Raw genomic sequence first — 144,179 nt, forward strand, 5'->3', positions numbered from 1 at the left:
CCACAGGTTTTTGTACAGAGTTTTGGTGTTTCCTGTCACTGTGGGCCTCAGAGCACAGTAGTACAAAGTAGAGTCAGACAGCTGAAGATTCTGGATCTTCAGAGGAACTGATGTCTTGTTGATTGTAGCATCAAATCTGTCCATCTGGAACTCTGGAGCATTATCTTTTGTGTTTGAGAAACGCTTAAGCATGTACTTTGGGAAATCATTGACTTCTTGTTTGTACCAGAATAAAGATGGACTTAGATAAGTTGTCTCAAATGTACAGTCAAGAGTAACTGTCACTCCTTCAGTAGTAATGACATCTCCTGTTGGCTGGATCACTCTGTCTTCTCCTTTACACTCTGGGGAAGAAAAGAACATGCAGAGGAAGAGATTAAGTAATAAAGATGATTGACTAAAGAAAAACAATCAGTAGTTTAAATAGTTACCTATCCAGAGAGTCAGAATCAGGATGTTAGTCAGCCAGTGTTTCATGTCTGCAGTGAGAGGGGAGGAGAGAGAGGAAGAGCATTGATACTCTGATGGATCTGGGCCTTCACATCATTGGTCCTTCCTCTTTATCATCTGTCGGTTCCAGTCGCTAGTCCTTTGGCAGACCACGCAACCCCCGTCTATTTTTAGACTTTTTATATTTTTATATATTTTATCGCTATTTTTAGACTATGCGATGGGTGTCAAAAAGTGCTGGTTGTTGCTGTTTTGCACATACCTCTTGCCGTCCTTGGAAAATTGAGGGTGTTATGTCTTGAGAGTTTATTACTCGTCTGCTGAATTGAAAGGGATTGAAGCTGGCTTGGAACAATGGGGGAGTGGGTCACTGGCTATTTTACACTTAGCTAGCTGTTAAGCTTACCTTGATTTATGTAAGCTAACTTTGTTAGCAGCAGTAGCGGCCAGGTTGCCGATGCAGGTGGGTGTATACAGCGTTCACAGCATCAGTGCTTCCTCACTCCTCTCCAGCTCCACCCTCTCATCTAAACATGCTCACATCCATTTTTAATGCAATCAAGATGGCAGCACCCATAAAGGCAAACTCGACGACTCTGAGCAGCTCTGCACAAACCAATGGGTGACGTCACACACACTCTGTCACACTAGCAGCTGGAACCACAGGGACTCTGTTTAAACTGGAAATATCAGAATCCATCTGATATGAAGCTGTGGTTTGAATACCACTTCCCTCCTCTTTGAAGAGTAGTCAGATATCTGTGTTCAGGTTTTTGTACAGCCTCTTCTACACTTTGTATCACTGTGTTTCTAGAGCACAGTAGTAGAGACCTGTGTCTGCCAGGGTTAGTGTCTTTATGGTCAGTTCAGTTGAGTATACTGTTGTTATGGATTCATATCTTATCTTATCTGGGATTTATTCACTACTACTAGCTCCTCTAGCTCCTTTCCAGAGTATAAACTGAGGTGCCTGAAGGTCAGAATGATGTCTGTACCAGGAAAGTGCAGGATTGTTGATCGTTGTCTCATATTCACATCTGAGTGAGACAGATTCTCCTTCTCTTTTACTGACTGCATTCCTTACAGGATAGATTTTGTTTCCAGCTATTAATCCTGAAAAAAGTAGAGAAAATGAAGTCATTAGACTAACATTGTTCATGAGGCTGAGAGGAGAAGACAGTGACAAATGTCAACTGTATATTGTTACTCTGGACAGAAACAGCTTAACTATTCAGAGATTTCTGCTGTGAACTGAAGTTTATATAAATCTTTAGAAAATAATAAAACCATGTTCTTCTTTGTATCTTACCAAAGAAAAGAGCAGCAAGAATAATCCACAGCCAATGTTCCATCTCTACAACAAGGTTTAAATCAACAGGAGAAACTAGCTGATGTTCAACATTCAGTCTGAGAATTGTTCTCTTCACAGCAGCACTTATTATTGACTGAATGGTTGAACACAGTGCAGAAGTATAGCACCTCCTACTTGATAATGTGGTCCTTTATCAGTGTGTGACTCCCTCTAGTGGATGTTGTAGAGTATTGTGTTGTCTTTGCTCCAAAGGTTTTTGTACAGAGTTTTGGTGTTTCCTGTCACTGTGGGCCTCAGAGCACAGTAGTACACAGCAGAGTCAGACAGCTGAAGCTTCTGGATCTTCAGAGGAAAGGACTTATTCTTGATTGTAGCATCAATTCTCTCTTGTGCTTCAGAATCATCAGTTTTTCACAGAGAAACGTTGCAGCAGCATCTTTGGGTAATCATTTTCTCCTTGTTTGTACCAGAACAACGTTGGACTTGGATCAGTTGTCTCAAATGTACAGTCAAGACTAACTGTCTCTCCTTCATTAGTAATGACATCTCCTGTTGGCTGGATCACTCTGTCTTCTCCTTTACACTCTGGGAAGAAGAGAACATGCAGAGGAAGAGATGAGTTTATAAAGATGATTGATTTAAAGGAGAACAATCAGTATTTTAAATAGTTACCTAGCCAGAGAGTCAGAATCAGGATGTTAGTCAGCCAGTGTTTCATGTCTGCAGTGAGAGGGGAGGAGAGAGAGGAAGAGCATTGATACTCTGATGGATCTGGGCCTTCACATCATTGGTCCTTCCTCTTCATCTGTTGAAGATCTCTCAACAATTTGTGATTGTCCTGAACAGTGTGTGACTCCCTCTGGTGGATGTTGTTTTGCTTTTCCTCCAAAGGTTTTTGTACAGAGTTTTAGTGTTTCCTGGGAAAAAAAAGTCTTCCAGCAGCTTGTCAGTGTGTCAGCTTGTGTTTTTGTACAGAGACTGTGGGTTTGCTGTCACTGTGGGCCTCACAGCACAGTAGTACAGAGCAGAGTCTGTCACTGCAGCAGAGGAGATCTGAAGAACCATTTTGGTTTTATCCTCACTTACAGAAACAGGCAGTCCAGAGTTTATTTCATTTTGCGTTCCAGAGTGAAAGATGATGAACTCTGGTGGTTTTCCTGGATATTGTTGATACCAGAAGAAATAATTACTAGTTGACAATTTCAAGTATCTGTAGGACAGAGTAACAGAGCTGCCTTCTAAACTGTTCTTTTCTGTCTCTACTGGAGTGAGTTCGTCACAGCTGATACCTAAAGGAAGAGATAACTCTGTTATTTCATGTTGTAAAAGACTTAAAACATGATTCACATTCAGATGGTTTTAGAATAAAACTTTTTCATGCTGCATAATCTAACATACCTGATAGAATGGAGAGAAACAGCAGAGAAAACACACATTGCTGCAGTGACATCATGTTGAATAAAGGTAATGTTGATGGTTTGTGTATTGAACTCTGTTGAATATAGAAGTTCCTCTCTCTTCTATAGTTCAGTAACAGCTCAGCTCGTCCCTGAGTCCCTCCGTAAAGTGATTCTAGACTACATCATGAAAAATATTGAAGTTTAACAGTGTGTGCCTCCCTCTGGTGGATGTTGTGGAGTATTGTGTTGTCTTTGCTCCAAAGGTTTTTGTACAGAGTTTTGGTGTTTCCTGTCACTGTGGGCCTCAGAGCACAGTAGTACACAGCAGAGTCAGACAGCTGAAGCTTCTGGATCTTCAGAGGAACTGATGTCTTGTTGATTGTAGCATCAAATCTTTCTTTCCGGAAATCTGGAGCATTTTCTTTTGTATTTGAGTAATACTTCAATATGTACTTTGGGAAATCATTGACTTCTTGTTTGTACCAGAATAAAGATGGACTTGGATAAATTGTCTCAAATGTACAGTCAAGAGTAACTGTCTCTCCTTCAGTAGTAATGACATCTCCTGTTGGCTGGATCACTCTGTCTTCTCCTTTACACTCTGGGGAAGAAGAGAACATGCAGAGGAAGAGATGAATCAATAAGATGATTGATTAAAGGAGAACAATCAGTATTTTAAATAGTTACCTAGCCAGAGAGTCAGAATCAGGATGTTAGTCAGCCAGTGTTTCATGTCTGCAGTGAGAGGGGAGGAGAGAGAGGAAGAGCATTGATACTCTGATGGATCTGGGCCTTCACATCATTGGTTCTTCCTATTACAGTTTTTCTCAATTGCTAAAACACAATTTCTGAAATCTTGCTCCATTTTCTAAAACATTAAACACAAAACCTCATCTTCAAGCACTATTTACAAAACCTCGGACTCCTCTCGCAAAATTAAACTTTCGCCTCAAAACAGTTTTACCTGTGATCAAAATCAAACACTGCTCTCAAATCATAAACAACGTTATCAAAATGATATTCATTATCAAGCAGTCAGTAAACAATACACCAAAAAATAGAAAACACGTTGTTCAAAACATATAGTTCTCAGGAAGAAGTACATTTTTAATCTCAAAACAAATTTATATATTTTTCCGTCATTGTCTTTAGATGAACGAAAACATGTTCTATCATAGTAGCTCAAAATTGATCAGCAATTACTACTCTGATTTGCTCTTTTCATTTTTTTTGTTCTTCCTCCTCCTTGTACCCCTATTATTACAGTCCTGTACCCTGCATCTCACAAACTTGTCCTTTGTCTCTGTGATACTGTAATTCTTGTTATATGTTGTTATAAACCTACAACCAGTCAAAATCTATTGAGCAGTCAGTACTGTTACAGTAACAAATGGATAGCACAATGTTCAGGGCCATACACTTTATTCATTGTACATTATACAGCCTACAATGCACTGTACTACAGTATATAATACTAAAAGGGACAAAAATCAAAGGAGTAAACATGTGATCAATGTGCTTCTTCTTGTCTTTTGACTGGGTCAGGCCAGAGCACTTCGTCGACATCACAAGCAATATTGTCCCTCCTGAGGCAACGGGGGAAGAAGCCTGTTGTGTGCCGTATCCATCCCTGACACCTCTCATACTCACTCGTCTTCTTCCTCTCACATTGTTTCTTCTATCCATTCTCAGACTTTCTCCTTCCCACCTTCAACAACCTCTTTGCTCTCTGAACTGACTTATATTGGATGTGTCACATCATTTGAAAGAAGTGAAATCAATTTTGAGTGGTTGTGTTCAATCGATGACGTTTTCTCTATTTGTATTTGATTGTTGCCACTTGTGTTTACTAGTATGGATGACATGTGTGTTTGAGTACAGAATGTGTTTTGAGAATGACCCTCCAAGAGGGTGTGATCATGGCAGAGAGAAACGTTTTGGATTTATTACCTCAACACAATGTCTCCAAACAGGTTAAATGAAGAATTTGATAGAAATCCTTTTCTGTAATGTCTTTTTTGTGATATTGTGTGTGGGATTGGTCTAATGTGAAAAATAGTGTAAATGTGGGATAGTGGAGCACATGATGGTATTTTGTTTCATTTTTTCATTGTCTGTGTGCAGATTGTGTATATGTAATTTTATCACTAGTGGTTTTATGTGTTGACTATGGTAAAGGTGGCACTTAGGCCCATCAAGGCCTTGGTAATCAGTTTAAATGAGCTCAGCTGATTGCAGTTTGTGCCCTATGTACATGCTTGAGCCACTGATATATGCTTTTTGACTTAGGAAGACCCAGCAGGGGTTGAAACATTGCAGCACAATACACTTATGGGAGTATCAGCAGAGTGTGGGCATTTCATTCTTTTCAATGGAATATAAACTGCCAGTGATATCAGAGTTTAATTATTTAGTGTTTCAGTGTCTATTTGGAATGCAGATCAACATGTTGAAAAATGGAAAGAGCTCATTGTGGGCTCATGGCCCACAGGGTATGAAGAGGATTTAGTAGGTAAGTCAGTGTCCATTTATTTGTTGTTGTCATGGTGTCTTGTGTTTGAACCATCATACAGTTGGTTTGTCATTGATGTGGATTTGCTGCTCATGTGAATCCTCCCACAGTGTTACATTAGCAGCTGTAACCACAGGGACTCTGATAAAACTGGAATAATCAGAATCCATCTGATAGGAAGCTGTGGTTTGAATACCACTTCCCTCCTCTTTGAAGAGTAGTCAGATATCTGTGTTCAGGTTTTTGTACAGCCTCTTCTACACTTTGTATCACTGTGTTTCTAGAGCACAGTAGTAGAGACCTGTGTCTGCCAGGGTTAGTGTCTTTATGGTCAGTTCAGTTGAGTTCTCTGATGTTTTGGATTCATATCGCTTATCTGGAATATATTCATATGATGCGTAGTCTTTTGCTCCTTTCCTGAGTATAAACTGAGGCGCCTGAAGGTCAGAATGATGTATGTACCAGTAAAGGTAAACATCGTTATCATTAGTCTCATATTCACATCTGAGTTTAACAGATTCCCCTTCTTGTTTAATGACTTTATCTTCTCCAGGAGAGATTTTGTCTCCAGCTATGATTCCTGAAAAAGTAGAGAAAATGAAGTCATTAGACTAACATTGTTCTTGAGGCTGAGTGGAGAAGAGAGAAGAAAATGTCAATTTACAGTTTTACTCTGGAAAAAAAACAGTTCAACTATTCAGAGATTTCTGCTCTGAACTGCAGTTTATATAAATCTTTAGAAAATAATAAAACCATGTTGTTCTTTGTATCTTACCAAAGAAAAGAGCAGCAAGAATAATCCACAGCCAATGTTCCATCTCTACAACAAGGTTTAAATCAACAGGAGAAACTAGCTGATGTTCAACATTCAGTCTGAGAATTGTTCTCCTCACAGCAGCACTTATTATTGACTGAATGGTTGAACACAGTGCAGAAGTAGTGCACCTCCTACTTGATAATGTCGCACTCTAGTGGAGGTACAACGTTCATTACAACAGTGTAGAAAAAAGTCTTGCATCAGCTTGTCAGTGTGTCAGCTTGTGTTTTTGTATAGAGACTGTGGGTTTGCTGTCACTGTGGGCCTCACAGCACAGTAGTACAGAGCAGAGTCTGTCACTGCAGCAGAGGAGATCTGAAGATCCATTTTGGTTTTATCATCACTCACTGAAACAGACAGTCTATAGTTTGTTTCATTTTGCGTTCCAGAGTGAAAGATGAGAAACTCTGGTGGTTTTCCTGGATATTGTCGATACCAGAAAAAATTATAATTATATTTAGCTTGTTTGGAGTATCTGTAGGACAGAGTAACAGAGCTGCCTTCGAAACTATTTTCTTCTTTATCAGCTGGAGTGAGTTCTTCACACCTGATACCTAAAGGAAGATATAACTGTTATTTCATGTTGTACAATGCTCAAATGATACACATGCAGATATTATGGGAACATAACTTTTACATGCTGCATAATGTAACTTACCTTTTAGAATGGAAAGAAACAGCAGAGAAAACAGACAATGCTGCAGTGACAGCATGTTGAATAAAGGTAATGTTGATGGTTTGTGTATTGATCTCTGTTGAATATAGAAGTTCCTCTCTCTTCTATAGTTCAGTAACAGCTCAGCTCCTCCCTGAGTCTCTCCGTCTCCTCGTAGCTCTGTATTTTCACTTCTCTCTGTTACACTTCTATGGTGAAGTGATTCTAGTCTGTCACTGCAGCAGAGGAGATCTGAAGATCCACACGATGCTTTTCTTCAGACAGTTTCGTAGAGAACCTTGTGTCCAATGTCAGAGATTCTGCTTTCTTTGTAATGTTCATCCCTGAGATGAATATGATGAACTCTGGTAGTTTTCCTGGATATTGTCGATACCAGAAGAAATAATCATTGGTATCAGCTTTTTCTGAGGATCTGTAGGACAGAGTAACAGAGCTGCCTTCTAAACTGTTCTCTTCTTTCTGGACTGGAGTGAGTTCTTCACAGCTGACACCTAAAGGAAGAGAAAACTTTGTTATTTCATTTTGTAAAAGACATAATGAATGATTCACATTCAGATGGTATTGGGAGTAAACTGTTTCATGCTGCATAATCTAACATACCTGTTAGAATTGAATGGAAATGCAGAGAAAACACACAATGCTGCAGTGACAGCATGTTGAATAAAGGTAATGTTGATGTTTTGTGTATTGAACTCTGTTGAATATAGAAGTTCCTCTCTCTTCTATAGTTCAGTAACAGTTCAGCTCCTCCCTGAGTCTCTCCGTCTCCTCGTAGCTCTGTATTTTCACTTCTCTCATTTAGACATCTATGGTGAAATGATTCTAGACTGCATCATGAAAAGTATTTTTTAGTTTTAACAGTGTGTGACTCCCTCTGATAGATGTGTGGTGTATTATGTTGTCTTTGCTCCAAAGGTTTTTGTACAGAGTTTTGGTGTTTCCTGTCACTGTGGGCTGCAGAGCACAGTAGTACACAGCAGAGTCAGACAGCTGAAGCTTCTGGATCTTCAGAGGAACTGATGTCTTGTTGATTGTAGCATCAAATCTTTCTTTCTGGAAATCTGGAGCATTCTCTTTTGTGTTTGAGTAACGCTTCAGCATGTACTTTGGGAAATCATTGACTTCTTGTTTGTACCAGAACAAAGTGGGATATGTGACACTGGTCTCAAATGTACAGCCAAGAGTAACTGTCTCTCCTTCAGTAGTAATGACATCTCCTGTTGGCTGGGTCACTCTGTCTTCTCCTTTACACTCTGGGGAAGAAGAGAACATGCAGAGGAAGAAATGAATTAATAAATATGACTGATTAAAGGAGAACAATCAGTATTTTAAATAGTTACCTAGCCAGAGAGTCAGAATCAGGATGTTAGTCAGCCAGTGTTTCATGTCTGCAGTGAGAGGGGAGGAGAGAGAGGAAGAGCATTGATACTCTGATGGATCTGGGCCTTCACATCATTGGTCCTTCCTCTTTATCATCTGTTGAGGACAGAGGTGGGACCAAGTCACTGTTTTGCAAGTCACAACTAAGTGTCAAGTCTTTTTACTGACGTCCCAAGTCAGGACAAGGATGTGCCGAGTGAAGTCCTAAGTCAAGTTCCAATTCCTTAACTTTGTGTTTGGAGTCCTAAACAAGTAATAAAGCAATCTCCACCAAATGTAGACAACAGAGTTATAATAAATTAATGCATTCATGTTTTTATCAAGTGCTACTGGACTTATTAACTCTGACTCTGCACTCTCATACTTTCATAATGTTTAATGTTTAAAAAAAAAAAAGATATGTTAAATAAGGGAAAAAAAACAATGATATTGTGGCAGTCTGCAACAAATAGGTCCTAGAGTTCTACAGTTAGTAGTAAAATTAGTCACTTACTTTATGGATCAATAATCTGTAAATGCATGTGTAAAAGAGAATGTAAATATTTGAATGAACATACCTCTAGCTCAGGTTCAAAACACACCAACTGGATCACATAGAGTCGGAAATCTTTTTTTAAATGAAGGGAGTAACTTCACATTACCCCCATGGTTTTACTGCTATAACCTTAGCAGATTGCAGCACGTAGCCTTTAACTTTAGACGTCATCTCAGTTTGGGTGAACATCAAATGATGAATTAAGGAGGAAACCCAAAGAATCCACAAGAATAGTCATTAATGTCCGACATGGCACCGCTGTTAATGAAATTACTCAGCCTCAACTTACCGTTCTTCGTGCCGCTTCAATCAAAGTTTGAAGTTGTTGCATATCCATTTGTAATTTTTGTCCTGCATGTTTTGCATATTGCAATTAATTTTTTGTTGGCCACCACATTTAGTCTTTATATGTAAATGGAATGATCTTTATTTCCAACTAGAAAATTCTGCTAGAAATGTTGACAGTGTGCCTACTACTTGGTGCACATCAAGGTTATAATCGTTAACGAAAACTAGGTGGGAAAAAACTTTGTTGTTAACTGAAATAAAAAAAAAAAACGAGGCATTACAAAAAAACGATAACTAAACTAAAACTTTAATATCTGTTGGCAAAACTAACTAAAATAAAATAAAATTATCGAGTAAATGTCCTTAGTTTTCGTCTTTGTCGATCTTTCATAGAGCAAATAACGTTATATCTCTCCGACCATGACATTTCATGTAGACATGTATAGTTTCCGACTGGGAACCCAGAAATTCCAACATTCCACGTCAAATTGAACACAACATGTCTGTGGCTCCGTCCCTCTCGCCTGGCATCATAGTGGTACCGAAAGTCAGAAGAAAGCGGCAGTCCTATTTGATTATGACTGTGTCAGATAAAAGCGCCTTGCAGTGGAAGGTGGTAAAATATGTGGTCAGTTTATTACAGGGAAAAATCCCACGAATATGAAAGTACATTTGAGAAGCACACACAAGCTAGGAGGCTAACCTAGCTTACCTTAACAAGGTAAAGAAGAACGCAAAGCCCCCTTTCCCCGAAACAGAAGCTAACCCCGGTAACGTTACGGGCATGGATGTATGGGTACAGGGTATGGATGTATGGGTACAGGGTATGGATGTATGGGTACAGGGCATGGATGTATGGGTACAGGGCATGGATGTATAGATACAGGGCATGGATGTATGGGTACAGGGCATGGATGTATGGATACAGGGCATGGATGTATGGATACAGGGCATGGATGTATGGATACAGGGCATGGATGTATGGATACAGGGCATGGATGTATGGATACAGGGCATGGATGTATGGATACAGGGCATGGATGTATGGGTACAGGGCCAGGCAGCATGACAGAGACCACAGCAGGACAGAGAACACTACAGGAGGGCTTTCACCGGCGACTGATAGCTGCTGATTTGTAAATACGCAGGAACACCAAAAGCGGGAGGAAGCGTGGGTTAATATGTGGATTATTCTGGGATGTCTACACAACTGTGTGAGTCAATTGACTTCAAAAAGTTCGCCACTTTACTCAAACCAAAGTTGAAAACACCTGTTCATGTCTTCTTTAGTCTGTTGGTTATTTAGGTTTTTTTCCTGGAACACGTCACTTACACATTTTGCACATACTGCGTCTTGTGTAGACTGTTTACATATTTATGACCATATGAGGCTACATTTTATGTACTGGTGTTATTGTTGAATACATTGTCAGTACATATTTCTAAAAATGTATGATGTTTTTGTTCAGTTATTATTACACAATACTTTTTCTGATCTTTTTGAATCCCCCGATAAATAACCCATATTACAAAAAAGACTAAAACTAATAAAAATTAAACTAAAACTAAGCATTTTCAAAAAATAAAAACTAAACTAAACTAGCAAACCCGCTTTAAAAACTAATTAAAACTAAACTGAATTTGAAAAAAAAAAAGTCAAAACGAAATAAAAATAAAAACTAATGAAAAATGCAAAACTATAATAACCTTGGTGCACATCCGAATAACACTGGCTAACAGTAAATCTGCTGTTTGACACGGCCTACAATAAAGAGTCTCCATGATAGGAGGATAGGATAGGAGTTTGTGTTGGGTTATTCAGAATTTTCGAGAAACATCTTTCATACATTCAGGGTAGTATTCAACTTTCAAATGACAACACTTTTTAAGATATTCAACCTTCTTTGAGACTTTGAGACATTTTTACATTAGTGTGTTTTTGATAGAATGTACAGACTCAGAGTGGCATTATTTAAGGCACAGTGAGCTTCCAAGTGAAGCCGTGTCCAACTGCTGCACTGAAATACCAGGAGGACAACAGAAACAGGCCCTTTTCGGACAGCTACTGTCCTCACATTTCTGACACAACACACACCATTCTTGCACAGGATGATCAGCAGGGTGTCATGATATCTCTCACAGTATTAAATATTAAGCGATAGGAGTTAGGGTTTTTGAGATAGAAGTAGGACTATCTAAGGTGCGGCAGAACCTCGACTCTGTGAAAACAGCTGTTGGTGTTGAGGAGTGAAGACAGTTAGGAGTCAGTCAGTTGTGCCTCACAGCACAGTAGTACAGAGTAGAGTCTGTCATTGCAGAAGAGGAGATCTGAAGAACCATTTTGTTTTTATCCTCACTCACTGAAACAGAGTTGGTATTTTGCATTATTTCTCCTGATTCCAGATGAGAGATGAGGAACTCTGGTTGCTTTCCTGGATATTGTCGATACCAGAAGAAAAAATCAGCAGAACCTTTGGAGTATCTGTAGAACAGAGTAACAGAGCTGCCTTCTAAACTGTTCTCTTCTTTCTGGACTGGAGTGAGTTCTTCACAGCTGACACCTAAAGGAAGAGATAACTGTTATTTAATGTTGCAAAAGACTCAGATGACTCATTTTAGGTGTTATTGGAATACAACTTTTCATGCTGCATAATCTAACATACCTGTTAGAATGGAAAGAAACAGCAGAGAACACAAACAATGCTGCAGTGACAGCATGTTGAATAAAGGTAATGTTGATGGTTTGTGTATTGAACTCTGTTGAATATAGAAGTTCCTCTCTCTTCTATAGTTCAGTAACAGCTCAGCTCCTCCCTGAGTCTCTCTGTCTCCTCGTAGCTCTGTATTTTCACTTCTCTCATTTACACTTCTAAGGTAAATTGATTCTAGACTACATGAGGAAAAATATTGAAGTTTATCAGTGTGTGACTCCCTCTGGTGGACATTGTGGAGTATTGTGTTGTTGTTGCTCCAAAGATTTTTGTACAGAGTTTTGGTGTTTCCTGTCACTGTGGGCCTCAGAGCACAGTAGTACACAGCAGAGTCAGACAGCTGAAGCTTCTGGATCTTCAGAGGAACTGATTTTAACTTGGAATTGAGTGTAGATGAAAATCTCTCCCTGAACTCGTCTGCTGTGTTCCCTTCATCCCCTTGAACGCGGATGAGAATGAATTTAGGGCTGTTGTTTCCATCCTGTTTGTACCAGAAGAGATAATCAGTAGTTGAACTGCTGTTATATTGACAGCCAAGTGTTACTGCCTCTCCTTCAGTAGCAGTCACATCTCCTTTTGGTTGCAGCACGTTGTCTTTTTGTGCTCTGCATTCTGTAAAACAACAACAAACAGAATCAGTGTGCTGTTAAAGAATCATATCAATGTTGGATTGATATCAAAGAAACAGAGTTGTGTTCATACCAAGGCTCATAGCAGCCAGCAACACTGAGATGAACAGAGGCTTCATATCTGCAGTGTGGAGTAACTCTGAGCTACAGCAAGTATAAAGAAGGCTGTGATCTCTCTGTTTAGTCTTCATCAACACTAAGTTGGTGGATTAGAAGGAGGAACCTGATCACAGTGACAGGACTCATTCACAGCCCTGGGTTATTCCCCCTACTGACAACTTTACACCTAACACATGTTGTGCCTCTCTCCTTTCTTAGTGTAACATTTCTTGTATGAAGTGGTCTTTGTAGTTTTCAGCTGACATGGTTCCTGTTTAACAGCTGGGGCAGATTCACTGTGTTTTCAGTCGAGGGTGAGGAGATTTTGCTTCCACTACTGAAGGCGATGTTGTATCAGTGATCAGGAGAAGGAACTGAGGAGCTGATCCAGGATCCTGTCGATACCACTGGAGATTATCAGCTTTAACTGAATAGGTACAGGACAGAGTAACACTACGGCCCTCTGATGAAAAGACTTCAGCACTGCTGGCAGTAATATCATCTTCCATCGTGTTACCTAGTGAGGAAAACAACATGTTATATTTACACTTCTGTTCCAAACTCACATATCCAACATTTGAAAAACATCACACCTATTAGTATAGTATAGTGATAAAGTGATGACATCTAGATTTGTATCTTTGACATGTTAACGTTTGATCTAAAATCTGAACTCGATCTGTAAAACTTTGAAAATATCGTTGTATTTCAGGATTTATAATCAAAAACATACATACCTATGAGAGTGAAGCAGAACAGAATTGCAGTGAGTTTTTCCATGTCTGCAGAGGTGAAATGCTGTTTATGAATGTTCAGGATGAATACGTTTTGTGAGTTGTTTGGTCTGATGTTCACAGCTGGAATCAAACAGTTCTCTGTCATGAAGACACCTCTGCAGTCAGTAGGAGGAGACTCAGATGTTGAATTAGTTTCATTTCTTCAAGTCTTCATCACAACAGTTCGTTTGTTTAAATATCACAACACATGTCCATCATAAGATTAACGGGAACCTGTGGTTAATAGTTATAGAGTTTTCGGAGTTAAACTCCAGAAGCGTGTCCTGCGGGCTGGTCGGCCGTCACACACACACACACGCAGGCACACACACACACACACACACACACACACACACACACACACACACACACACACACACACACAGTCTCACACACACACACACACACACACACACACACACACACACACACACACACACACACACACTTTTCCACAGTGCAGCAGGCAGAGGTGGGGGAGAGAGAGATACCCGTTTCTCTTCGGGAGACTTGTTTAAATTATGACAAATATGCTATATACATTAGATTTAGTGTTTAGTTCATACTTTTTTTGGTGTATTTGTTTTCGGATTTTAACGCTATAAAGACTGTTGCCGTGCTTGCGTCACTCCCTTACCCCTCCTACCAGTCCCTATGGCCACTTGGCCAGTGCGAATGCAAATGGAAAAAACTGTTTTGGGGGAGAGTAGTTAGTAGATCTGCTTAGAAGTGGACTTTTCCTATAACTACGTTCTTGTAACTACTTGGTCAGAAAGTGGCTAATGTTTCAGTGTCTGAAAAGTCTCTTCTTTCTAAACGTTAGTTGGTTTTTAACTGGTGCTCCCCTTTTGAGTTGTGACCTGTACTTTGGCAGCAACAGAATAAATTTGTGGTGAGGAAGACCAATAAACCCAGTCTCACGGCAGTGAAATGGTCACGTAATTTAATCTATTGATTCGTGTACACAGACACATTTATCTTGTTTTTTTTCGTGGTGGTCAGCACGTTTTTTTAAACTATGTATTTCAATGGGAAGCATCTTTCGTGATCACAACATGACTACGGTAGCCAGTAGTATGAAAGGCCGAAAATCCGTGTAGGGAGGTTTTTTGGGGTGGAGGATGGGTCAAACAACATAGGACTCATAGATCGTGTCCCGCGTGTCACAGGACTTTCACCCAGGAGAACGGGGATCGTGTCCCGCGTGTCATGTTTCCTTTCCCCGTTCTTCTTTTCCTAAACCCAACTTCCGTGGGACCATCATGGAATTTTCGGCGATCGTGTTCATTTCACGCCCGTGCTGTGATCACGAAAGATGCTTCCCATTGAAATTCATTACTTTACAAAACGTGCTGACCATCACTGAAATATTTTTATGAACGTGTCCGTGTACATGAATCAATAGATTCAAAATTACGTGAACATTTCACGAACTGCCGTGAGACCGTGTTGGAACAATAGGAGGACGGGGTTTTGATATATATGCATTGGGGATATTGCCATAGCATAGGTCCAGTATGTTGTGCATTCTAGTGGCGACTGTAACATATTACTCCAGCTTAGGTAGATGTGTGGTGACGTAAAATCCCCCAGTAGAAATACTGGTTGTTTGCCAGTTTGATTGACAGCCCTGTTGTAACTGTCTCTTATTTGTTTGGCAGAAAGTGTAAAATCAACAAGAAATACTTGAACATCTGACTTGTCATGCCCTTTTTATAGCATGCTTTAATGGCTTCATGCCGGCGACAGCCGTGGACAGAGGCATTATATTTTTTGTGTTATCCGTTCGTCAGTCCATCCATTCTCATAAACTCAATATCTCAACAATGTCTGAACAGACTTTCTTCATAGTTGCCATAAACATTCACTTGAGCTAAAGGATGAACTGAATTGATTTTGATTGTCCAAGATCAGTACAACCTCACAAAACCTCTTTATGGCCATAACTCAATAATTCATATGCTAATTATGACACTGTGTCTACTATTACAAATGTAGGATTAGGATAAGATGATGAATTGATGACACTTTATACCCCAAAGATTAAAGGTCAAGGTAAAAGTCTTAACTGTGACATTGCAATGAGCTGCAAAAATGCATTTGTGGCCGTTATTCAACTCCATAACTCAGAAACAGAAGTGGAGACATTTGGTTGGATACTGGATTGGTGACACTAATCTTTAAACTGATAGATAGATAGATAGATAGATAGATAGATAGATAGATAGATAGATACTTTATTCATCCCGAGAGAAGTTTTAGGCATCCAGTAGCTTAGACAACCATAACACAACAAACACATACACACATGAGATGATTATATAGATCTTCTGTGCTGCTGATTGAAGATGTGTGTAGAGCGTCAACGTTTCGCCAAAAGTACACCTAATACCTTTTACTAAATTCATTTTAAATATAAATGTGATTCTACTGAAATTTTCTGTGGGTTTTCATGACATGAATTCGAAACTACCAGTGTATACAGGGTATCTGTCTTCTCCTTTACACACTGTTGAAGAAGAGAACATGCAAAGGTAGGGATTAATCAGTAAGGAGAACAATCAGTATTTTAAATAGTTACCTATCCAGAGAGTCAGAATCAGGATGTTAGTCAGCCAGTGTTTCATGTCTGCAGTGAGAGGGGAGGAGAGAGAGGAAGAGCATTGATACTCTGATGGATCTGGGCCTTCACATCATTGGTCCTTCCTCTCTATCATCTGTTGAAGATCTCTCATCAATTTATTGTCCTGAACAGTGTGTGTCTCCTTCTAGTGGATGTTGTGGAGTATTGTGTTGTCTTTGCTCCAAAGGTTTTTGTACAGAGTTTTGGTGTTTCCTGTCACTGTGGGCCTCACAGCACAGTAGTACACAGCAGAGTCAGACACCTTAGCTGAGGAGATGTTCATTTTGATTTGTTTGTCCTCCACTTCAATGTTCATTCCAGGGACTGGACTTGTCAATATTCTTCCTTTTCCTAAATGAGAGATGATGAACTCTGGTGGTTTTCCTGGATATTGCCGATACCAGAAGAAGTAATCATCAACAGCTGCTTGTTTGGAGTATCTGTAGGACAGAGTAACAGAGCTGCCTTCTAAACTGTTCTCTTCTTTCTCGACTGGAATCAGTTCTTCACAGCTGACACCTAAAGGAAGAGATCATTTCTTATAGCATTTGATAAAACTCATTGATTCAACAGATTAAGAAAATATTGAAATTAAAGTTTTCCTCAATGCAGAATTTAACAAACCTGTTAGAATAATGAGAAACATCAGATAAAGCACACAATGCTGCTGTGACATCATGTTGAATAAAGGTAATGTTGATGGTTTGTGTATTGAACTCTGTTGAATATAGAAGTTCCTCTCTCTTCTATAGTTCAGTAACAGCTCAGCTCCTCCCTGAGTCTCTCTTTCTCCTCTTAGATCTGTATCTTCATCTCTCTGTTATACTTCCTCCAGTTAACAGACTGGTGGCAATATTTTGTACCATTTTGTTGTTTATCCTTCTAAAATAAGAATTACATCAAATTAGATGCAATGATTTAATGCTTTGATCACCTTTTCAGGGTTTACAAACACAAGAAGGATGAAGAAGTTGAAACATCATTTCATCACTACATATATTTTTTATTGTTTTTATTTAACCTTTATTTAATCAGGTAGGCTGTTGAGAACAAGTTCTCATTTGCAATGGTGACCTGGCCAAGAGAAGCATAAGCGTGAAGGACAACATACAGTTTCACATTCAATACAGTACAAGAAAACAGAATAGAACATGGTCCATGAAGGCTGCATAAAGTAAAGAGTTAAGTAGGCATTACAAAGCCGGTGCAAAGTGAGGTGTAAGGAAGTCGATGGAAATGCGAAAGTGATATGGTAATAACACGAATGATCATGAATAGACAGTCAAGTGCAAATTGTGGTCTAGTTAGTGAAGATATAACGCAATGTGTATGAAAAGACTATATGAATGATAAAACGTGGTGAAGCGTCAGTTAGTGCAAATAGTGGTCTAGGTAGTGATGTAGATCAGTAATAACAAAATGTACATGAGTAAGCAGACTATATAAATGCTGAAATGTTGTAAAAAGTCAGTATACAATTGCTGCATAATGTGGTCTAGATAATCACATTATGCACTATCTATCTTAGTATAGTTTAATTTGACCAGAATCACAGAATTTTGTGAGGAAAATGTAATCTCAATTTCTGCCTTAGAAACACTGATAAAAAACAGCTGCCACAATTACTGGACATTAATATAATGTTGAATTACAGATTGTCAGGAAAATGGAAATAATATTGTCCAAAGACATGTAAACAGAGAATGAGGGGACCTAGGATTGAACCCTGTGGTACACCACAATAATGCCCTGTTTACACCATGACGCTCACGGGTTAAAACGAAAAAATATATTATTGGAATTTACTTTCATTTATACGACGACGGCGGTTTTGGGGCTTAAAAACACAAAAAAACTTAAAAACGCTCCACCGTCGCGTTACCGTCTAAAGGGTAAAAACGCAAAAGTCTGAAGACAGCGGTGTGGAGAGAGACAAGAAAAAGGCGTCCAGGTAGTCTGTTGTTACGGAGTAGGCTACAGAAATTATAGGCTCCTGTTATCTAAAAAATTCCAATGTGATGGTTCAATATTTTTTAATGATTTCGACAATGTGGATAAGGTTGTTATAGTTCGATGACCATATGTAGGCTATTCATTTGAGCCAGAGTAGGCTACAACGTTGCGGATGAAGAGAAAGAGAGAGAGAGAGCGAGTGGCAGCGGCCAGTGGGCAGAGGTGGGTCTGCTTCAGCCTCCTCTGACCGCTGCCTCTCGCTCTCAAGCAGCGGCTGAAGGCTGCGAGGCTCAGGATATTGGTAGTGCTCCCGTGGGTGTTGTGCTGTGGCTTAACAAGGTCAACTGTGCCGGTCATCATCAGACAAACATGCAACTCCACCTCCTCGTCTGTCCAGACAAGCTTTTGTTGTTCTCGTCGACATGTTTTGGTTTGGCGCTACTAAGGAGAGAAGTAGAAGGAAGGTTCTACCTAGGCGCGTGTACTTGGTGGTGTTTTGTGGCAGTGCCACCTAGCTGCCTGGTGTGCAAACTACATCGAATTTCACAGACTTTTGCGTCACCATATGCACGCAGATTTCCCCCCGAAAATTCTCGTCTAAAAGCGGAATAAAAAGTGAGAATGCAACGCCACTTTTGTGTTTTCTCTTCAGATTGTTTCCGTCTAAACTTAGCCTAAATCAGCCTTAAGAGAAAAAACAAACTTCTTTCATAGAGATAAGAACAACACCATGGGCAGATTCTGCGATGCTAACCAGAGTTGAAATAGAGCTCTGTTAGATGTCAGGGGATGTGCTTTTAAAATCAGTTATGAGGTATTGTTCATGAACATAATATCACACCTATTAACACCTTCACATCATTGGTCCATCCTCTTTATCATCTGTTGAAGAACACTCAACAATTTGTAATTTACCTGAAGTTTAACAGTGTGTGACTCCCTCTAGTGGATGTTGTGGAGTATTGTGTTGTCTTTGCTCCAAAGGTTTTTGTACAGAGTTTTGGTGTTTCCTGTCACTGTGGGCTGCAGAGCACAGTAGTACACAGCAGAGTCAGACAGCTGAAGCTTCTGGATATTCAGAGGAAAGGACTTATCCTTGATTGTAGCATCAACTCTCTCTAGCCTTCTAGAATTATCAGCTTCTACAGAGAAACGTTGCAGCATGTACTTTGGGAAATCATTTACTTCTTGTTTGTACCACAACAAATTGGGACTTGCTCTAGTTGTCTCAAATGTACAGCCAAGAGTAACTGTCTCTCCTTCAGTAGTAATGACATCTCCTGTTGCCTGGATCACTCTGTCTTCTCCTTTACACTCTGGGGAAAAAGAGACCATGCAGAGGAGATAAATTAATAAAGATGATTACAATAATCAGAAGGATTAAAGAGTTACCTAACCAGAGAGTCAGAAACAGACAATAAGAATAGTCTGGATTTTAATTAACTGATGTTAGATTAAATGATCATTAGAAGGTACTAGATTACAATATACATGGTCTGTTTTGCTGTTCTGTATAATAAACATTAAAAGCACTTAACAGTTCAGTTAATTGTGAAAAATGCTGAGAGAGAAAACATATTCATATCTTACCAAAGAAAAGAGCAGCAAGAATAATCCACAGCCAAAGTTCCATCTCTACAACAAGGTTTAAATCAACAGGAGAAACTAGCTGATGTTCAACATTCAGTCTGAGAATTGTTCTCTTCACAGCAGCACTTATTATTGACTGAATGGTTGAACACAGTGCAGAAGTAGTGCACCTCCTACTTGATAATGTCGCCCTCTAGTGGAGGTACAACGTTCAGTACAACAGTGGGGAAAAAAGTCTTGTCACTGTGTCAGCTTGTGTTTTTGTACAGAGACTGTTGGTTTGCTGTCACTGTGGGCCTCACAGCACAGTAGTACAGAGCAGAGTCTGTCACTGCAGCAGAGGAGATCTGAAGAACCATTTTGGTTTTATCCTCACTTACAGAAACGGACAGTCCAGAGTTTGTTTTTTGCATTATTTCTCCTGATTCCAGATGAAAGATGAGGAAATCTGGTGGTTTTCCTGGATATTGTCGATACCAGAAAAAATAATCAGTACCATTTGTTTGATTGGAGTATAACCAGTGTATACAGGGTATCTGTCTTCTCCTTTACACACTGATGAAGAAGAGAACATGCAAAGGTAGGGATTAATCAGTAAGGAGAGCAATCAGTAGTTTAAATAGTTACCTATCCAGAGAGTCAGAATCAGGATGTTAATCAGCCAGTGTTTCATGTCTGCAGTGAGAGGGGAGGAGAGAGAGGAAGAGCATTGATACTCTGATGGATCTGGGCCTTCACATCATTGGTCCTTCCTCTTCATCATCTGTTGAAGATCTCTCAACACTTTGTAATTTACCTGAAGTTTATCAGTGTGTGACTCCCTCTAGTGGATGTTGTGGAGTATTGTGTTGTCTTTGCTCCAAAGGTTTTTGTACAGAGTTTTGGTGTTTCCTGTCACTGTGGGCTGCAGAGCACAGTAGTACACAGCAGAGTCAGACAGCTTAGCTGAGGGGATGTTCATATGGATTTGTTTGTCCTCCACTTTAATCTTCAATCCAGGGATTACATTATTGTTTCCTTCTTGTCCTGAAGCAGAGTGGGAGATGAGGAACTCTGGTGGTTTTCCTGGATATTGTCGATACCAGAAGAAATAATCGCCCAATGACATTTCCAAATATCTGTAGGACAGAGTAACAGAGCTGCCTTCTAAACTGTTCTCTTCTTTCTCTACTGGAGTGAGTTCTTCAAAACTGACACCTAAAGGAAGAGATAACTCTGTTATTTAATGTTGTAAAATACTTAATATATGATTCACATTCAGATGTTATTAGAATAATTTTTTTTCATGCTGCATAATCTAACATACCTGTTAGAATGGAGAGAAACATCAGAGAAAACACACAATGCTGCAGTGACAGCATGTTGAATAAAGGTAATGTTGATGGTTTGTGTATTGAACTCTGTTGAATATAGAAGTTCCTCTCTCTTCTATAGTTCAGTAACAGCTCAGCTCCTCCCTGAGTCTCTCTGTCTCCTCGTAGTTCTGTATTTTCACTTCTCTCAGTTACACTACTAAGGTAAAGTGATTACTAGACTACATCATGTTGAAGTTTATAAGAGTATGACTCCCTCTGGTGGATGTTGTGGAGTATTGTGTTGTCTTTGCTCCAAAGGTTTTTGTACAGAGTTTTGGTGTTTCCTGTCACTGTGGGCCTCAGAGCACAGTAGTACACAGCAGAGTCTGACACTTCAGCTGAGATGATCTTCAGATCAACTTGATTTTTCTCCTTATTCAGTGTAGCATTCAGTCGAGGGTGAGGAGGTGTTGCTTCCACTACTGAAGGCGATGTTGTATCAGTGATCAGGAGAAGGAACTGAGGAGCTGATCCAGGATCCTGTCGATACCACTGGAGATTTTCAGCTTTAACTGAATAGGTACAGGACAGAGTAACACTACGGCCCTCTGATGAAAAGACTTCAGCACTGCTGGCAGTAATATCATCTTCCATCGTGTTACCTAGTGAGGAAAACAACATGTTATATTTACACTTCTGTTCCAAAGTCACATATCTAACATTTGAAAAACATCACACTTATTAGTGATAAAGTGATGACATCTAGATTTGTATTTTTGAAACGTGTAACTTTGAACTCCATCTAAAATCTGAACTGGATCTGTAAAACTTTGAAAATGTCTTTGTATTTCAGGATTTATAATCATAAAGATACATACCTATGAGAGTGAAGCAGAACAGAATTGCAGTGAGTTTTTCCATGTCTGCAGAGGTGAAATGCTGTTTATGAATGTTCAGGATGAATACGTTTTGTGAGTTGTTTGGTCTGATGTTCACAGCTGGAATCAAACAGTTCTCTGTCATGAAGACACCTCTGCAGTCAGTAGGAGGAGACTCAGATGTTGAATTAGTTTCATTTCTTCAAGTCTTCATCATAAACTGTGTTTCATTAATTAAAAGAATCCAGACTGTCTCATAAAATACACTGTAGTTTATCAGTGTGTGACTCCCTCTAGTGGATGTTGAGTATTGGGTTGTCTCTGCTCCAAAGGTTTCTGTACAGAGTTTTAGTGTTTGTAGCACCTAACATCAACATGAGTTGAAACAAAAACATAAAACACTTTTCATCTTTAGTGCTTCAGTTACTGTTATTGTCAACTCTACAAAGAATCTAGAGCAGGGGCCACCAACCTTTTAGAAACTGAGAGCTACTTCATGGGTACTGAGTCATAGGAAGGGTTACCAGTTTGATACGCTCTTCTGAAATAACTAATTTTCTCAGTTTGCCTTTAGTTATATATGATTATTAATGATTAATGATACTCATCTATGTGAAGACACTGATCACGTTAATGATTTCTCATTATCAATAATTATCAACAATGACTTAACAAGGTGGGAAACAGATAACATCAATATTCAATTTTCATTTTTAGAACAGGCCTGAGGGCTACTCATGTGGTCCTTGGGGGCTACCTGGTGCCCGCGGGCACCGTGTTGGTGACCCCTGATCTAGACTGTATTATTACATACTATTCAATGTTTATCAGTGTGTGACTCCCTCTGGTGGATGTTGTTAGAGTATATTTTTGTCGTTTCTCCAAAGGTTTTTGTACAGAGTTTTGGTGTTTCCTGTCACTGTGGGCCTCAGAGCACAGTAGTACACAGCAGAGTCAGATAGCTGAAGCTTCTGGATATTCAAAGGAACTGATGTCTCGTTGATTGTAGCATCAAATCTGTCCTTCTGGAACTCTGGAGCATTTTCTGCTGTGTTTGAAAAACTTTTCAACATGTACTTTGGGTAATCATTTACTTCTTGTTTGTACCAGAATAAAGTTCTCGAATAACTTGTCGAAGTTGTCTCAAATGTACAGTCAAGAGTAACTGTCTCTCCTTCAGTAGTAATGACATCTCCTGTTGGCTGGATCACTCTGTCTTCTCCTTTACACTCTGGGGAAGAAGTGAACATGCAGAGGAAGAGATTAATTTATAAAGATGATTGAGTAAAGGAGAACAATCAGTATTTTAAATAGTTACCTAGCCAGAGAGTCAGAATCAGGATGTTAGTCAGGGTCAGGGTACTAAAGTATAATCTGTTTTTCGTTTTAAACCAAAAACGAAAAAAGGAAAAAACGGGTTGATGTTTCGTTTTTTGTTTCAAACCAAAAACGGAAAAACCAAACTATGAGCTCCGTTTTCTCGTTTTTCCAATGTCCATACAAATTAAAAATTAACTGGAAAACTGCTCGTTTTTCAACTGTTGTTTTTTTGTTATTCATGTTTCTGTTTTAACCCAAGAGCGAGAATACAGGCTCATTTTTATAATGTGTATAATCATTGAAAATCTGATGGAACACAGGTCTCGTTTATAATGTTATTTTGGTCTTACGTGTTAAGTCAAAAGTTGACTAAAACCAATGCGCTCTGGACAGGAAGTAACAATAACATGTCAAAATAAAAGTATGAGAGCTGTAATAACTGCCAGAAGAACAATGTACTTTAGCTTTTGCCTGTAGCTTGTCAGATTAAGCTACAGTTAATTATTTAGGGTTATATAAAGTATTTAATTGAGCAACATTCATTAATAGCCACAAAGGGAGTAAGAATGGATATTGTTTTAAAATAGAAATAGGATTATAATAAGTTTTAAATCACATTTTAAATAAAATCTGTATTCCCCTACATTATGTGTGGCGTTATTGACTACTTTTACTCTAATCTACTCCAGCCAGTAAAAAGAGACAGAAAATATAAGGGCTTTTTTAAATTGCTCTGCAGAATATTGTTTGTGACATGGTTGACCACATTAGCTGCCAATGAACATGTCAATGTGATGAAGAACATAAATTAACAAGTTAATGTGTACTGGAGAGTCTCTCATTCTGGTCTGGTCTCCTCAGGCCCTGCAGACTAGACCAGAGTTCATGGTGAGCATGGTAGACCTCCTCACTGCTGGGCCTGTGCCTGGATCACCCAGCTCATTAGATGTTCACTGATCATACTAAGGCCTTGAAACAGTAGTTGGCCAATATTGGATAATAAAATATAATACATGATAGGTATTGTGGGGTTGAATTACAATAAGGACTGGTCAATGGTAAGCACTGTGGCCTCACAGCAAGAAGCTACTGGGTTGGAACCCTGGTAAGCAATATAAATATGTACTGCCATTGTATTGTTGGAGCAGCAGCAGATGGCACAGAATCATGCAAATGTTTAATGTTACAACCGAGATATCTCTCTCTCTCTCTCTCTCTCTCTCTCTCTCTCTCTCTCTCTCTCTCTCTCTCTCTCTCTCAGAACATACACTTCCACAAAGGCTGGTGCATGTTTATCATATATTGTATGGTGCTGTGGACTCAAGTGGCAAATCTGAATCAGAAAAGTGGCCTACTGTAATATTCTAGCAGTAAACCACAAGTGTGGTCCAGTCTGCAGGGCCTGAGGAGACCAGGATGAGAGAAGCAACATGGCAGCTTCCTCACTAATATGATGAGAGGTTTGCAATGTGGCCCAGTTGTATCTGCAGGAGTTCTTCATCACGCTCAAACTAATGGCAGTTAAGTTGGTCAACCATGTCACATGAATATTCTGCAGAGTTTCAATAAAAAGAAGCCTTTTCATTTAGTTTCTTTTAGGAAGAAACCTCGGACAGACCCAGGCTCTTGGTAGGCGTGTGTGTGTGTGTGTGTGTGTGTGTGTGTCTGTCTGTCTGTCTGTCTGTGTATGTGTGTGTTTATGTGTGTGTGGGTGTGTGTCTTTCTGTCTGTGTGTGTGTGTGTGTGTGTGTGTGTGTGTGTGTGTGTGTGTGCATGCACATACTTGTAAATATGCACGTGTGTCCTGTGTGTTTATCTTCTGTAAAGCTCAATAGTGCCCTGTTGCACTACCAGGTCAAAATGTTCCCGGGAAGACCATAACTGCTATAAAATTGAATAAAACACCCAAAATTTTATGAAAGTTGTGAATATTAATTTACATGCGAAGAGCATGGAAGGGAACAATGCATGTTATTTTTGGTTAATTTGGTTGAAAGTGTTAGATGCCTTTTTACTGGCTGGTGTAAGATTAGAGTAACTAGTCAATAACTGCCACACATAGGCTAATAATAGATGAATGTAGATTTTATGTGATTTTAAAATTATTATTAAATAATTAAATACTTTATATAACCCTAAATAATTAACTGTAGCTTAATCTGACAAGCTACAGGCAAAAGCTAAAGTGCCTCGTTCTTCTGGCAGTTATTACAGCTCTCATACTTTTATTTTGACATGTTATTGTTACTTCCTGTCCAGAGCGCATTGGTTTTAGTCAACTTTTGACTTAACACGTAAGACCAAAATAACATTATAAACGAGACCTGTGTTCCATCAGATTTTCAATGATTATGCACATTATAAAAATGAGCCCGTATTCTCGCTCTTGGGTTAAAACAGAAACATGAATAACAAAAAAACAACAGTTGAAAAACGAGCAGTTTTCCAGTTAATTTTTAATTTGTATTGAGATTGGAAAAACGGGAAAATGGAGCTCATATTTTCTCTTTTTCGTTTTTGGTTTGAAACGAAAAACGAAATATCGACCCGTTTTTTCGTTTTTGGTTTAAAACGAAAAACGGATTACACTTTAGTACCCTGACCTCAGCTAGAGCGGGTAACGCCAGCTCTGCAGACGGACCAGAGTCAGTCGGCACCGGGGAGCGAACCACGGGGACCGAGGTCACTGTGGCTGCCGCTGTTGCCTTGGAAATGACAACATCCGGTCTCTGAATATGAAAATAACAGGCTTTTTTCATTTCTATTTTCGAGTGATTTTATTTTTGTTATATGAAATAGAAAATAAAAATCAGAGCATATTTTTAATTTCTCCCATCCCCTTTTGACCATGAAAAGGAAAAAAATGCCTTGTATTTCAATTTCAAATTTTGTATTTTAAAACAAAAATCAAATAAGCATTCGTTTTTTGTTTTTAATACTGTTTATGAAATGAAAATCGAATGAATGAAAAAGTACACGGACCGTACATGGACCGGATACATATACTTTACAGTGTTATTCCCCTTATATATAATATAACTGTGGACATGTATGCAATGAGCTACTCAGATTACTTTTACACTTAGCTAGCTGTTAAGCTTACCTCGATTTATGTAAGCTAACTTTGTTAGCAGCAGTAGCGGCCAGGTTGCCGATGCAGGTGGGTGTATACAGCATTCACAGCATCAGTGCTCCTTCACTCCTCCCCAGCTCCTCCCTCTCATCTAAAAATCCTCACATCCGTTTTTAATGCAATCAAGATGGCAGCACCCGTAAAGGCAAACTCGACGACTCCGAGCAGCTCTGCACAAACCAATGGGTGACGTCACACACACTCTGTCACACTAGCAGCTGGAACCACAGGGACTCTGTTTAAACTGGAAATATCAGAATCCATCTGATATGAAGCTGTGGTTTGAATACCACTTCCCTCCTCTTTGAAGAGTAGTCAGATATCTGTGTTCAGGTTTTTGTACAGCCTCTTCTACACTTTGTATCACTGTGTTTCTAGAGCACAGTAGTAGAGACCTGTGTCTGCCAGGGTTAGTCTCTTTATGGTCAGTTCAGTTTTTTTCTCTGTTGTTATGGATTCATATCTTATCTTATCTGGGATATATTCACCACTACTAGCTCCTTTCCAGAGTATAAACTGAGGTGCCTGAAGGTCAGAAAATGTCTGTACCAGTAAAGGTCAGGATTGTTGATCGTTGTCTCATATTTACATCTGAGTGAGGTAGATTCTCCTTCTCTTTTACTGACTGCATTCCTTACAGGATAGATTTTGTCTCCAGCTATTACTCCTGGAAAAAAGGAGAAAATGAAGTCATTAGACTAACATTGTTCATGAGGCTGAGAGCAGAAGACAGTGAAAAATGTTAACTGTATATTGTTATTCTGGACAGAAACAGTTCAACTCTTCAGAGATTTCAGCTCTAAAATGCAGTTTATATAAATCTTCAGAAAATAATAAAACCATGATGTTCTTTGTATCTTACCAAAGAAAAGAGCAGCAAGAATAATCCACAGCCAATGTTTCATCTCTACAACAAGGTTTAAATCAACAGGAGAAACTAGCTGATGTTCAACATTCAGTCTGAGAATTGTTCTCTTCACAGCAGCACTTATTATTGACTGAATGGTTGAACACAGTGCAGAAGTAGTGCACCGCCTACTTGATAATGTTGCCCTCTAGTGGATGTACAACGTTTATTACAGCAGTGTAGAAAAAAAGTCTTCCAGCAGCTTGTCAGTGTGTCAGCTTGTGTTTTTGTTCAGAGACTGTGGGTTTGCTGTCACTGTGGGCCTCACAGCACAGTAGTACAGAGCAGAGTCTGTCACTGCAGCAGAGGAGATCTGAAGAATAATTTTGGATTTATCATCACTCACTGAAACAGACAGTCCAGAGTTTGTTCCATTTTGCGTTCCAGAGTGAAAGATGAGGAACTCTGGTGGTTTTCCTGGATATTGTCGATACCAGAAGAAATAATCATTATATTCAGCTTGTCTGGAGTATCTGTAGGACAGAGTAACAGAGCTGTCTTCTAAACTGTTCTCTTCTTTCTGGACTGGAGTGAGTTCTTCACAGCTGACACCTAAAGGAAGAGACAACTGTTAGTTAATTTTGTATGAGACTTTTCCAATAACATCTGAATGATACACATTCAGATGTTATTGGAATATAACTTTTTCATGCTGCATAATCTAACTTACCTGTTAGAATGGAAAGAAACATCAGAGAAAGCATACAATGCTGCAGTGACAGCATGTTGAATAAAGGTAATGTTGATGGTTTGTGTATTGATCTCTGTTGAATATAGAAGTTCCTCTCTCTTCTATAGTTCAGTAACAGCTCAGCTCCTCCCTGAGTCTCTCCGTCTCCTTGTAGCTCTGTATTTTCACTTCTCATAGTTACACATCTAAGGTAAAGTTATTCTAGACCAGGAGTGGCCAACCAGTTAGGTATAAAGAGCCACAAAAAAAAACGCACCATAGCAAAAAGCCACACAACACATGCACGTCCACACTACAACAGCAACAGTGTCTTCCAGATCTGATGACAGTCATAATACATAGCAGTTTTCATAGTTTTTTCTCACTTAGATTGACTCAGTGAGAAACCTGACAGTCTTTGTTATCCACAATCCTTTTTAGGTCTTGCTTGAACTCGGTTGTGGCCACTCGAAGCAACTCTCTCACTCATTTGTCACTAAAGGGGCTTTCAAACAATCGGATTCAGCAGTGAACGGGTTAACGAGGAAGGTGATCTGTGGCTGCTGTTTTTCCTCAGGTTGCAGAATCTGTCCTCAAAACTCTGCTGCATTATTTTCCATTTTAAAATAATTGGCAAATGTATTGGCAGATGCATTCAAATGTGTTTTTTTTTACTTATCTGAAATACTGTATGTTTCAGAAAAGTTAAAAACAACAATCAACCAATGACACCACCCCCAGCCACACAGTAAGAGCCTCACAGGAGCAGGCAAAGAGCCGCATACGGCTCAAGAGCCACAGGTTCGCCACCCCTGTTCTAGACTATATATTGATTGAAGTTTAACAGTGTGTGACTCCCTCTAGTGGATGTTGTGGAGTATTGTGTTGTCTTTGCTCCAAAGGTTTTTGTACAGAGTTTTGGTGTTTCCTGTCACTGTGGGCCTCAGAGCACAGTAGTACACAGCAGAGTCAGACAGCTGAAGCTTCTGGATCTTCAGAGGAACTGATGTCTTGTTGACTGTAGCATACATTCTATCTTTCTGAAAGTCTTCAGCATCTTTTGCTCCAGAGTAGACTTGTAGTATGAACCTTGGAAAGCCATTTACTTCTTGTTTGTACCACAACAAATAAGAAAAGGAAGCAGTTGTCTCATACGTACAGCCAAGAGTAACTGTCTCTCCTTCAGTAGCAATGACATCTCTTGTTGGCTGGGTCACTCTGTCTTCTCCTTTACACTCTGGGGAAGAAGAGAACATGCAAAGATAGATATAAATCAATAAAGATGATTTATTTAAAGCAGAAGAGTAGGTTTAAAGAGTAAATCATCTGGATTTCCCGTTGCTGCTGTTTTATGTCAGAGAAAACCATGTAACATGTTATTTAGAATGTACTAGATACCAACAGAAATAATCTGTTATTGATTATTTGTGCATTAAAACACTCTTTGCACCTTACCAAAGAAAAGAGCAGCAAGAATAATCCACAGCCAATGTCCCATCTCTACAACAAGGTTTAAATCAACAGGAGAAACTAGCTGATGTTCAACATTCAGTCTGAGAATGTTCTCTTCACAGCAGCACTTATTATTGACTGAATGGTTGAACACAGTGCAGAAGTAGTGCACCTCCTACTTGATAATGTCGCCCTCTAGTGGAGGTACAACCTTTATTACAACAGTGTAGAAAAAAGTCTTCCAGCAGCTTGTCAGTGTGTCAGCTTGTGTTTTTGTATAGAGACTGTGGGTTTGCTGTCACTGTGGGCCTCACAGCACAGTAGTACAGAGCAGAGTCTGTCACTGCAGCAGAGGAGATCTGAAGAACCATTTTGGTTTTATCTTCACTCACTGAAACAGACAGTCGAGAGTTTGTTTCACTTTGCGTTCCAAAGTGAAAGATGAGGAACTCTGGTGGGTTTCCTGGATATTGTCGAAACCAGAAGAAAAATCATTGTTATCCACTTGTTTGGCGTATCTGTAGGATAGAGTAACAGAGCTGCCTTCTAAACTGTTCTCTTCTTCTCTACTGGAGTGAGTTCTTCACAGATGACACCTAAAAGAAGAGAAAACTCTGTTATTTCATGTTGTAACAGACTTAATGAATGATTCACATTCAGATGATATTGGGATTAAACTTCTGCATGGACTTTTTCATGCTGCATAATCTAACATACCTAATTTTTTTATTTACCTGTTAGAATGGAAACACGTCTATGGTGAAGTGATTCTAGACTACATCATGAAAAATATTGAAGTTTAACAGTGTGTGACTCCCTCTGGTGGATGTTGTGGAGTATTGTGTTATCTTTGCTCCAAAGGTTTTTGTACAGAGTTTTGGTGTTTCCTGTCACTGTGGGCCTCACAGCACAGTAGTACACAGCAGAGTCAGACAGTTTAGCTGAGGAGATGTTCATATGGATTATTTTGTCCTCCACTTCAATCTTCATTCCAGGGATTGGACTTGTCAATATTCTTCCATTTCCTAAATGAGAGATGATGAATTCTGGTGGTTTTCCTGGATATTGTCGATACCAGTAAAACTCATCACTACCAGCTGCTTGTTTGGAGTATCTGTAGGACAGAGTAACAGAGCTGTCTTCTAAACTGTTCTCTTCTTTCTGGACTGGAGTTACTTCTTCACAGCTGATACCTAAAGGAAGAGATAACTCTGTTATTTCATGTTGTATGAAACTCAATGAATGATCATTCCAATTCAGATGTAATTGGTATCAAACTTGTTCATGCTGCATAATCTAACATACCTCTTAGAATGGAAAGACACAGCACAGAAAGCACACAATGCTGCAGTGACAGCATGTTGAATAAAGATAATGTTGATGGTTTGTGTATTGATCTCTGTTGAATATAGAAGTTCCTCTCTCTTCTATAGTTCAGTAACAGCTCAGCTCCTCTCTGAGTCTCTCCGTCTTCTCGTAGCTCTGTATTTTCACTTCTCCTTGTTACTCTTCTTACAAACAAACCTACATCATGAAAAAGTTTAAAAGTGTGACTCTCTCTGGTGGATGTTGTGGAGTATTGTGTTGTCTTTGCTCCAAAGTTTTTTTACAGAGATTTGGTGTTTCCTGTCCCTGTGGGCTGCAGAGCACAGTAGTACACAGCAGAGTCAGACAGCTTAGCTGAGGAGATGATCATATGGATTTGTTTGCCCTCCACATTAATCGCCAGTCCAGGGATTACAATATTTCCTACTTCTTCCGATGCAGAGTGGGATATGATGAACTCTGGTGGTTTTCCTGGGTATTGTCAGTACCAGAATAAATAATTACTGACTAATAATTCCAAGTATCTGTACATAGAGTAACAGAGCTGCCTTCTTAACTGTTCTCTTCTTTCTCTACTGGAGTGAGATCTTCACAGCTGATACCTAAAGGAAGAGATAACTCTGTTATTTCATGTTATAAAAGACATAATACATGATTAAAATCCAGATGTTATTAGAACAAAAGTTTTAAAGCTGCATAATCTAACATACCTGTTAGAATGGAAAGAAACATCATAGAAAACACACAATGCTGCAGTGACAGCATGTTGAATAAAGGTAATGTTGATAGTTTTTGTATTGAACTCTTTTGAATATATAAGTTCCTCTCTCTTCTATAGTTCAGTAACAGCTCAGCTCCTCCCTGAGTCTCTCCGTCTCCTCTTAGATCTGTATCTTCACCTCTCTGTTATGCTTCTTCCTGCCATAACAGACTGGTGGTAATATTTTGTACCATTTTGTTGTTGATCCTTCTAAAACAAGAATTACATAAAATAAGATGTGATGATTTAATGCTTGGATCACCTTTTCAGGGTTTACAAACACAAGAAGGATAAAGAAGTTGAAACAACATAATTTTCATCACTAAATATCTTAATAAAGTTTAATTTGACTTGATTCACAGATTCTTGGGAGGAAAATTAAATCTCAATTCCAGGCTTAATCATTTTTGAGAAAAAAATGTCATGATAAAAACCAGCAGCCACAAATACTGGACTTTAATTTAATGTTGAACTACAGATTATCAGGAAAAAGGAAATAATCCAAAGACATATAAACAGTGAATGAGGGAACCTAGGATTGAACCCTGTGGTACACCATAATAAATCAGCCTTAAGAGAAAAACACAAACTTTTTTTCTAAAGATAAGAACAAAACTATGACCTGATTCTGTGATGGTTACCGGAGTTGACATAGAGGTCTGTTGGATGTCAGGGGAGTTGCTGTTACAATCAGTTATGAAGTATTGTTCATAAACACAATATCCCACAACACATTATTATCATCGTTATTGTTGAATAAAACACTTTTCTTTTCATCTTTAGTGCTTCATTTCCATTATTGTCACCTCTACAGAGAATCTAGAGCAGGGATCTTCAACAGGGGGTCTGGGACTCTAGGGGGTCCTCAGAGTCAATGCAGGGAGGCCACAAAATATTGTTAATTTTTAAAAGTGTTTTCAAAAATGAAAGTCTTAACATGACTCCAACATATTATCAGCACTCCCCACTGCTTACTGGCCTATAGGTAAGGTAGTTACTAAGGCCATCCACAGATACAGTTAATCCTAAGGATTCAGTGTGCCACATGTATGTTTTACATTAAAACATTATTAATGAAATCATGCCAACAATTATTATGGTAATAGTTTAGTATTCTATACAAAAAAAGGTATGAAGGCTATAGGCCGCCCTACACGTTATTGTAGGCCCAGTTTATTATGCAACTTAATTTTATACAATATATGTGTAGGAGGTCCCTGCTCTCTCTCTTTTAGTTAAGGGGTCCTTGGCTTAAAAAGCGTTAAAGACCCCTAGACTGTATCATACATACTATCCAGCATTTAAAAGTGTGTGACTCCCTCTGGTGGATGTTGTGGAGTATTGTGTTGTCTTTGCACCAAAGGTTTTTGTACAGAGTTTTGGTGTTTCCTGTCACTGTGGGCCTCAGAGCACAGTAGTACACAGCAGAGTCAGACACTTGAGCTGAGATGATCTCCAGACCAACATGTTTCTTTGACTTGTCAATGTGAGCTGAGAAATCAGAACCAGTTGGATTAATCAACCCTCCCTCTGTGATGTAGAGCAGGAACTCTGGTCTGGATCTCTGGTATTGTCGGTACCACTGGATACTGTAGATAGTACCCTCATATGTACAGGTCAGGTTGATGTTTCTGCCCTCTGCAACATGTTCTTCAGTACTTTCTGGCTTTATGCTGTTCATGGAACCCAGGGCTGAAAAATGAGTATTATTCAAATCAGTTATCATTAACTTACACAGATAAACCTCTAGTTATGAAATATCTGGTTAATACAGCAGGTTATATGAGACTTTGAGCTCTGTTCTAACACTCACCTATAAAGGGAGAGAAAAGTAAAAACAGGTAAAGCAACATGTCTTGGAGTTGTTAAAGCCAAACAGACAGCAGATGAACAATGTTCTTCCACTGCAGTAGAATGAAAAACTAAACAGCTTCTCTGATGTGCAGCCCTTCTTCTCAACATCAAGCTTATTGTGCTTTTAGTTCCTCAAACATTTCTGCCCTGGAGACAGAATAATCTCATTGGTTGAGTTAAACATCAGTGGGCGGGGCCCGAAAATAACGTTTTGCTAAAAGGTGAAAAGATAAAACAGCAGTGAAGAGAAAGGAGACCTTTGGTGGATGATAAGCTGTTGTGTGATTGTCTTAAAGTTCAACAGTGTGTGACTCCCTCTGGTGGATGTTGTGGAGTATTATGTTGTCTTTGCTCCAAAGGTTTTTGTACAGAGTTTTGGTGTTTCCTGTCACTGTGGGCCTCAGAGCACAGTAGTACACAGCAGAGTCAGACAGCTGAAGCTTCTGGATCATCAGAGGAACTGACTTATCCTTGATTGTTGCATCAATTCTCTCTTGCTCTTTAGAATTATCTGTTTTCACAGAGAAACGTTGCAGCATCATCTTTGGGTAATCATTTTCTCCTTGTTTGTACCAGAACAACGTTGGACTTGGATCAGTTGTCTCAAATGTACAGCCAAGAGTAACTGTATCTCCTTCAGTAGTAATGACATCTCCTGTTGGCTGGATCACTCTGTCTTCTCCTTTACACTCTGGGGAAGAAGAGAACATGCAAAGATAAAGTGGAATCAATGAAGATGATTTATAGCAGAACAGTAGGATTGAATAGTTAATAATCTGGATTTTCTCTTACTGCTGTTTTATGTCAGAGAAAACCATATAACATGTTATTTAGAATGTACGAAATACCAACAGAAATGATCTGTTTTTGCTTTTTTGTGCATTAAAACACTCTTTGCAACTTACCAAAGAAAAGAGCAGCAAGAATAATCCACAGCCAATGTTTCATCTCTACAACAAGGTTTAAATCAACAGGAGAAACTAGCTGATGCTCAACATTCAGTCTGAGAATTGTTCTCTTCACAGCAGCACTTATTATTGACTGAATGGTTGAACACAGTGCAGAAGTAGTGCACCTCCTACTTGATAATGTCGCCCTCTAGTGGAGGTACAAAGTTCAGTACAACAGTGTAGAAAAAAGTCTTCCAGCAGCTTGTTAGTGTGTCAGCTTGTGTTTTTGTACAGAGACTGTGGGTTTGCTGTCACTGTGGGCCTCACAGCACAGTAGTACAGAGCAGAGTCTGTCACTGCAGCAGAGGAGATCTGCAGATCCAAACGATGCTTTTCTTCAGACAGTTTAGTAGAGTACCTTGTGTCTGATTGTAGAGACTCTCCGTGTCTTGTAGAACCAAGCCCTGAAATGTACAGGAGGAACTCTGGTGGTTTTCCTGGATATTGTCGATACCAGAAGAAATCATCATTAGCAGTTATAGTCTTGGAGTATCTGTAGGACAGAGTAACAGAGCTGCCTTCTAAACTGTTCTCTTCTTTCTCTTCTGGAGTGAGTTATTCACAGCTGACTCCTAAATTAAGAGATAACTCTTTTTTATTGTGTTACAAAACTCAAGAAATGAATTACATTCATGAAACATTGTAATGTAATCAAACTTAGAAGAATGCAAATTGTAACTTACCTGTAATAATTGAAATAAACAGTAGAGAAATCACAAAATGATCCAACGACAGCATGTTGAAGTAAAGTAAGTAAAGATGGTTTTGTGTATTGAACTCTGTTGAATATAGACGTTCCTCTCTCTTCTATAGTTCAGTAACAGCTCAGCTCCTCCCTGATTCTCTCCGTCTCCTCAGCTCTGTATTTTCACTTCTCTCTGTTAACTTTGAAAGGTTAGGACCTTAACCTTATTGAAAGGGAATAAGGTAGATGGAATATTAAGAGCTGGGGAATTCATTGGGGAAAGTTCCCTTTTTTCCAGATTGAGTTTGTAGCCTGATAGGTTTCCAAATTGTCCCATGATAGCCAAAATAGGGGTATGGAGAGAGTAGGATTAGCTAAATATAGAAGGTCGTCCCCGTAAAGCTTATAGGTAATACCTCCATGTATTTTTTTCTAAACTGTGCACTAACAAAGACAGACAGCCAGGACTTAATGGACTTTAACTTAATCTTAAAAACGCTCCACCGTCGCATTCCCGTCTACAGTGTAAAAACGCAAAAGTCTGCTGATGATGTTTCAACACCAGCCTCTATTGTTGTGGTGGCTGGCGACCCACCCCATATTTCGTTACATGAATCAAAATATAGATTGATTACTCGCCCATGGCCCCTCCGCCGTTAGGGATCCACAGCCTGCCTATACTTGGTGTTTGTATGGTAGTGGTATGACGTCCCTCCATGTACAGGATACTGCTGAAGAAATTTGGTTCATATGTCTATATATTTTGACTGGAAGGACTCCCACTCCACGCCCTGATCTGCCTTTGTGGCTTTGTAATCTAAGGTTTTTTGGAGCAGTAACTCCACCTCCTCGTCTGTCCAGACAAAATTGCCAGGTTTGTGTTGTTGCTTTGCCATGTTTGTTTTTGCGCTACTAGGGAGAGAAGTAGAAGGAAGGTTCTCTGCAGGCACGCAGACTTGTTGGTGTTTTGTGGCAGTGCTTCACACTACCACCTAGCTGCCTGGTGTGCATACTACATCAAATTTCACACACATTTGGGTCACCATATGCACGCAGCTTTTCCCCCCAAAACGCTCGTCTAAACGCAAAATAAAAAGTGAGAACGCAACGTCACTTTTGCGTTTTCTCTTTAGATTTTTTCCGTCTAAACATAGCCTTAGTATAGTTAATTTGACCTGATTCACAGAATGTTGTGAGGAAAATTAAATCTCAATTCCAGGCTTAATCATTTTTAGAAACAATTTTTATGATATAAACAGTGGCCACAATTACAGCACTTTAATATTGAATTACCGATTGTCAGGAAAATGGAAATAATATCATCCCAAGACATAAGGGACCTAGGATTGAACCCTGTGGTACACCACAATAATCAGCCTTAAGAGAAAAACACAAACTTCTTTTATAAAGATGAGAACTAAACTATGATCTGATTCTGTGATGCTAACCAGAGTTGAAGGTTTTTGTACAGAGTTTTGGTGTTTCCTGTCACTGTCGACTGCAGAGCACAGTAGTACACAGCAGAGTCTGTCACTTTAGCTGAGATGATCTCCAGAACAACACGTTTCTTTTTCTTGTCAATGTGAGCTGTGAAATCAGAACCAGTTGGATGAATTGATCCTTCCTCTGTGATGTAGAGCAGGAACTCTGGTCTGGATCTCTGGTATTGTCGGTACCACTGGATATTGTTGATAACACCCTCATATGTACAGGTCAGGTTGATGTTTCTGCCCTCTGCAACATGTTCTTCAGTACTTTCTGGCTTTATGCTGTTCATGGAACACCAGGGCTGCAAAATGAGTATTATTCACATCAGTTATCATTAACTTACACAGATAAAACCTCTAGTTATGAAATATCTGGTTAATACAGCAGGTACATGAGACTTTGATCTCTGTTCGAACACTCACCTATAAGGGAGAGAAAAGTAAAAAACAGGTAAGCAACATGTCTTTGGAGTGGTTAAAGCCAAACAGACAGCAGATGAGCAATGTTCTTCCACTGCAGTAGAATGAAAAAACTAAACCACCTCTCTGATGTGCAGCCCTTCTCAAAGTCAAGATGATTGTGCTTTGGGGCGGCCTCTAGCTCACCCAGTAAGAATGTTCGCCCCATGTTGGCTGAGTCCTGCAGTGGCACAGGGTTCAAATCCAACCTGCTGCCCTTTGCTGTGTGTCATCCCCCATCTCTCTCCCCCTTTCATGTCTATCCACTTTCAAAAATAAAGGGAAAAGCCTAAAAAAATAATAATAAAAAAAAAGATGATTGTGCTTTTAGTTCCTCAAACATTTCTGCTCTGGAGACAGACATAATCTCATTGGTTATGTTAAACGTCAGTGGGCGGGGCCAGAGAATAACCTTTTGCTGAAAGGTAAAAAGATAAAACAGCAGTGAAGAGAAAGAAGACCTTTGGTGGATGTTTCTGATGTGGTTGAGTTCTTGTGTGATTGTCACATAGACTGTATATATTAAGGGACCCTGCATGTGTGACGTCACCCATTGGTTTGTGGAGATCTGCTATCCATCGTCGAGTTTGCCGTTGTGGGCGCAGCCATCCTGGTTGCCGAGGTATACGAATTTAGTCGAGAGGGAGGAGTGAGGGAGGAGCCCTTACACTCTATGTTACGTTACATTTTTTGACTGGCAATCAGATCATAGCCACGCCTTAAAATAATAATAATCGCCGATTTTAAAATCAACGAAACCATAATTCAAAAAATTAACATCATTCTCTATTGCAGAAGACTTAAAATTAGCGATTCAGACCATAAACTCATTATGACAATGTTTACTGAGGTAATAAATCAAGTGAGAAGTGGGGTCACTTTCTCATAGACTTAGAAACCAAACTCCTTTTGCAACCGCATGTGTCACCCTCTGCAGGAATTCAGATAGAATGCAGGTTTAAGGCACTTCCGCATTTGCAGCACTTCGCCAAAACCGGATGCGTTGTCCATTAATATTACAGTTTTTCTCAATTGCTAAAACACAATTTCTGAAACCTTGCTCCATTTTCTGAAAACATTAAACACAAAACCTCATCTTCAAGCACTATTTACAAAACCTCGGACTCCTCTCGCAAAATTAAACTTTCACCTCAAAACAGTTTACATGTGTTCATAATCAAACACTGCTCTCAAATCATAAACAAAGTGGTCAAAATGATATTCACTATCAAGCAGTCAGTAAACAATACACCAAAAAATAGAAAATACATTGTTCAAAACATATAGTTCTCAGGGAGAAGTACATTTTTAATCTCAAAACAAAACAAAACAAATGAACGAAAACATGTTCTATCATAGTAGCTCAAAATGTATCAGAAATTACTCTGCTTTGCTCTTTGGCAATTTTTTTTGTTCTTCCTCCTCCTTGTACCCCTTGTCTGTGTAATAATGTAATTCTGTTCTTTGTTGATATGAAACTGCAACCAGTCAAAATCTATTGAGCAGTCAGTACTGTTAACAAATGGAAAGCACAATGTTCAGGTCCCTACGATTTGTTCATTGTACAGTATACAGCCTACAATGTAGGCAATACTAAAGGACAAAAATCCTCTTCGTCCTCCTCTTACTCTTTCTTGCCCTCCTCCTCTTCCTCCTCGTCGCCCACCTCGCATATGCACTCGTCCTTGTTTTCTTACATTGTTTCTTCTATCCATTATAAAGAAGAAAAAATTAAAATACCAGAATAAAGTGAAAGAAAACTAGCAGTTGCAGTGCAAAATTAAATATTTCATGTGCTTATTCAGTCACTTTTCAAATTCCAACCCCTATAGGGGTTGTGTTCAATCAATGACATGTATTCTCTATTTGTATTTGATTGTTGCCACTTGTGTTTACCAGTATGGATGACATGTGCATTAGAGTGCACAATGTGTTTAGAGTTTTGCTGAAAAGTCTAAGAGAGATCTGAAAATTGAAATGTGAAATGATTTAAGGTATTTACAACAGACTGCACAAGTAGCTAAATGAGTTCAGGCAACTGAGAATGTTGTTCAGCCAATGGGTTTTAGTGTTTTAGCAAATGAGAAAAACTGTAACACTGTTTGACTCCCTCTGGTGGGCATTGTGGAGCATGGTGTTTACATTGCTCCAAAGGTTTTTGTACAGAGTTTTGGTGTTTCCTGTCACTGTGGGCCTCAGAGCACAGTAGTACACAGCAGAGTCAGACAGCTGAAGCTTCTGGATCTTCAGAGGAACTGATGTCTTGTTAATTGTAGCATCAAATCTTTCTTTCTGGAAATCTGGAGCATTCTCTTTTGTGTTTGAGTAACGCTGCAGCATGTACTTTGGGAAATCATTGACTTCTTGTTTGTACCAGAACAAATAGGGATATGTGTTACTGGTCTCAAATGTACAGCCAAGAGTAACTGTCTCTCCTTCAGTAGTAATGACATCTCCTGTTGGCTGGATCACTTTGTCTTCTCCTTTACACTCTGGGGAAGAAGAGAACATGCAGAGGAGGAGATTAATACATAAGATGATTAATTAAAGGAAAAACAATCAGTATTTTAAATAGTTACCTAGCCAGAAAGTCAGAATCAGGATGTTAGTCAGCCAGTGTTTCATGTCTGCAGTGAGAGGGGAGGAGAGAGAGGAAGAGCATTGATACTCTGATGGATCTGGGCCTTCACATCATTGGTCCTTCCTCTTTACCATCTGTTGAAGATCTCTCAACAATTTGTCATTGTCTTGAAGTTTAACGGTGTGTGACTACCCCTAGTGGATATTTTGGAGTATAATGTTGTCTTTCTCCAAAGGTTTTTGTACAGAGTTTTGCAGCCCATCTAGCACCCAGCGAAGTGCAGCAAGTAGCCCAATGCAACTGTCTTTGCTAGTTAAGACTGTCCAGCGCCCCACATCTTGTAATAGTAAATGCACCTGCGCCCATCTGTGCGCCCATGGGCATGCTGGTCTTACAGGGAGGTGTGTTCAGGTGCATTCGGGTGTGCTGCTCTTCAGGGAGGTGTGTTCAGGTGCATTCTGGGCGTTTTGGTCTACAGGGAGGTGTTCAGGTGCACTCTGGTGTATTGCTATCTGAGGCAGCGGAAAGTGATCTGCCATTGAGACCAAACAAAACCTGTCTAAACGTCAATAATGCAAGCATGTCTTGTTCTTTAACATCGCATTAGTAAAATGCTCCTAGGCGCAGCGCACTATGAGCACACTATGCTTGTGTACACACACAGGGACGCCCAGCAGACACTCACGCATGCAGAAGATAAAAATTAAAATATTACATGTGAAATAATATTATGATGTGACCTTCTCACACCACTTGTACCTCATGCATGAGCAGACCAAACGCACCTTCTGGCTTTAAAGGAATGGAGATACACTGATGTAAATTGCATGTGACGCCCCAACACACATGAATTAATCAAGACACGAAGTAGCTAGACCCTATGAACCATGCGACCGTTGCACGCGACCCTTTTTTGTAATTGGGGCTGTTGTTCCAAGCCTGTTGTACCAGTGTGCAGACACGTTGTCTTTTTGAGCTCTGCATCTGCAAGAACAAACAGCAACAAACAGAATCAGTGTGAGGAACTGCATCACAGTGACATGGGCTCATCACAGCCCTGCGTTATTCCCCCTACTGACAACTTTAGCACACACACATGTTGTGTCTCTCACTCCTTCTCGTAGTGTAACTGTTCTTGTATGAAGTGGTCTTTGTAGTTTGCAGCTGACATGGTCCTCTTTGAGCAGCTGGTGCAGATTCACTTTGTTCTCAAATGTATATAGAAAGGTGATAATTGTAGTGACCCTGTACCTGCCTTTTTAATATTTCTTTATAGAAATTTTGAAAGTATAAACAAATAAAACAAAGTGAGACTTATTATTTCAAACATGAAACGTTGTATAGCATTTATCCGAATGTTCTATGGACTGTAAGAAGTGACCGTTAGTATCTTGTGTCCTCTGCATGGCCGTTGAGGTCAATCAAAGATGGCTTGAGTGTTGGGGAAGCTTCTGTTTTAATGAATTCTTAAGTTTGTAAAATCTTAGAATGTGATTCGTACTGAGTTCTTCTGTGACTTATGAGTGATCGGGAATATAAACTACCAGTGATTTAAAGTATGCTTTTGCATTGTCTATGTGGGATGCAGATGTCAACATGGTGAACATATGAAGGAGCTCACTGGGGCGATCTATTTTCATTGTTCTATCGGCACAGTTGGTATGACCAGAGCCAAAAGTTTAAGTCCGTGGATTCCATTCAGTAGTCCATGTCGCGGCGACGGCACAACATTTCCTACATTTTGACAATACCATGATGTATGAAGAGTGGAAAACTGTGTCCCATGGTGAGAGAGCAATTGTTTGAAAGATTTCAGAGAGTCATACGGCAGCTCTCCCCTGGTGTCCTCCCCTCTACCTCTCGACATTCTGTCCCATACACACACATTGGAAAATCTGAAACAGTCTGAAAACTGGCCGATACATGAACGGTGATGATTGGTAGAAGGAAAACCGGCTTGATATCAGATTGCCCAAATAATGCCAAGTCTGTCTTCGTTAAAACTTTGTAATATATTTTCTACAATAAAAATATGCCGATTTAGTGATGCGCCAAAGAGGGTGTTTGTTGAGCTATGCGAAGTCATTCCCAAAGATTTCCCATAAGTCGATGGGAAATAATGGGTCGTGAGAGGATTAGTAGGTAGTCAGTGGCCATTATTGGTTGGCAGGGTGTCTTGTGTTTGAACCATCATCACGTTGGTTGTCATTGATGTGGATTTGATGCTGCTCATGTGAATCTCCCACAGTGTACAGTAGCAGCTGTAACCTCAGGACTCTGATAAAACTGGAATCATACAGAATCATCTGATAGGAGCTGTGGTTTGAATACCACTCGCCTCATTTGGAAGCAGTAGTCAGATATCTGTGTTCAGGTTTTGTACCGCCTCTGCTACACTTGTATCACTGTGTTCTAGAGCCAGTAGTAGATGCTGTGTCTGCCAGGTTAGTGTCTTTCAGGTCAGTTTCAGTTTTTCACCTGTTGTGTTGTATTCATATCGTGGATCGGGGATACATACACTACTCTAGCTCTCCTTTCCAGAGAATGTGAACTGAGGTGCCTGACGTCTGAATGATGTCTGTACAGTAAAGGAAGGATAGTAGCCGTGTCTCTATATTTGCATTTGGAGTGTATTTGTAACAGATTCGCTCTCTCTTTATTGACTCCTCTCCTACAGGCGAGATTTGTGCTCCAGCTATTAATCCTGAAAACAGTAGAGAAAAATGAAGCTTATCAGGCGAACATTGTTCATGAGGCTGAGAGAGGAGAATAGACAGTGGATGTTACATTCTACTAGTTACTCGGACAGAAACAGACTGCTAACAGTTTAGATACATCTTTAGAGAACTAATAAAACCACGGTGTTCTTTGTATCATTACCACAAGAAACAAGCAGCAGAATAAGCCACAGCCACTGTCGCCATCTCTACAACAAGGTTAAATCAACCAGGAGAACTAGCTGATGTTCAACATTCAGCTACTGAGAATTGGGCTCTTCAGCAGCAGCACTATTATTGACTGAATGGGTGAACACAGTGTCAGAAGGCGTGGGCACCGCCTGACTTGATCATGTCACCTGTACAGGTGTGACTCCCTCTAGTGGAGGTTGGGAGATTGTGTGTCTTGCTCCAAAAGTTTTTGTACAGAGTGTTGGTGTCCTGACGCTGTGGCCGCAGAGCACAGTAGTACACAGCAGAGTCAGACAGCTGACGCTCTGCATGATCTCAGAGGCCTAGACTTGTCCTGATTGTTGTCATACAACTCTCTCTTGCGCTTTAGAAGTCTCAGTTTTTACAGAGAAAAGGTCTTGCCTGGCATCATCTATTGGCGTAATCATCTTCTATCTGTTTGTATCACAGTCAAGCGTGGGACTGGGATACTGGTCTCAAATGTACAGCCCTAGAGTAACATGTCTCTTCGCTCAGAAGTACGGACATCTCCTGTGTTGGCAGATCACTCTGTCTTCTTCTTTTCCACTCTGGGAAGAAGTGAACATGCGAGAGCGGAGGAGATGGAAGCAATGACGATGATTGATTGAAGGAGTACATGAATAGTAATAAGATGTTTCCCTAGCCAGAGAGTTCAGGGAATCAGGCTGTAGTCAGCCAGTGTTTCATCATGTCTGCAGGAGAGGGAGAGAAGAGAGAGGAGAAGAGCATTGATACTCTGATGGAATCTGGGCCTCACAGCACTTGTCCTTCCTCTTTATCATCGTTGAGACAGAGGTGGGACCCAGTCACTGTTTTGGCAAGTCCAACTAAGTGTCAAGTCTTTGCAGTGAATCCCCGAGTCAAGACAAGGACATGGTGCCGATGTGAAGCCTAAGTCAAGTTCCAATTCCTTACTTTGTGTTTCGAGTCCTAAACCAGTTCATAAGCGATATTCACACCCAATGTAGACACAGATTTAAATAAATTAAATTTACCCATCAGAATGCCTTTTTCAAACATGTCTTAATTTTTAAACCAGGTTTTTGTCAAGTGCTAATGAACTACAAGTCTGCCACAAAATAGGTGTCCAGTTGTAGGGTTAGTACCCGTATTTTCCCGGACTATAAGTCGCACTTTTTTCACAGCTTTGCTGGTTCCTTGCAACTTAAATCAGAGCTGTATATCAACATTTATATAATTTAACATGTTTTAATGTTAATTCTACTGACGACAGAACCGAGGAGCATACAGTACCCTCTACAGCCGCGAGAGCGCTCTAGGCTGTGACAACTATATCTTGCTCCCGAGCGACCCCGAGGCGCAGAATCCAATGGATTCAGTCATGTGACATGAATCGGAAAGCTGGGTGACTTGCTTGCCGCTAACTTTACTGGTTTGACTCGCCTGCTTTAAGTTAATTTAGCCTATACGCCTCCCAGTAGGTTCTTATGCTAATTGTGTAGCTGAATAACTTTATGTTTTACTTAACCTTCTGGACCCTATTCAGCCTGTTTTCTGTGTCTATTGTGGAGTTGACTAACTGCCTTTCCTGATGAAATGTCTGTTCTTGTCCTAGGATTTTGTGAAAATAAATTTCTAAATGAATGCGACTTATATCCAGTCGATTTAATTTTTCCTCTTCATGCCGCATTTTTGACTGATGGACTTTTACTCTGGAGCGACTTATAGTCAGGAAATCGGTAGTAATGTTAGTCACTTACTTTATGATCAATAATCTGTAAATGCAAGTGTGAAAGAGAAATAAAGTTTGAATAAACATACCTTTAGCTCAGTTCCAAACACACCAACTAGATCACCTAGATTGGAAATCTTTTCTTTTTTTAATGGAGTCACTTCACATTACCCCGCTGGTTTTTGCTGCTATAACGTTAGCAGATTGCAGCATGTTCCATTTACTTGTAAAAGGTCGATTGGTCATCTCTTTTTGGTGAAATCAATTATGAATTAAGGAGGAACCCGACCAGAACCCCAACAATAGAATTTAATGGCCGACATGGCACTCTCTGTTTTAATGAAATGATTCAGACTCACTTACGTTCTCGTGCCGCTTCAACTATCAAATAAGTTTGAAGTTGTTGCATATCCATTTGTAATTTTTGACCCAAGCCTTTTTTGGGGGTGCATATTGCAACTACACTTTTTGTTGGCCCACCACACATCTTCACACTCTTTAAATGAAAACAGATTATCTTCATTTCCCACTGCCCTCATCCACATAACTTCACTTCTTCATGCTTCTCTATGGTCTATCAGTGGGGTATCGTGGTATCTGGCCATGATCGTTAATGAAGTATCGCCTTGCTGAATTAATAGCATTAGTTTTGATTCAGGACATAACCAGAAATGAATTTATTTGTCAAACCGTAATTGTAATAACATACTTTTTTCCCTCTCTGCGTTTTGGGAACGGTACAAGTCTTTAAAGTCAAGGATCAAGTCCACGTGAGTCATGAGTCATTGTGTTGAGTCCAAGTGGAGTACAGTCTTTTCTTCTCTGAGTAGTGTCTAAATTCATCAATTTGTGACTCAATTCGGCGCCCGTTAAGGACTCTAAACTTACATCATGAAGATCTGAAGATCAATTTTGGTTTTATCCTCACTCACTGACCAGACCAGTCCAGAGTTGTTCCAGCTTGCGTTCAGAGTGAAAGATGAGGAACTCTGTTTTGGCCTAGATATTGTCAATACCAGAAACAAATAACATGAGATTTAGCTTGTTTGGAGTATCTGTGACAGAGTAACAGAGCTGCCTTCTAAACTGTTCTCGTCTGTCTCGACTGGTAGTGAGTTCTTCACAGCTGACACCTAAAGGAAGAATCATTTCTCATAGCATCTATAAACATCATTGATTCCACAGATTAAGAAAATATTGAAAAAATTCAAGTTTTCCTCAATGCAAGATTTACAAACTGTTAGAATAAGAGAACCATCAGATAAAGCACACAATGCGCGTGCCAGCATTTGAATAAAGGTATGTTGATGGGTTGTGGGGTGTATTTAACTCTGTTAAATTATAGACGTCCTCTCTCTTCTATAGTTCAGATAACAGCTTAGCTCCTCCATGAATGTATTGTCTCCTCTTAGATCTGTATCTTCACCGCTCTATTATGCTTCTCCCTCCTCCGTAACGAAATAATATCATCCAAAGACTGTAAACAGAGAATAGGGGACTAGAATTGAACCCTATGTACACCACAATAATAAGACCTATAGGGGCACTATGACGTTTGTGCCTGTCTGTGTTTTCTGGATTTTTGCTCGCTGGTTTCTCTATAAGCTCCCCTATAGCTTTCGGACTAGATATTGCAGCTCCTATGTTTAATTAGTGTCGGATTCCTTGCTCAGTCCTGCCGTTTCCTCTTTCTTTGTTCTTCCGACATGTGTTCCTAGTATTTCTTTCTGCTTCTTTATTGCCAGCTCAGCCCTGACATAGTGTGAAAAACTCCTCGCTACCTTGTCCTTATAGCTAGGTGGTTTCCTGATGTGTGCAGTTCATTACATCCCGAAAACTGTATCACACGATACTTCCTGACGCTGAGGACGGTGGCTTGCCGCCGAAACTATTGGAAAGCACAAGGGTGTTTTTTTTTCCTCTCACCGGCGCTAGGGTGAAGCGGACGACAACCATCAATACGAAAAAAAGTCACATAACTTTCCACTTAACTCTGAACCTGTCCGTTAAGGTAAATTAAGCTAAAGAACTGCATAGTTTTCCCCTATACGATAAAACCACCAACTTCTTTTATAAAGAGAAGAACAAAACTATACCGATCTGTGATGCTAACCCAGAGTTTAAATAGAGCTTCTGTTGATGTCAGGTGAGTTTGCTGTTACAATCCGTGAGTAGGTATTGTTCTATAACATAATATCCCACAACACCTCATGATCATACTGTTGAAGAAACCCCTTTTCCTTTCACCTCTTTAGAGCTTCATTTTTCTTTATTGGTCACCTCTCAAAGAATCTAGACTGTATCAGTAATACTATACATGTTTAACATTGGTGTGACTCCCTCTATGGATGTTGTGGAGTATTGTGTTGTCTGTGCTCCAAAGTTTTTTGTGTTTTGTACAGAGTTTTGGTTTTTCCGGTTCACTGTGGGCCTCAGAGCACAGTAGTAAAAACCAGCAGATTCGACACTGCCGCTGATGATATCTAAGAATAATTTTGGTTTTATCCTCACTTTACATGAACAGACAGGTCCAGATTGTGTTTCATTTTGCGTTTCAGAGTGAAAGATCGCAATGGTGGTTTTTCCTGGAGTATTCGAGACAGCAGAAATGATCATTAAGTCGAGCTTTTTTGGAGTAATGTGTAGAGAGAGTACCATGAGCTGCCCTCTCAACTGTTCGTTTCTGTCTCTACTGTAGTGAGTGTGTCACAGCTAACCTAAGGAGAGATAACTCTATTATTTCATATAGAAAACTACTCAATAAATATTCCACATTCAGATGTTTTTGGAATATAACTTTTTCATGCTGGCATAATCTAACTTACCTGTTAGAATGGAATAAACTCAGAGAAAGCATACATTCTGCATGAAACAGCATTTTGAATAAAGGTAATGTTGATGGTTTTGTGTATTGAACGCTGTTGACATATAGAATTCCTCTCTCTTCTATAGTTCATTAACAGCTCGCTCCTCCCCGAGTCTCTCCGTCCTCCTTGTAGCGCTGTATTTTCACTTCTCCTAATTCCACATCTAAGGTAAAGTTATCTATACTATATATTGATTGAAGTTAACAGTGTGACTCCTCTGGGGACGTTGTGAGTTTGTTGTTGTCCTTGCTCCAAAGGTTTTTGTACAGAGTTTTTGGTGTTTTCCTGTCACTGTGGGCTTCAAAGCACGTAGTACACAGCAGAGTCGACAGCCTTTGAAAGATTTTGGATCTTCAGAGGNAGCTCATTGTAGCCTAATGGCCCACAGGGTATGAAGAGGATTTAGTAGGTAAGTCAGTGTCCATTTATGTGTTGTCATGGTGTCTTGTGTTTGAACCATCATACAGTTGGTTTGTCATTGATGTGGATTTGCTGCTCATGTGATCCTCCCACAGTGATACATTAGCAGCTGTAACCACAGGGACTCTGATAAAACTGGAATAATCAGAATCCATCTGATAGGAAGCTGTGGTTTGAATACCACTTCCCTACTCTTGAAGAGTAGTCAGATATCTGTGTTCAGGTTTTTGTACAGCCTCTTCTACACTTTGTATCAGTGTTTCTAGAGCACAGTAGTAGAGACCTGTGTCTGCCAGGGTTAGTCTCTTCATGGTCAGTTCAGTTGTTTTCTTTGTTGTTTTGGATTCATAGCGCTTATCTGGGATATATTCACTACTACTAGCTCCTTTCCAGAGTATGAACTGAGGTACCTGAAGGTCAGAATGATGTCTATACCAGTGAAGTGTAGGACTATACGTTGTCTCATATTTGCATCTGAGTGTGACAGATTCTCCTTCACTTTCACTGACTTCATCTTCTACAGGAGAGATTTTGTCTCCAGCTATTATTCCTGGAAAAGTAGAGAAAATGAAGTCATTAGACTAACATTGTTCATGAGGCTGAGAGGAGAAGACAGTGGAAAATGTCAACTGTACAATGTTACTCTGGTCACAAACAGTTCAACTGTTCAGAGATTTCTGCTCTGAACTGCAGTTTATATAAATCTTTAGAAAATAATAAAACCATGATGTTCTTTGTATCTTACCAAAGAAAAGAGCAGAAAGAATAATCCACAGCCAATGTTCCATCTCTACAACAAGGTTTAAATCAACAGGAGAAACTAGCTGATGTTCAACATTCAGTCTGAGAATTGTTCTCCTTCACAGCAGCACTATTATTGACTGAATGGTTTGAACACAGTGCAGAAGTAGAGCACCTCCTACTTGATAATGTTGCCCTCTAGTGGAGGTACAAAGTTCATTACAACAGTGTAGAAAAAAGTCTTCCAGCAGCTTGTCAGTGTGTCAGCTTGTGTTTTTGTACAGAGACTGTGGGTTTGCTGTCACTGTGGGCCTCACAGCACAGTAGTACAGAGCAGAGTCTGTCACTGCAGCAGAGGAGATCTGAAGAACCACACGATGCTTTTCTTCAGACAGTTTCGTAAAGAACCTTGTGTCCAATGTCAGAGACTCTGCTTTTTTTGTAAAGTTCATTCCTGAGATGAATATGATGAACTCTGGTGGTTTTCCTGGATATTGTCAATACCAGTAAAACTCATCACTACCAGCTGCTTGTCTGGAGTATCTGTAGGACAGAGAAACAGAGCTGCCTTCTAAACTGTTCTCTTCTTTCTCGACTGGAGTGAGTTCTTCACAGCTGACACCTAAAGGAAGAGATAACTGTTATTTCATGTGGTAAAGATTTAAAAAAATATCACAATCAGATGTTATTAGGATTAAATTTTTTCAAGCTGCATAGCATAACATACCTGTGAGGATGTAAAGAAACAGCAAAGAAAATACACAATGCTGCAGTGACAGCATGTTGAATAAAGGTAATGTTGATGGTTTGTGTATTGAACTCTGTTGAATATAGAAGTTCCTCTCTCTTCTATAGTTCAGTAACAGCTCAGCTCCTCCCTGAGTCTCTCTGTCTCCTCGTAGCTCTGTATTTTCACTTCTTTCAATTAATCAACGTGATAAAGTGATTCTAGGCTACATCATGAAAAATATTGAAGTTTAACAGTGTGTGACTCCCTCTAGTGGACGTTGTGGAGTATTGTGTTGTCTTTGCTCCAAAGGTTATTGTACAGAGTTTTGGTGTTTCCTGTCACTGTGGGCCTCAGAGCACAGTAGTACACAGCAGAGTCAGACAGCTGAAGCTTCTGGATCTTCAGAGGAAAGGACTTATCCTTGATTGTTGCATCAACTCTCTGTTGCTCTTTAGAAATATCAGTTTTTACACGTTGCAGCATCATCTTTGGGTAATCATTGACTTCTTGTTTGTACCAGTACAAATAGGGATATGTGTCACTGGTCTCAAATGTACAGTCAAGAGTAACTGTCTCTCCTTCAGTAGTAATGACATCTCCTGTTGGCTGGGTCACTCTGTCTTCTCCTTTACACTCTGGGGAAGAAGAGAACATGCAGAAGAAGAGATTAATAAATAAGATGATTAATTAAAGGAGAACAATCAGTATTTTAAATAGTTACCTATCCAGAGAGTCAGAATCAGGATGTTAGTCAGCCAGTGTTTCATGTCTGCAGTGAGAGGGGAGGAGAGAGAGGAAGAGCATTGATACTCTGATGGATCTGGGCCTTCACATCATTGGTCCTTCCTCTTCATCATCTGTTGAAGATCTCTCAACAATTTGTCCTGAACAGTGTTTGACTCCCTCTAGTGGATGTTGTGGAGTATTGTGTTGTCTTTGCTCCAAAGGTTTTTGTACAGAGTTTTGGTGTTTCCTGTCACTGTGGGCTGCAGAGCACAGTAGTACACAGCAGAGTCAGACACTTCAGCTGAGATGATCTTCAGATCAACTTGATTTTTCTCCTCATTCAGTGTAGCATTCAGTCGAGGGTGAGGAGGTGTTGCTTCCTTTACTGAAGGCGGTTTAGTATCAGTGATCAGGAGAAGGAACTGAGGAGCTGATCCAGGATCCTGTCGATACCACTGGAGATTATTGGCTTTAACTGAATAGGTACAGGACAGAGTAACACTACGGCCCTCTGATGAAAAGACTTCAGCACTGCTGGCAGTAATATCATCTTCCATTGTGTTACCTAGTGAGGAAAACAACATGTTATATTTACACTTCTGTTCCAAAGTCACATATCCAACGTTTGAAAAACATCACTCTGACATTTTTTAAGTAAAGCAAATTATGCTGTTAACAATTTATTAGTCAGTTATTAGCAATAAAGTGATGAAATCTAGATTTGTATCTTTGAAGTGTTAAAGTTTCAACTCCATCTAAAATCTGAACTGGATCTGTAAAACTTTGAAAATGTCTTTGTATTTCAGGATTTATAATCAAAAACATACATACCTATAAGAGTGAAGCAGAACAGAATTGCAGTGAGTTTTTCCATGTCTGCAGAGGTGAAATGCTGTTTATGAATTTTCAGGATGAATAAGTTTTGTGAGTTGTTTGGTCTGATGTTCACAGCTGAAATCAAACAGTTCTCTGTCATGAAGACACCTCTGCAGTCAGTAGGAGGAGACTCAGATGTTGAATTAGTTTCATTCACAAACTGTTTCACGAGTGTAAAAAATCCAGACTATCTCATAAAATACACTGAAGTGTAACCGTTCGTGACTCCCTCTGGTGGATGTTGTGGAGTATTGTGTTCTCTTTGCCCCAAAGGTTTTTGTTTGGTTTGGTGTTTCCTGTCACTGTGGGCCTCACAGCACAGTATAGAGTTTAGATTCTCGGCCCAAGCCCGAGCCGGACCCGGCCGTTATTTTCCGCCACATCCTCGGGCCGGGCCGGGCTGGACCCTTGATCAAGCAATTTTTATTGTTTTTATCCATTACCTTATTATCCTATTTGGGTGGTGAGATAGTTATGCCATAATCAGAAATATTATAAATATATATATATATAGGCTATATAAAAGTAACAAATGTGTACAAAAGTTAGGCTGCAGTTACAAAATGCAGCACGTGTCATGCGCGGAGTCTCCTCCTCTCGCACGCATCACACCGGGAGCTTGAAGATGTAAAGAAAAAAAGAAAAACAGGAGAATTAACTTTGAGCAAGTGTGGAGGAAAGTCGGAGGTATGGAAGCAGTTTAAACAAGTCGTGGGCAGTGACAACAATATGTTGTTCATCAATGTTTCTTTTTTTTTTACGTTTCTTCATTCGGATCCACTTGCGATCCGTTCCATTGTAAACTAACAGCAGTTTACAGGCTTCGTCCTTGTTGTATTATTCTAAACAGATTTCTGTAGTTCAAACAACTCTGAATTATAGCTAAGAACGTCACTTATAACGGCCCACGTATTAAAAAATTGTCGGGTTTGAATCGGGCTCGGGCTCATAATTACAGTTAATGTGTCGGGCCGGGCCGGTCTCGGACGCAACGTGCTCGGGCAGGTTCGGGCTTGATTTTTTGGGCCAATCTAAGCTCTAGCACAGTAGTACACAGCAGAGTCAGACACCTTAGCTGAGGAGATGTCCATGTGGATTTGTTTGTCCTCCACTTCAAACTTTAGTCCAGGGATTACATCATTTACTTCTCCTCCAAAAAACAATTTTCCTGAAGCAGAGTGGAAGATGATGAACTCTGGTGGTTTTCCTGGATATTGTCGGTACCAGAAGAAATAATCACCAGATGACAATTCTAAGTATCTGTAGGACAGAGTAACAGAGCTGTCTTCTAAACTGTTCTCTTCTTTCTCTACTGGAGTGAGTTCTTCACAGCTGATACCTAAAGGAGGAGATCACTCCGTTATTTCATGTTGCAAAAGACTTAATACATGATTCACAATCAGATGTTATTAGGATTCAATGTTTTCATGCTTCATAATCTAACGTACCTGTGAGGATGGAAAGGAACAGCAGAGAAAACACACAATGCTGCAGTGACAGCATGTTGAATAAAGGTAATGTTGATGGTTTGTGTATTGATCTCTGTTGAATATAGAAGTTCCTCTCTCTTCTATAGTTCAGTAACAGCTCAGCTCCTCCCTGAGTCTCTCCATCTACTCGTAGCTCTCTATTTTCACTTCTCTCAGTTACACTCCTAAAATGTGATTCTAGACTAAATCATTACAAATATTGAAGTTTAACAGTGTGTGACTCCCTCTAGTGGAAGTTGTGGAACCTTAGCTGAGGAGATGTTCATTTTTATTTGTTTGTCTGCCACTTCAATTTTCAGTCCAGCGATTGGGCTTTTCATATATTCCTCCTTTGCCTAAATGTGAGATGAGGAACTCTGGTGGCTTTCCTGGATATTGTCGGTACCAGAAGAAATTATCACTGTATCTTCATCTCTCTGTTATGGTTCCTCCGATTAAAAGACTGGTGGCAAAATTTTGTACCATTTTGTTGTTGATCCTTCTAAAAGAAGAATGACATGGAATTTGATGTGATGATTTAATGCTTGGATCACCTTTTCAGGGTTTACAAACATAAGAAGGATGAAGAAGTTGAAACAACATAATTTCATCACTAAATATCTTAGTATAGTTTAATTTGACCTGATTCACAGAATTTCGGGAGGAAAATGTAATCTCAATTCCAGCCTTAGTCATTTTTAGAAACACTTTATATGATAAAAAACAGCGGCCACAATTACTGGACTTTAATTTAATGTTGAATTATAAATTTTCAGGAAAACGGAAATAATATCATCCAAAGACATATAAACAGAGAATGAGGGGACCTAGGATTGAACTCTGTTTTCAACATGACCTCATGACTTCGCGCCAGCATACACGCCACTTTCTAAAGCCAAGTGGCGTGTTAACTGTACGCATTTTGAACTATCCGCGTGTATGTCTACACTGTAAACAGCACGTTGCATTTTGAGCTATCCGCAGATATGTCTATGCCGTATACAGCGGACGGATTGCAGACTGAACCTCAGATCTCTAAGTTGCATCTTGATAACACACCAATAATGGAATACAATTTGGCGTGTTATACATACGCCACTTCATGAGATCAGTCTGCCAGTGGCCACAATTACTGGATTTTAATTTAATGTCGAATTACAGATTGTCAGGAAAACGGAAATAATATCATCCAAAGACATGTAAAAAGAGAATGAGGGGACCTAGGATTGAACCCTGTGGGACACCACAATAAATCAGCTTCAAGAGAAAAACACAAACTTCTTTTATAGATAAGAATAAAATCTATGACCTGATTCTGTGATGCTAACCAGAGTTGAAATAGAGGTCTGTTGGATATCAGGGGATTTGCTGTTAGAATCAGTTATGAGGTATTGTTCATGAACATAATACCCCACAACTCCTCATTATCATCAGTTACTGTTTAACAAAACACTTTTCCTTTCTTCTTTAGTTCTTCATTTTCTGTTATTGTCACCTCTGCAAAGAATCTAGACTGCATCATTACATACTATTCAATGTTTAACAGTGTGTGACTCCCTCTAGTGGATGTTGTGGAGTATTGTGTTGTCTTTGCTCCAAAGGTTTTTGTACAGAGTTTTGGTGTTTCCTGTCACTGTGGGCTGCAGAGCACAGTAGTACACAGCAGAGTCAGACAGCTGAAGATTCTGGATCTTCAGAGGAACTGATGTCTCGTTGATTGTTGCATCAACTCTCTCTTGCGCTTTAGAATTTTCAGTTTTTACAGAGAAACGTTGCAGCAGCATCTTTGGGTAATCATTTTCTTCTTGTTTGTACCAGAACAAAGTGGGATTTGGGATACTGGTCTCAAATGTACACCCAAGAGTAACTGTCTCTCCTTCAGTAGTAATGACATCTCCTGTTGGCTGGATCACTCTGTCTTCTCCTTTACACTCTGTTGAAGAGGAGAACATGCAGATGGAAAGATTAATTAATAAAGATTATTGATCAAAAGAGTAGCATCAGTATTTTAAATAGTTACCTAGCCAGAGAGTCAGAATCAGGATGCTAGTCAGCCAGTGTTTCATGTCTGCAGTGAGAGGGGAGGAGAGAGAGGAAGAGCATTGATACTCTGATGGATCTGGGCCTTCACATCATTGGTCCTTCCTCTTTATCATCTGTTGAAGATCTCTCAACACTTTGTGATTGTCCTGGTACAGTGTGTGACTCCCTCTGGTGGATGTTGTGGAGTATTGTGTTCTCTTTGCTCCAAAGGTTTTTGTACAGAGTTTTGGTGTTTCCTGTCACTGTGGGCTGCAGAGCACAGTAGTACACAGCAGAGTCAGACACTTCAGCTGAGGAGATCTCCAGATTAACTTGATTTTTCTCCTTATTCAGTGTAGCATTCAGTCGAGGGTGAGGAGGTGTTGCTCCCTTTACTGAAGGCGGTTTAGTATCAGTGATCAGGAGAAGGAACTGAGGAGCTGATCCAGGATCCTGTCGATACCACTGGAGATTTTGAGCTTGAACTGAATAGGTACAGGACAGAGTAACACTACGGCCCTCTGATGAAAAGACTTCAGCACTGCTGGCAGTAATATCATCTTCCATCGTGTTACCTAGTGAGGAAAACAACATGTTATATTTACAATTCTGTTCTAATGTCATATATCTAACATTTGAAAAACATCACTCTGACATTTTTAAGTAAAGCAAATTATGCTGTTAACAATTTATTGATCAGTTATTAGAGATAAAGTGATGAAATCTAGAGTTGTATCTTTGAAGTGTTAAAGTTTCAACTCCATCTAAAATCTGAGCTAGATCTATAAAACTTTGAAAATGTCTTTGTATTTCAGGATTTATAATCATAAAGATACATACCTATAAGAGTGAAGCAGAACAGAATTGCAGTGAGTTTTTCCATGTCTGCAGAGGTGAAATGCTGTTTATGAATGTTCAGGATGAATAAGTTTTGTGAGTTGTTTGGTCTGATGTTCACAGCTGGAATCAAACAGTTCTCTGTCATGAAGACACCTCTGCAGTCAGTAGGAGGAGACTCAGATGTTGAATTAGTTTCATTCCTCCAAGTCTTCATCACAACTGTGTTTCATTAGTGAAAAGAATCCAGACTGTCTCATAAAATACAATGAAGTTTAACAGTGTGTGACTCCCTCTGGTGGATGTTGTGGAGTATTGTGTTGTCTTTGCTCCAAAGGTTTTTGTATAGAGTTTTGGTGTTTCCTGTCACTGTGGGCCTCAGAGCACAGTAGTACACAGCAGAGTCAGACACCTTAGCTGAGGAGATGTTCATTTTGATTTGTTTGTCCTCCACTTCAATGTTCATTCCAGGGACTGGACTTGTCAATATTCTTCCTTTTCCTAAATGAGAGATGATGAACTTTGGTGGTTTTCCTGGATATTGCCGATACCAGAAGAAGTAATCATCAACAGCTGCTTGTTTGGAGTATCTGTAGGACAGAGTAACAGAGCTGGCTTCTAAACTGTTCTCTTCTTTCTCGACTGGAATCAGTTCTTCACAGCTGACACCTAAAGGAAGAGATAATTTCTTATAGCATTAAAACTCATTGATTCAACAGATTAAGAAAATATAGAAATTTAAGTTTTCCTCAATGCAGAATCTAACAAACCTGTTAGAATAATAAAAAAATAAAACACAAAATGCTGCAGTGACAGCATGTTGAATAAAGGTAATGTTGATGGTTTGTGTATTGAACTCTGTTGAATATAGAAGTTCCTCTCTCTTCTATAGTTCAGTAACAGCTCAGCTCCTCCCTGAAGGTCTCTTTCTCCTCTTAGATCTGTATCTTCACCTCTCTGTTATGCTTCCTCCGGTTAACAGACTGGTGGTAATATTTTGTTGTTCCTTCTTCTAAAATAAGAATTACATAAAATTAGATGCAATGATTTAATGCTTTGTTCACCTTTTCAGGGTTTACAAACACAAGAATGATGAAGAAGTTGAAACAAAATAATTTCATCACTAAATATTTTTTTTTTTATTGTTTTTATTTAACCTTTATTTAACCAAGTAGGCCATTGAGAACAAGTTCTCATTTGCAATGGTGACCTGGCCAAGAGAAGCATAAGCGTGCAGGACATCATACAGTTTCACATTCAATACAGTACAAGAAAACAGAATAGAATATGGTCCATGAAGGCTGCATAAAGTAAAGAGTTAAGTAGGCATTACAAAGCCGGTGCAAAGTGAGGTGTAAGGAAGTCGATGGATATGCTAAAGTGATATGGTAATAACACAAATGATCATTAATAGACAGTCAAGTGCAAATTGTGGTCTAGTTAGTGAAGATATAACGCAATGTGTATGAAAAGACTATATGAATGCTAAAACGTGGTGAAGCATCAGTTAGTGCAAATAGTGGTCTAGGTAGTGATGTAGGTCAGTAATAACACAATGTACATGAGTAAGCAGACTATATAAATGCTGAAATGTTGTAAAAAGTCAGTATACAAATGGTGCATAATGTGGTCTAGATAATCACATTATGCACTATCTATCTTAGTATGGTTTAATTTGACCAGAATTTTGTGATGAAAATGTAATCTCAATTCCAGCCTTAGTCATTTTTAGAAACACTTTATATGATAAAAAACAGCGGCCACAATTACTGGACTTTAATATAATGTTGAATTACAGATTGTCAGGAAAATGGAAATAATATTGTCCAAAGACATGTAAACAGAGAATGAGGGAACCTAGGATTGAACCCTGTGGTACACCACAATAATGCCCTGTTTACACCATGACGCTCACGGGTGAAAATGAAAAAATATATTATTGGATGTTCCTTTCATTTATACGACGATGGCATTTTTGTGGCTTAAAAACGCAAAAAAACTTAAAAACGTTCCACCGCCGCGTTACCGTCTAAAGGGTAAAATCGCAATAGTCTGAAGACAGTGGTGTGGAGAGAGACGAGAAAAAGGCATCCAGGTAGTCTGTTGTTACGCAGTAGGCTACAGAAATTATAGGCTCCTGTTATCTAAAAGACTTTCAATGTGATGGCTCAATATTTTTTAATGATTTCGACAATGTGGATAAGGTTGTTATAATTCGATGACCATATGTAGGCTATTCATTTGAGCCAGAGTAGGCTACAACGTTGCGGATGAAGAGAAAGAGAGAGAGAGAGTGCCAGCGGCCAGTGGGCAGAGGAGGGTCTGCTTCAGCCTCCTCTGACTGCTGCCTCTCTCTCTCAGCAGGGCTGAAGGGCTGGGAGGCTCAGGATATTGGTAGTGCTCCCGTGGGTGCTGTGCTGGGGCTCATCATGGTCGACTGTGCCAGTCATCATCAGACAAACATGCAACTCCACCTCCTCGTCTGTCCAGACAAGCTTTTGTTGTTCGCTTCGACATGTTTTGGTTTGGCGCTACTAAGGAGAGAAGTAGAAGGAAGGTTCTACGTAGGCGCGCGTACTTGTTGGAGTTGTGTGGCAGTGCCACCGAGCCGCCTGGCGTGCAAACTACATCGAATTTCACAGACTTTTGCTTCGCCATATGCACGCAGATTTCCCCCCCAAAACTCTCGTCTAAAAGCGGAATAAAAAGTGAGAATGCAACGCCACTTTTGTGTTTTCTCTTCAGATTGTTTCCGTCTAAACTTAGCCTAAATCAGCCTTAAGAGAAAAACACAAACTTCTTTTATAAAGATAAGAACAACACCATGAACTGATTCTGTGATGTTAACCAGAGTTGAAATAGAGCTCTGTTAGATGTCAGGGGATTTGCTGTTACAATCAGTTATGAGGTATTATTCATGAACATAATCTCACACCTATTAAACCTTCACATCATTGGTCCTTCCTCTTTATCATCTGTTGAAGAACACTCAACAATTTGTAATTTACCTGAAGTTTAACAGTGTGTGTCTCCCTCTGGTGGATGTTGTGGAGTATTGTGTTGTCGTTGCTGCAAAGGTTTTTGCAAGTGTATCTCGCTGCAGCCTGCGGGAAGGCATCCAAGTCAGCCATTTTTCTTTGCTTATGTCACTCCCCATACGCTCGAACGGACCAAGACAGCCTGGTAGAATGTTTTACTATGAAGAAAATTATTTGGCTAAATGACATGTTTTTTACTTTGAGTCTTTTAATTTTATTTGAAAATTTTATATCTATAAATGTAAATGATCTGAAAGAAAACCGAATAGGCTAGTCACCAATTTAAAAATGACATGAAATTATATTTTGAAACTTTAAAAAAGGACTGACAAATAAGAAAGCCATCCGGACTCTGAACATTTACAATGCCTTACAACCTCTTTAATGTAAATTTCATGCGCCCCTTTTTTGTGTATGTATGTATGCATTTAATGTTTTCAATGTGTTTATGGATCTGTACTTGAATAATAAAGTTTGTTGAAGACAAAAAAAAGACAGCCTGGTAGAAGCTGATACAGCCTCTTGATTCACATTAGATAGAAACTGATGATGTAGGCTAAACACAAACGACATTTCATGCAACAGTGAAGTTTTCATGTAGTTACTACTGATTTCTGATTTTGAAATGATATCCAAATTTGAAAAATGGGTCATTTTAAAACTTGTTAATATTGATGACAATGTGTTCAAACGGAAAACGAGCCATTTTCATTTAATTTAGCCCTCAAAAGTATAATGGTGTGTTGTTTCGTTATGGACTTTCATATTAACAGCAAGAATTCAGTCACAACCAAATGTACAAAGGGGCGATTTTGCTTTAACAATGAACAGGTGAACCAGAGGCATACAGGTGAAACTCGAAAAATTAGAATATTGTGCAAAAGTTCATTTATTTCAGTAATTCAACTTAAAAGGTAAAACTAATTATATAGACTTATTACATGCAAAACGAGATATTTCAAGCCTGTATTTGTTATAATTTTGATGACTATGGCTTACAGTTTATGAAAACCTATATATATATATATATATATATATATATATATATATATATATATATATATATATATTCCTTTAGGTGTCAGCTAAATATATATATATATATATATATATATATATATATATATATATATATATATATATATATATATATATATATATTTAGCTGACACCTAAAGGAATAGATAACTCTATTATTTCATGTTGTAAAAGACTTAATGAATGATTCCAATTTAGATATTATTATATACCTTTCAAGCTGCATAATCTAACATACCTGTGAGGATGTTAATAAACATCAGAGAAAACACACAATGCTGCAGTGACAGCATGTTGAATAAAGGTAATGTTGATGGTTTGTGTATTGATCTCTGTTGAATATAGAAGTTCCTCTCTCTTCTATAGTTCAGTAACAGCTCAGCTCCTCCCTGAGTCTCTCCGTCTCCTCGTAGCTCTCTATTTTCACTTCTCTCAGTTACACTACTAAGGTAAAGTGATTCTAGACCGCATCATATTCAAGTTTAAGTGTGGGATTCCCTCTAGTGGACGTTGTGGAGTATTGTGTTGTCTTTGCTCCAAAGGTTTTTGTACAGAGTTTTGGTGTTTCCTGTCACTGTGGGCTGCACAGCACAGTAGTTCACGGCAGAGTCTGAAAGTTTAGCTGAGGAGATCTGCAGATCCATTTTGGTTTTATCCTCACTCACTGAAACAGACAGTCCAGATTTTGTTTCATTTCGCGATCCAAAGTGAAAGATGATGAACTCTGGTGGTTTTCCTGGATATTGTCGATACCAGAAGAAATAATCATTGTTATCCGCTTGTTTGGAGTATCGGTAGGACAGAGTAACAGAGCTGCCTTCTAAACTGTTCTCTTCTTTCTCGACTGGAGTGAGTTCTTCACAGCTGATACCTAAAGGAAGAGATAATTTCTCATTGCATTTTATACAACTCATTGATTCAATTGAACAAATAAATAAAATATTGAAATTAAAGATTTCCTCAATGCAGAATCTAACAAACTTGTTAGAATAATGAGAAACATCACATAAAACACACAATGCTGCAGTGACAGCATGTTGAATAAAGGTAATGTTGATGGTTTGTGTATTGAACTCTGTTGAATATAGAAGTTCCTCTCTCTTCTATAGTTCAGCAAGAGCTCAGCTCCTCCCTGAATGTCTCGGTCTCCTCTAAGATCTGTATCTTCACCTCTCCGGTATGCTTCCTCCGGTTTACACACTGGTGGCAATATTGTGTACCATTTTGTTATTTATCATTCTAAACCAAGAGTTACCAACTTGATCTCATAGAATTCCGTGAAATGAACATGGCCCCTTAACTCAAAATCTGTGGCAGTTTCAAGGAATCCCCAAAAATTCTGTGATGGGCCCACGGAAGACTTCCGTGAAATGAACACGGCCCCTTAAGTTAAGGTAAAGGTCGTGGGTGGGCTTATGTTTCCATGACACGCGGGACAACATCGGGAAGGTTGGGTTTAGGAAACGTGACACGGGGGACATGTTCCCCAGTCTCCTTGATGAAAGTCCTGTGTCCTCCACCCTGACCAACCTCCCTACGCAGTTTTTCGGGTTTCCGTACTACTCTCTACCGTAGTTACTCCAAATACTACTGTGATGAAAGTTTACTCTGCAGCAGGAGTGGATTTTAGGAAATAGAAAAGAGAAACAAATAAAGACAGTTGAAGACTAAACCAAGTTTGTTTTTTTGTATTTTATTATATATTTGCAAATATAGGATTAACACAATTTCACAAAATGCACAGCGGCTCAGTGTGAAAAAGTCTCTTCAACGAGTCAACAGGAATACTGAGCTTAAATACATCTTCAGAGTGACAGTACACACACACTTGGCTTAAAATAACTCGGCATTTCTTACAATCAATCAAGACACCGTAGACATTCAGGAGCCCATTCGCCTCTTCCCCCTGTATCACTTTTACCCTTGATGTCACACATCGCTTTATCTCAACTGTCCGAAGACAAGTCTCAACTACCTAGGGAGAAATGAATGCACCGGGAGACATAGTTTAGGGTGACCTTGTACCTTATCTGTTCAGCGTACACATTATGTTCCAGACTTTGTGGCTCCCTTAGTTTAGTGAGAATCAGAATCAACATGTGAGAATGAGATAAACTCACTTTCAGCATTGTGAGAGAAACTAAAACAGAAATGAGATAAGAATATAAGGAATCATGCTTAAATGTAATTTTGCCATTATACTACGTCATCCTCTCATTGACTTTACATTAGCATTGTTTTCTGTGGTGGCCACCACCACGTAATGCGGTGTTAAGAGTTTGTGATAATTTCACGGAATTCTGTGAAACCATGCTGGAGTTACATACAATTATATGTGATGTTTTAATGCTTGGATCAACTTTGCAGGTTTTACAAACACAAGAAGGATGAAGAGGTTGAAACAACATAATTTCATCACTAAATATCTTAGTATAGTATAATCTGAACTGATTCACAGAATTTTGGGAGGAAAATTTAATCTCAATTCCAGGCTTAATCATTTTTAGAAACACTTTATATGATAACAAACAAGTGGCCACAATTACTGGACTTTAATGTTGAATTACAGATTGTCAGGAAAACTGAAATAATATCATCCAAAGACATGTAAACAGAGAATGATGGGCCTAAGATTGAACCCTGTGGTACACCACAATAAATCAGCCTTAAAGGGGCGCTATGCAGTTTTGGCCATTTCTTTGCTGTTTTCTGGATTTTTGCTCGCAGGTTTCTCTACAGAGCTCCCCCCTACAGCTTCAGAATAGATATTTGGCAGCTCCTATGTTTACTTTTGTCTGACTCCTCGCTCGGTCAGTCTGCCGTTTCCTCTTTCTCTGTTCCTCCGACAATGCTTTCCTAGCCTTCTGCTTCTTTTTTGACGGCTCAGCCATGACAATAGTGTGAAAAACTCCATCGCTACCTTCTCCTTATAGCTAGTCGGTTCCTGGATGTGTGCAGTGCCGTGAAGCAATTCGTTTACATCGCGAGACCTGATATCAAGCGATACATCCTGACGCTGAGGCTGGCGGCTCGCTGGACGAAACATATTGGAAAGTTGCAAGGGTGGGTTTTCCACTCACAGGCGCTAGGGGGAAGCGGACGACCACCATTCAACATGAAAAAAAGTCATATAACCATTCCAGTTACTCTAAAGCTGTTCAGTTAATGTAAATTAAGCTAAAGAAACTGCATAGTTCCCCTATAAGAGAAAAACACAAACTTATTTTATAAAGAGAAGACCAAAACTATGACCTGATTTTGTGATGCTAACCATAGTTTAAATAGAGCTCTGTTGGATGTCAGGGGATTTGCTGTTATAATCAGTTATGAGGTATTTGAGGTAGGTTCATAAACATAATATCCCACAACACCTCATTATCATACTATTGAAGAAAACACTTTTCCTTTCATCTTTAGAGCTTCATTGTCACCTCTACAAAGAATCTAGACTGTGTCATTACATACTATTCAAGATTTAACCGTGTGTGAGTCCCTCCAGTAGATGTTGTGGAGTATTGTGTTGTCTTTGCTCAAAAGGTTTTTGTACAGAGTTTTGGTGTTTCCTGTCACTGTGGGCCTCACAGCACAGTAGTACACAGCAGAGTCTGTCACTGCAGCAGAGGAGATCTGAAGAATAATTTTGGTTTTATCCTCACTTACACAAACAGACAGTCCAGATTTTGTTTCATTTTGAGTTCCCAAGTGAAAGATGAGGAACTCTGGTGGTTTTCCTGGATGTTGTCGATACCAGAACAATCGATCAGCACCAGTCGCTTGTTTGGAGAATTTGTAGGACAGAGTAACAGAGCTGCCTTCTAAACTGTTCTCTTCTTTCTCTACTGGAGTGAGTTCTTCACAGCTGATACCTAAAGTAAAAGATAACTCTTATTAAAATGTAGATGTTATTGGAATCAAACTTGTTCATGCTGCATAATCTAACATACCTGTTAGAATGGAAAGAAACATCAGAGAAAACAAAGAATGCTGCAGTGATATCATGTTGAATAAAGGTAATGTTGATGGTTTGTGAATTGAACTCTGTTGAATATAGAAGTTGCTCTCTCTTCTATAGTTCAGTAACAGCTTAGCTCCTCCCTGAGTCTCTCTGTAAAGTCATTCTAGACACTGTCACTTTGGGCCTCAGAGCACAGTAGTACACAGCAGAGTCAGACAGCTGAAGCTTCTGGAACTTCAGAGGAACTGATGTCTTGTTGATTTTAGCATCAAATCTGTCATTCTGAAACTCTGGTGATTTATCTGCTGTTTTTGAGAAACATTTCAGCATGTACTTTGGGTAATCATTGACTTCTTGTTTGTACCAGAACAAAGTTGGACTTCCCGTGGTCTCAAATGTACAGTCAAGAGTAACTGTCTCTCCTTCAGTAGTAATGACATCTCTTGTTGGCTGGATCACTCTGTCTTCTCCTTTACACTCTGGGGAAGAAGAGAACATGCAGAAGAAGAGATGAATTAATACAAATTATTAATTAAAGGACAACAATCAGTACTTTTAAAGTGTTACCTTGCCAGAGGTTCAGACAAAAATCTTCACTGACTGCTTTCTGATGTCAGATTATACCAAATAAAGAGTTATTAAGAAGGTATTAGAAGCCAACAAAAATGATCAGTTTTGCTTTTTTGTCAGTGTCAAAAGTGTTGAGAGAAGAAACATGTTGTTCTTTGTATCTTACCAAAGAAAAGAGCAGCAAGAATAATCCACAGCCAATGTTCCATACCTACAACAAGGTTTAAATCAACAGGAGAAACTAGCTGATGTTCAACATTCAGTCTGAGAATTGTTCTCTTCACAGCAGCACTTATTATTGACTGAATGGTTGAACACAGTGCAGAAGTAGTGCACCTCCTACTTGATAATGTCGCCCTCTAGTGGAGGTACAAAGTTCAGTACAACAGTGTAGAAAAAAGTCTTCCAGCAGCTTGTCAGTGTGTCAGCTTGTGTTTTTGTACAGAGACTGTGGGTTTGCTGTCACTGTGGGCCTCACAGCACAGTAGTACAGAGCAGAGTCTGTCACTGCAGCTGAGGAGATCTGCAGATCCACACGATGCTTTTCTTCAGACAGTTTAGTAGAGAACCTTGTGTCCAATGTCAGAGATTCAGCTTTTTTTGTAATGTTCATCCCTGAGATGAATATGATGAACTCTGGTGGTTTTCCTGGATATTGGCGATACCAGAAGAAATAATCATTGGTATCAGCTTTTTCGGAGGATCTGTAGGACAGAGTAACAGAGCTGCCTTCTAAACTGTTCTCTTCTTTCTCTACTGGAGTGAGTTCTTCACAGATGACACCTAAAGGAAGAGAAAACTCTGTTATTTCATGTTGTAAAAGATATAATGAATGATTCACGTTCAGATGGTATTGGGATTAAACTTCTGCATAAACTTGTTCATGCTTCATAATCTAACATACCTGTGAGGATGGAAAGGAACATCAGAGAAAACACACAATGCTGCAGTGACAGCATGTTGAATAAAGGTAATGTTGATGGTTTGTGTATTGAACTCTGTTGAATATAGAAGTTCCTCTCTCTTCTATAGTTCAGTAACAGTTCAGCTCCTCCCTGACTTTCTCTGTAAAGTCATTCTAGACTATATGATGAAAAATATTGAAGTTTAACAGTGTGTGACTCCCTCTAGTGGATGTTGTGGAGTATTTTGTTGTCTTTGCTCCAAAGGTTTGTGTACAGAGTTTTGGTGTTTCCTGTCACTGTGGGCCTCACAGCACAGTAGTACACAGCAGAGTCAGACACTGCAGCAGAGGAGATCTGCAGATCTATTTTGGTTTTATCCTCACTCAAACTTACTGAAGCAGACAGTCCAGAGTTTGCAGCATTTTGCGTTCCCACGTGAAAGATGAGAAACTCCAGTGGTTTTCCTGGATATTGTCGATACCAGTAGAAATAGTCAGTACCAGGTACTTGTTTGGAGTATCTGTAGGACAGAGTAACAGAGCTGCCTTCTAAACTGTTCTTTTCTGTCTCTACTGGAGTGAGTTCTTCACAGCTGATACCTAGAGGAAGAGATAACTGTTATTAGATGTAAAAGTCTCAAGAAATGATTCACATTCAGATACTCAGAAACTTTTTCATGCTGTATAATCTAACATACCTGTGAGGATGGAAAGGAACATCAGAGAAAACACACAATGCTGCAGTGACAGCATGTTGAATAAAGGTAATGTTGATGGTTTGTGTATTGAACTCTGTTGAATATAGAAGTTCCTCTCTCTTCTATAGTTCAGTAACAGCTCAGCTCCTCCCTGAGTCAATCTGTAAAGTGATTCTAGATAACATGATGAAAAACATTGAGGTTTATCAGTGTGTGACTCCCTCTGGTGGATGTTTAAGTTTGTAAGTGTATTTGATTAGGACAATGCACATTAATCAACATTTCTGTAAATGCACCAGTGTTAGCCAGTCGGGTAATTTTCAACTGTAGTCCTAATTTCCTAGCACGCAAGTCTTTATGGTGGGAAGAAACCAGAGCACCTGGAGGAAACCCAAGTAAACACGGGGGAGAACATGCAAACTCCACACAGAAAGGCCCGGAACGACCTGGATTCGAACACAGAATCTTCTTGCTGTGAGGCAGCAATGCTAACCACTGACAGATATGTACAGTATATACAGCTACGTGCAGTGTGGTAACATAAGAGTAGTAAGAATAAATGTATATGCAGGATGAATAGTATGAAGAGCAGTAGAATATGGCTATGTATAGGTGTTATTACAGTATGTACATTTGTAAATAAATAAATAGAATAGTATGGGAGGGGTAGGGTAGTGCAAATTGTCCGTGGGGTGCATACTAGCTTAAATTGTCACCGGGATAACCTACATCATGAAAAATATTGAAGTTTAACAGTGTGTGACTCCCTCTAGTGGATGTTGTGGAGTATTGTGTTCTCTTTGCTCCAAAGGTTTTTGTACAGAGTTTTGGTGTTTCCTGTCACTGTGGGCCTCAGAGCACAGTAGTACACAGCAGAGTCAAACAGCTGAAGCTTCTGGATCTTCAGAGGAACGGATCTTAAGCTGGAATTCAGCGTGGATGAAGATTTCTCCTCGTCCACTGTTTTCCCGGTTCCAACCTTAAAGCGGCTGAGAATGAATTTGGGGCTGTTGTTTCCATCCTGTTTGTACCAGAAGAGATAATTATTAGTTGAACTGCTGTTATATTGACAGCCAAGTGTTACTGCCTCTCCTTCAGTAGCAGTCACATCTCCTTTTGGTTGCAGCACGTTGTCTTTTTGTGCTCTGCATTCTGTAAAACAGCAACAAACAGAATCAGTGTGCTGTTAAAGAATCATATCAATGTTGGATTGATATCAAAGAAACAGAGTTGTGTTCATACCAAGGCTCATAGCAGCCAGCAACACTGAGATGAACAGAGGCTTCATATCTGCAGTGTGGAGTAACTCTGAGCTACAGCAAGTATAAAGAAGGCTGTGATCTCTCTGTTTAGTCTTCATCAACACTAAGTTGGTGGATTAGAAGGAGGAACCTGATCACAGTGACAGGACTCATTCACAGCCCTGGGTTATTCCCCCTACTGACAACTTTACACCTAACACATGTTGTGCCTCTCTCCTTTCTTAGTGTAACTGTTCTTGTATGAAGTGGTCTTTGTAGTTTTCAGCTGACATGGTTCCTGTTTTACAGCTGGTGCAGATTCACTTTGTTCCCTAAAATATAAAAGGTGGTAATTATAGTGAACCTGAAAACTTTTAATATTTCTATCTAGAAAGTTTGAAACAAACTGAGACTTAATATTTCAACGTGTTACGTTTTATGCTTTTTTCAGAATGTTTCTTGAATGTAAAGTGACAGTTTAGTATCTTTTGGTCCTCTGCAGCCTTTGAGGTCAAATTCAAAGATGGTGAAGTTGTTGGAGAAGCTTCTGTTTTCATGAAATTCTTAAGTTAGTAAAATCTTCAGCGGTAAAAATGTGATTCTACTGAGTTCTTCTGTGAATTATGATGTTATGGAATATAAACTACCAGTGATTTCAGTTTTATTAGTGTTTCATTGTCTATTTGGGATGCAGATCAACATGTTGAACAATGGAAGGAGCTCATTGTGGCCTATCTGTTTTCATTGTTTCTATCGGCAGTTGGTGTGAACAGAGACAAAAGTTTAAGTCCGCTGGATTAGGGGTGGCAGTAGCTCAGTCTGTAGGGACTTGGGATGGGAACCGGAGGGTTGCTGGTTCAAGTTCCAGTACGGACCAAAGTACACAGTGTGGATTGGTATCTGGAGAGATGCCAGTTCAACTCCTGGGCACTGCCAGGTGCTCTTGAGCAAGGCACCGTACCCCCAACTGCTCAGGGCGCTGGTCCAGCACTGGCAGCCCACTCACTCTGACATCTCTCCATTTGTGCATGAATAGGTCCTGAGCATGTATGTGTTTTTCAGGCCTGTGTGTAGTGATTTCTAACAAACAGAGTATAAATTGTAATTTCCCCACTGGGGATCAAATAAACATTATAAATTATTATTCCATAGTTACATGTCTGAGACCGGCACAACATTTCCTACATTTTGACCAACCATGATGTATGAAGAGTGAAAACTTTAGGGGAGAGAGCAATTTGTTTGGAACATTTTCAGAGAATCGTACTGCAGCTCCCCCCTCTGTCCTCCACTCTGGGTCTCAACATTCTGTCTCATACACACACATTGGAAAATCTGAAACGGTCTGCAAAGAGGACGATACATAAACTGTGATTTGGTAGAAACCGTGCTTGATATCAGAATGCCCATTCAGCCCAATGAAGGCCAAACTCTTGTCTTCGGTTTAAACTTTTAATTATTTTTCTACATTAAAGTATGGCAATACAGTATGGCCCCAAAGAGGGATTGTTTTGAGCTATGCTAAGTGATTTCCCGAATATTTCCCATTAAAGTCTTTGGCAAATTTTAACATTGTGTTAAACTGTTTCCACCTGGAGTGCTGGAGGCGTGTCCAGGAAGAAGTAGGTCAAGGGGCGTGGCCGATTCACCTGCACAGCCGTGCACAAGTAGCTAAATGAGTTCAGGCAACTGAGAACTTTGTTTAGTCAATGGGTTTTAGTGTTTTAGCAATTGAGAAAAACTGTAACACTGTTTGACTCCCTCTGGTGGATGTTGTGGAGTATTGTGTTGTCTTTGCTCCAAAGGTTTTTGTACAGAGTTTTGGTGTTTCCTGTCACTGTGGGCTGCAGAGCACAGTAGTACACAGCAGAGTCAGACAGCTGAAGCTTCTGGATCTTCAGAGGGACTGATCTTAACTTGGAATTGAGTGTAGATGAAAATCTCTCCCTGAACTCGTCTGCTGTGTTCCCTTCATCCCGTTGAACGCGGCTGAGAATGAATTTGGGGCTGTTGTTTCCATCCTGTTTGTACCAGAAGAGATTATCATTAGTTGAGCTGCTGTTATATTGACAGCCAAGTGTTACTGTCTCTCCTTCAGTAGCAGTCACATCTCCTTTTGGTTGCAGCACGTTGTCTTTTTGTGCTCTGCATTCTGTAAAACAGCAACAAACAGAATCAGTGTGCTGTTAAAGAATCATATCAATGTTGGATTGATATCAAAGAAACAGAGTTGTGTTCATACCAAGGCTCATAGCAGCCAGCAACACTGAGATGAACAGAGGCTTCATATCTGCAGTGTGGAGTAACTCTGAGCTACAGCAAGTATAAAGAAGGCTGTGATCTCTCTCTTTAGTCTTCATCAACACTAAGTTGGTGGATTAGAAGGAGGAACCTGATCACAGTGACAGGGCTCATTCACAGCCCTGGGTTATTCCCCCTACTGACAACTTTACACCTAACACATGTTGTGTCTCTGTCCTTTCTTACTGTAACATTTCTTGTATGAAGTGATCTTTGTAGTTTTCAGCTGACATGGTTCCTGTTTTACAGCAGGTGTAGATTCAGTTTGTTCTCGAACGTATAAAAGATGGTAATTGTAGTGACCCTGCTACATGCCTTTTAATATTTCTTTCTAGAAAGTTTGAAAGTAAACTGAGACTTAATAATTCAACATGTTACATTTTATGCTCTTTTCAGAATGTTTCTTGAATGTAAAGTGACAGTTTAGTATCTTTTGGTCCTCTGCAGCCATTTGAGGTTAAATTCAAAGATGGTGGAGTTGTTGTGGAAGCTTCTGTTTTAAGGAAATTCTTAAAAGGTCCAGTATGTAGGAATTTCTTCCATCTAACATTGAGATCGTACATTGCAATCAACTCTCTTGCACCACGCAGTTCTACAGCTACGGTAGCCTTCACGCAAAAAGCTGGTCTTTTGCTTTTTTTTTCTTTTTCTAGGTGAAATTCCTGAAACTTGGATTTTGAATACGTGCATGAGGTGGAGTGCCAATCGGGAGAGTCGGAAATTTTCCCAATGGGCCGGTAGTTTTTCAAAGCCGGTCTGATCGCCCACTCTGGCCAGCACCGCTGCACGCTCCAGCCGCCGAAGCTGCTCGCTCCGGCCGCCGCTGCCCGCTGGTCAAACTAGCCTGTACGGCGGGCCGTAGCAGCCTCTTATTTCCCAACATTCATCTCTCCCCAGCTCCCCGAGGGCCGGTGGTCTATGAAATTTCCCGGTAGATTTTTTTGTCCCACTCCATTTAATAAGATAATATGTGGTCCTCCATGTTTCCTTCTTCAAAGTTGCCGGGCCGGGAAGCGACGATACCCATTAGCAGCATTATCAGCACCTGTGAGTTTATCATGTGACAGCGAAAACGCAAAAGGTGGAGCAGTATGTCCCTTACCGGCTAACGTATTTCAAGATGGTGCATGATTATGGAGTGTCTACCCCAGTTCATGCAGTGCAAATGTAAAATTTCAAGCCAAAAGGAATACTTGGAATTGATGGTGGTGGTAAATATTCATGAAAAAAAAAGTTTGTGAACAGGCAACACAGAAATTGATAATGAACAACTAAACACGTTACACACTGGACCTTTAAGTTTTAAAAAACAGGTGAATTTTTCTTTGGATTTTAATATCTGAAAAGAATAAATACCACTGATTAAAGAGTTGTATTTGTGTTTCAGTGATCTGTTGAACAATGGAAGGAGCTCATTGTGGCCTAATGGCCCACAAGGTATGAAGAGGATTTAGTAGGTAAGTCAGTGTCCATTTATTTGTTGTCATGGTGTCTTGTGTTTGAACCATCATACAGTTGGTTTGTCATTGATGTGGATTTGCTGCTCATGTGAATCCTCCCACAGTGTTACATTAGCAGCTGTAACCACAGGGACTCTGATAAAACTGGAATAATCAGAATCCATCTGATAGGAAGCTGTGGTTTGAATACCACTTCCCTCCTCTTTGAAGAGTAGTCAGATATCTGTGTTCAGGTTTTTGTACAGCCTCTTCTACACTTTGTATCACTGTGTTTCTAGAGCACAGTAGTAGAGACCTGTGTCTGCCAGGGTTAGTGTCTTTATGGTCAGTTCAGTTGTTTTCTCTGTTGTTATGGATTCATATCTTATCTTATCTGGGATATATTCACTACTACTACGGTCTCTTGCTCCTTTCCAGAGTATAAACTGAGGTGCCTGAAGGTCAGAATGATGTCTGTACCAGTAAAGGTCAGGATTGTTGATCGTTGTCTCATATACACATCTGAGTGAGACAGATTCTCCTTCTCTTTTACTGACTGCATTCCTTACAGGATAGATTTTGTCTCCAGCTATTAATCCTGAAAAAAGTAGAGAAAATGAAGTCATTAAACTAACATTGATCATGAGGCTGAGAGCAGAAGACGGTGAAAAATGTCAACTGTATATTGTTACTCTGGACAGAAACAGTTCAACTGTTCAGAGATTTCAGCTCTAAAATGCAGTTTATATAAATCTTTAGAAAATAATAAAACCATGTTGTTCTTTGTATCTTACCAAAGAAAAGAGCAGCAAGAATAATCCACAGCCAATGTTTCATCTCTACAACAAGGTTTAAATCAACAGGAGAAACTAGCTGATGTTCAACATTCAGTCTGAGAATTGTTCTCTTCACAGCAGCACTTATTATTGACTGAATGGTTGAACACAGTGCAGAAGTAGAGCACCTCCTACTTGATAATGTTGCCCTCTAGTGGAGGTACAAAGTTCATTACAACAGTGTAGAAAAAAGTCTTCCAGCAGCTTGTCAGTGTGTCAGCTTGTGTTTTTGTACAGAGACTGTGGGTTTCCTGTCACTGTGGGCCTCACAGCACAGTAGTACAGAGCAGAGTCTGTCACTGCAGCAGAGGAGATCTGAAGATCCACACGATGCTTTTCTTCAGACAGATTCGTAGAGAACCTTGTGTCCAATGTCAGATATTCAGCTTTTTTTGTAATGTTCATCCCTGAGATGAATATGATGAACTCTGGTGGTTTTCCTGGATATTGTCGATACCAGTAAAACTCATCACCACCAGTTGCTTGTTTGGTGTATCTGTAGGACAGAGTAACAGAGCTGCCTTCCAAGCTGTTCACTTCATTTTTGACTGGATTGAGTTCTTCACAGCTGACACCTAAAGGAAGAGATAACTTTTATATAATGTTTTAAAAGACTTATTCACAATCAGATGTTATCAGGATTCAATTTTTTCAAGCTGCATAGTCTAACATACCTGTCAGAATGGAAAGAAAATGCAGAGAAAACAGACAATGCTGCAGTGAAAGCATGTTGAATAAATGTAATGTTGATGGTTTGTGTATTGAACTCTGTTGAATATAGAAGTTCCTCTCTCTTCTATAGTTCAGTGACAGCTTAGCTCCTCCCTGTGTCTCTCCGTAAATATATTCTCTCTGGTACACTTATTACAAACCTACATCATGAAAAAGTTTAACAGTGTGTGACTCCCTCTAGTGGATGTTGTGGAGTATTGTGTTGTCTTTGCTCCAAAGGTTTTTGTACAGAGTTTTGGTGTTTCCTGTCACTGTGGGCTTCAGAGCACAGTAGTACACAGCAGAGTCAGACAGCTGAAGCTTCTGGATCTTCAGAGGAACTGACTTGTCCTTGATTGTAGCATCAATTCTCTCTTGCGCTTTAGCATTTTCAGTTTTTACAGAGAAACGTTGCAGCAGCATCTTTGGATAATCATTTTCTTTTTGTTTGTACCAGTACAAAGTAGGAGTTTGGTCAGTCACAAATGTACCATCAAGAGTAACTGTCTCTCCTTCAGTAGTAATGACATCTCCTGTTGGCTGGATCACTCTGTCTTCTCCTTTACACTCTGGGGAAGAAGAGAGCATGCAGAGGAATAGATAAATCAGTTAAGATGATTGATCTACCATGAACAATCAAAATGTTTAAATAGTTACCTAGCCAGAGAGTCAGAATCAGGATGTTAGTCAGCCAGTGTTTCATGTCTGCAGTGAGAGGGGAGGAGAGAGAGGAAGAGCATTGATACTCTGATGGATCTGGGCCTTCACATCATTGGTCCTTCCTCTTCATCATCTGTTGAGGAAATCTCAACGATTTGTTATTGTCCTGAACAGTGTGTGACTCCCTCTAGTGGATGTTGTGGAGTATTGTGTTGTCTTTTCTCCAAAGGTTTTTGTACAGAGTTTTGTTGTTTTCTGTCACTGTGGGCTTCACAGCACAGTAGTACACAGCAGAGTCAGACACCTTAGCTGAGGAGATGTTCATTTTGATTTGTTTGTCCTCCACTTCAATGTTCATTCCAGGGACTGGACTTGTCAATATTCTTCCTTTTCCTAAATGAGAGATGATGAACTCTGGTGGTTTTCCTGGATATTGCCGATACCAGAAGAAGTAATCATCATCAGCTGCTTGTTTGGAGTATCTGTAGGACAGAGTAACAGAGCTGCCTTCTAAACTGTTCTCTTCTTTATCGACTGGAATCAGTTCTTCACAGCTGACACCTAAAGGAAGAGATAATTTGTTATAGCATTTGATAAAACTCATTGATTCAACAGATTAAGAAAATATTGAAATTAAAGTTTTCCTCAATGCAGAATTTAACAAACCTGTTAGAATAATGAGAAACATCAGATAAAGCACACAATGCTGCAGTGACAGCATGTTGAATAAAGTTAATGTTGATGGTTTGTGTATTGATCTCTGTTGAAAATAGAAGTTCCTCTCTCTTCTAAAGTTCAGTAACAGCTCAGCTCCTCCCTGAGTCTCTCTTTCTCCTCTTAGATCTGTATCTTCACCTCTCTGTTATGCTTCCTCCGGTTAACAGACTGGTGGTAATATTTTGTACCATTTTGTTGTTTATCCTTCTAAAATAAGAATTATATAAAATTAGATGCAATGATTTAATGCTTTGTTCACCTTTTCAGGGTTTACAAACACAAGAATGAGGAAGAAGTTGAAACAACATAATTTCATCACTAAATATTTTTTTAATGTTTTTATTCAACCTTTATTTAACCAGGTAGGGCGTTGAGAACAAGTTCTCATTTGTAATGGCGACCTGGCCAAGAGAAGCATAAGCGTGAAGGACAACATACAGTTTCACATTCAATACAGTACAAGAAAACAGAATAGAATATGGTCCATGAAGGCTGCATAAAGTAAAGAGTTAAGTAGGCATTACAAAGCCGGTGCAAAGTGAGGTGTAAGGAAGTCGATGGATATGCTAAAGTGATATGGTAATAACACAAATGATCATTAATAGACAGTCAAGTGCAAATTGTGGTCTAGTTAGTGAAGATATAACGCAATGTGTATGAAAAGACTATATGAATGCTAAAACGTGGTGAAGCGTCAGTTAGTGCAAATAGTGGTCTAGGTAGTGATGTAGGTCAGTAATAACACAATGTACATGAGTAAGCAGACTATATAAATGCTGAAATGTTGTAAAAAATCAGTATACAATTGGTGCATAATGTGGTCTAGATAATCACAATATGCACTATCTATCTTAGTATAGTTTAATTAGACCAGAATCACAGAATTTTGTGATGAAAATGCAATCTCAATTCCAGCCTTAGTCATTTTTAGAAACACTTTATATGAAATAAAACAGTTGCCACAATTACTGGACTTTAATATAATGTTGAATTACAGATTGTCAGGAAAATGGAAATAATATTGTCCAAAGACATGTAAACAGAGAATGAGGGAACCTAGGATTGAACCCTGTGGTACACCACAATAATGCCCTGTTTACACCATGACGCTCACGGGTGAAAACGGAAAAATATATTATTGGATGTTCCTTTCATTTATACGACAACGGCATTTTTGGGGCTTAAAAACGCAAAAAACTTAAAAACCCTCCACCGTCGCGTTACCGTCTAAAGGGTAAAAACGCAAAAGTCTGAAGACAGCGGTGTGGAGAGAGACGAGAAAAAGGCATCCAGGTAGTCTGTTGTTACGGAGTAAGCTACAGAAATTATAGGCTCCTGTTATCTAAAAGATTTTCAATGTGATGGCTCAATATTTTTTAATGATTTCGACAATGTGGATAAGGTTGTTACAGTTCGATGACCATATGTAGGCTATTCATTTGAGCCAGAGTAGGCTACAACGTTGCGGATGAAGAGAAAGAGAGAGAGAGAGAGAGAGTGGCAGCGGCCAGAGGGCAAGGGAGGGTTTGCTTCAGCCTCCTCTGACCGCTGCCTCTCTCTCTCAGCAGGGCTGAAGGGCTGGGAGGCTCAGGATATTGGTAGTGCTCCCGTGGGTGCTGTGCTGTGGCTTATCATGGTCGACTGTGCCGGTCATCATCAGACAAACATGCAACTCCACCTCCTCGTCTGTCCAGACAAGCTTTTGTTGTTCTCTTCGACATGTTTTGGTTTGGCGCTACTAAGGAGAGAAGTAGAAGGAAGGTTCTATGTAGTCGCACGTACTTGGTGGTGTTGTGTGGCAGTGCCACCTAGCCGCCTGGTGTGCAAACTACATCGAATTTCACACACTTTTGCGTCACTATATGCACGCAGATTTCCCCCCCAAAATTCTCATCTAAAAGCGGAATAAAAAGTGAGAACGTAACGCCACTTTTGTGTTTTCTCTTCAGATTGTTTTCGTCTAAACTTAGCCTAAATCAACCTTAAGAGAAAAACACAAACTTCTTTTATAAAGATAAGAACAACACCATGAACTGATTTTGTGATGTTAACCAGAGTTGAAATAGAGCTCTGTTAGATGTCAGGGGATTTGCTGTTACAATCAGTTATGAGGTATTATTCATGAACATAATATCACACCTATTAAACCTTTACATCATTGGTCCTTCCTCTTTATCATCTGTTGAAGAACACTCAACAATTTGTAATTTACCTGAAGTTTAACAGTGTGTGTCTCCCTCTGGTGGATGTTGTGGAGTATTGTGTTGTCTTTGCTCCAAAGGTTTTTGTACAGATTTTGGTGTTTCCTGTCACTGTGGGCCTCAGAGCACAGTAGTACACAGCAGAGTCAGACAGCTGAAGCTTCTGGATCTTCAGAGGAACTGATCTTAAGCTGGAATTCAGTGTGGATGAAAATTTCTCCTCGTCCACTGTTACCCCCGTTCCTACCTTAAAGCGGCTGAGAATGAATTTGGGGCTGTTGTTTCCATCCTGTTTGTACCAGAAGAGATAATCATTAGTTGATCTGCTGTTATATTGACAGCCAAGTGTTACTGCCTCTCCTTCAGTAGCAGTCACATCTCCTTTTGGTTGCAGCACGTTGTCTTTTTGTGCTCTACATTCTGTAAAACAGCAACAAACAGAATCAGTGTGCTGTTAAAGAATCATATCAATGTTGCATTGATATCAAAAAAACAGAGTTGTGTTCATACCAAGGCTCATAGCAGCCAGCAACACTGAGATGAACAGAGGCTTCATATCTGCAGTGTGGAGTAACTCTGAGCTACAGCAAGTATAAAGAAGGCTGTGATCTCTCTGTTTAGTCTTCGTCAACACTAAGTTGGTGGATTAGAAGGAGGAACCTGATCACAGTGACAGGGCTCATTCACAGCCCTGGGTTATTCCCCCTACTGACAACTTTACACCTAACACATGTTGTGTCTCTCTCCTTTCCTAGTTTAACTTGTCTTGTAAGTAGTCATCATTGAAATTTTCATATGAGTTGTTTCCTGTTTATTCCCCAAGATATAAAATGTTTGTGAACCTGCTAAACCCCCTTTGATAGTTCTTATCAGAAAGATTGAAAGTTGTGCTGATGGCAGTGGAAATCAAGGATCTTTCGTGTTTTTCCATGCAAATGAGACCCTATAGTGTCGACCCGATGGCAGTAACTGAAAGGATTATTTAAAGGGGGGGTGGGATCCTATGTGATTATATTGGCTTTCCTGAGTACTGACTGTGTGTAGTTGTTCTATTACGGGGGTTTGGGGGGAGCCTATTATATTGCTGGCCTTATTTGCTATTCGTGCAAGTTTTGTTTTTTGTGTTTGATGGTGAGGGCATTGTAGGCTGAGATATTGAAAGTGAGTATGGATTTAATGAGTGACTGGTAAACCACAGTTAAAATGTCCTTGCTGACACTAAAAGCACTAAGATTCCTCAACAGTTATAAGCGCTGACGGCTTTCTTATACACAGGGTCTGGGTGCTGTAAGAAAGACAGATGTGTCCATCTCTGTCCCAAGGTATTTAAAAACATTGACTTGTTCAACGGGCTGACCATCGATGCAGAGGGGTTGAAACATTTGCTGTGAGCTCGGGGTTTCCCTGCTCCGACAGTACAGCTCCTTGGTCTTGTCGATGTTGAGCTCCAAGGAAGTTTCTTGGAATGTTGTGACCAGGTTGTTCACTGGCTTATAGTAGTCAGACAGTGCCCTTGTATCGGACAAGTGGGCTACTAAGGCCATATCATCCGCATACTTAAAAAGAGTCATTCCGTCTCTGCTGCAGGATATATTCTTTGTGTAAAAAGAGTAAAGTATGGGGGATAAAATGCATCCTTGAGAAAGCCCAGTGTTTAAAAATAGTTTGCTGGAATTAAAACCATTTACTTGATGTGACCTGTCCTGTAAAAAGTTCTCAATCCATAAAACCAGTGTTGGGTGGACCTGAAGCTCGACTAGGTGTTGCAGTAGTGTGTTTATTTGTACAGTATTAAAAGCGTAGGAGAAATCCATAAATAAAATCCTTGTGTGGATGTGTGATGAGTTCAGCTGTCTGGTCACAGTGTCCTAAATAGTCAGAGTTGCATCCTTTACTTCCCGTTTAGCCTTGTAAGCAAATTGGAGTGGGTCCAGTCTTCCTGTCGCAAATGCATGTCAGGGCAACTGGCCTAAAGGCATGTGTCTTTTTAGGAATTGGGATGGTGGTTGATTCTTTCCACTTGAGGAACACAGCTTGAATCCAGGAGACTCTGAAAGAGCTTGGTGAAAACCCCACATAGCTGGGTGGAGCAGTCTTTGAGCACTCTGCCTCTGAGCCTGTCAGGGCCAGGGGCTTTGTCTGGGTTCGCTCAACTTAGGACTGATGCCACTAGTTCCTCATCTATGATGAGAGCCTGGTGGGATGGACTGGGGCAAGGGACGGTCCTTCTGGCTGGTGCGCTGCAGTTGTTCAACCTGCTGAAGAAACTGTTTGGCTGCTCTGCAAAGGAGGCAGGGTCTTGACAGTCGATCACTGCAGGTTTGGGGGTTCTCCCCATCATGATGTTTCACCCTCTGCCATGCCTCCTTCACATTTCCAGAGGTGAGTTTTTGTTCTACTTTGTCCTTGTAGTGGGTTTTAGCCAACTTAGCCTTCCGTCTGAACTCCTGTAGTTCCCTCACCCTGAGTGTGTCACCTTCTAAAAAAGCCTTTTTTTCAGAACCAGACATATTTCATGTCCTTGGTGACCCACTGTTTATTATTTGGATGTAGTGTTATTTGTTTAGTAGGAGTTGCAACGTCCTCACAGAATGAGATGTAGGAGGTTACTACACCAGTCAGCCATCTTTAAAAAACAATTCCCAATCAGTCAATTCAAAACATCCCCTCAATGTTTCAGAAGTCTCTTCATTCCAAACATTAGTTGTCTTTTTAACTGGTGCTCCCCTTTTGAGTTGTAACCTGTACTTTGGCAGCAACAGAATAAGTTTGTGGTCAGAACGACCAATAGGAGGACGGGGATTTGATATATATGCATTGGGGATATTGCCATAGCATAGGTCCAGTATGTTGTGCATTCTAGTGGGGACTGTAACATATTGCTCCAGGTTAGGTAGATGTGTGGTGACGTCACATTTGTTAAAATCCCCCAGTAGAAATACTGGTTGTTCGCCAGTGTCACTGCCCGATGTGAGTCGAGTGCAGATGTGAGTTGCGCATGCTCAGATTTAAACGGTTGATGGCATAACGTGTCATACTGAATATTCATATTTCTTATTACTAACAATAACAGAAGATGGAAATCATTTCAAAAACGTTTTAGCTATTTATGATTGTTTGATTGCTAACATTAGCTCTAAACGCTATTCAAGTGACAGCCTTTGTTGTGTTTGATTGCTAACTTGTAGCCAGCAGTGAAAAAACTTCGTTATGTAGGTCCATTTGTATTGTAGTGACATTACAGAAGTCTCTCGTTAGCAGGTTCTTGTAGGCTACTTGTCGCAAAGTGATGCAACTCACATCTCACACTCACATCTGCACTCGACTCACATCTGGTAGTGACACCAGTTTGATTGACAGCCCTGTTGTAACTGTCTGTTATGTGTTTGGCAGCGAGTTTAAAATCAACAAGAAATACATGAACATCTGACTTGTCATGCTCTTCAGAATGCTTTCATGGTTTCAAGCCGGCGACAGCCGTGGACAGAGGCATTATATTTTTTGCGTTATCCGTTCGTCAGTCCATCCCATTCTCATGAACTCGATATCTCAGCAATGTCTGAACAGACTTTCTTCATATTTGGAAAAAACATTCACTTGAAGTAAAGGATAAACTAATTCGATTTTGATTGTTCAAGATCACTACGACCTCACAAATCCCCTTTATGGCCACAAGTCAAGAATTAATACGCTAATTATGACACTGTGTCACAAATGTCTTTTAGGATAAGATGATGAATTGATGACATTTTACACCCAAAAGATTAAAGGTCAAGGTAAAAGTCTTAACTGTGACATTGCAATGTTCTGCAAAAATGCATTTGTGGCCGTTATTCAACTCGAAAACTCAGAAACAGAAATGGAGACATTTGGTTGGATACTGGATTGGTGACACTAATTACAACACTGAAAAGAGATAAAACAAAAATACTTATTAATTTAACTTATTTTTTAAAGTAAGTGCTGTAGTACAACTAGCAGGAGACAAGTTATAACTGAGGTACGTTTGGAGACACTACCTTATTTAATCATTAAATTACTAAGTATTTTTGTTGTATCTCTTTTCGGTGTTGTAATTTGTAGACGTCCCTAAGCACTCTTACTGCCCGGTAGCAGTAGCAGCAGACAGCAGAAGCCAGCAGGCAAGTGTTATTTAAATAAACTCCTGGTGTACTTACAAACTTTCGAATCCATCGTTTTATACATTTTATTACGTAACCTATTTGTACTACTGTAGAAGTTTGGTATCATTTCGGGCATTATTAGTGGGGTAATTTACGAGATACAAACCTGGATCGGTTAGCGCCTGCACTAAGCTAACCAGCTGATAACGCTAACTTGACCAATGTTTGATCCAGGTGAAAAAACTTCTAGGGGGTGTTTGGCTCGAGGTCATGGTGCAAAGGACCCTAGGTTGAAATTACTCCGAACCATCACTTTAAGTTAGTAATATCTTCGGTGGTAAAAATGTGATTCTACTGAGTTCTTCTGTTAATTATGATGTTATGTAATATAAACTACCAGTGATGTCAGAGTTTTATTGGTTAGTATTTCATTGTCTATTTGGGATGCAGATCAACATGTTGAACAATGGAAAGAGCTCATTGTAGCCTAATGGCCCACAGGGTATGAAGAGGATTTAGTAGGTAAGTCAGTGTCCATTTATTTGTTGTCATGGTGTCTTGTGTTTGAACCATCATACAGTTGGTTTGTCATTGATGTTGATTTGCTGCTCATGTGAATCCTCCCACAGTGTTACATTAGCAGCTGTAACCACAGGGACTCTGATAAAACTGGAATAATCAGAATCCATCTGATAGGAAGCTGTGGTTTGAATACCACTTCCCTCCTCTTTGAAGAGTAGTCAGATATCTGTGTTCAGGTTTTTGTACAGCCTCTTCTACACTTTGTATCACTGTGTTTCTAGAGCACAGTAGTAGAGACCTGTGTCTGCCAGGGTTAGTGTCTTTATGGTCAGTTCAGTTGAGTTATCTGATGTTTTGGATTCATATCTTTGCTTATCTGGGATATATTCAACACTACTAACTTCTCTTGCTCCTTTCCAGAGTATAAACTGAGGCGCTTGAAGGTCTGAATGATGTCTGTACCAGTAAAGGTAGACATCGTTGGTATTGGTCTCATATTCACATGTAAGAGAGACGGATTCTCCTTCTCTTTCACCGACTTCATGTTTTACAGGAGAGATTTTGTCTCCAGCTATTAATCCTGAAAAAAAGTAGAGAAAATGAAGTCATTAGACTAACATTGTTCATGAGGCTGAGAGGAGTAGACAGTGCAAAATATCAACTGTGCAATGTTACTCTGGACAGAAACAGCTCAACTGTTCAGAGATTTCTGCTCTGAATTGCAGTTTATATAAATCTTTAGAAAATAATAAAACCATGATGTTCTTTGTATCTTACCAAAGAAAAGGGCAGCAAGAATAATCCACAGCCAATGTTCCATCTCTACAACAAGGTTTAAATCAACAGGAGAAACTAGCTGATGTTCAACATTCAGTCTGAGAATTGTTCTCTTCACAGCAGCACTTATTATTGACTGAATGGTTGAACACAGTGCAGAAGTAGAGCACCTCCTACTTGATAATGTTGCCCTCTAGTGGAGGTTCAATGTTCATTACAACAGTGTAGAAAAAAGTCTTCCAGCAGCTTGTCAGTGTGTCAGCTTGTGTTTTTGTACAGAGACGGTGGGTTTGCTGTCACTGTGGGCCTCACAGCACAGTAGTACAGAGCAGAGTCTGTCACTGCAGCAGAGGAGATCTGAAGGATCATGTTTGATGTATCCTCACTTTCATAAACCGACAGTCCAGAGTTTGTTACATTTTGCGTTCCATAGTGAAAGATGAGAAAATCTGGTGGTTTTCCTTAATATTGACGATACCAGAAGACATAATCATCATATATAGCTTGTTTGGAGTATCTGTAGGACACAGTAACAGTGCTGCTTTCTAAACTGTTCACTTCTTTCTTGACTGGAGTGAGTTCTTCACAGCTGACACCTAAAGGAAGAGATAACTTTATTATTTCATATAGAAACTGACTCAATGAATGATTCACATTCAACTGTTATTGGAATAATACTTTTTCATGCTGCATAATCTAACATACCTGTGAGGATGGAAAGAAACAGCAGAGAAAAAACACAATGCTGCAGCGACAGCATGTTGAATAAAGGTAATGTTGATGGTTTGTGTATTGATCTCTGTTGAATATAGAAGTTCCTCTCTCTTCTATAGTTCAGTAACATCTCAGCTCCTCCCTGAGTCTCTCAGTCTCCTCGTAGCTCTGTATTTTCACTTCTCTCATTTACACCTCTATGATGAAATGATTCTAGACTGCATCATGAAAAATATTGAAGTTTAACAGTGTGTGACTCCCTCTGGTGGATGTTGTGGAGTATTGTGTTGTCTTTGCTCCAAAGGTTTTTGTACAGAGTTTTGGTGTTTCCTGTCACTGTGGGCTGCAGAGCACAGTAGTACACAGCAGAGTCAGACAGCTGAAGCTTCTGGATCTTCAGAGGAACTGATGTCTTGTTGATTGTAGAATCAAATCTTTCTTTCTGGAAATCTGGAGCATTCTCATCTGAGGTTGAGTAACGCTTCAGCATGTACTTTGGGAAATCATTGACTTCTTGTTTGTACCAGAACAAATAGGGAAATTTGTCACTGGTCTCAAATGTACAGTCAAGAGTAACTGTCTCTCCTTCAGTAGTAATGACATCTCCTGTTGGCTGGATCACTCTGTCTTCTCCTTTACACTCTGCGGAAGAAGAGAACATGCAAAGGGAGAGATTAATCAATAAGGTGATTGATTAAAGGAAAAACAATCAGTAGTTTAAATAGTTACCTAGCCAGAGAGTCAGAATCAGGATGTTAGTCAGCCAGTGTTTCATGTCTGCAGTGAGAGGGGAGGAGAGAGAGGAAGAGCATTGATACTCTGATGGATCTGGGCCTTCACATCATTGGTCCTTCCTCTTTATCATCTGTTGAAGATCTCTTCAACGATAACACTTTGTAATTTACCTGAAGTTTAACAGTGTGTGACTCCCTCTGGTGGATGTTGTGGAGTATTGTGTTGTCTTTGCTCCAAAGGTTTTTGTACAGAGTTTTGGTGTTTCCTGTCACTGTGAGCCTCACAGCACAGTAGTACACAGCAGAGTCAGACACTTCAGCTGAGATGATCTTCAGATCAACTTGATTTTTCTCCTTATTCAGTGTAGCATTCAGTCGAGGGTGAGGAGGTGTTGCTTCCACTACTGAAGGCGATGTTGTATCAGTGATCAGGAGAAGGAACTGAGGAGCTGATCCAGGATCCTGTCGATACCACTGGAGATTATCAGCTTGAACTGAATAGGTACAGGACAGAGTAACACTACGGCCCTCTGATGAAAAGACTTCAGCACTGCTGGCAGTAATATCATCTTCCATCGTGTTACCTAGTGAGGAAAACAACATGTTAGATTTACACTTCTGTTCTAATGTCATATATCTAACATTTGAAAAACATCACACTTATTAGTGATACAGTGATGACATCTAGATTTGTATCTTTGAAATGTTAAAGTTTGAACTAAAATCTGAACTGGATCCATAAAACTTTGAAAATGTCTTTGTATTTCAGGATTTATAATCATAAAGATACATACCTATGAGAGTGAAGCAGAACAGAATTGCAGTGAGTTTTTCCATGTCTGCAGAGGTGAAATGCTGTTTATGAATGTTCAGGATGAATACGTTTTGTGAGTTGTTTGGTCTGATGTTCACAGCTGTAATCAAACAGTTCTCTGTCATGAAGACACCTCTGCAGTCAGTAGGAGGAGACTCAGATGTTGAATTAGTTTCATTCCTCCAAGTCTTCATCACAACTGTGTTTCATTAATTAAAAGAATCCAGACTGTCTCATAAAATCATTAAAGTTTAACAGTGTGTGACTCCCTCTGGTGGATGTTCTGGAGTATTGTGTTGTCTTTGCTTCAAAGGTTTTTGTACAGAGTTTTGGTGTTTCCTGTCACTGTGGGCCTCACAGCACAGTAGTACACAGCAGAGTCAGACACTTCAGCTGAGGAGATCTGCAGATCTATTTTGGTTTTATCCTCACTCACTGAAACAGACAGTCCAGATTTTGTTTCATTTTGCATTCCCAAGTGAAAGATGATGAACTCTGGTGGTTTTCCTGGATATTGATGATACCAGTAAAACTCATCACCACCAGCTGCTTGTTTGGAGTATCTGTAGGACAGAGTAACAGAGCTGCCTTCTAAACTGTTCTCTTCTTTCTGGACTGGAGTGAGTTCTTCACAGCTGACACCTAGATGTAGTAAAAGACATAATAAATGATTCACATTAAGATGTTATTGGAATAAAACTTTTTCATGCTGCATAATCTAACTTACCTGTTAGAATGGACATAAACATCAGAGAAAGCACACAATGCTGCAGTGACAGCATGTTGAATAAAGGTAATGTTGATGGTTTGTGTATTGAACTCTGTTGAATAGAAAAGTTCCTCTCTCTTCTATAGTTCAGTAACCGCTCAGCTCCTCCCTGGCTGTCTCTGTAAAGTCATTCTAGACTATATATTGATTGAATTTGAACAGTGTGTGACTCCTTCTGGTGGATGTTGTGGAGTATTGTGTTGTCTTTGCTCCAAAGGTTTTTGTACAGAGTTTTGGTGTTTCCTGTCACTGTGGGCCTCAGAGCACAGTAGTACACAGCAGAGTCTGACAGCTGAAGCTTCTGGATCTTCAGAGGAACTAATGTCTTGTTGATTTTAGCATCAAATCTGTCTTTCTGGAACTCTGGAGCATTTTCTTCTGTTTTTGAGAAACGCTTCAGCATGTACTTTGGGAAATCATTGACTTCTTGTTTGTACCAGAACAAATATGCATTCGAGCTAACACTGGTCTCAAATGTACAGTCAAGAGTAACTGTCTCTCCTTCAGTAGTAATGACATCTCCTGTTGGCTGGATCACTTTGTCTTCTCCTTTACACTCTGGGGAAGAAGAGAACATGCAGAAGAGGAGATGAATGAATAAAAATGATTGATTAAAGGAGAACAGTAGTTTTAAAGTGTCACCTTGCCAGAGATTCAGACACAGATTTTCACTGACTGCTGTCTGATATCAGAATATACCAAATAAAGAGTTATTAAGAAGGTATTAGAAGCCAAAAAAAAAGATCAGTTTTGCTTTTTTGCCAGTTACTTGTGAAAAGTGTTGAAAGAAAAACCATGTTGTTCTTTGTATCTTACCAAAGAAAAGAGCAGCAAGAATAATCCACAGCCAATGTTACATCTCTACAACAAGGTTTAAATCAACAGGAGAAACTAGCTGATGTTCAACATTCAGTCTGAGAATTGTTCTCTTCACAGCAGCACTTATTATTGACTGAATGGTTGAACACAGTGCAGAAGTAGTGCACCTCCTACTTGATAATGTTGCCCTCTAGTGGAGGCAAGGCAAGGCAGCTTTATTTGTATAGCACATTTCAGCAACAGGGCAATTCAAAGTGCTTTACATCAAAACAGATTAAAAAATTTAAAACAGATAAAATACAAGAATAAAAGTTACAATGCAGTATAAGAAATGAAACATTGAAGAGCAATTAAAACAGTTAAATATATAAAAGCAGATAAAATAGGAATTTCTCTTTATATGCTTACATAGACTTTCATACAGTGTCAATAATGCAACTTCAGTATAACAAATGAACAGTTATTTAAAGAAAGGCAACATCAAAGAGATAGGTCTTCAGCCTTGATTTAAAAGAACTGAGAGTTGAGGCAGACCTGCAGTTTTCTGGGAGTTTGTTCCAGATATGTGGAGCATAAAAACTAAAGGCTGCTTCCCCCTGTTTAGTTCTGACTCTGGGGACAACAAGCAGACCTGTCCCAGACGACCTGAGAGGTCTGGGTGGTTCATAGTGTACTAGCAGATCAGAAATGTATTTTGGCCCTAAACCGTTTAGTGATTTATAAACCAGCAAAAGTATTTTGAAATCAATTCTTCGAGGCACTGGAAGCCAGTGTAGAGACTTCAGAACTGAAGTGATGTGATCCACTTTCTTGCTCTTAGTGAGGACTCGAGCAGCAGCGTTCTGAATCAGCTGCAGCTGTCTGATTGATTTTTTAGGGAGACCTGTAAAGACACTGTTACAGTAGTCTAGTCTACTGAAGATAAAAGCATGGATAGGTTTTTCCAAGTCCTGCTGAGACATAAGTCCTTTAACCCTTGATATATTTTAAGGTGGTAATAGGCTGACTTTGTAATTGTCTTAATGTGGCTGTTAAAATTCAGGTCTGAGTCCATGACTACACCAAGATTTCTGGCTTTGTCTGTTGTTGTTAACATTATCGTTTGAAGCTGAGTGCTGACTTTTAATCATTCCTCTTTTGCTCCAAAAACAACCACCTCAGTTTTTTCTTCATTTAATTTAAGAAAGTTCTGGCACATCCAGTCGTTAATTTGTTCAATGCACTTAGTCAGTTGTTGTATTGGACTATAGTCCCCTGGCGATAAGGTTATATAAATTTGTGTGTCATCCACATAACTATGGTAACTTATTTTATTGTTTTCCATAATTTGAGCCGGTGGAAGCATGTAGATGTTAAACAGGAGAGGCCCCAGAACGGAGCCTTGGGGAACTCTGCATGTCATATTTGTATGCTCAGATGTATAATTCCCTATAGACACAAAGTAGTCCCTATTCTTTAAATAAGACTCAAACCACTTTAGTACTGAGCCAGAAATGCCAACACAGTTTTCCAATCGGTCTAGTAATATGTCGTGGTCGACCGTATCAAATGCAGCACTGAGATCAAGTAATACTAAGACTGAAATTTTGCCACTATCTGTGTTTAAGTGGATGTCATTAAAGACTTTAACAAGAGCTGTCTCAGTGCTGTGGTGTGGTCGAAAACCCGACTGGAAGGCATCAACGCTGTTGTTTATGATCCGTTCACTTCCAGGTTTACTTCTAACCGTTGAATTTTGGTTTCCAGAATAACAATCTTCTGAAGGAGTTTGTAGTAGTCCTCCATGGAGAAGGGAGGCATCTTGCTGCTAATTAGCTTTAGCTACAATCACTTTAGGACAGGCTTGAGCTATTGGTAGGCCACGCTCAGGCAGAAAAATGTTGAAATATGGCAATAGCCTACTATGTCTACAAAAAATGTATAGTCCAGTGATTTATAAGTATCCAAGAGCCGCTGCTCATAGTTTCTCTCAGAGGAAAAGTAGGATTATCAGCAGAAATATTCAAGTAGAGGCAGGAGCAAGCAGCAAAGCGTCTGCACTGTAAGAAAGGGCTACTATTCATTTTGTAGTGGAGGTACAAAGTTCAGTACAACAGTGTGGAGAAAAAGTCTTCCAGCAGCTTGTCAGTGTGTCAGCTTGTGTTTTTTTACAGAGACTGTGGGTTTGCTGTCACTGTGGGCCTCACAGCACAGTAGTACAGAGCAGAGTCTGTCACTGCAACAGAGGAGATCTGCAGATTCAGATGCTTTTCTCCAGACAGTTTAGTAGAGAGCCTTGTGTCTGATTGTAGAGACTCTCCTGGTTTTGTAATACCTAACCCTGAAATGTGCAGGAGAAACTTGTTTTCCTGGATATTGTCGAAACCAGAAGAAATGATCATTAGCATCCATAGTCTTGGAGTATCTGTAGGACAGAGTAACAGAGCTGCCTTCTAAACTGTTTTCTTCTTTCTCGGCTGGAATCAGTTCTTCACAGCTGACACCTAAAGGAAGAGATCAGTTTTATTTTTACAACATTTTCAAGATCACATAATGATTTCATAATCACAGTTATGAAAAATTGCAATCAAACAGAAAATGCAGAATACTACATGCCTGTTATAAGTGAAATCAACAGTAGATAAATCACACAATTATCAAATGATGGCATGCTGGATAAAGTAAAGTCTGTTTTATTTATTGAACTCTGTTGAATATAGAAGTTCCTCTCTCTTCTATAGTTCAGTAACAGCTCAGCTCCTCCCTGAGTCTCTCTGTCTCCTCATAGCTCTGTATTTTCTCTTCTCTCTGTTACAATTCTAAGGTAAAGTGATTCTAGACTACATCATATTGAAGTTTAACAGTGTGTGACTCCCTCTGGTGGACGTTGTGGAGTTTTTATTTAGTCTTTCCTCCAAAGGTTTTTGTACAGAGTTTTGGTGTTTCCTGTCATTGTGGGCTGCAGAGCACAGTAGTACACAGCAGAGTCAGACAGTTGAAGCTTCTGGATCTTCAGAGGAACTGACTTGTCCTTGATTGTAGCATCAATTCTCTCTTGCGCTTTAGCATTTTCAGTTTTTACAGAGAAACGTTGCAGCAGCATCTTTGGGTAATCATTTTCTTTTTGTTTGTACCAGAACAAAGTAGGAGTTCGGTCAGTCACAAATTTACAGTCAAGAGTAACTGTATCTCCTTCAGTAGTAATGACATCTCCTGTTGGCTGGATCACTCTGTCTTCTCCTTTACACTCTGAGGAAGAAGAGAACATGCAGAGGAAGAGATTAATCAATAAAGATGATTGATTAAAGGAGAACAATCAATATGTTTAAAGAGTTACCTAGCCAGAGAGTCAGAATCAGGATGTTAGTCAGCCAGTGTTTCATGTCTGCAGTGAGAGGGGAGGAGAGAGAGGAAGAGCATTGATACTCTGATGGATCTGGGCCTTCACATCATTGGTCCTTCCTCTTTATCATCTGTTGAAGATCTCTCAACACTTTGTAATTTACCTGAAGTTTATCAGTGTGTGACTCCCTCTGGTGGATGTTGTGGAGTATTGTGTTGTCTTTGCTCCAAAGGTTTTTGTACAGAGTTTTGGTGTTTCCTGTCACTGTGGGCCTCAGAGCACAGTAGTACACAGCAGAGTCAGACACTTTAGCAGAAGAGATCTCCAGTTTAACACGTTTCTTTGACTTGTCAATGTGAGCTGAGAAATCAGAACCAGTTGGATAAATCGATCCTTCCTCTGTGATGGAGAGCAGGAACTCTGGTCTGGATCTCTGGTATTGTCTGTACCACTGGATATTGTAGATATCACCCTCATATGTACAGGTCAGGTTGATGTTTCTGCCCTCTGCAACATGTTCTTCAGTACTTTCTGGCTTTATGCTGTTCATGGAACCCAGGGCTGTAAAATGAGTATTATTCACGTCAGTTATCATTAACTTACACAGATAAACCTCTAGTTATGAAATATCTGGTTAATACAGCAGGTTGTATGAGACTTTGATCTCTGTTCTAACACTCACCTATAAAGGGAGAGAAAAGTAAAAATAGGTAAAGCAACATGTCTTTGGAGTTGTTAAAGCCAAACAGACAGCAGATGAACAATGTTCTTCCACTGCAGTAGAATGAAAAACTAAACAGCCTCTCTGATGTGCAGCTCTTCTTCTCAACATCAAGCTGATTGTGCTTTTAGTTCCTCAATCATTTCTGCTCTGGAGACAGAAATAATCTCATTGGTTGAGATAAACATCAGTGGGCGGGGCCAGAGAATAACCTTTTACTGAAAGGTGAAAAGATAAAAAAGCAGTGAAGAGAAAGAAGACCTTTGGTGGAAGTTTCTGATGTTGGTTGAGTTCTTGTGTGATTATCTTAAAGTTTAAAGGGGTGACAGAATGATTATATAGGGTATTTCACACTGTTCCTTAAGTTCTCTGAATAGGGTAGGTTACATTGGTGGTTGGGCTGAAAATGGCCTGGGTGCTGTTCTATGGGCACTAATGCAACCCTGTGAAAAAGGCCTAGAATGAAAGAGAGGGTTTCTCCCTTTTAAGGTATGCTCATGAATATTTAGATGAGCTGCGCTCTGATTGGTTGTACACACACACACACACACACACACACACACAAACACACACACACACACACACACACACACACACAAACACACACACACACACACACACACACACACACACACACACACACACACACACACAAAAAGCCCCACCCCTCCGTGCCGCTCCGTGCACACCACTTCACACACACTGCACAGAAATTGTATGCATTGTTTGTCTGCTATTTCATTATTAAATTCACTTCTGAGACTTTTTTATGGGACAAATCAAATATGTAGAGCTCAAATATGGGCTGTTTTACGAAAATTGATGACTAATTACAAATTTGGTCCGACTGTGCGTAGTTCAGAAGCTCCACAGTCTGACGTGACAGCCCGCAGCCTTTGCCGCTCCCTACCCAGCGCAAAGTCACCGTTTCTGGGTAACTGGACTACCAAATGCCGCTGCCCTGACGGAGCTCCAGCCAGCTCACAGAGGGGTCTGTGGAGGTGGATAGTCTGTGGAGGTGGACAGTCCGACCGGCAAGGCAGCAAACCCGGCAGGCACCAGCCGGCTGTCAAGTCAGACTGTGGAGCTTCTGAACTGCAACACAGTCAGACCAAATTTGCAAATAGCCATAAATTTTCATAAAACAGACCATATTTGAGGTCTACATAGTTGATTTATCGCATAAAAAAATGTCAGAAGTGAATTTAGTAATGAAATAGCAGACAAACAATGTATAACATTTCTGCGATCTGTGCGACCTAGATTCAGAAGACCAGCTGGTTTAAAATCAGTGGTGTATGTAAATTTTGGGGCGTGACAAAGGGACAGACTAGAGCCAGACAAGGTACAGCTGCCGAGTTGACTTAAACTATTAGCTTTGTTGAGATTCACCCGTTTTCAGCAGCAGTTTCAAAATGTGAGATTTGCATAGGAAAGGGAAATCAATGGGACTTTGAGGTTCTCTGAATGTCCTTTTTACCCACCAAACTGTTGTAATTCAACTATGACAAGGTAAACTCGGTTTTGCATTCTATCACCCCTTTAAACATTTTGATTGAACACATTGATCTCTGTTGAATATAGAAGTTCCTCTCTCTTCTATATTTCATTAACAGCTCAGCTCCTCCCTGCGTCTCTCTGTAAAGTGATTCTTGACTTCATCATGAAAAATATTGAAGTTTAACAGTGTGTGACTCCCTCTAGTGGATGTTGTGGAGTATTGTGTTGTCTTTGCTCCAAAGGTTTTTGAACAGAGTTTTGGTGTTTCCTGTCACTGTGGGCCTCAGAGCACAGTAGTACACAGCAGAGTCAGACAGCTGAAGCTTCTGGATCTTCAGAGGAACTGATCTTAACTCCGAATTGTGTGTAGATGAAAATCTCTCCCTGAACTCGTCTGCTGTGTTCCCTTCATCCCCTTGAATGCGCATCAGAATGAATTTGGGGCTGTTGTTTCCATCCTGTTTGTACCAGAAGAGATTATTATTAGATGAACTGCTGTTATATTGACAGCCAAGTGTTACTGTCTCTCCTTCAGTAGCAGTCACAACTCCTTTTGGTTGCAGCACGTTGTCTTTTTGTGCTCTGCATTCTGTAAAAGATCAACAAACAGAATCAGTGTGCTGTTAAAGAATCATATCAATGTTGGATTGATATCAAAGAAACAGAGTTGTGTTCATACCAAGGCTCATAGCAGCCAGCAACACTGAGATGAACAGAGGCTTCATATCTGCAGTGTGGAGTAACTCTGAGCTACAGCAAGTATAAAGAAGGCTGTGATCTCTCTGTTTAGTCTTCATCAACACTAAGTTGGTGGATTAGAAGGAGGAACCTGATCACAGTGACAGGACTCATTCACAGCCCTGGGTTATTCCCCCTACTGACAACTTTACACCTAACACATGTTGTGTCTCTCTCCTTTCTTAGTGTAACTGTTCTTGTATGAAGTGGTCTTTTTAGTTTTCAGCTGACTTGGTTCCTGTTCTCCGGGAACCATCACCTTATCGTGGTGGAGAGGTTTGTGTGTCCCTATGAACCTGAGGGCTGTGTTGTCTGGAGCTTTGTGCTCCTGGTAGGGTCTCCCAAGGCAAAGTGGTCTCAGCTGAGGGGCCAGACAAAGAATGGTTCAACAACCCTATGAAAAAACGAGGTAGAGATGATGTGACCCTGCCCGGAGGAAGCCCGGGGCCCCCGTCTGGAGCCAGGCCCAGATGGAGGGCCCGTCAGCGAGCGCCTGGTGGCCGGGTTTGCCACGGAGCCCGGCCGGGCACAGCCCGAAAAAGCTATGTGGCACCTCTCTCTCCAACCCATGGGCCCACCACCTGTGGGAGGAACCGCTGGGGTCGGGTGCGCTGCCACATGGGTGGCAGTGAAGGTCAGGGGCCTCGACGGACCAGACCCGGGCAGCAGACGCTGGCTCTGGGGACGTGGAACGTCACCTCTCTGTGGGGGAAGGAACCGGAACTTGTGCGGGAGGTGGAGCGCTACCAGTTGGATCTGGTGGGGCTTACCTCAACGCACAGTCTCGGTTCTGGAACCATACTCCTGGATAGGGGTTGGACTCTTTTCTTCTCCGGAGTTGCCCAGGGTGTGAGGCGCCGGGTGGGTGTGGGGATACTCACAAGCCCCCGGCTGAGCGCCGCTACGTTGGAGTTTACCCCGGTGGACGAGAGGGTCGCCTCCCTACGCCTGCGGGTTGTGGGGGGGAAAACTCTGACTATTGTTTGTGCGTATGCACCAAACAAGAGCTCGGAGTATTCGGCCTTCTTGGAGACCTTGAATGGAGTCCTGTATGGGGCTCCAGTGGGGGACTCCATAGTTCTGCTGGGGGACTTCAACGCGCACGTGGGCAATGATGGAGACACATGGAGAGGCGTGATTGGGAGGAACGGCCTCCCTGATCTAAACCAGAGTGGTTGTTTGTTGTTGGACTTCTGTGCTAGTCATGGATTGTCTATAACGAACACCATGTTCGAACATAGGGATGCTCATAAGTGTACTTGGTACCAGAGCACCCTAGGCCAAAGGTCAATGATCGATTTTATAATCGTTTCATCTGATCTGAGGCCGTATGTTTTGGACACTCGGGTGAAGAGAGGGGCAGAGCTGTCAACTGATCACCATCTGGTGGTGAGTTGGGTCAGAGGGTGGGGGTAGACTCTGGACAGACCTGGTAAACCCAAACGGGTAGTGCGGGTGAACTGGGAACGTCTGGAGGAGGCCCCTGTCCGACAGACTTTCAACTCACACCTCCGGCGGAGCTTTTCGTGCATCCCTGTGGAGGCTGGGGGCATTGAACCCGAGTGGACAATGTTCAAAGTTTCCATTGCTGAAGCTGCGGTGGGGAGCTGTGGTCTTAGGGTCTTAGGTGCCTCAAGGGGCGGCAACCCACGAACACCGTGGTGGACACCGGTGGTCAGGGAAGCCGTCCGACTGAAGAAGGAGTCTTTCTGGGATATGTTATCCCAGAGGACTCCGGAGGCAGTTGCAAGGTACCGAAGGGCCCGAAGGGCTGCAGCCTCTGCCGTGAAAGAGGCAAAGCAGCGGGTGTGGGAGAAGTTCGGAGAAGACATGGAGAAGGACTTTCGGTCGGCACCAAGGTGCTTCTGGAAAACCGTTCGCCACCTCAGGAGGGGGAAGCGGGGAAACATCCAAGCTGTGTACAGTAAGGATGGGACGCTGTTGACCTCAACTGAGGAGGTAATAGGGCGGTGGAAGGAGCACTTTGAGGAACTCCTAAATCCGACTAATACGCCCTCTATGGTAGAGGCAGAGCTGGTGGATGATGGGGGATTGTCGTCAATTTCCCTGGTGGAAGTTGCTGAGGTAGTTAAACAACTCCACAGTGGCAAAGCCCCAGGGATTGATGAGATCCGTCCAGAAATGCTTAAAGCTCTGGGTGTGGAGGGGTTGTCTTGGTTGACACGCCTCTTCAACATTGCGTGGAAGTCGGGGACGGTGCCTAAGGAGTGGCAGACCGGGGTGGTGGTTCCCCTTTTCAAAAAGGGGGACCAGAGGGTGTGTGCCAATTACAGGGGTATCACACTTCTCAGCCTCCCCGGTAAAGTCTACTCCAAGGTGCTGGAAAGGAGGGTTCGGTCGATAGTCGAACCTCAGGTTGAAGAGGAACAATGCGGATTCCGTCCTGGTCGTGGAACAACGGACCAGATCTTTACTCTTGCAAGGATCCTGGAGGGAGCCTGGGAGTATGCCCAACCGGTCTACATGTGTTTTGTGGATCTGGAGAAGGCGTATGACCGGGTCCCCCGGGAGATACTGTGGGAGGTGCTGCGGGAGTATGGGGTGAGGGGGTCCCTTCTCAGGGCCATCCAATCTCTGTACGACCAAAGCGAGAGCTGTGTCCGGGTTCTCGGCAGTAAGTCGGACTCGTTTCAGGTGAGGGTTGGCCTCCGCCAGGGCTGCGCTTTGTCACCAATCCTGTTTGTAGTATTTATGGACAGGATATCGAGGCGTAGTCGGGGTGGAGAGGGGTTGCAGTTCGGTGAGCTGGGGATCTCATCGCTGCTTTTTGCGGATGATGTGGTCCTGATGGCATCATCGGCCTGTGACCTTCAGCACTCACTGGATCGGTTCGCAGCCGAGTGTGAAGCGGCTGGGATGAGGATCAGCACCTCTAAATCGGAGGCCATGGTTCTCAGCAGGAAACCGATGGAGTGCCTTCTCCAGGTAGGGAATGAGTCCTTACCCCAAGTGAAGGAGTTCAAGTACCTTGGGGTCTTGTTCGCGAGTGAGGGGACAATGGAGCGGGAGATTGGTCGGAGAATCGGCGCAGCGGGTGCGGTATTACATTCAATTTATCGCACCGTTGTGACGAAAAGAGAGCTGAGCCAGAAGGCAAAGCTCTCGATCTACCGGTCAGTTTTCGTTCCTACCCTCACCTATGGTCATGAAGGCTGGGTCATGACCGAAAGAACGAGATCCAGGGTACAAGCGGCCAAAATGGGTTTCCTCAGGAGGGTGGCTGGCGTCTCCCTTAGAGATAGGGTGAGAAGCTCAGTCATCCGTGAGGAGCTCGGAGTAGAGCCGCTGCTCCTTCGCGTCGAAAGGAGCCAGTTGAGGTGGTTCGGGCATCTGGTAAGGATGCCCCCTGGGCGCCTCCCTAGGGAGGTGTTCCAGGCACGTCCAGCTGGGAGGAGGCCTCGGGGAAGACCCAGGACTAGGTGGAGGGATTATATCTCCAACCTGGCCTGGGAACGCCTCGGGATCCCCCAGTCGGAGTTGGTTAATGTGGCTCGGGAAAGGGAAGTTTGGGGTCCCCTGCTGGAGCTGCTACCCCCGCGACCCGTTACTGGATAAGCGGACGAAGATGGATGGATGGATTGGTTCCTGTTTACAGCTGGAGCAGATTCACTTTCTTCCCGAATGTATAAAAGGTGGTAATTGTAGTGAACCTGTACATGCCTTTTAATATTTCTTTCTAGAAAGTTTGAAATAAACTGAGACTTAATATTTCAACGTGTTATGTTTTATGCTTTTTCAGAATGTTTCTTGAATGTAAAGTGACAGTTTAGTATCTTTTGGTCCTCTGCAGCCATTTGAGGTCAAATTCAAAGATGGTGAAGTTGTTGGAGAAGCTTCTGTTTTCATGAAATTCTTAAATTAGTAAAATCTTCGGCAGTACAAATGTGATTCTACTGAGTTCTTCTGTGAATTTTGAAGTTATGGAATATAAACTACCAGTGATTTCTGTTTGATTAGTGTTTGTGTCTATTTCGGATGCAGATGTTGAACAATGGAAGGAGCTCATTGTGGCCTATCTGTTTTCATTGTTTCTATCGGCAGTTGATATAAACAGAGCCAAAAGTTTAAGTCCATTCCATATTTACATGTCTGCGACCAGCACAACATTTCTTACATTTTGACCAAACATTATGTATGAAGAGTGAAAACTGTAGGGGAGGGAGCAATTTGTTTGGAAAATTTTCAGAAAATCATGCTGCAGCTCTCCCCTCTGTCCTCCCCTCTGGCTCTCAACATTCTGTCTCATACACACTCATTGGAAAATCTGAAACGGTCTGAAAACTGGACGATACATAAACTGTGATTTGGTAGAAACCGTGCTTGATATCAGAATGCCCATTCAGCCCAATAAAGGCCAAAGTCTTGTCTTCGGTTTAAACTTATAATTATTTTTCTACATTAAAGTATGGCGATACAGCATGTCCTCAAAGGGCGGTTGTTTTGAGCTATGTTTAGTCATTTCCCCAAGATTTCCCATTAAAGTCTATGGGAAATTTTAACATTGTGGCCCAAAGGGTATGAAGAGGATTTAGTAGGTAAGTCAGTGTCCATTTATTTGTTGTCATGGTGTCTTGTGTTTGATCCATCATACAGTTGGTTTGTCATTGATGTGGATTTGCTGCTCATGTGAATCCTCCCACAGTGTTACATTAGCAGCTGTAACCACAGGGATTCTGATAAAACTGGAATAATCAGAATCCATCTGATAGGAAGCTGTGGTTTGAATACCACTTCCCTCCTCTTTGAAGAGTAGTCAGATATCTGTGTTCAGGTTTTTGTACAGCCTCTTCTACACTTTGTATCACTGTGTTTCTAGAGCACAGTAGTAGAGACCTGTGTCTGCCAGGGTTAGTGTCTTTATGGTCAGTTCAGTTGAGTTCTCTGATGTTTTGGATTCATGTCGCTTATTTGGGATATAGTCAGTAGTAATGCCTTTTGCTCCTTTCCAGAGTATAAACTGAGGTGCCTGAAGGTCTGAGTGATGTTTTTACCAGTGGAGTTCAATATATTCTTCATTAGTCTCATAGTCACATTTGAGTGAGACAGATTCTCCTTCTCTTTCACTGACTTAATGCGGTTTCACAGGAGAGATTTTGTCTCCAGCTATTAATCCTGAAAAAAGTAGAGAAAATTAAGCCATTAACTCATGAGGCTGAGATGAGAAAACAGGAGAAAATGTCAACTGTACAATGTTACTCTGGACAGAAACAACTCAACTGTTCAGAGATTTCTGCTCTGGACTGCAGTTTAAATAAATCTTTAGAAAATAATAAAACCATGTTGTTCTTTGTATCTTACCAAAGAAAAGAGCAGCAAGAATAATCCACAGCCAATGTTCCATCTCTACAACAAGGTTTAAATCAACAGGAGAAACAAGCTGATGTTCAACATTCAGTCTGAGAATTGTTCTCTTCACAGCAGCACTTATTATTGACTGAATGGTTGAACACAGTGCAGAAGTAGTGCACCTCCTACTTGATAATGTTGCCCTCTAGTGGAGGTACAACGTTCATTACAGCAGTTTGGAAAAAATGTCTTCCAGCAGCTTGTCGGTGTGTCAGCTTGTGTTTTTGTACAGAGACTGTGGGTTTGCTGTCACTGTGGGCCTCACAGCACAGTAGTACAGAGCAGAGTCTGTCACTGCAGCAGAGGAGATCTGAAGAATAATTTTGGTTTTATCCTCACTCACTGAAACAGACAGTCTAGAGTTTGTTTCATTTTGCGTTCCAGAGTGAAAGATGAGGAACTCTGGTGGTTTTCCTGGATATTGTCGATACCAGAAGAATTGATCACGACCAGTTGCTTGTTTGGAGTATCTGTAGGACAGAATAACAGAGCTGCCTTCTAAACTGTTCTCTTCTGTCTTGACTGGAGTGAGTTCTTCACAGCTGATACCTAAAGGACGAGATAACTCTTTTATTAGATGTAAAAGTCTCAAAAAATGATTCACATTCAGAAACTAAGAAACTTTTTGATGCGGCATAATCTAACTTACCTGTGAGGATGGAAAGGAACAGCAGAGAAAACACACAATGCTGCAGTGACAGCATGTTGAATAAAGGTAATGTTGATGGTTTGTGTATTGATCTCTGTTGAATATAGAAGTTCCTCTCTCTTCTATAGTTCAGTAACAGCTCAGCTCCTCCCTCCGTCTCCTTGTAGCTCTGTATTTTCACTTCTTTCAATTACTCTTCTAATGTAAAGTGATTCTATACTACATCATATTAAAGTTTAACAGTGTGTGACTCCCCCTAGTAGATGTTGTGGAGTATTGTGTTGTCTTTGCTCCAAAGGTTTTTGTACAGAGTTTTTGTGTTTCCTGTCACTGTGGGCTGCAGAGCACAGTAGTACACAGCAGAGTCAGACACCTTAGCTGAGGAGATCTCCAGATCAACACGTTTCCCTTTCTTGTCAATGTGAGCTGAGAAATCAGAACCAGTTGGATGAATCACCCCTCCCTCTGTGATGTACAGCAGGAACTCTGGTCTGGATCTCTGGTATTGTCGGTACCACTGGATGTTGTAGATACCACCCTCATATGTACAGGTCAGGTTGATGTTTCTGCCCTCTGCAACATGTTCTTCAGTACTTTCTGGCTTTATGCTGTTCATGGAACCCAGGGCTGTAAAATGAGTATTATTCACGTCAGTTATCATTAACGTACACAGATAAACCTCTAGTTATGAAATATCTGGTTAATACAGCAGGTTATATGAGACTTTGATCTCTGTTCTAACACTCACCTATAAAGGGAGAGAAAAGTAAAAACAGGTAAAGCAACATGTCTTTGGAGTTGTAAAAGCCAAACAGACAGCAGATGAACAATGTTCTTCCACTGCAGTAGAATGAAAAACTAAACAGCCTCTCTGATGTGCAGCTCTTCTTCTCAACATCAAGCTGATTGTGCTTTTAGTTACTCAAACATTTCTGCTCTGGAGACAGAGATAATCACATTGGTTGAGTTAAACGTCAGTGGGCGGGGCCAGAGAATAACCTTTTACTGAAAGTGTTACGACCGGCTCTCAGGCCACAACAAAAGAGGGAGATGTACAGCAACTTAACAACAATAATAACAGAACATGTATTAAATGATATTGCAAACAAGAGAAATATGAGGTGCGATTGTCACTACCAGTGGTGAATGAGGGTGTATGGATGTAGTGGAGTATGTGAGGTGCCTGTTGTCAACAACTAACAAAGGAAATAACTCAATAGAGAGAAAACACAATGGTGCGCAGTCAGGAGAATCAGGGCGGGTGGGGTTAAATATCCTGGGAGGACCAGCCAGGTTCTCCCAGTCTTCTCATCATCACCTCCGCTACACCTGTAAGATGACAAGACAAACCACACACAAGTATGACAGGCCCAGGGCCGTCATGAACAGCAGTGAAGAGAAAGAAGACCTTTGGTGGATGTTTCTGATGATGGTTGAGATGTTGTGTGATTATCTTAAAGTTTAACAGTCTGTGACTCCCTCTAGTGGATGTTGTGGAGTATTGTGTTGTCTTTGCTCCAAAGGTTTTTGGACAGAGTTTTGGTGTTTCCTGTCACTGTGGGCCTCACAGCACAGTAGTACACAGCAGAGTCAGACACCTTAGCTGAGGAGATGTTCATGTGGATTTGTTTGTCCTCCACTTTAATCTTCAGTCCAGGGATTACATTATTTACTTCTCCTCCAAAAAACAATTGTCCTGAAGCAGAGTGGGAGATGATGAACTCTGGTGGTTTTCCTGGATATTGTCGGTACCAGAAGAAATAATCACCAGATGACAACTCCAAGTATCTGTAGGACAGAGTAACAGAGCTGCCTTCTAAACTGTTCTCTTCTTTCTCTACTGGAGTGAGATCTTCACAGCTGACACCTTAAGGAGGAGATCACTCTGTTATTTCTTGTTGCAAAAGACTTAATACATGATTCACAATCAGATGTTATTAGGATTCAATGTTTTCATGCTTCATAATCTAACATACCTGTGAGGATGGAAAGGAACATCAGAGAAAACACACAATGCTGCAGTGACAGCATGTTGAATAAAGATAATGTTGATTGTTTGTGTATTGAACTCTGTTGAATATAGAAGTTCCTCTCTCTTCTATAGTTCAGTAACAGCTCAGCTCCTCCCTGAGTCTCTCCTTCTCCTCGTAGCTCTGTATTTTCACTTCTCTCTGTTACACTCCTAAGATGTGATTCTAGACTAAATCATGAAAAATATTGAAGTTTAACATGTGTGACTCCATCTAGTGGACATTGTGGCTGCGCCGGGTGCAAGATAGGACCCTCAGTTGGTGGATTAGAATTTGTTTTTGTTTGAAAGCTAGAAGCTACTGGATAATGAGCTAATGCTACATGTATGCAGTAAACTACAAGCTAATGTAAACTGTTAGCTACTGTAAGCTTAATGTAATTAAGATTAATCAATGCAATTCTCCTTACCGGTAAGTGTGCATGAACATCCCACGAGTTTTTAATTCATTGACATGGGATAAATAACGACTATTGTTTACATTATAGCCTATCAGTGTCAGCAGGGCTGGGCTGGCCATCTGGCATACCGGGCATTTTCCCAGTGGGGCGATGCACTTTTGGGCTGAATCACGATATCATTTATAGGCTTTTTTTTTTTTTTTTTTTTTTTTTGGGCGGCTGTCAGTTCTTTATGGGCTGGCATGGTTTCATTGGGTAATTTTCTTTATTGGCACTGGTCTGACTCAATCAAATCCAGGAACCCCCTTCCCCACTCCCCCCTGACAATCGAGCTGTAATAGTTTTGCTTATGCTGGAAGTTTAGCATCCACGTTAAAATGGACAAACAACCACCAAAGCATAAGGGAGGTGCAGAGAAATTACGAGAGAAAAGGGTTAAGAATCTACAGGTGGATGCCTCAAAATGTGCCAACATTTCTGACATGTTTGGGGCTGTAGTAGCTGCTTCAACATCAGCATTACCTGAAGTAGAGGAAAGAGGAGAGGGGGCTGGCTGTACAGAGAATCAGAAACAACATCAAGACAGGGAAGAAGCCGAGGAGGAGTAGAGTGACCATCCCACATAACAATTTTTTGTTCTCTGTAATAAAGGTCGCTGAAGGTTCCCAGGAACGTTCGCTGCAGGTTCGCTGCAGGTTCGCTGCAAGGTTCGCTCACGGTAGCGTAGGAAAGTTTTCTCTGTACAACTGACCTGTCAGAGGTATTACATATCACTGCTTCACATCAGCAATAACAGATAACTGATGACGATGATGACGCACCATTACATCTAAAAATGTATGGGGTGATGGGTCCTATAGATCTTATTCGTTACTGCTCGTTTGTAAATGTTTGTTTATGTTTATGTTATTTACCTGAAGTTGTTCCTGGTTATCTAAGGAAATTGTTTCAGACATTTATAAATTAAAAATAAATTAAAAAAAATCCTTTTGTAAACCTAACACGTGTTAGAGTCTTTTTATTCTTGTTTTCATGGTAGAATCAAGCACACAGAGAAGCAATCACCATCAGCTAACCTTTAGGGAACGTTCCCTAAAGGGTATGAGTTTGCTGGGACGACAGGGCCATGGGAGCGAGTGATGAAATGATGGAAGAGAGAGCAGTTGACAGCATGGTTAGCTAATGTTATTCAGTAGCATTGCAAAGCCAAAGGTGATTTGTGGAATGCCAGTACCATTTTAACTATTGTAGTGTTTAGCTAGCCTATTCTGTCCTTGTTTAACGTGACTGTTGACTGTTGATCAGTGGAGTAACACTGCAACTCATTCCTGATCCTGCACATATGAATCTTACAATAGTTCAAATTAACAGTAAACTGTTTTTAAAAGTTGCCAAGCCAATATTAAGCAAAATAGTAATAACAATAATGGCAATGCTATATCAAATGATAATGAATAAAAATAAAAATAAAAAATACCATATATATATATATATATAATATATATATATCCTCTCCTGGAACCATCACCTTATCGTGGTGGAGAGGTTTGTGTGTCCCTATGAACCTGAGGGCTGTGTTGTCTGGAGCTTTGTGCTCCTGGTAGGGTCTCCCAAGGCAAAGTGGTCTCAGGGGAGGGGCCAGACAAAGAATGGTTCAAAAACCCTATGAAAAAACGAGGTAGAGATGGAGTGACCCTGCCTGGAGGAAGCCCGGGGCCCAAGTCTGGAGCCAGGCCCAGATGGAGGGCCCGTCAGCGGGCGCCTGGTGGCCGGGTTTGCCACGGAGCCCGGCCGGGCACAGCCCGAAAAAGCTACGTGGCACCTCTCTCTCCAACCCATGGGCCCACCACCTGTGGAAGGAACCGCTGGGGTCGGGTGCGCTGCCACATGGGTGGCAGTGAAGGTCAGGGGCCTCGACGGACCAGACCCGGGCAGCAGACGCTGGCTCTGCGGACGTGGAACGTCACCTCTCTGTGGGGGACGGAGCCGGAACTTGTGCGGGAGGTGGAGCGCTACCAGTTGGATCTGGTGGGGCTTACCTCTACGCACAGTCTCGGTTCTGGAACCATACTCCTGGATAGGGGTTGGACTCTTTTCTTCTCCGGAGTTGCCCAGGGTGTGAGGCGCCGGGCGGGTGTGGGGATACTCACAAGCCCCCGGCTGAGCGCCGCTACGTTGGAGTTTACCAGTGGTGGACGAGAGGGTCGCCTCCCTACGCCTGCGGGTTGTGGGGGGGAAAACTCTGACTGTTGTTTGTGCGTATGCACCAAACAAGAGCTCGGAGTATTCGGCCTTCTTGGAGACCTTGAATGGAGTCCTGTATGGGGCTCCAGTGGGGAACTCCATAGTTCTGCTGGGGGACTTCAACGCGCACGTGGGAAATGATGGAGACACATGGAGAGGCGTGATTGGGAGGAACGGCCTCCCTGATTTAAACCAGAGTGGTTGTTTGTTGTTGGACTTCTGTGCTAGTCATGGATTGTCTATAACGAACACCATGTTCGAACATAGGGATGCTCATAAGTGTACTTGGTACCAGAGCACCTTAGGCCAAAGGTCAATGATCGATTTTATAATCGTTTCATCTGATCTGAGGCCGTATGTTTTGGACACTCGGGTGAAGAGAGGGGCAGAGCTGTCAACTGATCACCATCTGGTGGTGAGTTGGGTCAGAGGGTGTGGGAAGACTCTGGACAGACCTGGTAAGCCCAAACGGGTAGTGCGGGTAAATTGGGAACGTCTGGAGGAGGCCCCTGTCCGACAGACTTTCAACTCACACCTCCGGCGGAGCTTTTCGTGCATCCCTGTGGAGGCTGGGGGCATTGAACCCGAGTGGACAATGTTCAAAGTTTATATTGCTGAAGCTGCGCCGGGGACCTGTGGTCTTAGGTGCCTCAAGGGGCGGTAACCCACGAACACCGTGGTGGACACCGGTGGTCAGGGAAGCCGTCCGACTGAAGGAGTCTTTCCGGGATATGTTATCCCAGAGGACTCCGGAGGCAGTTGCAAGGTACCGAAGGGCCCGAAGGGCTGCAGCCTCTGCCGTGAAAGAGGCAAAGCAGCGGGTGTGGGAGAAGTTCGGAGAAGACATGGAGAAGTACTTTCGGTCAGCACCAAGGTGCTTCTGGAAAACCGTTCGCCACCTCAGGAGGGGGAAGCGGGGAACCATCCAAGCTGTGTACAGTAAGGATGGGACGCTGTTGACCTCAACTGAGGAGGTAATAGGGCGGTGGAAGGAGCACTTTGAGGAACTCCTAAATCCGACTAATACGCCCTCTATGGTAGAGGCAGAGCTGGAGGATTATGGGGGATTGTCATCAATTTCCCTGGTGGAAGTTGCTGAGGTAGTTAAACAACTCCACAGTGGCAAAGCCCCAGGGATTGATGAGATCCGTCCAGAAATGCTTAAAGCTCTGGGTGTGGAGGGGTTGTCTTGGTTGACACGCCTCTTCAACATTGCGTGGAAGTCGGGGACGGTGCCTAAGGAGTGGCAGACCGGGGTGGTGGTTCCCCTTTTCAAAAAGGGGGACCAGAGGGTGTGTGCCAATTACAGGGGTATCACACTTCTCAGCCTCCCCGGTAAAGTCTACTCCAAGGTGCTGGAAAGGAGGGTTCGGTCGATAGTCGAACCTCAGGTTGAAGAGGAACAATGCGGATTCCGTCCTGGTCGTGGAACAACGGACCAGATCTTTACTCTCGCAAGGATCCTGGAGGGAGCCTGGGAGTATGCCCAACCGGTCTACATGTGCTTTGTGGATCTGGAGAAGGCGTATGACCGGGTCCCCCGGGAGATACTGTGGGAGGTGCTGCGGGAGTATGGGGTGAGGGGGTCCCTTCTCAGGGCCATCCAATCTCTGTACGACCAAAGCGAGAGCTGTGTCTGGGTTCTCGGCAGTAAGTCGGACTCGTTTCAGGTGAGAGTTGGCCTCCGCCAGGGCTGCGCTTTGTCACCAATCCTGTTTGTAGTATTTATGGACAGGATATCGAGGCGTAGTCGGGGTGGAGAGGGGTTGCAGTTTGGTGAGCTGGGGATCTCATCGCTGCTTTTTGCGGATGATGTGGTCCTGATGGCATCGTCGGCCTGTGACCTTCAGCACTCACTGGATCGGTTCGCAGCCGAGTGTGAAGCGGCTGGGATGAGGATCAGCACCTCTAAATCGGAGGCCATGGTTCTCAGCAGGAAACCGATGGAGTGCCTTCTCCAGGTAGGGAATGAGTCTTTACCCCAAGTGAAGGAGTTCAAGTACCTTGGGGTATTGTTCGCGAGTGAGGGGACAATGGAGCGGGAGATTGGTCGGAGAATCGGCGCAGCGGGTGCGGTATTACGCTCAATTTATCGCACCATTGTGACGAAAAGAGAGCTGAGCCAGAAGGCAAATCTCTCAATCTACCGGTCAGTTTTCGTTCCTACCCTCACCTATGGTCATGAAGGCTGGGTCATGACCGAAAGAACGAGATCCAGGGTACAAGCGGCCGAAATGGGTTTCCTCAGGAGGGTGGCTGGCGTCTCCCTTAGAGATAGGGTGAGAAGCTCAGTCATCCGTGAGGAGCTCGGAGTAGAGCCGCTGCTCCTTCGCGTCGAAAGGAGCCAGTTGAGGTGGTTCGGGCATCTGGTAAGGATGCCCCCTGGGCGCCTCCCTAGGGAGGTGTTCCAGGCACGTCCAGCTGGGAGGAGGCCTCGGGGAAGACCCAGGACTAGGTGGAGGGATTATATCTCCAACCTGGCCTGGGAACGCCTCGGGATCCCCAAGTCGGAGCTGGTTAATGTGGCTGGGGAAAGGGAAGTTTGGGGTCCCCTGCTGGAGCTGCTACCCCCGCGACCCGTTACCGGATAAGCGGAAGAAGATGGATGGATGGATGGATGGATATATATATATATATATATATATATATATATATATATATTTAGAAAGTTCCTTTTTCCCATGGCTTCATAGAGGATAGTGATGGGACAACCGACTCTTTTACGCGAGTTGGTTTTCACGCATTTACTTTCGCCGCCAGGAACAGAGACACCGCTTATTACATTAGACTAGAGCGGTTGCACGCTTACATACAGTCTCAACATACTATTTACACACTCATATTGACCGACACTAGACTCACACACTGGCCACGGTTACATTCCGTAGCCTGGTGCGCGGTCTCCTCGTGACAGTCTAACTACCATGTAGCAACATTCACTTCTAACATTTAACTTAACATAACTACCAAGATAACATTATGTGTATTTGTATGTGATATAATACTTTCCCCTTGGTAATATACGATACGATACAACTTTATTGTCAGCCAAGGCTGAAATTCTTTGTTTCCCTGAAATAAGTATTGCACTGGATTAAATGTAGCTGGTTTAACAATAGGATAGATTGATGTATGAAAGAGTTTTTAAGTCTGATGCGATTAAAAGAATGAACTCTAAAGCGTCTGTTTGAAGGCAGAAGCTGATATTCACTGTCCAAGACATGTGAAGAGTCACTTGAAATATTTCTGGCCCGTCTAAGCATACTATTATTGTGAGCCTCCTGAAAGGAGTGTGCTACAGGTAGTCCTATAATCTTCCAGCAAATTTTAATCTGATTGAATAGCTTTGTTTTATTTTTAACTGATTAAAGAAAGCAGTACTACAGTAGAGCATGATACTCTGAATTACTGATGTGAAAAACAAAGAAATGATTTGGCTACTAGCTCAAAAGGTTCTCAATCTACAAAGAATATAAATGCGCTGTTGTATTTTTTTGCAGATAAATTCTATATGAGAAGTCCATGAGAGAGTTTCGTCTATCATGACACCCAAATATTTATAGACCGAGACTTGACTGATTTTTGAGTTATGAATCTTCACTGAGGACAGTTGACAATTCGGGGTTACTCCAAAAATGATTTCCTCTGTCTTCACAGTGTTATTTATGACAGCATTGTTATCACACCACTTAACCACTTAACTAACCAATCCACATTGCCCTGATACAGTGTAGGGTCATCACATTCACACATGTAGCCTATGAATTTCCATGTCGGTTGATAACTCAAACTTGCCGAGAACCTAGACACCCGTTTGATTACACAGAATCATGCATTAGGCACGGTTACGGTCTCATTCAGTAGCCAACAGCCTACCTACCATTTAACAAATATTTAACTTAACACAACTACTAAGATAACATGACATGTAGTTGTATGTGATATCCATCGATAATGTAGTCTATGAATGTCTATGTCAACAATCATCTAAGATGCACGAGAAACAAAGGCTTCTGGGATCGGTTGATAACTCAAACTTGCCGAGAACCTAGACACCCGTTTGAATATAGACTCATGCAGTACCCTCGGTTACGGTCCTTACGGTCTCGTTCAGTAGCCTGGTGCGTGGTCTCCTCGTGAGCCTACCTACCATGTAGCAACATTCACTTCTATAACATTTAACTTAACATAACTACCAAGATAACATGCCGTGTATTTGTATGTGATGTACTTCCCCATCGATAACGTGTGAATTGCCATGAACACAATCATCTAAGATGCACCAGAAACAAGGCTTGGTTAATAACTCAAACTTGCCGAGAACCAAGACACCGCTTGATTACATTAAACTCGAGCGGCCGGTTGCACGGTTACATTAGCTCTCGTTCAGTAGCCTAGTGCGCGGTCTAGGTAGCTCATTTATTCTACCACCACCACTCCAGTGGAGGCGCTAATGAGCTAGATTACTACACACACAGCAGCAGAAGAATACCAGCTACACACAACGGCACCAATGAGGTAAAAAAAACAAACAGGAGTGAGTCGGTTCATTGACGTTTGGCACTCGATTCTCCCGGTTCAGTGACACGAGTCAGGTTAATTAACCGGCTCTTCGGTCAGCTCGTCAACACTATTAGACTAAGCATCACAGTGTACAAATCCGCTTTGTCCTGTCCCTTAGAGTCCACAAACCGGCTTCATCTGTAAGTTATCCACTATTTACAGTTATATTAACATGTTTATGTTAATATTTATTTGGTTTGAGTACAGTATGTTTGAGGATGTTTAGTTTATTGTCAACTACATATGGATGTATTCAATCTTTGGTCGTTAAAGCATTGGTGCTTGTGTAAATCATATTAAAAGATTACAATACGTAATTTTAAACACCTGTTTGTGTTGTTTTATATCAATAATTCTCTACTAATGTACAAGAGATATTTGGTACTTGCAAAGAAACTTACTGTGTTTGTATTTTTCTGTTCTTTTTCACAGTTTTACAAAACAAGTCATATTTGCCTTAATTAAATTCTGCCAAACACAACAACCTGCCTATTCCTTGGAGAATATAATGTTAAGCTAGCTGTATAGCTGAAAAATACATTGCCTACAACCTTAAGTGAGGACAGCATATGAGTTCTCTGTGAATTATGATGTTATGGAATTTAGACTAGTGTTTCAGTGTCTATTTGGGATGTAGATCAACATGTTGAACAATGGAAAGAGCTCATTGTGGCCTAATGGCCCACAGGGTATGACGAGGATTTAGTAGGTAAGTCAGTGTCCATTTAGTTGTTGTCATGGTGTCTTGTGTTTGAACCATCATACAGTTGGTTTGTCATTGATGTGGATTTGCTGCTCATGTGAATCCTCCCACAGTGTTACATTAGCAGCTGTAACCACAGGGACTCTGATAAAACTGGAATAATCAGAATCCATCTGATAGGAAGCTGTGGTTTGAATACCACTTCCCTCCTCTTTGAAGAGTAGTCAGATATCTGTGTTCAGGTTTTTGTACAGCCTCTTCTACACTTTGTATCACTGTGTTTCTAGAGCACAGTAGTAGAGACCTGTGTCTGCCAGGGTTAGTGTCTTTATGGTCAGTTCAGTTGTTTTCCCTGATGTTTTGGATTCATAGCGCTTATCTGGGATATATTCACTACTACTAGCTCCTTTCCAGAGTATGAACTGAGGTGCCTGAAGGTCAGAATGATGTCTGTACCAGTGAAGTGTAGGACTATACCTTGTCTCATATTTGCATCTGAGTGTAACAGATTTTCCTTCTCTTTTATTGACTTCATCTTCTACAGGAAAGATTTTGTCTCCAGCTAGTATTCCTGGAAAAGTAGAGAAATTGAAGTCATTAGACTAACATTGTTCATGAGGCTGAGAGGAGAAGACAGTGGAAAATGTCAACTGTAAAATGTTACTCTGGACAGAAACAGTTCAACTGTTCAGAGATTTCAGCTCTGAACTGCAGTTTATGTAAATCTTTAGAAAATAATAAAACCATGATGTTCGTTGTATCTTACCAAAGAAAAGAGCAGCAAGATTAATCCACAGCCAATGTTCCATCTCTACAACAAGGTTTAAATCAACAGGAGAAACTAGCTGATGTTCAATATTCAGTCTGAGAATTGTTCTCTTCACAGCAGCACTTATTATTGACTGAATGGTTGAACACAGTGCAGAAGTAGTGCACCGCCTACTTGATAATGTTGCCCTCTAGTGGAGGTACAAAGTTCAGTACAACAGTGTGGAAAAAAGTCTTCCAGCAGCTTGTCAGTGTGTCAGCTTGTGTTTTTGTACAGAGACTGTGGGTTTGCTGTCACTGTGGGCCTCACAGCACAGTAGTACAGAGCAGAGTCTGTCACTGCAGCAGAGGAGATCTGAAGATCCACACGATGCTTTTCTTCTGACAGTTTCGTAAAAAACCTTGTGTCCGATGTCAGAGACTCTGCTTTTTTTGTAAAGTTCATTCCTGAGATGAATATGATGAACTCTGGTGGTTTTCCTGGATATTGTCGATACCAGTAAAACTCATCACTACCAGTAGCTTGTTTGGAGTATCTGTAGGACAGAGAAACAGAGCTGCCTTCTAAACTGTTCTCTTCTTTCTCGACTGGGGTGAGTTCTTCACAGCTGACACCTAAAGGAAGAGATAACTGTTATTTCATGTGGTAAAAGATTTAAAAAAAATATTCACAATCAGATGTTATTAGGATTAAATTTTTTCAAGCTGCATAGTCTAACAAACCTGTGAGGATGTAAAGAAACATCAGAGAAAACACACAATGCTGCAGTGACAGCATGTTGAATAAAGATAATGTTGATAGTTTGTGTATTGAACTCTGTTGAATATAAAAGTTCCTCTCTCTTCTATAGTTCAGTAACAGCTCAGCTCCTCCCTGAGTCTCTCCGTCTACTCGTAGCTCTGTATTTTCACTTCTTTCAATTACTCATAAGGTAAAGTGATTCTAGGCTACATCATGAAAAATATTGAAGTTTAACAGTGTGTGACTCCCTCTAGTGGATGTTGTGGAGTATTGTGTTGTCTTTGCTCCAAAGGTTATTGTACAGAGTTTTGGTGTTTCCTGTCACTGTGGGCCTCAGAGCACAGTAGTACACAGCAGAGTCAGACAGCTGAAGCTTCTGGATCTTCAGAGGAACTGACTTATCCTTGATTGTAGCATCAACTCTCTGTTGCTCTTTAGAAATATCAGTTTTTACACGTTGCAGCATCATCTTTGGGTAATCATTGACTTCTTGTTTGTACCAGTACAAATAGGGAAATGTGTCACTGGTCTCAAATGTACAGTCAAGAGTAACTGTCTCTCCTTCAGTAGTAATGATATCTCCTGTTGGCTGGATCACTCTGTCTTCTCCTTTACACTCTGGGGAAGAAGAGAACATGCAGAGGAAGAGATTAATAAATAAGATGATTAATTAAAGGAAAAACAATCAGTATTTTAAATAGTTACCTAGCCAGAGAGTCAGAATCAGGATGTTAGTCAGCCAGTTTTTCATGTCTGCAGTGAGAGGGGAGGAGAGAGAGGAAGAGCATTGATTCTCTGATGGATCTGATGGTCCTTCCTCTTTATCATCTGTTGAAGATCTCTCAACAATTTGTCCTGAACAGTGTGTGACTCCCTCTGGTGGATTTTGTGGAGTATTGTGTTGTCTTTGCACCAAAGGTTTTTGTACAGAGTTTTGGTGTTTCCTGTCACTGTGGGCCTCAGAGCACAGTAGTACACAGCAGAGTCAGACACTTCAGCTGAGATGATCTTCAGATCAACTTGATTTTTCTCCTTATTCAGTGTAGCATTCAGTCGAGGGTGAGGGGGTGTTGCTTCCACTACTGAAGGCGATGTTGTATCAGTGATCAGGAGAAGGAACTGAGGAGCTGATCCAGGATCCTGTCGATACCACTGGAGATTATCAGCTTGAACTGAATAGGTACAGGACAGAGTAACACTACGGCCCTCTGATGAAAAGACTTCAGCACTGCTGGCAGTAATATCATCTTCCATCGTGTTACCTAGTGAGGAAAACAACATGTTAGATTTACACTTCTGTTCCAAAGTCACATATCTAACAGTTGAAAAACATCACTCTGACATTTTTTAAGTAAAGCAAATTATGCTGTTAACAATTTATTAGTCAGTTATTAGCAATAAAGTGATGAAATCTAGATTTGTATCTTTGAAATGTTAAAGTTTTAACTCCATCTAAAATCTGAACTGGATCTGTAAAACTTTGAAAGTGTCTTTGTATTTCAGGATTTATAATCAAAAACATACGTACCTATAAGAGTGAAGCAGAACAGAATTGCAGTGAGTTTTTCCATGTCTGCAGAGGTGAAATGCTGTTTATGAATGTTCAGGATGAATACGTTTTGTGAGTTGTTTGGTCTGATGTTCACAGCTGGAATCAAACAGTTCTCTGTCATGAAGACACCTCTGCAGTCAGTAGGAGGAGACTCAGATGTTGAATTAGTTTCATTCACAAACTGTCTCAGGAGTGTAAAGAATCCAGACTGTCTCATGAAATACACTGAAGTGTAACCGTTTGTGACTCCCTCTAGTGGATGTTGTGGAGTATTGTGTTGTCTTTGCCCCAAAGGTTTTTGTACAGAGTTTTGGTGTTTCCTGTCACTGTGGGCCTCACAGCACAGTATAGAGTTTAGATTCTCGGCCCGAGCCCGAGCCGGACCCGGCCGTTATTTTCCGCCACATCCTCGGGCCGGGCCGGGCTGGACCCTTGATCAAGCAATTTTTATTTTTTTTATCCATTACCTTATTATCCTATTTGGGTGGTGAGATAGCTATGCCATAATCAGAAATATTATAAATATATATATAGGCTATATAAAAGTAACAAATGTGTACAAAAGTTAGGCTGCAGTTTCAAAATGCAGCACTTCATGCGCGGAGTCTCCTCCTCTCGCACGCATCACACCGGGAGCTTGAAGATGTAAAGAAAAAAAGAAAAACAGGAGAATTAACTTTGAGCAAGTGTGGAGGAAAGTCGGAGGTATGGAAGCAGTTTAAACAAGTTGTGGGCAGTGACAACAATATGTTGTTCATCAATGTTTCTTTTTTTTTTTTTACGCTTCTTCATTCGGATCCACTTGCGATCCGTTCCATTCTAAACAAACAGCGCAGTTTACATGCTTCGTCCGTGTTGTATTATTCTAAACAGATCTGTAGTTCAAACAACTCTGAATTATAGCTGAGAACGTCACTTATAACGGCCCACGTATTAAAAAATTGTCGGGTTTGAATCGGGCTCGGGCTCATAATTACAGTTAATGTGTCGGACCGGGCCGGTCCAGAGTTTGTTTCATTTTGCGTTTCAGAGTGAAAGATCAGACAATCTGGTGGTTTTCCTGGATATTGTCGATACCAGAAGAAATAATCATTATAGTCAGCTTGCTTGGAGTATCTGTAGGACAGAGTAACAGAGCTGCCTTCTAAACTATTCTCTTCTTTTTCTACTGGAGTGAGTTCTTCACAGCTGACACCTAAAGGAAGAGATAACTCTGTTATTTAATATAGAAAAAGATAATAAATGATTCACATTCAGATGTCATTGGAATAAAACTTGTTCATGCTGCATAATCTAACATACCTGTGAGGATGGAGAGAAACATCAGAGAAAACACCCAATGCTGCAGTGACAGCATGTTGAATAAAGATAATGTTGATGGTTTGTGTATTGACCTCTGATGAATATAGAAGTTCCTCTCTCTTCTATAGTTCAGTAACAGCTCAGCTCCTCCCTGACTCTCTCTGTCTCCTTGTAGCTCTGTATTTTCACTTCTCTGTTACTCTACTATGGTAAAGTGATTCTAGACTACATCATATTGATGTTTAACAGTGTGGGACTCCCTCTGGTGGATATTGTGGAGTATTGTGTTGTCTTTGTTCCAAAGGTTTTTGTACAGAGTTTTGGTGTTTCCTGTCACTGTGGGCCTCACAGCACAGTAGTACACAGCAGAGTCAGACAGCTTAGCTGAGGAGATGTTCATATGGATTTGTTCGTCCTCCACATTAATCTTCAGTCCAGGAATTACGTTATTCTTGATTCCTACTATTCCTGAAGCAGAGTGGGAGATGATGAACTCTGGTGGTTTTCCTGGATATTGTCGGTACCAGAAGAAATAATTACCAGAAGAATATCTGTAGGACAGAGTAACAGAGCTGCCTTCTAAACTGTTCTTTTCTTTCTCAGTTGGAGTGAGTTCTTCACAGCTGACTCCTAAAGGAAGAGATAACTGTTATGTCATGTTGTAAAAGACTTAATACATGATTCACATTCAGATGTTGTTAGAATAAGACTTTTTAATTCTGCATAGTCTAACATACCTGTTAGAATGGAGAGAAACATCAGAGAAAACACCCAATGCTGCAGTGACATCATGTTGAATAAAGGTAATGTTGATGGTTTGTGTATTGATCTCTGTTGAATATAGAAGTTCCTCTCTCTTCTATAGTTCAGTAACAGCTCAGCTCCTCCCTGAGTCTCTCTGTAAAGTGATTCTAGACTACATCATGAAAAATATTGAAGTTTAACAGTGTGTGACTCCCTCTGGTGGATGTGGTGGAGTATTGTGTTGTCTTTGTTCCAAAGATTTTTGTACAGAGTTTTGGTTTTTCCTGTCACTGTGGGCCTCAGAGCACAGTAGTACACAGCAGAGTCAGACACCTTAGCTGAGGAGATCTCCAGATCAACACGTTTCCCTTTCTTGTCAATGTGAGCTGAGAAATCAGAACCAGTTAGATGAATCACCCCTCCCTCTGTGATGGAGATCAGGAACTCTGGTCTGGATCTCTGGTATTGTCGGTACCACTGGATATTGTTGATAACACCCTCATATGTACAGGTCAGGTTGATGTTTCTGCCCTCTGCAACATGTTCTTCAGTACTTTCTGGCTTTATGCTGTTCATGGAACTCAGGGCTGCAAAATGAGTATTATTGACGTCAGTTATCATTAACTTACACAGATAAACCTCTAGTTATGAAATATCTGGTTAATACAGCAGGTTATATGAGACTTTGATCTCTGTTCTAACACTCACCTATAAAGGGAGAGAAAAGTAAAAACAGGTAAAGCAACATGTCTTTGGAGTTGTAAAAGCCAAACAGACAGCAGATGAACAATGTTCTTCCACTGCAGTAGAATGAAAAACTAAACAGCCTCTCTGATGTGCAGCCCTTCTTCTCAACATCAAGCTGATTGTGCTTTTAGTTCCTCAAACATTTCTGCTCTGGAGACAGAAATAATCTCATTGGTTGAGTTAAACATCAGTGGGCGGGGCTAGAGAATAACCTTTTGCTAAAAGGTGAAAAGATAAAACAGCAGTGAAGAGAAAAAGACCTTTGGTGGATGATGAGCTGTTGTGTGATTGTCTTAAAGTTCAACAGTGTGTGTCTCCATCCTCTCCTTCAGTAGTAATGACATCTCCTGTTGGCTGGATCACTCTGTCTTCTCCTTTACACTCTGGGGAAGAAGAGAACATGCAGAGGAAGAGATTAATTAATAAAGATGATTGATTAAAGGAGAACAATCAGTAGTTTAAATAGTTAGATAACGTTAATTAACGGCAGTGGCAATCCTCGTTTAACAGCGTTCACAGCATCAGTCAGTCTCCTCCCTCTCTCCTCCCTATCTCCACCCTCTCGTCTAAAAATACTCACATCTGTTTTTAATGCAACCAAGATGGCAGCGCCCGGAACGGCAAACTCGATGACTCCAAGCAGCTCTGCACAAACCAATATGTGACATCACACATGCTCTGTCACACTAGCAGCTGTAACCACAGGGACTCTGATAAAACTGGAATAATCAGAATCCATCTGATAGGAAGCTGTGGGTTGAATACAACTTCCCTCCTCTTTGAAGAGTAGTCAGATATCTGTGTTCAGGTTTTTGTACAGCCTCTTCTACACTTTGTATTACTGTGTTTCTAGAGCACAGTAGTAGAGACCTGTGTCTGCCAGGGTTAGTGTCTTTATGATCAGTTCAGTTGTTTTCTCTGTTGTTTTGGATTCATATCTTCGCTTATTTGGGAAATATTCATCACTACTAGCTCTTCTAGCTCCTTTCCAGAGTAAAAACTGAGGTGCCTGAAGGTCAGAATGATGTCTGTACCAGTGAAGTGCAGGATAATTTGATGTTGTCTCATATTCACATTTGAATGTAACAGAATCTCCTTCTCTTTCACTGACTTCATGCGGTTTTACAGGAGAGATTTTGTCTCCAGCTATTATTCCTGAAAAAGAAGAGAAAATGAAGCCATTAGACTAACATTGTTCATGAGGCTGAGAGGAGAAGACAGAGAAAATGTCAACGTACAATGTTACTCTGGACCGAAACAGTCGAACTGGTCAGAGATTTCTGCTCTGAACTGCAGTTTATATAAATCTTTAGAAAATACTAAAACCATGTTGTTCTATATATCTTACCAAAGAAAAGAGCAGCAAGAATAATCCACAGCCAATGTTCCATCTCTACAACAAGGTTTAAATCAACAGGAGAAACTAGCTGATGTTCAACATTCAGTCTGAGAATTGTTCTCTTCACAGCAGCACTTATTATTGACTGAATGGTTGAACACAGTTCAGAAGGAGTGCACCTCCTACTTGATAAGGTTGCCCTCTAGTGGAGGTACAACATTCATTACAACAGTGTAGAAAAAAGTCTTCCAGCAGCTTGTCAGTGTGTCAGCTTGTGTTTTTGTACAGAGACTGTGGGTTTGCTTTCACTGTGGGCCTCACAGCACAGTAGTACAGAGCAGAGTCTGTCACTGCAGCAGAGGAGATCTGAAGAACCATTTTGGTCCAGAGGATCCGTGTACTTGGTGGCCAACGGATTTTCGTTTTGAAAGGAAAAAAACAAAAATGAAAAATGGCCAGTTTCCCAATTGCCATTAGTAAATAGGAAAACAAAAAAATGGAAAACAACCCATTATTCGTTTTTTGTTTTGATATTAAAAAACGGAAAACGAAAAACAATCTCATTATCCGATTTTCTTTGATGTATTTGTAGAGGGAACTCGGAAATTAAAATGTGTATATAAATCTTATTCCTTTGTCAGTACCCGATCCGTACCGCCTGTAAAATCCGTTCTGTGCACTGCCTGATCAGTTCTACGCTTGCGCGAACACCGGCAAACTTCACAGCTCTATGCACGCATTGGCGTAAGGATGTTTGGACATTCCCGGTTACCGGAAGAAAACATTAGACAGTGACAGTAGACCGTTATGATGGCAGAGATGAAGTTTATAAGGTGTTTGCTGGAGTTGCCTAAAGTATCTGTTAATGATATACGGAGGGTCGTCCGGCCATCCAGTACAACACCATGTAGCAAATTAAATAAAGGCTTCAAATTTTACGTTTCGTCATTTCTTTTCAACTTTGAAGGTAATTTGCTAACGCTAGCTAGCCTGAGCTAGAAGCCTTGCTTTGGTGTTATAAGTCATGACTCCGTCCTGCTTCAGGTTAACCATGTTTTAAATAAAGTTTAAGCATGTGTATACCTCTCACTGTGTTTCTACTTTTATGAAAGTATCAGGTAAAAACAGGGCTACAAATGAGATCTCTGTGAGAGACAAGCTAACTCCTAGCAAACTATTATGACATTCCACCCCTAATTCCGGTCACTTTACTGTATTTGTATTTGTTTAGTATTTGGTTTAGAAGCCTTTATTGGTGATTTTTTACGGTACAAAGTCCTGCTACATACGTACATAGCTAGCTATATATGCTCCGCTATGTCGCGTTAGCATGCAGCTACAATAGTTAGCTATGAGTATGCTAACGTTAGATTGTAGTGGAACGAAGCAGCACTTTCTAACGTCAAAAATCACAGACCAAACACTACACAATCGGACATGTTTCAGCAGGAATGTGACCCGGAATTGGGGAGAATTTAACAACATTGCCAGCTAAGATGACCGTTAGCATGTAGCTACTATAGTGTTTACTGCCGTTAGCATGTAGCTACTATAGTGGTATACAGCAGTGGTGGCTGGGAGAGCTGTCATCCCATCTTCAAAAGGACACTTATGTACGTTTACGCTTCATCGCATTAATAATAGACAGTCTATGGTTATTAGTCAAGACGAAGTATTAGGTAAAAACATTAACGTAAACAACACAACAACGATGTCGCTACACGGTTTTGGATCAGTGACAAGTTTAGAATGTTTATAGCTATGACTATTGTATAATAAAGATTTAATAAAAAAAGATTTAATAAAAAAGTTGTAATGTTTGGTCGTAAAGTGTTGACACATGTTACTTATATACAGTCTATCGTGCAGGCAGAACGGATCGTGTACCGACAGTTACAAAACGCACAGGGACATTGTTAGTTTTCTACTACGTAATTATGCGCATGCACAGAACGGATCTTACAGGCGGTACTGGCCAATAAATGCTATTGAAGGGCGGGTCTTGGCGTGGCGGGAGTAACTTCCGGGTCACGAAAAAAATACCAATGCAAAATTAAGGAATACGACTTATACACACGTATTTTAATTTCCGAGTTCCATCTACAAATACATCAAAGACAATCGGATAACGAGATTGTTTTTCGTTTTTCGTTTTTTAATATCAAAACAAAAAACGAATAATGGGTTGTTTTCCGTTTTTTGTTTTCCTATTTACTAATGGTAATTGGGAAACTGGCCGTTTTTCGTTTTTGTTTTTTTCCTTTCAAAACGAAAATCCGTTGGCCACCAAGTACACGGACCCCAGAGTTTGTTTTTTGCATTATTTCTCCTGATTCCAGATGAAAGATGAGGAAATCTGGTGGTTTTCCTGGATATTGTCGATACCAGAAAAAATAATCAGTACCATTTGCTTGATTGGAGTATAACCAGTGTATACAGGGTATCTGTCTTCTCCTTTACACACTGATGAAGAAGAGAACATGCAAAGGTAGGGATTAATCAGTAAGGAGAGCAATCAGTAGTTTAAATAGTTAACTAGCCAGAGAGTCAGAATCAGGATTTTGGTCCTTCCTCTTTATCATCTGTTGAAGATCTCTCAACAATTTGTAATTTACCTGAAGTTTAACAGTGTGTGACTCCCTCCAGTGGATGTTGTGGAGTATTGTGTTATCTTTGCTCCAAAGGTTTTTGTACAGAGTTTTGGTGTTTCCTGTCACTGTGGGCTGCAGAGCACAGTAGTACACAGCAGAGTCAGACAGCTTAGCTGAGGAGATGTTCATATGGATTTGTTTGTCCTCCACATTAATCTTCAGTCCAGGAATTACGTTATTCTTGATTCCTACTATTCCTGAAGCAGAGTGGGAGATGATGAACTCTGGTGGTTTTCCTGGATATTGTCGGTACCAGAAGAAATAATTACCAGAAGAATATCTGTAGGACAGAGTAACAGAGCTGCCTTCTAAACTGTTCTTTTCTTTCTCAGTTGGAGTGAGTTCTTCACAGCTGACTCCTAAAGGAAGAGATAACTGGTATGTCATGTTGTAAAAGACTTAATACATGATTCACATTCAGATGTTGTTAGAATAAGGCTTTTTAATTCTGCATAGTCTAACATACCTGTTAGAATGGAGAGAAACATCAGAGAAAACACCCAATGCTGCAGTGACAGCATGTTGAATAAAGGTAATGTTGATGGTTTGTGTATTGAACTCTGTTGAATATAGAAGTTCCTCTCTCTTCTATAGTTCAGTAACAGCTCAGCTCCTCCCTGAGTCTCTCTGTAAAGTGATTCTAGACTACATCATGAAAAATATTGAAGTTTAACAGTGTGTAACTCCCTCTGGTGGATGTGGTGGAGTATTGTGTTGTCTTTGTTCCAAAGGTTTTTGTACAGAGTTTTGGTGTTTCCTGTCACTGTGGGCCTCAGAGCACAGTAGTACACAGCAGAGTCAGACACCTTAGCTGAGGAGATCTCCAGATCAACATGTTTCCCTTTCTTGTCAATGTGAGCTGAGAAATCAGAACCAGTTGGATGAATCACCCCTCCCTCTGTGATGTAGAGCAGGAACTCTGGTCTGGATCTCTGGTATTGTCGGTACCACTGGATATTGTTGATAACACCCTCATATGTACAGGTCAGGTTGATGTTTCTGCCCTCTGCAACATGTTCTTCAGTACTTTCTGGGTTTATGCTGTTCATGGAACCCAGGGCTGCAAAATGAGTATTATTGACGTCAGTTATCATTAACTTACACAGATAAACCTCTAGTTATGAAATATCTGGTTAATACAGCAGGTTATATGAGACTTTGATCTCTGTTCTAACACTCACCTATAAAGGGAGAGAAAAGTAAAAACAGGTAAAGCAACATGTCTTTGGAGTTGTTAAAGCCAAACAGACAGCAGATGAACAATGTTCTTCCACTGCAGTAGAATAAAAAACTAAACAGCCTCTCTGATGTGCAGCTCTTCTTCTCAACATCAAGCTGATTGTGCTTTTAGTTCCTCAAACATTTCTGCTCTGGAGACAGAAATAATCTCATTGGTTGAGTTAAACATCAGTGGGCGGGGCTAGAGAATAACCTTTTGCTAAAAGGTGAAAAGATAAAACAGCAGTGAAGAGAAAAAAGACCTTTGGTGGATGATGAGCTGTTGTGTGATTGTCTTAAAGTTCAACAGTGTGTGACTCCATCTAGTGGATGTTGTGGAGTATTGTGTTGTCTTTGCTCCAAAGGTTTTTGTTCAGAGTTTTGGTATTTCCTGTCACTGTGGGCCTCAGAGCACAGTAGTACACAGCAGAGTCAGACAGCTGAAGCTTCTAGATCTTCAAAGGAACTGAATTATCCTTGATTGTTGCATCAATTCTCTCTTGCTCTTTAGAATTATCTGTTTTCACAGAGAAACGTTGCAGTAGCATCTTTGGGTAAGCATTTTCTCCTTGTTTGTACCAGAACAACGTTGGACTTGGATCAGTTGTCTCAAATGTACAGCCAAGAGTAACTGTCTCTCCTTCAGTAGTAATGACATCTCCTGTTGGCTGGATCACTCTGTCTTCTCCTTTACACTCTGGGGAAGAAGAGAACATGCAGAGGAAGAGATTAATTAATAAAGATGATTGATTAAAGGAGAACAATCAGTAGTTTAAATAGATACCTAGCCAGAGAGTCAGAATCAGGATGTTAGTCAGCCAGTGTTTCATGTCTGCAGTGAGAGGGGAGGAGAGAGAGGAAGAGCATTGATACTCTGATGGATCTGGGCCTTCACATCATTGGTCTTTCCTCTTTTTCATCTGTCCGTTACTGTTGCTACTCCTATGGCAGACCACACCTGCCCGTCTATTTTTAGACTTTTTATATTTTCTATTGCTATTTTTAGACTTAGTGATGGATGTCAAAAAGTGCTGTTTTTTGCTGTTTTGCACATACCTCTTGCAGTCTTTGGACATTGGAGGGTTTTATGCCTTGAGAGTTTGTTACTCGTCTGCTGAATTGAAAGGCATTGGAGCTGGCCTGCAACAAAAGTGGGTGGGTGGGTCACGGGCTATTTTGGCGGATTTCCAAGAGTTTCCGAAAGAGATAACAAGACACAAGAGAGGTAAATCTGGCTGAGTTTTAAAGAGACTTAAATCATGGAGATGTTGGCCCTAATTTCTGTCTATGATCATGGGCAATGTGCAGTCAATTGGGAACAAAATGGACGAACTGAGAGACAATTCCCTGTTCCTCCACAAATATAGATCAATAAGTTTGATGGTCTTTACCAAAACTTGGCTCAACAGATGTCACAATGATGAAATAGTGATGGTGGATGGATTTCAAGCTTTTTGAGGGGATAGAACAGTTAGATAACGTTAATTAACGGCAGTGGCAAGCCTCGTTTAACAGCTTTCACAGCATCAGTCAGTCTCCTCCCTCTCTCCTCCCTAGCTCCACCCTCTCGTCTAAAAATCCTCACATCTGTTTTTAATGCAACCAAGATGGCAGCGCCCGGAACGGCAAACTCGATGACTCCAAGCAGCTCTGCACAAACCAATATGTGACATCACACATGCTCTGTCACACCAGCAGCTGTAACCACAGGGACTCTGATAAAACTGGAATAATCAGAATCCATCTGATAGGAAGCTGTGGTTTGAATACAACTTCCCTCCTCTTTGAAGAGTAGTCAGATATCTGTGTTCAGGTTTTTGTACAGCCTCTTCTACACTTTGTATTACTGTGTTTCTAGAGCACAGTAGTAGAGACCTGTGTCTGCCAGGGTTAGTGTCTTTATGATCAGTTCAGTTCTTTTCTCTGTTGTTTTGGATTCATATCTTCGCTTATTTGGGAAATATTCATCACTACTAGCTCTTCTAGCTCCTTTCCAGAGTAAAAACTGAGGTGCCTGAAGGTCAGAATGATGTCTGTACCAGTGAAGTGCAGGATAATTTGATGTTGTCTCATATTCACAATTGAATGTAACAGAATCTCCTTCTCTTTCACTGACTTCATGAGGTTTTACAGGAGAGATTTTGTCTTCAGCTATTATTCCTGAAAAAAGAAGAGAAAATGAAGCCATTAGACTAACATTGTTCATGAGGCTGAGAGGAGAAGACAGAGAAAATGTCAACGTACATTGTTACTCTGACCCGAAACAGTCAAACTGGTCAGAGATTTCTGCTCTGAACTGGAGTTTATATAAATGTTTAGAAAATACTAAAACCATGTTGTTCTATATATCTTACCAAAGAAAAGAGCAGCAAGAATAATCCACAGCCAATGTTCCATCTCTACAACAAGGTTTAAATCAACAGGAGAAACTAGCTGATGTTCAACATTCAGTCTGAGAATTGTTCTCTTCACAGCAGCACTTATTATTGACTGAATGGTTGAACACAGTTCAGAAGTAGAGCACCTCCTACTTGATAATGTTGCCCTCTAGTGGAGGTACAAAGTTCAGTACAACAGTGTAGAAAAAAGTCTTCCAGCAGCTTGTCAGTGTGTCAGCTTGTGTTTTTGTACAGAGACTGTGGGTTTGCTGTCACTGTGGGCCTCACAGCACAGTAGTACAGAGCAGAGTCTGTCACTGCAGCAGAGGAGATCTGAAGATCCATTTTGGTTTTATCCTCACTCACTGAAACAGACAGTCTATAGTTTGTTTCATTTTGTGTTCCCAAGTAAAAGATGATGAACTCTGGTGGTTTTCCTTGATATTGTCGATACCAGAAGAAAGAATCAGCACCAGTAGCTTGTTTGGAGTATCTGTAGGACAGAGTAACAGAGCTGTCTTCTAGACTGTTCTCTTCTTTCTCTAATGGAGTGATATCTTCACATCTGATACCTAAAGGAAGAGATCACTCATTTTTTCATGTTGTAAAAGACATACAAAATTTTTCACAATCAGATGTTATTAGGATTCAATTTTTTCAAGCTGCATAGTCTAACATACCTGTGAGGATGGAAAGAAACAGAAGAGAAAACAAACAATGCTGCAGTGACAGCATGTTGAATAAAGGTAATGTTGATGGTTTGTGTATTATCTCTGTTGAATATAGAAGTTCCTCTCTCTTCTATAGTTTAGTAACAGCTCAGCTCCTCCCTGAGTCTCTCTGTCTCCTTGTTGCTCTGTATTTTCACTTCTCTCAGTTACTCTTCTAAGGTAAAGTGATTCTAGACTACATCATGACAAATATTGAAGTTTATCAGTGTGTGACTCCCTCTGGTGGACGTTGTGGAGTATTGTGTTGTCTTTGCTCCAAAGGTTTTTGTACAGAGTTTTGGTGTTTCCTGTCACTGTGGGCCTCAGAGCACAGTAGTACACAGCAGAGTCAGACAGCTGAAGCTTCTGGATCTTCAGAGGAACTGATCTTAACTTAGAATTATGTGTAGATGAAAATCTCTCCCTGAACTCGTCTGGTGTGTTCCCTTCATCCCCTTGAATGCGCATCAGAATAAATTTGGGGCTGTTGTTTCCATCCTGTTTGTACCAGAAGAGATAATCATTAGTTGAGCTGCTGTTATATTGACAGCCAAGTGTTACTGCCTCTCCTTCAGTAGCAGTCACATCTCCTTTTGGTTGCAGCACGTTGTCTTTTTGAGCTCTGCATTCTGTAAAAGATCAACAAACAGAATCAGTGTGCTGTTAAAGAATCATATCAATGTTGGATTGATATCAAAGAAACAGAGTTGTGTTCATACCAAGGCTCATAGCAGCCAGCAACACTGAGATGAACAGAGGCTTCATATCTGCAGTGTGGAGTAACTCTGAGCTACAGCAAGTATAAAGAAGGCTGTGATCTCTCTGTTTAGTCTTCATCAACACTAAGTTGGTGGATTAGAAGGAGGAACCTGATCACAGTGACAGGACTCATTCACAGCCCTGGGTTATTCCCCCTACTGACAACTTTACACCTAACACATGTTGTGCCTCTCTCCTTTCTTAGTGTAACTTGTCTTGTATGAAGTGGTCTTTGTAGTTTTCAGCTGACATGGTTCCTGTTTTACAGCTGGTGCAGATTCACTTTGTTGTCGAACGTATAAAAGGTGGTAATTATAGTGAACATGTACATGCCTTTTAATATTAATTCATAGAAAATTTGAAAGTAAACTGACAGTTAATATTTCAACATGTTACGTTTCATGCTTTTTTCAGAATGTTTCTTGAATGTAAAGTGACAGTTTAGTATCTTTTGGTCCTCTGCAGCCTTTGAGGTCAAATTCAAAGATGGTGGAGTTGTTGGAGAAGCTTCTGTTTTCATGAAATTCTTATGTTAGTAAAAATGTGATTCTACTGAGTTCTTCTGTGAATTATGATGTTGTGGAATATAAACTGCCAGTGATTTAATTAGTGTTTCATTGTCTATTTGGGATGCAGATCAACATGTTCAACAATGGAAGGAGCTCATTGTGGCCTATCTATTTTCATTGTTTCTATCGGCAGTTGGTATGAACAGAGCCAAAAGTTTAAGTCCGGTGGATTCCATAGTTACATGTCTGCGACTGGCACAACATTTCCTACATTTTGACCAACCATGATGTATGAAGAGTGAAAACTGTATGGGAGAGAGCAATTTGTTTGGAAAGATTTCAGAGAGTCATACGGCAGCTCCCCCCTTTGTCCTCCCCTCTAGCTCTCAACATTCTGTCCCATACACACACATTGGAAAATCTAAAACAGTCTGAAAACTGGACGATACATAAACTGTGATTTGGTAGAAACCGTGCTTGATATCAGAATGCCCAATCAGCCCAAATAAGGCCAAAGTCTTGTCTTCGGTTTAAACTTTTAATTATTTTTCTGCAATAAAATATGCCGATTTAGTATGGCCCCAAAGGGTGGTTGTTTTGAGCTATGCTAAGTCATTTCCCAAAGATTTCCCATTAAAGTCTATGGGAAATTTTAACAATTTGGCCTAATGGCCCACAGGGTATGAAGAGGATTTAGTAGGTAGGTCAGTGTCCATTTATTTGTTGTCATGGTGTCTTGTGTTTGAACCATCATACAGTTGGTTTGTCATTGATGTGGATTTGCTGCTCATGTGAATCCTCCCACAGTGTTACATTAGCAGCTGTAACCACAGGGACTCTGATAAAACTGGAATAATCAGAATCCATCTGATATGAAGCTGTGGTTTGAATACCACTTCCCTCCTCTTTGAAGAGTAGTCAGATATCTGTGTTCAGGTTTTTGTACAGCCTCTTCTACACTTTGTATCACTGTGTTTCTAGAGCACAGTAGTAGAGACCTGTGTCTGCCAGGGTTAGTGTCTTTATCGTCAGTTCAGTTGTTTTCCCTGGTGTTTTGGATTCATATCTTTGCTTATCTGGGATATATTCAAAACTACTAGCTTCTCTTGCTCCTTTCCAGAGTATGAACTGAGGTGCCTGAATGTCAGAATTATGTCTGTACCAGTTGAGTCTAATATATTCTTCAGTAGTCTCATAGTTACATCTGAGTGTGACAGATTCTCCATCTCTTTTACTGACTTTATCTTCTACAGGAAAGATTTTGTTTCCAGCTATTATTCCTGGAAAATGAAAGAAAATTAATCTATTAAACTAACATTGTTCATGAGGCTGAGAGGAGAAGACAGTGGAAAATGTCAACTATACATTGTTACTCTGGACAGAAACAGTTCAACTGTTCAGAGATTTCTGCTCTGAACTGCAGTTTATATAAATATTTACAAAATAATAAAACCATGTTGTTTTTTGTATCTTACCAAAGAAAAGAGCAGCAAGAATAATCCACAGCCAATGTTCCATCTCTGCAACAAGGTTTAAATCAACAGGAGAAACTAGCTGATGTTCAACATTCAGTCTGAGAATTGTTCTCTTCACAGCAGCACTTATTATTGACTGAATGGTTGAACACAGTGCAGAAGTAGTGCACCGCCTACTTGATAATGTTGCCCTGTAGTGGAGGTACAAAGTTCAGTACAACAGTGTAGAAAAAAGTCTTCCAGCAGCTTGTCAGTGTGTCAGCTTGTGTTTTTGTACAGAGACTGTGGGTTTCCTGTCACTGTGGGCCTCACAGCACAGTAGTACAGAGCAGAGTCTGTCACTGCAGCAGAGGAGATCTGAAGAACCATTTTGGTTTTATCCTCACTCACTGAAACAGACAGTACAGAGTTTGTTTCATTTTGCGTTCCATAGTGAAAGATAATGAACTCTGGTGGTTTTCCTGGATATTGTCGATACCAGTAAAACTGATCAGCACCAGTTGCTCGTTTGGAGTATCTGTAGGACAGAGTAACAGAGGTGCCTTCTAAACTGTTCTCTTCTTTCTCTATTGGAATGAGTTCTTCACAGCTGATACCTAAAGGACGAGATAACTCTATTATTTAATATAGAAACAGACTCAATAAATGATTCACATTCATATGTCATTGGAATAAAACTTTTTCATGCTGCTTAATCTAACATACCCGTGAGGATGGAGAGAAACATCAAAGAAAACACACAATGCTGCAGTGACAGCATGTTGAATAAAGGTAATGTTGATGGTTTGTGTATTGATCTCTGTTGAATATAGAAGTTCCTCTCTCTTCTATAGTTCAGTAACAGCTCAGCTCCTCCCTGAGTCTCTCCGTCTCCTCATAGCTCTGTATTTTCACTTCTCTCATTTACACGTCTATGGTGAAGTGATTCTAGACTACATCATGAAAAATATTGAAGTTTAACAGTGTGTGACTCCCTCTGGTGGATGTTGTGGAGTATTATGTTGTCTTTGCTCCAGAGGTTTTTGTACAGAGTTTTGGTGTTTCCTGTCACTGTGGGCCTCACAGCACAGTAGTACACAGCAGAGTCAGACACTTTAGCTGAGGAGATGTTCATAAGGATTTGTTTGTCCTCCACATCAATCTTCATTCCAGGGATTGCACTTGTCAATATTCTTCCTTTTCCTAAATGAGAGAGGATGAACTCTGGTAGTTTTCCTGGATATTGTCGATACCAGAAGAAATAATCATCAACAGCTGCTTGTTTGGAGTATCTGTAGGACAGAGTAACAGAGCTGCCTTCTAAACTGTTCTCTTCTTTCTCGACTGGAATCAGTTCTTCACTGCTGACACCTAATGGAAGAGATCATTTGTCATAGCATTTTATAAAACTCATTGATTCAACAGATTAAGAAAATATTGAAATTAAAGTTTTTCTCAATACAGAATTTAACAAACCTGTTAGAATAATGAGAAACTTCAGAAAAAGCATACAATGCTGCAGTGACAGCATGTTGAATAAAGGTAATGTTGATGGTTTGTGTATTGAACTCTGTTGAATATAGAAGTTCCTCTCTCTTCTATAGTTCAGTAACAGCTCAGCTCCTCCCTGAATGTCTCTGTCTCCTCTTAGATCTGTATCTTCACCTCTCTATTATGCTTCCTCCGGAAAACTGAAATAATCAATCAACATTTATTTATATAGCACTTTACAGTAACCAACAGGTATCCAAAGTGCTTAACATCAGAACCAAGACTAAAACACACATCATATAACATATCATACAATAAAAAGAATGACACATAGAAACAATAAAATCAGAAAAGGTTTCATATAAATAGGAGAAGGAAATTGTCACACCACTACTATGTATTAAAAGCTTTTCTAAACAGATAAGTTTTGAGTTTAGACCTAAAAAGCGCTACATCTGTAGTCGTACTAATTTCAGGGGGTAACTTGTTCCAGAGTCTCGGGGCAGCAACTGCAAAAGCCTGATCACCCCACCGTTTGTACTTTGACCTTGGGACTTCTGAAACCAGCTGATTTGAGGACCGCAATGACCAGTTGTGCTCACGCAGGGTTAAGATCTCGGACAAATACTCCGGGGCCAGGCCATTTAACGCCTTGAAAACAAACAATAAAATCTTAAAATCAATTCTAAAACGCACAGGGAGCCAATGTAGGGTGTAGAGAACATGAGTGATGTGTGCGCGTCTAGGTGTATTTGTTAAAAAGCGAGCACAGGCATTTTGTACAAGTTGAAGTCGTGAGATGGAGGTTTAATTCCGACCAACATAAAGAGCATTACAGTAATCCAACCTTGAACTAATAAAAGCATGAATCGCCTTTTCTAGATCATGCCTGTTAAGGAAGGGCTTAACTTTAGCCAGTAGATGAAGCTGGAAAAAGCTCATTCTAACAGCATTGCTGATTTGCTTATCAAATTTCATGTTGCAATCAAAAGTAACCCCCAGATTGTTGACAGCTCGCTTAAGGTATGAAGCCAGAGCTCCCAAACTCACAGCTGGACCGTTTGGCATACCTGAAGTACTAATGACGATACACTCAGTTTTAGCTTCATTCAAATTAAGAAAGTTTTGTGAAAACCACAACTTAATATCATTAATACAGCTAAGCAGGGAGTCTAGTGCGGCACTGTCATTCGGTTTCATAGGCAAATAAATTTGTATCATCTGCATAACAATGAAAAGACAGGTTATGTTTTACTATAATAGCCCCTAAAGGCAACATGTATAAGGAAAACAGGATGGGGCCAAGAATAGAACCCTGGGGTACCCCACAGGAGAGAGGAGCCGTTTACGAGGATAAGTCACCAATCATGACAGAGAAGCTTCTATTTGTCAAATAGGATCTAAACCATGTACGTACTGAGCCTCGGATGCCTACACACTGATCAAGGCGAGAGAGGAGGACTGCATGATCCACTGTATCAAACGCCGCTGTGATGTCCAAACAGCCGGATTCCCGGCATCTACAGTCAAGGCAATATTATTGTGTACTCGAAGCAGTGCAGACTCAGTGCTATGACATGATCTAAAACCAGATTGAAAATTTTAAAACACAAAGTTCAGTTGCAAAAAGGCTTGTAACTGTATAAAAACAACTTTTTCCAAAACTTTGACAGAAAAGGCAGATGTGAAACTGGTCTAAAATTGGACAATACTAATATCATCCAAAGACATGTAAACAGAGAATGAGGGGACCTAGGATTGAACTCTGTGGTACACCACAATAAATAAGCCTTATAGGAGTAAGGCGCAAGTAAGGAGCACTATGCAGTTTTGGCCATTTCTTGGATGTTTTCTGGCTTTTTGCTCGCAGGTTTCTCTACAGAGCTCCCCCTACAGCTTCAGAATAGATATTTGGCAGCTCCTATGTTTACTTGTGTCTGAGTCCTCGCTCGGTCAGTCTGCCGTTTCCTCTTTCTCTGTTTCTCCGACAATGCTTTCCTAGCTTTCTGCTTCTTTTTTGCCGGCTCAGCCATGACAATAGTGTGAAAAACTCCATCGCTACCTTCTCCTTATAGCTAGTCGGTTCCTGGATGTGTGCAGTGCCGCGAAGCAATTCGTGTACATCGCGAGACCTGATATCAAGCGATACTTCCTGACGCTGAGGCCGGCGGCTCACTGGATGAAATATATTGGAAAGTTGCAAGGGTGGTTTTTCCACTCACAGGCGCTAGGGGGAAGAGGACGACCACCATTCAACACGAAAAAAGTCATATAACCATTCCAATTATTCTGAAGCTGTTCAGTTAATGTAAATTAAGCTAAAGAAGCTGCATAGTTCCCCTATAAGAGAAAAACACAAACTTCTTTTATAAAGATAAGAACAAAACTATGACCTGATTCTGTGATGCTTACCAGAGTTGAAATAGCTCTGTAGGATGTCAGGGGAGTTGCTGTTACAATCAGTTATGAGGTATTGTTCATAAACATAATATCCCACAACACCTCATTATCATCAGTTACTGTTGAATAAAACACTTTTCCTTTCATCTTTAGTGCTTCATTTTCTATTATTGTCACATCTACAAAGAAGACTAGACTGTATCATTACATACTATACAATGTTTAACAGTGTGTGACTCCCTCTAGTGGATGTTGTGGAGTATTTTGTTGTCTTTGCTCCAAAGGTTTTTGTGCAGAGTTTTGGTGTTTCCTGTCACTGTGGGCTTCCCAGCACAGTAGTACACAGCAGAGTCTGTCACTGCAGCAGAGGAGATCTGAAGAAGAATTTTGGTTTTATCCTCACTTACATGAACAGACAGTCCAGATTTTGTTTCATTTTGCGTTCCCAAGTGAAAGATGAGGAACTCTGGTGGTTTTCCTGGATATTGTCGATACCAGAAGAATTGATCAGCACCAGTTGCTTGTTTGGAGTATCTGTAGGACAGAGAAACAGAGCTGCCTTCTAAACTGTTCTCTTCTTTCTCTACTGGAGTGAGTTCTTCACAGCTGACTCCTAAAGGAAAAGATAACTCTGTTATTTCATGTTGTAAAAGACTCAATGAATGATTCCAATTTAGATGTTATTGGAATCAAACTGCTGCATAATCTAACATACCTGTGAGGATGGAAAGAAACATCAGAGAAAACACACAATGCCGCAGTGATAGCATGTTTAATAAAGGTAATGTTGATGGTGTGTGTATTGAACTCTGTTGAATATAGAAGTTCCTCTCTCTTCTATAGTTCAGTAACAGCTCAGCTCCTCCCTGAGTCTCTCTGTCTCCTCGTAGCTCTGTATTTTCACTTCTCCTAGTTACACTTCTAAGGTAAAGTTATTCTACACTATATATTGATTGAAGTTTAACAGTGTGTGACTCCCTCTGGTGGATGTTGTGGAGTATTGTGTTGTCTTTGCTCCAAAGGTTTTTGTACAGAGTTTTGGTGTTTCCTGTCACTGTGGGCTGCACAGCACAGTAGTACACAGCAGAGTCAGACAGCTGAAGCTTATGGATCTTCAGAGGAACTGACTTATCCTTCACTGTAGCATCAATTCTCTCTTGTGCTTCAGAATCATCAGTTTTTACAGAGAAACGTTGCAGCATCATCTTTGGGAAATCATTGACTTCTTGTTTGTACCAGTACAAAGTGGGACTCAAAGTTGTCTCGAATGTACAACCGAGAGTAACTGTCTCTCCTTCAGTAGTAATGACATCTCCTGTTGGCTGGGTCACTCTGTCTTCTCCTTTACACTCTGGGAAAGAATAGAAGATGCAAAGGAAGAGATAAATCAATAAAGATTATTGATTAATGGAGAACAATCAGTAGTTTTAAAGAGTTACCTCGCCAGAGAGTCAGAATCAGGATGTTAGTCAGCCAGTGTTTCATGTCTGCAGTGAGAGGGGAGGAGAGAGAGGAAGAGCATTGATACTCTGATGGATCTGGGCCTTCACATCATTGGTCCTTCCTCTTCATCATCATTTGGGGATCTCTCAACAATTTGTAATTTACCTGAAGTTTAACAGTGTGTGACTCCCTCTGGTGGATGTTGTGGAGTATTGTGTTGTCGTTGCTCCAAAGGTCTTTGTACAGAGTTTTGGTGTTTCCTGTCACTGTGGGCCTCAGAGCACAGTAGTACACAGCAGAGTCAGACAGCTTAGCTGAGGAGATGTTCATCAGAATTTGTTTGTCCTCCACTTTAATCTTCAGTCCAGGGATTACATTATTGTTGGTTACTTCTTTTCCTAAATCAGAGTGGGAGATGATGAACTCTGGTGGTTTTCCTGGATATTGTCGATACCAGAAGAAATAATCACCCAATGACATTTCCAAGTATCTGTAGGACAGAGTAACAGAGCTGTCTTCTAAACTGTTCTCTTCTTTCTGTACTGGAGTGAGTTCTTCAAAACTGACACCTAAAGGAAGAGATAACTGTTATTTCATGTTGTAAAAGACTTAACACATGATTCACATTGAGATATTATTAGAATAAAACTTTTTCATACTGCGTAATCTAACATACCTGTGAGGATGGAAAGAAACATCAGAGAAAACACAAAATGCTGCAGTGACAGCATGTTGAATAAAGGTAATAAAGGTAAAGGATGGTTTGTGTATTGATCTCTGTTGAATATAGAAGTTCCTCTCTCTTCTATAGTTCAGTAACAGCTCAGCTCCTCCCTTAGTCTCTCCGTCTCCTCGTAGCTTTGTAGTACTGGCAACTTTACAACTAACACATTTTCTGCCTCTCTCCTTTCCTAGTGTAACATTTCTTGTATGAAGTGGTCGTTGTAGTTTTCACCTGACATGGTTCCTGTTTTACAGTTTATTTCTCAAACATATAAAAGGTGTTAATTGTAGTGAACCTGTACATGCCTTTTAATATTTCTTTATAGAAAGTTTGAAAGTAATCTGAGTCTTAATATTTCAACATGTTACGTTTTATGCTCTGTTTATAATGTTTATTGAATGTAAAGGGACAGTTTAGTATCCTTTGGTCCTTTGCAGCTGTTTGAGGTCAAATTCAAAGATGGTGGAGTTGTTGGGGAAACTTCTGTTTTCAAGAAATTCTTAAGTTACTAAAATCTTTGGTGGTAAAAATGTGATTCTACTGAGTTCTTCTGTGAATTATGATGTTTCATAGTTTTATTAGTTAGTGTTTCAGTGTCTATTTGGGATGCAGATCAACATGTTGAACAATGGAAGGAGCTCATTGTGGCCTAATGGCCCACAGGGTATGAAGAGGATTTAGTAGGTAAGTCAGTGTCCATTTATTTGTTGTCATGGTGTCTTGTGTTTGAACCATCATACAGTTGGTTTGTCATTGATGTGGATTTGCTGCTCATGTGAATCCTCCCACAGTGTTACATTAGCAGCTGTAACCACAGGGACTCTGATAAAACTGGAATAATCAGAATCCATCTGATAGGAAGCTGTGGTTTGAATACCACTTCCCTCCTCTTTGAAGAGTAGTCAGATATCTGTGTTCAGGTTTTTGTACAGCCTCTTCTACACTTTGTATCACTGTGTTTCTAGAGCACAGTAGTAGAGACCTGTGTCTGCCAGGGTGAGTGTCTTTATGGTCAGTTCAGTTGAGTTTACTGTTGTTATGGATTCATATCTTTGCTTATCTGGGATATATTCAAAACTACTAGCTTCTCTTGCTCCTTTCCAGAGTATAAACTGAGGCGCCTGAAGGTCAGAATGATGTCTGTACCAGTTAAGGTAAACATCGTTATCATTAGTCTCATATTCACATCTGAGTGTAACAGATTCCCCTTCTTGTTTAATGACTTTATCTTCTACAGGAGAGATTTTGTCTCCAGCTATTATTCCTGAAAAAGTAGAGAAAATGAAGTCATTAGACTAACATTGTTCTTGAGGCTGAGTGGAGAAGAGAGAAGAAAATGTCAATTTACAGTGTTACTCTGGAAAAAAACAGTTCAACTGTTCAGAGATTTCTGCTCTGAACTGCAGTTTATATAAATCTTTAGAAAATAATAAAACCATGTTGTTCCTTTTATCTTACCAAACAAAAGCGCAGCAAGAATAATCCACAGCCAATGTTTCATCTCTACAACAAGGTTTAAATCAACAGGAGAAACTAGCTGATGTTCAACATTCAGTCTGAGAATTGTTCTCTTCACAGCAACACTTATTGACTGAATGGTTGAACACAGTGCAGAAGTAGTGCACCTCCTACTTGATAATGTTGCCCTCTAGTGGAGGTACAAAGTTCATTACAACAGTCTAGAAAAAAGTCTTCCAGCAGCTTGTCAGTGTGTCAGCTTGTGTTTTTGTACAGAGACTGTGGGTTGCCTGTCACTGTGGGCTTCACAGCACAGTAGTACAGAGCAGAGTCTGTCACTGCAGCAGAGGAGATCGGAAGATCCACTTTGGTTTTATCCTCACTCACTGAAACAGACAGTCTATAGTTTGTTGCGCTTTGCGTTCCAAAGTGAAACATGAGGAACTCTGGTGGTTTTCCTGGGTATTGTCAATACCAGAAGAAATAATCATTGTTATCCGCTTGTTTGGAGTATCTGTAGGACAGAGTAACAGAGCTGCCTTCTAAACTGTTCTTTTCTGTGTCGACTGGAGTGAGATCTTCACAGCTGATACCTAAAGGAAGATATAACTCTGTTATTTCATGTTGTAAAAGACTTAATACATGATTCACATTCAGATGTTATTAGAATCAAACTTTTTCATGCTGGATAATCTAACACACAATGCTGCAGTGATAGCATGTTGAATGAAGATAATGTTGATGGTTTGTGTATTGATCTCTGTTGAATATAGAAGTTCCTCTCTCTTCTATAGTTCAGTAACAGCTCAGCTCCTCCCTGACTCTCTCTGTCTCCTCATAGCTCTGTATTTTCACTTCTCTCAGTTACACTTCTAAGGTAAAGGGATTCTAAGAAAAAGAGAAATAATAAGAAATAATCACTAGATGACAGTTTGGAGTATCTGTAGGACAGAGTAACAGAGCTGACTTCTAATCTGTTCTCTTCATTCTCTACTGGAGTGAGTTCTTCACAGCTGACATCTAAAGGAAAAGATAACTCTGTTATTTCATGTTTTAAAAGACTTAATACATGATTAACATTCAGATGTTATTGGAATAAAACTTTTTCATGCTGCATAATCTAACATACCTGTTAGAATGGAAAGAAAAATCAGAGAAAACACACAATGCTGCAGTGACAGCATGTTGAATAAAGGTAATGTTGATGGATTGTTTATTGAACTCTGTTGAATATAGAAGTTCCTCTCTCTTCTATAGTTCAGTAACAGCTCAGCTCCTCCCTGAGTCTCTCTGTAAAGTGATTCTACATGATTAAAATGTTAAAGTTTAACAGTGTGTGACTCCCTCTAGTGGATGTTGTGGAGTATTATGTTGTCTTTGCTCCAACGGTTTTTGTACAGAGTTTTGGTGTTTCCTGTCACTGTGGGCCTCAGAGCACAGTAGTACACAGCAGAGTCAGACAGCTGAAGCTTCTGGATCTTCAAAGGAACTGATGTCTTGTTGATTTTAGCTTCAAATCTGTCTTTCTGGAACTCTGGAGCATTTTCTGCTGTGTTCGAAAAACTTTTCAACATGTACTTTGGGTAATCATTCAATTCTTGTTTGTACCAGAACAAAGTGGAACTTGGCAAAGTTGTCTCAAATGTACAGCCAAGAGTAACTGTCTCTCCTTCAGTAGTAATGACATCTCCTGTTGGCTGGATCACTCTGTCTTCTCCTTTACACTCTGGGGAAGAAGAGAACATGCAGAGGAAGAGATTAATTAATAAATATGACTGATTAAAGGAGAACAATCAGTATTTTAAATAGTTACCTAGCCAGAGAGTCAGAATCAGGATGTTAGTCAGCCAGTGTTTCATGTCTGCAGTGAGAGGGGAGGAGAGAGAGGAAGAGCATTGATACTCTGATGGATCTGGGCCTTCACATCATTGGTCCTTCCTCTTTATCATCTGTTGAGGACAGAGGTGGGACCAAGTCACTGTTTTGCAATTCACAACTAAGTTTCAAGTCTTTTTACTGAAGTCCCAAGTCAGGACAAGGATGTGCCGAGTGAAGTCCTAAGTCAAGTTCCAATTCCTTAACTTTGTGTTTGGAGTCCTAAACAAGTAATAAAGCAATCTTCACCAAATGTAGACAACAGAGTTATAATAAATTAATGCATTCATGTTTTTATCAAGTGCTACTGGACTTATTAACTCTGACTCTGCACTCTCATACTTTCATAATGTTTAATGTTTATAAAAAAAAAGATATATGTTAAATAAGGGAAAAAAAACAATGATATTGTGGCAGTCTGCAACAAATAGGTCCTAGAGTTCTACAGTTAGTAGTAAAATTAGTCACTTACTTTATGGATCAATAATCTGTAAATGCATGTGTAAAAGAGAATGTAAATATTTGAATGAACATACCTCTAGCTCAGGTTCAAAACACACCAACTGGATCACATAGAGTCGGAAATCTTTTTTTAAATGAAGGGAGTAACTTCACATTACCCCCATGGTTTTGCTGCTATAACCTTAGCAGATTGCAGCACGTAGCCTTTAACTTTAGACGTCATCTCAGTTTGGGTGAACATCAAATGATGAATTAAGGAGGAAACCCAAAGAATCCACAAGAGTAGTTGTTAATGTCCGACATGGCACCTCTGTTAATGAAATTACTCAGCCTCAACTTACCGTTCTTCGTGCCGCTTCAATCAAACAAAGTTTTAAGTTGTTGCATATCCATTTGTAATTTTTGTCCTGCATGTTTTGCATATTGCAATTAATTTTTTGTTGGCCACCACATTTAGTCTTTATATGTAAATGGAATGATCTTTATTTCCAACTAGAAAATTCTGCTAGAAATGTTGACAGTGTGCCTACTACTTGGTGCACATCAAGGTTATAATCGTTAACGAAAACTAGGTGGGAAAAAACTTTGTTGTTAACTGAAATAAAAAAAAAACGAGGCATTACAAAAAACGATAACTAAACTAAAACTTTAATATCTGTTGGCAAAACTAACTAAAATAAAATTATCGAGTAAATGTCCTTAGTTTTCGTCTTTGTCAATCTTTCATAGAGCAAATAACGTTATATCTCTCCGACCATGACATTTCATGTAGACATGTATAGTTTCCGGCTGGGAACCCAGAAATTCCGACATTCCACGTCAACTTGAACACAACATGTCTGTGGCTCCGTCCCTCTCGCCTGGCATCATAGTGGTACCGAGAGTCAGAAGAAAGCGGCAGTCCTATTTGATTATGACTGTGTCAGATAAAAGCGCCTTGCAGTGGAAGGTGGTAAAATATGTGGTCAATTTATTACAGGGAAAAATCCCACGAATATGAAAGTACATTTGAGAAGCGCACACAAGCTAGGAGGCTAACCTAGCTTACCTTAACAAGGTAAAGAAGAACGCAAAGCCCCCTTTCCCCGAAACAGAAGCTAACCCCGGTAACGTTACGGGCATGGATGTATGGATACAGGGCATGGATGTATGGATACAGGGCATGGATGTATGGGTACAGGGCATGGATGTATGGGTACAGGGCATGGATGTATGGCTACAGGGCATGGATGTATGGATACAGGGCATGGATGTATGGGTACAGGGCATGGATGTATGGGTACAGGGCCAGGCAGCATGACAGAGACAACAGTAGGACAGAGAACACTACAGGAGGGCTTTCACCGGCGACTGATAGCTGCTGGTTAGTAAATACGCAGGAACACCAAAAGCGGGAGGAAGCGTGGGTTAATATGTGGATTATTCTGGGATGTCTACACAACTGTGTGAGTCAATTGACTTCAAAAAGTTCGCCACTTTACTCGAACCAAAGTTGAAAACACCTGTTCATGTCTTCTTTAGTCTGTTGGTTATTTAGGTTTTTTTCCTGGAACACGTCACTTACACATTTTGCACATACTGCAGCGTCTTGTGTAGACTGTTTACATATTTATGACCATATGAGGCTACATTTTATGTACTGGTGTTAGTGTTGAATACATTGTGAGTACATATTTCTAAAAATGTATGATGTTTTTGTTCAGTTATTATTACACAATACTTTTTCTGATCTTTTTGAATCCCCCGATAAATAACCCATATTACAAAAAAAGACTAAAACTAATAAAAATTAAACTAAAACTAAGCATTTTCAAAAAATAAAAACTAAACTAAACTAGCAAACCCGCTTTAAAAACTAATTAAAACTAAACTGAATTTGAAAAAAAAAAGTCAAAACGAAATAAAAATAAAAACTAATGAAAAATGCAAAACTATAATAACCTTGGTGCACATCCGAATAACACTGGCTAACAGTAAATCTGCTGTTTGACACGGCCTACAATAAAGAGTCTCCATGATAGGAGGATAGGATAGGAGTTTGTGTTGGGTTATTCAGAATTTTCGAGAAACATCTTTCATACATTCAGGGTAGTATTCAACTTTCAAATGACAACACTTTTTAAGATATTCAACCTTCTTTGAGACTTTGAGACATTTTTACATTAGTGTGTTTTTGATAGAATGTACAGACTCAGAGTGGCATTATTTAAGGCACAGTGAGCTTCCAAGTGAAGCCGTGTCCAACTGCTGCACTGAAATACCAGGAGGACAACAGAAACAGGCCCTTTTCGGACAGCTACTGTCCTCACATTTCTGACACAACACACACCATTCTTGCACAGGATGATCAGCAGGGTGTCATGATATCTCTCACAGTATTAAATATTAAGCGATAGGAGTTAGGGTTTTTGAGATAGAAGTAGGACTATCTAAGGTGCGGCAGAACCTCGACTCTGTGAAAACAGCTGTTGGTGTTGAGGAGTGAAGACAGTTAGGAGTCAGTCAGTTGGGCCTCACAGCACAGTAGTACAGAGTAGAGTCTGTCATTGCAGAAGAGGAGATCTGAAGAACCATTTTGTTTTTATCCTCACTCACTGAAACAGAGTTGGTATTTTGCATTATTTCTCCTGATTCCCGATGAGAGATGAGGAACTCTGGTTGCTTTCCTGGATATTGTCGATACCAGAAGAAATAATCAGCAGAACCTTTGGAGTATCTGTAGAACAGAGTAACAGAGCTGCCTTCTAAACTGTTCTCTTCTTTCTGGACTGGAGTGAGTTCTTCACAGCTGACACCTAAAGGAAGAGATAACTGTTATTTAATGTTGCAAAAGACTCAGATGACTCATTTTAGGTGTTATTGGAATACAACTTTTCATGCTGCATAATCTAACATACCTGTTAGAATGGAAAGAAACAGCAGAGAACACAAACAATGCTGCAGTGACAGCATGTTGAATAAAGGTAATGTTGATGGTTTGTGTATTGATCTCTGTTGAATATAGAAGTTCCTCTCTCTTCTATAGTTCAGTAACAGCTCAGCTCCTCCCTGAGTCTCTCCGTCTAATCGTAGCTCTGTAGTTTAACTTCTCTCACTTACTCTTCTAAGGTAAATTGATTCTAGACTACATGAGGAAAAATATTGAAGTTTAACAGTGTGTGACTCCCTCTGGTGGACATTGTGGAGTATTGTGTTGTCTTTGCTCCAAAGGTTTTTGTACAGAGTTTTGGTGTTTCCTTTCACTGTGGGCTGCAGAGCACAGTAGTACACAGCAGAGTCAGACAGCTGAAGCTTCTGGATCTTCAGAGGAACTGATCTTAACTTGGAATTGTGTGTAGATGAAAATCTCTCCCTGAACTCCTCTGCTGTGTTCCCTCCATCCCCTTGAACGCGGATGAGAATGAATTTGGGGCTGTTGTTTCCATCCTGTTTGTACCAGAAGAGATAATCATTAGTTGAACTGCTGTTATATTGACAGCCAAGTGTTACTGCCTCTCCTTCAGTAGCAGTCACATCTCCTTTTGGTTGCAGCACGTTGTCTTTTTGAGCTCTGCATTCTGTAAAACAACAACAAACAGAATCAGTGTGCTGTTAAAGAATCATATCAATGTTGGATTGATATCAAAGAAACAGAGTTGTGTTCATACCAAGGCTCATAGCAGCCAGCAACACTGAGATGAACAGAGGCTTCATATCTGCAGTGTGGAGTAACTCTGAGCTACAGCAAGTATAAAGAAGGCTGTGATCTCTCTGTTTAGTCTTCATCAACACTAAGTTGGTGGATTAGAAGGAGGAACCTGATCACAGTGACAGGACTCATTCACAGCCCTGGGTTATTCCCCCTACTGACAACTTTACACCTAACACATGTTGTGCCTCTCTCCTTTCTTAGTGTAACTGTTCTTGTATGAAGTGGTCTTTGTAGTTTTCAGCTGACATGGTTCCTGTTTTACAGCTGGTGCAGATTCATTTTGTTCCCTAAAATATAAAAGGTGGTAATTATAGTGAACCTGAAACCTTTTAATATTTCTATCTAGAAAGTTTGAAACAAACTGAGACTTAATATTTCAACATGTTAAGTTTTATGCTTTTTTCAGAATATTTCTTGAATGTAAAGTGACAGTTTAGTATCTTTTGGTCCTCTGCAGCCTTTGAGGTCAAATTCAAAGATGGTGAAGTTGTTGGAGAAGCTTCTGTTTTCATGAAATTCTTTTGTTAGTAAAATCTTCAGCGGTAAAAATGTGATTCTACTGAGTTCTTCTGTGAATTATGATGTTATGGAATATAAACTACCAGTGATTTCAGTTTTATTAGTGTTTCAGTGTCTATTTGGGATGCAGATCAACATGTTGAACAATGGAAGGAGCTCATTGTTGCAAACAGATAGTTTTCATTGTTTCTATCGGCAGTTGGTGTGAACAGAGACAAAAGTTTAAGGCCGCTGGATTAGGGGTGGCAGTAGCTCAGTCTGTAGGGACTTGGGTTGGGAACCGGAGGGTTGCTGGTTCAAGTTCCAGTACGGACCAAAGTACACAGTGTGGATTGGTATCTGGAGAGATGCCAGTTCAACTCCTGGGCACTGCCAGGTGCTCTTGAGCAACGTACTGTACTGCTGTACTGTACCGCTCAGGGCGCTGGTCCAGCACTGGCAGCCCACTCACTCTGACATCTCTCCATTTGTGCATGAATAGGTCCTGAGCATGTATGTGTATTTCAGGCCTGTGTGTAGTGATTTCTAACAAACAGAGTGTAAATTGTAATTTCCCCACTGAGGATCAATAAACATTATAAATTATTTTTTTTTAATTATTATTCCATAGTTACATGTCTGCGACCGGCACAACATTTCCTACATTTTTACCAACCATGATGTATGAAGAGTGAAAACTGTAGGGGAGAGAGCAATTTGTTTGGAACATTTTCAGAGAGTCATACTGCAGCTCCCCCCTCTGTCCTCCCCTCTGGCTCTCAACATTCTGTCTCATACACACACATTGGAAAATCTGAAACGGTCTGAAAACTGGACGATACATAAACAGTGATTTGGTAGAAACAGTGCTTGATATCAGAATGTCCATTCAGCCCAATGAAGGCCAAACTCTTGTCTTCGGTTTAAACTTTTAATTACTTTTCTACATTAAAGTATGGTGATACAGTATGGCCCCAAAGAGGGGTTGTTTTGAGCTATGTTAAGTGATTTCCTGAATATTTCCCATGAAAGTCTTTGGCAAATTTTAACATTGTGTTAAACTGTTTCCACCTGGAGTGCTGGAGGCGTGTCCAGGAGGAAGTAGGTCAAGGGGCGTGGCCGATTCACCTGCACAGCCGTTTTCCTCACAGCTGCAGCTCATCTACTACCATCATCCAGCAATACTTAAGACCGGGCTGATCACCCCTTCACAGCCAGTTTGTTGTCTACACCCATGTGGTAACTTGGCTCTGTATCTCAGTAACTTCAGTTGTGTTAGTAGTACTTTCTAGTTCTTGTCTTTGTTCTTTTGAGTTAATCCTGAATTCTGTGTTTCTGTTCAGTGCCCGTTCAGACCAGCTGCTTTCTCCGCCGTACCTACAAACTTCCAGCCCCACTGTCCAGCCTATCCTCCACCCGTGGAAACCACTGTGAACTCTTCCCTGCTTGTCCGCCTCGGGTCTCGTACATCCTGGATTCCTCTCCCTCGGCTACAGCCTACAATGCACTATACTACAGTATACAATACTAAAAGGGACAAAAATCCTCTTCGTCCTCCTCTTCCTCTTTCTTGCCCTCCTCCTCTTCCTCCTCGTCGCCCACTTCGCATATGCACTCGTCCTTGTTTTCTCACATTGTTTCGTCTATCCATTCTCAGACTTTTGCTCTCTGAACTGGCTTATATTGGTTGTGTCACATCATTTGAAATAAGGGAAATACATTTTGAATGGTTGTGTTCTTTTTTTTTTCAAGATTTTATTTTAATGTGAGACAATACAAGGAACCACAAGTGATACAAGACATGAACAGACAGTCACATAAAGAAGAATAAATTAAAATACCAGAAAAAAGTGAAAGAAAACTAGCAGTTGCAGTGCAAAATTAAATATTTCATGTGCTTATTCAGTCACTTTTCAAATTTCGACCCCTATAGTGGTTGTGTTCAATCAATGACATGTGTTCTCTATTTGTATTTGATTGTTGCCACTTGTGTTTACCAGTATTGATGACATGTGAAATAGAGTGCAGAATGTGTTTTGAGAATGTGTTTAGAGTTTTGCTGAGAAGTCTAAGAGAGATCTGCAAATTGTGTTTTACTATGTGAAATGGTTTAAGGTATTGACAACAGACTGCACAAGTAGCTAAATGAGTTCAGGCAACTGAGAACTTTGTTTAGTCAATGGGTTTTAGCAATTGAGAAAAACTGTAACACTGTTTGACTCCCTCTGGTGGATGTTGTGGAGTATTGTGTTGTCTTTGCTCCAAAGGTTTTTGTACAGAGTTTTGGTGTTTCCTGTCACTGTGGGCTGCAGAGCACAGTAGTACACAGCAGAGTCAGACAGCTGAAGCTTCTGGATCTTCAGAGGAACTGATCTTAACCTGGAATTGTGTGTAGATGAAAATCTCTCCCTGAACTCGTCTGCTGTGTTCCCTTCATCCCGTTGAATGCGACTGAGAATGAATTTGGGGCTGTTGTTTCCATCCTGTTTGTACCAGAAGAGATAATTACTAGTAGTTGAACTGCTGTTATATTGACAACCAAGTGTTACTGCCTCTCCTTCAGTAGCAGTCACATCTCCTTTTGGTTGCAGCACGTTGTCTTTTTGTGCTCTGCATTCTGTAAAACAGCAACAAACAGAATCAGTGTGCTGTTAAAGAATCATATCAATGTTGGATTGATATCAAAGAAACAGAGTTGTGTTCATACCAAGGCTCATAGCAGCCAGCAACACTGAGATGAACAGAGGCTTCATATCTGCAGTGTGGAGTAACTCTGAGCTACAGCAAGTATAAAGAAGGCTGTGATCTCTCTGTTTAGTCTTCATCAACACTAAGTTGGTGGATTAGAAGGAGGAACCTGATCACAGTGACAGGGCTCATTCACAGCCCTGGGTTATTCCCGCTACTGACAACTTTACACCTAACACATGTTGTGTCTCTCTCCTTTCTTAGTGTAACATTTCTTGTATGAAGTGGTCTTTGTAGTTTTCAGCTGACATGGTTCCTGTTTTACAGCTGGTGCAGATTCAGTTTGTTCTCGAACGTATAAAAGATGGTAATTGTAGTGAAGCTGTACATGCCTTTTAATATTTCTTTCTAGAAAGTTTGAAAGTAAACAGACTTAATAATTCAACATGTTACATTTTATGCTCTTTTCAGAATGTTTCTTGAATGTAAAGTGACAGTTTAGTATCTTTTGGTCCTCTGCAGCCATTTGAGGTTAAATTCAAAGATGGTGGAGTTGTTGTGGAAGCTTCAGGTCCAGTATGTAGGAATTTCTTCCATCTAACATTGAGATCGTACATTGCAATCAACTCTCTCGCACCACGCAGTTCTACAGCTACGGTAGCCTTCACGCAAAAAGCTGGTCTTTTGCTTTTTTCAATATCTTTTTCTTTTTCTAGGCGAAATTCCTGAAACTTGGATTTTGAATACGTGCATGAGGCGGAGTGCCAATCGGGAGAGTCGCAAATTTTCCCGATGGGCCGGTAGTTTTTCAAAGCCGGTCTGATCGCCCACTCTGGCCAGCACCGCTGCACACTCCAGCCGCCGAAGCTGCCTGCTCAGGCCGCCAAAGCTGCTCGCTCCGGCCTCCGCTGCCCGCTGGTCAAACTAACCTGTATGGCGGGCCGTAGCAGCCTCTTATTTCCCAACATTCATCTCTCCCCCGCTCCCCGGGGGCCGGTGGTCTATGAAATTTCCCGGTAGATTTTTTTGTCCCACTCCATTTAATAAGATAATATGTGGTCCCCCATGTTTCCTTCTTCAAAGTTGCCGGGCCGGGAAGTGACGATACCCATTAGCAGCATTATCAGCACCTGTGAGTTTATCATGTGACAGCGACAACGCAAAAGATGGAGCAGTATGTCCCTTACCGGCTAACGTATTTCAAGATGGCGCATGATTATGGAGTGTCTACCCCAGTTCATGCAGTGCAAATGTAAAATTTCAAGCCAAAAGGAATACTTGGAATTGATGGTGGTGGTAAAGATACGGTGGCCCTGAAGTGCAAATCACCACAGCAATTAGAGAAACGCAACAACAAATCATAAAACACAACGGCAAATAGGAAAACACAACAGAAAAAATGAAAACACGACGGCAAATAGGAAAACACGACGGCAAATAGGAAAACACGACGGCAAATAGGAAAACACGGCAGCAAATAGGAAAACACGACAGCAAATAGGAAAACACGACGGCAAATAGGAAAACACGACGGCAAATAGAAAAACACGACGGCAAATATGAAAACACGGCAGCAAATAGGAAAACACGACGGCAAATAGGAAAACACGACGGCAAATAGGAAAACACGGCAGCAAATAGGAAAACACGACGGCAAATAGGAAAACACGACGGCAAATAGGAAAACACGACGGCAAATAGAAAAACACGACGGCAAATATGAAAACACAACAGCAAATAGAAAAACACGACGGCAAATATGAAAACACAACAGCAAATAGAAAAACACGACGGCAAATATGAAAACACGACAGCAAATAGAAAAACACGACGGCAAATAGAAAAACACGACGGCAAATATGAAAACACGACGGCAAATAGAAAAACACGACGGCAAATAGGAAAACACGACGGCAAATAGAAAAACACGACGGCAAATAGAAAAACACGACGGCAAATAGGAAAACACGACGGCAAATAGGAAAACACGACGGCAAATAGGAAAACACTTCAACAAATCACAAAACACAACGGCATTAACTTCTACCGGAAAAGGTAGGGCCTATCTAGCAGAGGACGGACCCTCCTGATGGACAGACGCACTGTCTGTCTTTTGACAGGAAGGAGAGGTGAAAAATAAAAGTGCCTCACTGTCTATGCTTTTAACAGACGGACTAGTTGTTTCTCATTTCAAAACACTGGACGAAATGGATGTGGAACTATGAACTGTGCTGTTGGTGAATCGGCGTCAGTCTGCTTGCAGGAGGAGAATATTCTGTCAGGAACTTTGCTCGCAACGTGCAAAGGTAGGTAACGTTACCGACACCGATAGGCTTTAATGTAAGCAATAGTCGTTTTGTCTTATTTATCCCATGTCAATAAATTAAAACTCGTGGGAGTTCATGTTTGTACAGTAGTCATAACACTTACCGGTAAGGAGAATTGCAGTAGCTAACCGTTTACATTAGCTTGTAGTTTACTGCATGTATGCAACATTAGCTCATTGTCCAGTAGCTTCTAGCTTTCAGACAAATGCAGTGCAAAATATGATCAGCAACTACCAGGTAAACGCTACCAGCTAATGAGCTACCACAGGCAGTATGATATGCATTAAACTGCAAGTGAGAAAGGGTAAATAGTACTGTAAACACACAAGCTACAAGGCTACAACCAACATATGAAAAGTCATAATACCTCCATTGATAAACACCCACTAATACAGTAAAGGTAGGTGTAAGTGTGTTAAATGGTCAACAGTTGTCAGTTAAGACCATGATGAAGAAACTACACCACTACACAGTTACATGAAGTACCTTCATGTTTCAGTATGCTTAAATATACTTGTGATACAATTCTAATCTTACCAGGACAGGTTGGATAACTACTGGACTAACCTAATCTTACCAGGACAGGTTGGATAACTACTGGACTAACTTAATCTTACCAGGACAGGTTGGATAACTACTAGACTAACCTAATCTTACCAGGACAGGTTGGATAACTACTAGACTAACCTAATCTTACCAGGACAGGTTGGATAACTACTGGACTAACCTAATCTTTCTCCTTCTGTCTGCAGTCCGGAAGCAACCCCATCATCGGGAGCTGAGTCTGATCGCCGCTTCATGTTGAATATACTTGTGTACAGTATATAGTAATGTTTGAATAAATGTTATAATAAAGATACACGTTTCCATTAATGTCTTTTTAGAGCTTGTATACCTAACTAGTTATTAAAACAGGTAGCATCTGAATATAATTACTCAGTTAGAAGTTTCCTGTGTCCAGGTCATAATTTGATGGAAAATAAACATTGAAAAACAGTTTATATTATATATACACCCAAAACTTAAAAGACACAGACAAACTAGTTAATTTAATGCATTTATTTTTTGAATGGCAATCTCTAATATAGCAAATAATCTATTCAACATCTCTTTTTGGCCTCTGTCTCCCTGCTTGTCTTTTGCTTTCCCTCTCCTCCTCATCTCTCCCTTCTGGTGACGCTAGTGCAGCCACGACGCTGAAGTTGGCATCCGATTCGCAGCTTCTGATTTGGCAGTAAGGGGAACTTAAAACTGTTTTTTAACCTCTTACTGTATTGAATGAGTGTTAGTCATTAAGGTAAATTTATAATTATGTCTAAAACACACTTTTAGATTGTGAAAGCTTTATTGTCTTTATGAGAACACAATAAGTTTTTTTTTCACATATAAACCACATAGACTAGGTCTAGATCCACCTAGACTTGTCAAATCTGGACTACATTATCCCAGAGAGGCTAAGGAGTCTTAAAAACACAGTTTGGGATTTGTGAAAGCTTTATTCTATTTGTGAAAATGTCATCAAGGGAGATTTTACTGTTTTTTGCATATGTAGACCACATTGGACCAAGTCCACATCCAAAACCACAATACCTAAACTGTCAAAACTGGACA

At 40.5% G+C, this 144,179-nt stretch overlaps 1 protein-coding gene and 16 gene segments (V, D, J or C); all 17 read right to left on the reverse strand.

Annotated features, from left to right (window-relative positions):
- Nucleotides 1-2,340: 2,340 nt before the first annotated feature.
- On the reverse strand, nt 2,341-13,759 carry LOC118495857. The segment is given in 4 exon segments: nt 2,341-2,347; nt 6,733-6,852; nt 13,107-13,326; nt 13,547-13,759. Coding segments are annotated over 4 exon segments (492 nt in total).
- Nucleotides 13,760-19,470: 5,711 nt separating this feature from the next.
- Nucleotides 19,471-22,156, reverse strand: LOC116037170. The segment is given in 3 exon segments: nt 19,471-19,477; nt 21,408-21,708; nt 21,925-22,156. Coding segments are annotated over 3 exon segments (453 nt in total).
- An 11,564-nt stretch (nt 22,157-33,720) lies between these two features.
- Nucleotides 33,721-34,294, reverse strand: LOC118495934 (the record flags this gene model as incomplete). The annotated part of the segment is given in 2 exon segments: nt 33,721-34,037; nt 34,252-34,294. Coding segments are annotated over 2 exon segments (360 nt in total), but the record flags the coding sequence as incomplete, so codon positions are not given.
- Nucleotides 34,295-36,321: 2,027 nt separating this feature from the next.
- LOC116036857 lies at nt 36,322-55,175 on the reverse strand. The gene is made up of 5 exons (XM_036005172.1): nt 54,823-55,175; nt 54,257-54,557; nt 40,457-40,492; nt 36,499-36,750; nt 36,322-36,358 (listed from the first exon to the last, which is right to left on the reverse strand). The coding sequence occupies exons 1-5, from the start codon at nt 55,034-55,036 to the stop codon at nt 36,322-36,324; spliced, it is 840 nt and encodes a 279-aa protein (XP_035861065.1). The 5' UTR covers nt 55,037-55,175.
- Nucleotides 55,176-63,660: 8,485 nt separating this feature from the next.
- LOC116036863 lies at nt 63,661-64,346 on the reverse strand. The segment is given in 2 exon segments: nt 63,661-64,203; nt 64,325-64,346. Coding segments are annotated over 2 exon segments (381 nt in total).
- Nucleotides 64,347-65,875: 1,529 nt separating this feature from the next.
- LOC116036861 lies at nt 65,876-66,437 on the reverse strand (the record flags this gene model as incomplete). The annotated part of the segment is given in 2 exon segments: nt 65,876-66,174; nt 66,265-66,437. Coding segments are annotated over 2 exon segments (417 nt in total), but the record flags the coding sequence as incomplete, so codon positions are not given.
- Nucleotides 66,438-67,840: 1,403 nt separating this feature from the next.
- LOC116036858 lies at nt 67,841-68,603 on the reverse strand. The segment is given in 3 exon segments: nt 67,841-67,934; nt 68,109-68,415; nt 68,506-68,603. Coding segments are annotated over 3 exon segments (447 nt in total).
- Nucleotides 68,604-71,094: 2,491 nt separating this feature from the next.
- Nucleotides 71,095-72,931, reverse strand: LOC116036862 (the record flags this gene model as incomplete). The annotated part of the segment is given in 2 exon segments: nt 71,095-71,414; nt 72,877-72,931. Coding segments are annotated over 2 exon segments (375 nt in total), but the record flags the coding sequence as incomplete, so codon positions are not given.
- Nucleotides 72,932-81,105: 8,174 nt separating this feature from the next.
- LOC116036849 lies at nt 81,106-82,906 on the reverse strand. The segment is given in 3 exon segments: nt 81,106-81,147; nt 82,288-82,583; nt 82,794-82,906. Coding segments are annotated over 3 exon segments (381 nt in total).
- A 7,322-nt stretch (nt 82,907-90,228) lies between these two features.
- Nucleotides 90,229-90,783, reverse strand: LOC118495931 (the record flags this gene model as incomplete). The annotated part of the segment is given in 2 exon segments: nt 90,229-90,533; nt 90,624-90,783. Coding segments are annotated over 2 exon segments (423 nt in total), but the record flags the coding sequence as incomplete, so codon positions are not given.
- A 5,059-nt stretch (nt 90,784-95,842) lies between these two features.
- On the reverse strand, nt 95,843-97,541 carry LOC116036850. The segment is given in 3 exon segments: nt 95,843-95,855; nt 97,040-97,325; nt 97,447-97,541. Coding segments are annotated over 3 exon segments (339 nt in total).
- Nucleotides 97,542-98,157: 616 nt separating this feature from the next.
- On the reverse strand, nt 98,158-98,734 carry LOC116036864. The segment is given in 2 exon segments: nt 98,158-98,565; nt 98,675-98,734. Coding segments are annotated over 2 exon segments (441 nt in total).
- Nucleotides 98,735-107,577: 8,843 nt separating this feature from the next.
- On the reverse strand, nt 107,578-108,151 carry LOC118495935. The segment is given in 2 exon segments: nt 107,578-108,021; nt 108,130-108,151. Coding segments are annotated over 2 exon segments (381 nt in total).
- A 698-nt stretch (nt 108,152-108,849) lies between these two features.
- On the reverse strand, nt 108,850-109,863 carry LOC116036852. The segment is given in 3 exon segments: nt 108,850-108,853; nt 109,110-109,410; nt 109,677-109,863. Coding segments are annotated over 3 exon segments (450 nt in total).
- A 1,090-nt stretch (nt 109,864-110,953) lies between these two features.
- On the reverse strand, nt 110,954-112,701 carry LOC116036853. The segment is given in 3 exon segments: nt 110,954-111,002; nt 112,045-112,333; nt 112,455-112,701. Coding segments are annotated over 3 exon segments (378 nt in total).
- Nucleotides 112,702-116,940: 4,239 nt separating this feature from the next.
- LOC116036866 lies at nt 116,941-117,777 on the reverse strand. The segment is given in 3 exon segments: nt 116,941-116,949; nt 117,263-117,543; nt 117,665-117,777. Coding segments are annotated over 3 exon segments (330 nt in total).
- An 18,842-nt stretch (nt 117,778-136,619) lies between these two features.
- Nucleotides 136,620-137,184, reverse strand: LOC116036860 (the record flags this gene model as incomplete). The annotated part of the segment is given in 2 exon segments: nt 136,620-136,921; nt 137,012-137,184. Coding segments are annotated over 2 exon segments (420 nt in total), but the record flags the coding sequence as incomplete, so codon positions are not given.
- Between the last annotated feature and the right edge of the window lie 6,995 nt (nt 137,185-144,179).

This window comes from Sander lucioperca, chromosome 9 (assembly GCF_008315115.2).
Source record: "Sander lucioperca isolate FBNREF2018 chromosome 9, SLUC_FBN_1.2, whole genome shotgun sequence".
NCBI lineage: Eukaryota > Metazoa > Chordata > Actinopteri > Perciformes > Percidae > Sander > Sander lucioperca.

Excerpts from the sequence above, each read along its gene's own strand:
- LOC116036857 (XM_036005172.1), bottom strand. The coding sequence starts at position 55,036 with ATGAAGACTTGGAGGAATGAAACTAATTCAACATCTGAGTCTCCTCCT. Across the intron at positions 54,558-54,822 it reads GTTCTGCTTCACTCTTATAG|GTAACACGATGGAAGATGAT; the intron begins GTATGTATCTTT and ends TTTCCTCACTAG. Across the intron at positions 40,493-54,256 it reads GCTGTGTACTACTGTGCTCT|ATGCAGAGCTCAAAAAGACA; the intron begins GCAGCCCACAGT and ends TTGTTCTTGCAG.